This window comes from Pelophylax lessonae (genome assembly GCF_965119305.1).
Source record: "Pelophylax lessonae genome assembly, chromosome: 3".
Lineage (NCBI taxonomy): Eukaryota > Metazoa > Chordata > Amphibia > Anura > Ranidae > Pelophylax > Pelophylax lessonae.
This window is the reverse complement of record NC_138770.1, coordinates 406954686-407098864: the sequence shown is the minus strand read 5'-3', so window position 1 is coordinate 407098864 and position 144179 is coordinate 406954686. Positions and strand designations below refer to the sequence as shown.

General features: G+C 42.7%; 3 protein-coding genes across 3 annotated transcripts; 1 reads left to right on the top strand and 2 right to left on the bottom strand.

Annotated features, from left to right (window-relative positions):
• Window positions 1-15388: 15388 nt before the first annotated feature.
• On the bottom strand, window positions 15389-57710 carry FAM162B (family with sequence similarity 162 member B). Its single transcript, XM_082252520.1, has 4 exons — window positions 57616-57710; window positions 50369-50474; window positions 25325-25433; window positions 15389-15573 (listed from the first exon to the last, which is right to left on the bottom strand). Exons 1-4 carry the CDS (start codon window positions 57701-57703, stop codon window positions 15490-15492), a joined length of 387 nt encoding a protein of 128 aa, XP_082108646.1. The 5' UTR covers window positions 57704-57710; the 3' UTR covers window positions 15389-15489.
• Window positions 57711-74978: 17268 nt separating this feature from the next.
• LOC309551504 (active regulator of SIRT1-like) lies at window positions 74979-75474 on the top strand. The gene has a single exon (XM_082252114.1). The coding sequence runs from the start codon at window positions 75006-75008 to the stop codon at window positions 75456-75458; it is 453 nt and encodes a 150-aa protein (XP_082108240.1). The 5' UTR covers window positions 74979-75005; the 3' UTR covers window positions 75459-75474.
• Window positions 75475-95559: 20085 nt separating this feature from the next.
• On the bottom strand, window positions 95560-140886 carry GPRC6A (G protein-coupled receptor class C group 6 member A). Its single transcript, XM_082251406.1, has 6 exons — window positions 140602-140886; window positions 136682-136985; window positions 125224-126051; window positions 118163-118378; window positions 112736-112859; window positions 95560-96707 (listed from the first exon to the last, which is right to left on the bottom strand). The coding sequence occupies exons 1-6, from the start codon at window positions 140793-140795 to the stop codon at window positions 95596-95598; spliced, it is 2778 nt and encodes a 925-aa protein (XP_082107532.1). The 5' UTR covers window positions 140796-140886; the 3' UTR covers window positions 95560-95595.
• Window positions 140887-144179: the final 3293 nt, after the last annotated feature.

Below are 144179 nucleotides of genomic sequence, written 5' to 3'. Positions count from 1 at the left end.
TCCTCGGCTGCTCTTGGCTGGCTATTGAACATTATGTGGTATTCACAATAGTTTTTTTTACCACTACTTCTTTATATTAGTTGTTCAAAAATGTCAAGTGTAATGATCTAGAGGTGGGATGAAAGATTTTAGTGTAGAATAACTTTTTGGAGTTAAATGGTACTTTTTTTTATAAAGGTCAATACATCAGACCAAAAAATGGAAAAAGGGATAGAAGGATTTGGTTCCATAAGAAGGACATTCCCTCCCAGGGCTTTTTTTTCTCTGAGAATAGGTGCGGGTACTCTCTCCGCCCCTGACCTACCTCTGAGCACTGTCCATTGTTTCCGTCCCCTATCCACCTACTAGTACCGTTCCTTTTAGGGAATACAGTAGCAAGTATCGTTTTGCGGTGTTAAGTTATTTGTATGGAATTGGTTAATGATAATAGACCCTGCTGGTAACAATTGATCCCCTAGCAGCCAACATCAATAGACCCCCCCCCCCTCAACAGTGGATCCCTTCCAACAACATCCCCCCAAAGTAACAAAATACCCCCACCAGCAACATAAGATCCTTCCAGCAATAGTAGATCCTTCCAGCAACAATAGACCCCCTCAGCAGCACTACACCCCCAGCTACAATAGATCCCCAGGAGTTAGCATCAATAGACTCTCCAGCACACCCCAGCCCCCTTTTCCAGTACATACAGTCTGTGCTGGAGGTGCCGGACTGCGCTTCCCCACGTTCCCACTGAAATAAAGCCCTGTTTGCTTCAAATGAGGGACAGTTGTGAGGTATGCAAGCACTGCACTTAGACAATTTTCCTTTCTCTTCATAGCAAAATTCTATTGAAATGCAATATGGCCCAAAAAAAGAAGCCAGAAACTGTATTTCCATTGAAGGTACATTCTTCAAAAGATAAACATTTAAACATTGATATGCATTGGGTAGCATAGCCTACGTCCTGAGTAGTTTATTACTGGGTATTGCTGCCTTGCCCATTCTGTTTTCTCTCTTATCTGCTGTTCCGGGAACCCATCAGGTGGTGATGCTAGAACACTGTCATTGGTGCATCACACAAACTGAAAGTTGATTGGTTTCTGTGCAGAGCTGCACCAAATTTTGGTCTCTTCAATTTTAGTAATTCAACCCCATGAGGTCAACCTGTTGGTGCAACCGCCATTCAGAGAATGCTTTGTATTTTCCTAATGAATGTAAAGCATTCTCTGATTGGACGAGGTGGAGCATCAGGGCAGTGATGTCACATGCTCCACCTCATCCAATCACAGAATAATTTGTATTCATTGAGAAAAAGCAAAACATTCTCTGAATGGCACCCACGCTGAGCAGCTGACCAGCATGGCACAGGAGCTAGAAGCTAGTGGAGATCACTGAAGTATGGGTGCCTACTACTGTGATTTCCAGATCCTAGAGGGATCCCACAGGTATGATATATGCAGAGTTACATAGTTAGGTCCAAGCTGGATGAAATGAAACTATGTTTAAAATCTGGAATTCCCTTTTAACAAAAAATTAAAAACAAAAACAAACTGCTTACTGGTGTAAAATGTCTGAATGCTGGACCATTCTGATTGTGCAAACTTTTAGAACTATTTGAAAGTGATTGAACTTTCATGTCTGCTCTCCACACATCACAGGAGGCTGTACATGTTTACCAGTAGGTTAATGTTTGATAGCCATTAATGGAGCTGGATCTCCACCACCAGCACAGTGCTTGCTTATGTTGACCTTGGAACTCAATATAAAAGCTGTTCCTGTAAAAAATGTCACTGTGGTTACTGATTTAAATATGATGGGACCCTTTGAGCTCATTTATCTTTGAATAGGTGGTCTTACGGTACAAATACTTTTAGCAATCTGAATCTGACTGAATCTGTTACTTAAAAGCTATGTTACTGGCTGGTGCTAAATAATAAATGGGTTTGACCATCCACAGTTGGGTTTTCCAATACTGTACTTGAATTATTCTGCATTTGCCCATTCATTCTCTGAGCAGAATGAAAATAGTTTGTATGTTTATAGTGAAAATGACCCATAAATTGACAAAATATGTTCAAAATGACCCTGTCTGCCTGATACCATTAATGGGCATCTTTAGACTGCGTATACATTGTAAACTATAATATTTATTTGTTTTATACAGAGACCTGTGAAAGGTGGCAATCTACTGAAATATATGAAGTAGCGTTCAATATTTAAAGTGTATAACATTTTATATTCACTTTGACCACTTGACTACCGGGCACTTTAGCCCCCTTTCGGCCCAGGCCAATTTTTTAGCTTTCAGCGCTGTCACACTTTGAAAGACAATTGCACAGTCATACAACGCTGTACCCAAATTAATTTGTTATCATTTTTTTTCACACAAATAGAGTTTTCATTTGGTGCTATTTAATTACCACTGGGTTTTTTATTTTTTGCTAAAAAAAAAAAAAAAACGAAAAATAGAAAGAACATTTAAAAAAAAAAAAAGTTTTTCTTAATTTCTGTCAGAAAATGTTGTAAATAAGTAATAATTTCTCCTTCACTGATGTGTGCTGATGAGGCTGCACTAATGCGCACTAATAGGCTGCACTGATGAGGCAGCACTGATGGGCACTGATAGGTGGCACTTATAGGCAGCACCGATGGACACTGATGGATGACACTGATGGGTGGCACTAATGGACACTGATAGGCAGCACTGATGGGCAGCACTGATGAGCAGGCACTGATGGGCACTGAAAGGCAGCACTGACTTGCATCACTGATGGGCACAGAATTGCCTCACTGATGGGAAAAAATTGGCATCACTGATAGGCACAGATTGGTGTCACTGATGGGCACAGATTGGTGTCCCTGATGGGCCCAGACTGGAATACCTGCTGGGCACTGTTGGGGCTGACCTGATAATCAGTGCCCTGTTTATCTGTACAGGTCTCCCCTGTGAGGAGATGCCGCTGATCGGCTCTACTCTCCTCACGCTCTGTCAATGTGAGGTGAAGAGAACTGCCACTTCCGTGTTTACATGTGATCGGCGTGTCATCAACTCTTTTCTGGGATTGGGTCGCACTGTGTCCCAGGGACACAGCGCGCCTGCAATCATGGTGCTGTACGCCCCCAGAACGAGGAAGGATCCTGCCCGCAGTCATTTGTCTATATGGTGGGTGGGAGGCGGTTAAGCACAATGTAAAGGTGAACCTGTAAGTGGCTTGTTATCTTGCCGACTGCCCTTATAGCTAATTTACTGGTACAGGGCGGTGGTGCTGCACAGGATAACATTTACAGTATATGCGTGATCCTGCACTTCTGGGTATCAGGCACGGGTGCGTGTTGCCAGTGGCTCGTTCCCACTGTGATTTTACATAGTGGGAGCTGATGAGCAGATCCCACGGACCCAATGTCCGCCGGCACCAGCTGATCATTTACTATACTGACAGAATGGCAGTCTGCCTATGTAAACAAGGCAGATTGCTGTTCTATCAGTACAGAAGGCATGGATCCTGTGTTTCTGTAAAGTAGAAACGTTGATCCATGTCTTCCACTAGTAAAAGCACCTCCTCCACTACACTGAAATATTAGCTAGGCATGTAGTTAACCCTTGATTGCCCCTGATGTTAACCCCTTCCCTGTCAGTGTCATTAGTACAGTGAATACAGTGCATATTTTTAGCTCTGATCACTATAATAGTGTCAAAAGTGTCAGTTAGGTGTTCAATTTGTCTGCTGCAAAATCGCAGTCCCACTATAGGTCATTGATCGCTGCCATTAAAGCGGAGTTCCACCCGAAATTTATACTTACCTCCATCTTCTCGCTCCGGGTCACCTGAAAAACAAATGGATAATCGCAATTTTTTATTTTTTTTTACTTACCTTTTAGAGAAAATATACTCACCTTACTTCCTTCTTCCTCCCCTCGGCGGCCACGGCGATTCATCACTTCCTGGCTTTTGCAATGATTCCTGGGAGCTGAACGTCATCGCTCCCAGGAATCATTGCGCCTGCACCGGCCCCGACGTCAGTTCCGGGGCGCGCGCGTCATTCCCTTCTAAACAGCTTCTGGGCATGCCCAGAAGCTGTGGAGGGATGACGCGCGCGACCCGGAAGTGACGTCGGGGCCGGTGCAGTGCATCGTGGGACCGAAGAAGAAGGAAGAGGACCGAAGAGGACACGGAAGAGGATCGCGCTGGCTTCAAGCTGCCCACACCTGAGATGGCAGCGCTGGACAAGACATTTTCAAGGTAAGTTCTCCTGAAAGGTAAGTGCAACCCGGGACAGATCAGAGGCTAGCCATTGTGGAATGTGCTAGCCCTGACTGTCCCGGGGGTATTTTTATAAAAAAAATGTATAACCAGGGTAGAACTCCGCTTTAACTAGGAAAATAGGGGAAAAAAGTGTCGGTCATTCTTTGTTTTTAGTGCAAAAAATATAAAACGCAGAGGCGATCAAATACCACCAAAAGAAAGCTCTATTTGTAGGGAAAAAAAGGACATCAATTTTATTTGGGTACGCGCATATGTCAGTTAAAATAACGCAGTGGCGTATTGCAAAAAATGGCCTGGTCAGGAAGGGGGGTAAACCTTTAGGAGGTGAAATGGTTGAAACACAGTATTAATGTATCAGTTCAAGGAATGTAGCATATAAGCTTCTTTCTCTAGTTATCCTTGATAAAAACAGTTTCCCAGGCTCCTCTTCTGTTTGGAAATTTCTTATGTAGCTATGTTTCAATGCTGGTATGTTGCACAGCCATAAGTGTGAGGAGGCTGCTCCTTGCCGCTGAGACCTTGTGTCTGCCTGTGTGTGCCGACTCGTCTCTCCCACTCACCCCTCCTTGATCTATAAAGGAGCGGGCCCTGTATAATTCCTCACTCATTTCTCTGCTCTCCCCCCCTTCCTTCCAATCCAAATCAGCAGCAGGGAGAGGATGTCACAAAGGACACTAGGATAAAGTGACCAGATTTTTATAATGAAATCCAGGGACATATTTTTTTTTTTACTGGTAATGGCGGCAATCAGTGACTTATAGCAGGACTGCGATATTGCGGCAGACAAATCGAACACTAAGTGACACTTTTGACACTTTTTGGGAACCAGTGACACTAATACAGTGATCAGTGCTACAAATATGCACTGTCACTGTACTAATGACACTGGCTGGGAAGGGGGGTTAACATCTAGAGTGATCAAAGGGTTTAATGTGTGCATAGCCAGTGTTTTCTCACTGTGCAGGAGGTGCTTTGCAGGAACACAGGATCAATACCTTCCCTACTGACAGAACGGCGATCTGCCTTGTTTACATAGTGCCTGTTTACAGAATGATCGGCGGGTACCGGCAGACATAGAGTCCGCTGGCTCCGATACCCAGAAATGCAGGATCATGTATATATACATGATCCTGCACAGCGCAACCGCCCTGTAGCAGTAAATCTGCTATGGGGCGGTCGGCAACTGGTTAAGATCATCAGCATTATGATAACTCGCAGGCAACAAACACTCTATCATGGCTTTGGCTGGCTCTGTCACAGTGTGTGTTACGTAACTTGGCTGCTGATTTTGTTAGCTTATGACCAATGAGCAGCCATGTTAGTGACACACTGTGACAGTGCACTGCCAGCCAGAGCCATGATAGAGTGCCTGCTGCCTGTGAGTTATAATACCATCTATTATGCCAGAGAGAAAAACACAGTGCAATGTAGTCCATTCACAGACAACCCTAAAGCACACCTGTGTTGAAGCCTTGAAGGCACTGGTAGCCCCACAATCTGATCCATTTCTCCTCTGTTCCTGCTGCTGGACACTGTAAGCTGAGCTCAACTGCCTCTCTCTGCCTGTCGCCGCCGCCGCCCACCTTACAGCCTCTCAAGTCCCAATCTCCGGACCCCCGGCTACTACTGGGTGGGGAGCGGAGCTTAGCGGAGGAAGATCACTCTAGGGAAGGCAAGGAGATAAGCAGGCAGGCTGCTGGCCGGGACTTGAGCCAAGGCAGAACGAGCGAGCAGGAGCGGAATGAGCATGCGCCTGAAACTGAAGAAATAGTCCCTCCGCTCCAAACAGCACATGATCATCAGAAAGGGGCACTGAAAATGGAAAAAATACACTCCCCTAAGCTAGTAGGAGCAGCGGAGTGGAATTCAGATTTTTTTTTTAATTCTGCACTGAGTGTCTTTGAAATTGCCCCTGTTCAAATCCAATCCAGGGACAAAACTGGGGACAGACTTGGCCCGGGGACTTCGTTTGGGGACTGTCCCCAAAAACTGGGGACGTCTGGTCACCCTACACTAGGACTTGTAATTTCTTGGAGTACTGAGCTCAATACTAGTGACTGAGGAACAGATAGACTCTAAACTACAAGAGCCAGAATTGCTGTACACAGAGGAGGAGAGAGAGGGGCTGAATTTCCTGGGTAAAAGAGAGATATTAAAATTATTTTGCAGAGGTAAGCCATGCAGAGAGGACTTAGAGAAGTGCCTCAGTGTACCAGGGAATACGAGTCACACAAAGGGGACTTGCTACCTGATCCTGTCTGCATACTTCAGAGGGAGGCCAGACCTACTGCTGAGGCTGCCAGCACTTGCCAGATACCGAGTCCAGTGTGTGAGCCAGAGCTGAAAGACACTGAGCCTCCAGGACCTGATGGCTGAAACTGCTAACCACCAAGCGCGTGAAGTCGGACCTGTCATCTGCCGGGAGTGCTGGGAGGAGATACAACTCTTAACCCCTTACTGCACCCAGTTTACATAGACTGCTCAGTACTCTGCAGCCCTGTAACTATTCTCCACAAACTCTTTTAAGAGACAGATTTGTGCGCACCATCAACAGAAGGGCCCCACTGCAAGCTGTCCAACACTAACATTAAGGTGCCAGGTACTTTATATACAGTGCCTTGAGAAAGAATTCGGCCCCCTTGAACTTTGCGACCTTTTGCCACATTTCAGGCTTCAAACATAAAGATATAAAACTGGAATTTTTTGTGAAGAATCAAACAACAAGTGGGACACAATCATGAAGTGGAACGAAATTTATTGGATATTTCAAACTTAACAAATAAAGTTAAGTTAACAAATAAAAAACTGAAAAATTGGGCGTGCAAAATTATTCAGCCCCTTTACTTTCAGTGCAGCAAACTCTCTCCAGAAGTTCAGTGAGGATCTCTGAATGATCCAATGTTGACCTAAATGCCTAATGATGATAAATAGAATCCACCTGTGTGTAATCAAGTCTCCGTATAAATGCACCTGCACTGTGATAGTCTCAGAGGTCTGTTTAAAGTGCAGAGAGCATCATGAAGAACAAGGAACACACTAGGCAGGTTCGAGATACTGTTGTGGAGAAGTTTAAAGCCGGATTTGGATACAAAAAGATTTCCCAAGCTTTAAACATCCCAAGGAGCACTGTGCAAGCGATAATATTGAAATGGAAGGAGTATCAGACCACTGCAAATCTACGAAGACCTGGCTGTCCCTCTAAACTTTCAACTCATACAATGAGAAGACTGATCAGAGATGCAGCCAAGAGAACCATGTTCACTCTGGATGAACTGCAGAGATCTACAGCTGAGGCCATTTCTTAAAGATATCCATAAAAAGTGTTGTTTAAAGTTTGCCACAAGCCACCTGGGAGACACACCAAACATGTGGAAGAAGGTGCTCTGGTCAGATGAAACCAAAATCAAACTTTTTGGCAACAATGCAAAACTTTATGTTTGGCATAAAAGCAACACAGCTCATCACCCTGAACACACCATCCCCACTGTCAAACATGGTGGTGGCAGCATCCTGGTTTTGGCCTGCTTTTCTTCAGCAGGGACAGGGAAGATGGTTAAAATTGATGGGAAGATGGATGGAGCCAAATACAGGACCATTCTGGAACAAAACCTGATGGAGTCTGCAAAAGACCTGAGACTGGGATGGAGATTTGTCTTTCAACAAGACAATGATCCAAAACATAAAGCAAAATCTACAATGGAATGGTTCACAAACAAACATATCCAGGTGTTAGAATGGCCAAGTCAAAGTCCAGACCTGAATCCAATCGAGAATCTGTGGAAAGAACTGAAAACTGCTTTTCACAAACGCTCTCCATCCAACCTCACTGAGCTCGAGCTGTTTTGCAAGGAGGAATGGGCAAAAATTTCAGTCTCTCGATGTGCAAAACTGATAGAGACATACCCCAAGCGACTTACAGCTGTAATCGCAGCAAAAGGTGGCGCTACAAAGTATTAACTTAAAGGGACTGAATAATTTTGCACGCCCAATTTTTCAGTTTTTTATTTGTTAAAAAAGTTTGAAATATCCAATAAATTCCGTTCCACTTCAAGATTGTGTCCCACTTGTTGTTTAATTCTTCACAAAAAATTCCAGTTTTATATCTTTATGTTTGAAGCCTGAAATGTGGCAAAAGGTCGCAAAGTTCAAGGGGGCCGAATACTTTCGCAAGGCACTGTACATCTTCTAGAGATACTCGGCTCAGGAACTTTTATGGATACCCATATCTGAGGTATCATTATACCGTGCACTCAAGAACATTATCATTGAGTTAATTGGGTCTGACTCAGCTCATTAAGACTTTGACTAACAATGTGGCAGTTTAGTTATTTCCTACTGTTATAGGCCAGAGTTCACTGCAGAGTGCATAATTCTGCAGCTTTAAGGTTTTCTGTTTGTTTGATGCTAAGTCTGGTACTGTTTACCTGCCTTGACATACATTTATTTACCCTGTGCATTAATATATCGTAGTGACTTACTAACTCTTAAGCTATACAGGTGTGAGTGGACCTCTACCTTTAACTGAGTGTGTCAGTAGAGACCAAGTGGGTTTAGGAGTCATGGCAGAACAAAGGACCCATCATAAACAGTGGCTCCTGTGGGCATAAGCGCTACATCTACTCCGATTTTCCTGAGCACTGTGTGTGTTTCACACTGTACATTAGAAGCTGCAGCAAGCCAGGTAGAGTCCTCCTCATTTCGTGGCTGGAAGACATCCAGCATCATCTAGCGCTTTACATTCCTTGCATTGTGGTTCCTGGCCTGCCACTTTCTCTCATGGGATTTAAGTTCTTTCAGTCATGGAGTGTCAGCATCTCAGCTGAGTGTTACCTGTTGCACTCTGGATGCAAATAGAGCCTGCCTAGAAATGCCCACTCTTTCAGACTGAAAATCAACCATCAAGACATTTTAGCAATTGCATATCTGCTTTCACGAGCTAGCCTACTGCTTGCATCGGGGACGAGGGCTCTTGAGCAGAGTACTGAGACAGGGCGCTGTGATGCAGTCAACCCACTTTACTGTGCCCAAATTTAGGTATGTAATGGAAACAGTAGGGTTTTAAAAAAAAATGTATTAGCATATTGATCAGGGGAGGAATAAGGAACCTGGATAGGCAAAAAATAAGCAGATTAAACTTCTACTTTAAAATGTGGTTAACTTATCTGTGGTTTCTCCATCCATGGTTCCATCCATGCCTTTATTGCCTTTAGTGTACCACGCATACATTTACTCACTTCTCTGTCCATTTATGCTGTCAATTTTTTTGATGTTCCCATTTTGTAATACTGCATGATGTTTTATATCTATCATATCTGCTTTCAGGGAGAAAGCCCAGCTGTCAAAACTCAGCGGTGATGTCGGGATCGAACAGCAGTCAAACACCAGCCAATGATTGGGCTGCTTAAGAAAGGGGCGGAGCCACATAAACGAAGCGGCCACCCAGACCCCATCCCATTGTCTGGTGTTTGATAGCTGTTCTGTCCCGCCCACCCCCGACATCACCCCTGAGTTTTGACAGCTGGTCTTTCCCCCTGCAAGCATTAACATTACCTGACAGTGTCACACACACTGAGCGGCTCTGGCAAGCCTCACTGTCTGCTGGAGCCAACAGCACAGCTGCCTCTCCACCAAGTATTTCACTACCCTCAGTGCCAAAGATGGAGATCTCGGGAGACAGCTACACTAACAGACACAGGGTGATTAGGGTGTGCCCAGGCACACCCGGCACACCCCATGCGCACGCCTATGCATATCATGGTTACCATGTTTATATAAGAAAACGAAGAAAATGTATATAAATACAATTTATCACTGAAATTAAAGAAACTTTAGACTCGGTTCACACGACGGCAACCTGTGAAGTTGCGTGCACCGCGACTTCGGCGTGACTTGCACGGACTTCATAAAATGAATGTCTATGCAAGTCGCTCCAGGTAGCCCCGAAGTAGTACAGGACCCTTTTTCTAAGTCGGAGCGAGTTGTGTCGCTCCTATTAGAACCGTTCCTGTACTACTCAATGGACCGCGACGGTGCGTGACTTGTCAGGCTGACCAAGTCGCCTGACAAGTCGTACCAGTTTGAGTGGAGACTATGATTCAGGCAAAGCAGCAATATACATTTACATGGCCATACTGTAACTATGTGCAGATACAGAAGTTGTTTTTGCAATTTCTGAGATCTAAGTCTTAAAAACACAATCCCCCTCAGTGAACCCAACAACCACACAAATTCATGGTCAGTATATGAGTCATGGATTCTCTCCAAGAAGAAACCAAAGTGAGAGGGAAGACAGTGCACAAGCATAACAACCAGGCAACCAACGTTTTCACATAAAGAAATTAATACTGGCAGCGTCCATTTTTTTTTTTTTTTTTGTGTGATTTAGCACACCAGCATCTCTAGGGTGTTTTTTTTTTTTTTTTTTTTTTTTTCATTGGTGCTGTTTCCTTTAGGAAAACATGAAAGTAAATTTTTTTGCACAACTCATAAAAAAAATATTTTAACATTTGCGAATACCAATATCATGGACCCCAAACAAATATATAAAATGCAAATAAATAAATACAAATATTGCCAATTTATTAAGTGTAATAAAACCCCCAGGTGTATATCATCCCTTCAAAAAACATAATTAAATCCAATACACCCAGAAAAGTTCATAAAAAAGTTTGAAGGATTAGGAAGTTAAAATATCAGTCTTCATTCAAGTAAACTGTACAGATTCAATAGGCGTTTTCTTTCAACAGTAGTACTCAGTTCCACCACCAGAGGTCATCCCAATATAAACAGACTTACTACTGTATATGACGTTGACCAAATTATCTGAATAAGCTCGTCTAAAAAAAGTGCTTATGAAAAAAAGCCAACACTTGTCTCCCGTTCCACAGGCTTTGAGCTGCATATATCCCAATAAAAAATCTGGCAAAAGGAGAGCAGATAAAAGTATAAGACCCTTTATTAAAAACGGTTAAAAACAAATTAAAGCACTTCACACAACTACCAGGTGCTGCTAAATGTGTGCGTCTATATGTATTAGGATATTGCTGTGCGTTGACTCCCACACATTTCATCACAGTACGACTTCATCAGGGGTGCTTTTTGATGGATTGATTTAAACCTGGGGATTTTATTATGCCTAATATATTATTGATGTATGTATCTATTTATTTGCACTATTCGTATTTTAATTTTTTTTAGAGGGGGGGAAACAATGTTTGCACAAATTATATATATATATATATATATATATATATATATATATATATATATATATATATATGTATATATATATATATATATATATATATATATATATATATATATGTAGCACCCTACAGGTAGGTGCTAGGTAAATGTATAGTGGGCCTTGTCTGCCTAACAGCGGGGCTGTGATTTATTTAGTTAGGGTGTCAGGGCTTCCAGATGTGCCTGCTGAGGGGAGAAGTATCCCCACTGGCTCCTGTGAGAGGCTTCTCATAGGGCAGTGTGGGAAACCCAATCAGGGGACACATCCAAGCTTGTAACTACCCCAGGAGGCAGATTATGCTGCAAAGGATTCTGGGAGTGGGTATACGTTTTGGGGAAGTGCGTGACAGGGTGTCTTTGGCGGGAGCAGAGTCCCAGGGTGGAGAGTGCGGCTGTCTCTCCTCCTGTCTGAGGAAGTGGTTGTTTCGAGGTGTCACCTGAGAATCCAGAGAGTGTTGAGCTGAGCTGAGGGGATCTGGTGTGCCGAGAGCCTGCGGAGCGTGAGAGGGGTTCAGTCCCAGGAAAGCCTATACAGGTCGTGAGTACTGCGGATTGCCCCTGGGGGTCTGCCAGAGTCAGAGGGGACCACTCCGGAAGAGGTTCTGGGATCCAGTGCCAGCTAGCTGAAAGGGGGTACCTAGGTTGAGGACTCTGAAGTTACAGAGGGGGTACATAGTCAGTGAACCCCGAAGAGTTCAAGGTTAAAGGGGGCATCTGCATATGAGCCCTGAATTGGACAGAGTGTGACAGTTGAGAGTTGCAGCTTTACAGAAATCTATAGTGTACTACCTCAAGCCAGTGCAAGGCGGGAGGGGAGTATTCAGTGACTTTGTAGTACAGCAGTGTCAATAATTCTACAATTCACAGTCTTGGATCTTCTGGGCTTATTGTCGAGGATCCAGCACTTCTATCAAGCTACAGTGTGTTCTCAGTGTTGGTGAGCGTTGACTGGCGTCGGCTAGCGTCAAGAAAGCGCCAACGGGCATTTTTCTAGGATTAAGTCCCAAGTGTAATTAGTTAAGCCTAAAGGAGTATCCCGCTCATTCCCTTCTCCCATCCCCTGTTCTACAATAAAAAAACCACAAAACCAAGATGCCGGAGTCGTCCATGTCTCAGTTATTACACCCAGGGTCGCAACTCACATGGGCTGGAGAGGTAACCAGTAAACATGGCAGACCCACATCAGGCCGCAGGCCTGGAAAAACCTGCTACCTACCTGCCACCCCCTTATCTTGATCCAGCACTGTACCCAAAGCCAGCAGCTCTCATATATATATATATATATATATATATATATATATAGACATTAACAATATATCCACTATTTTTGGATGTGTATAGTTACACATAGCTTCATGGGACTTTTGGACTGTTTAGTAATTATTTTTATTGCTATGCTGCACTGATTTATTTTGTAATTTGCCATAAAGTGCAGTGTCTGTAGAAAGAGCTTTTCGTGTCTTACTCTTTAGCTAATGTCATTAATTTCTCCCTAAGGGCTTGTTCACATCATAGGTTGGGGTCGGTAAAATCCCACGATTGAGCCGCTCTTTTATAATCCCCAACTGCTATGCTACCCCGATTAGCTGCAAAGGTAATGGCCGCCGGCCGGGGGTGTACACATGTCGCATCTTTGATGCTTTGCAGTCGTGGCAGAAATGTATTCCCCCTTTTGCCATTTCAAGTGAATACAGTCGCTCTGCACATGGTTGCATTGCACTAGTTTGGGGATCAAAGGGTTAAAGCAGTCGGTGGAGAAGTGATACCACGCTTCCTTGCAGTTTGTCAAATGTGATTGTAAAGTCTCGATTTTTTTTAGTTAAAAATATTTAACTTTGTTATACTTACCTGCTCTGTGAAGTGGATTTGCACAGAGCAGTCTGGATCCTCCTCTTTTCAGGTCCCTCTTCAGCGCTTCTAGCCCCTTCCTCCTGTTGAGTGCCCCCCCCCCCCAGCAAGCAGCTTGCTATGGGGGCACCCGACCCGAGCCACAGCTCCCTGTGTCAAATCAGTCCGGCCCCAACACTTTCTTTCCTCATTGGCTGACTGACTTTAATTGACAGCAATGGAAGGCAATGGCGCCGCGCTGCTGTCGCAGCCAATGAGGAGGGGAGTCCTGGGCAGCCGAGACAACATCGCCGATCGAGATGGGGCTCAGGTAAATATTAGGGGGGCTACACACAGAAGGCTTTATATCTTAATGCTTCTCACTTTACAACCACTTTAGGAGCGACCTGAAAGTGGATTGCTCTTCAGAGACCATCACTTATGTATATGATGTATAAATTATGTAGCGCCATTTGGCGCTACATAATTTATATATATTTTTGGATCATTTCTAGGGTTAGGTGAATGCACTTTTATGTTGGCAGCCATTGGTTCCCTTATCTGGCTATTTAGCTATTAATTGGGGTACTCGTTTTTTTTTTTCCGTTGGTTAGCGCTGATTAATCACTTTTTATCAAAACTCATGTAAATGAGCCCTCAGTTCTCCTATAGAGGTAGAAACCAAATGCTTTAGGCTCCTTTCACACATGTGGACCGTTTATCAGTTTTTCATCTATCCATTGAGGGATGAAAAACGGATATCAATGGATCTCTATAGAAAAAAGGATGTAAATGGATGATCATCCATTAACATCTGTTTACATTCGCTTCCGTTAACATCAATTTTTTGGAATGGCTAAAAGCCCTATTTTTCCTCTGTTGAAAAACCCGGATTGGACAAAAAACGAATGCATACAGATAAACGATTTGTTTTTCCATGAAAAAATGGCTCCGGAACTCAAGTGGTTAAGGACTCTAGCTGGTGGATGTAATAAACAGATGTAAAAACAGATGTAAAACTGATGTAAACTTCATCCCTTTTTCCTTTAAAACAAAAGTGAATGAACTGATGAAACAAATGGTCTGCATGTATGAAAGGGGCCTTAGGCCTTGATTCCACTTGCTCAGCAGGGCAATGCTCTGTTGATTCCTGCTAAGCAGGCGGATAAAAGGTCCTATCTGCTCCTCTATGCAGAGTGGACACGGACACAGTCCCGCTCTTCTCTATGGGGAAATCGGATGGAAACGGACAGCCTGTCCATTTTATTCCATTACTATCGAATCCACCAGACTGATGGAACATAGGACCACCATCAGTGTGGATTTTGCAGGCAGGATCAGATCAGATAGCAGGGGATGTCCGCTGACATCAGCCGCTCCATATGGGAGACTGCAAGGTCCAATCAGGTCCGCCTGAAAAACTGACAGGTGGACCTGATGGGACAGCCCGTGTAGCGATAGTCAAAAATTGAGGACATGCTACAAGTGAGAATGGAGACGCGTTACATGACACCATTAGATATCATTGCTAATACAGCCATCAATGCTCTCACTACAGGCTGCTAGGGTTCTCAGGCCCCAAATTCGGCACCAGGGGAATACACAAAGAATTGACTGCCTGTCACTCAAACAATGTTTTAAAAGAACACTTCATGGTTCTTATAGTGACCAGTAAGTTGTTACGATTACTTCTTCCTTCAAACTGTTTTGATTCTGAAACCCTAAATCATCCTTTCTCAACCTTTTCAATACAGAGGAACCCTTGAAATAAATTTCAGCTCTCAGGGAACTCCTGCTAAAAATTACTATATCTACAACTCATGATACGTTAGTGTGATGGTCAGTGGGAAGAATGCTCCTTACACTTGTGGGCATTGGAAAGAATTCCCCCTTAGAAATAGCTTAAAAGATCAACGGTGTCAGTGGGAACTTATTAGAAGGGCAGAAATTGCTCATTGCTCAAGGAACCCCTAGCAACCTCTGGAGGAACCCTAAGGTTCCATGGAACCCTGGTTGAGACTCCATGCCCTAAATGCTTAACTGAAAAAAGACCACAGGTAGTGGAAACAATGAAAGTGGGAAAACTATTGCTGTGTGGAAACAAACAAGCTTATGGTGAAAGTAGAATTGTCCATGTAATATATCTATTTATTTGAATGTGCTGAATGGGTTCATTGCTTCTTTTCTGCTTCTCTGCGCCACATTTCTTTCTTTGCTAAGTTCAGACTTGTTAGTGATTCGTGGCGTGCGGCAGCCTGCAAAACATATAACACACATAAATCATAATTGCATATTTTAGAATTAGGAAATGACATGTCTCAGCATTTTTTGATTTGCCCATTTGCCAATTTGTTCCTGGTTAATGACGTAAAAAGTAGACAAGCCAGGAGGTCAGCATAATTGTCAGTCGACTAGAAGGTATACTTTAACCACTTCAGGACCAAGCCTATTTCTGGCACGTTGTTTACAAGTTAAAATCAGTATTTTTTGCTAGAAAATTACTTAGAACCCCCAAATATTATATATATATATATATATATATATATATTTTTATCAAAAACTCTGGAGAATAAAATGCCGGTCATTGCAATATTTTTTGTCACGTGGTATTTGCGCAGCAATCTTTTAAACGCAATTTTTTGGGAAAAGAATACATTTCACTGCATTTAAAAAAAAAAAAAAAAAAGTTAGGCCAATTTTTTTGTATATTGTGAAAGATGATGTCATGCTGAGTAAATAGATACCTAACATGTTACAGTTTAGAATTGCGCACACTCGTGGAACGGCGTCAAACTACGGTACTTAAAAATCTCCATAGGCGACACTTTAAAAAATGTTAACGGTTACCTGTTTAGAGTTACAGAGGAGGTCTTTTTCTAAAATTATTGCTCTCACTCTGGTGATCGCGGTGATACCTCACAAGTGTGGTTAGAACACCGTTTTCATTTTCGGGAGCAACATACGTATGCATGCTCACGGCTACGGGGGGGGGGGGGGGGGGCTTTATTTTTAGCACTGTTTTAAAAAAAAAAATAAAAATCTGATCACTTTTATTGCTGTCACTTTCATTGTCCAGACCCCTCCACTGCACTTCAAAGTATTCAAAATGCCGAAATTAGCATTTTTGAATACTGTTACTTTTTTTAAAATCGGCGCCGTTAGCAGCAGAGTAAACCGAAAGTGACATTGTGACTCCAACCAGCCGGCAGACGTGCTGGCTGGTTGCTCGGTGGGGTGGGAGACCCGGGCAGAGCCGCAGAAGGCAGCGGGAGGGGGGCGTCACCTCCTGCTCGCGGCGATAACGGCTGAGTGGCTGCTGAGCCGCATCGGCTGTTATCACCTGAAAGCCAACCGCCAGCTCTAAAAAACGGTGCTGGGTTGATGCCTGCAGCCATACAAGCACTTCTGCAAGCCGACGTACAGGTACGTCAGTTTGCGGGAAGTGGTTAACTGGGTGTTTAAAATAGAAACTTTATCCATGTTCTTTAGCAAGAAACATATATTCCACGATAATAATTATGCTACCAAAATTAGTGTGTGCTTTAACCAGTTCAAGAAGAAGGATTTGCCCCTTTAACGATCAGGCCATTTTTTTAGATTTGGCATTGCGTTACTTTAACGGAAAATTGGGCGGTCGTGCGACACTGTACCGAAATAAAATTGATGTCCTTTTTTTTCCACAAATAGAGTTTTCTTTTAGTGATAGTTGATCACCTGTGCAATTTTTATTTTTTGCGCTATAAACAAAATAAGGGCAACAGTTCAGCGGGGAGCGATCGCCGGTGTTCAGCGGCAATCGTGGCCACTGGTCTGTGCATCGGCATCCCCGCTGCCTAGTGAGGGTGGGAGCGCGCTGGCAGCACGTGCTCGCCCCCCCAGCACTACTTCCTTGAAGTACCCTGAGCCAGCCTGCTGCAGTAAATCTGTGTTTGGCAAGTGGTTAAATTGCCTCCGCCATAGCTCCCATTTCTTCTTGCTGGAGGCTGCCATTTTGTTAAAGCCCAAAACAGTCACTTTTTTACAAAAAATTCTCCCCCCACCCTTCTTAGTTTCAAAATTGAATGTCACTTACTGCATTTAAAGAGGAGTTCCAGTCACCTGTGGTAAAAATAAAAGTCAGCAGCTACAAAAAGTGTAAAAGACTCACCTGTCCCAGGATCCAGCGGTGAGGTAACCCCACCCACTGTCTTGGGTTCCCAGTGCCCTCATCTTCACTATGGGCATGTAGCAGAATACATTTTGGCCTAAATTTATGAAGAAATTTGATTTTTTGGATATGTTTTATAACAAAAAGTCCAAATTTATTTTCAAAATTTTGGTATGTTTTCATTTATATAATAATAAAAAAAAAAACCCAGTGGTGATCAAATACCACCAAAAGAGAGCTTATAAATTAATTTTTGAACACTGTATCATGAACAGTGTTGCATGACTGAACAATTGCCAGTTAAAGTAGCGCAGTGCTGAATAGCAAAAAAATGCCCTGGTCATGAAGGGGGAAAACCCTTCCGGAGGTCAAGTGGATAATGTACCTCTGTCGCAAAAAAGAAAAAGCTTTCTCTATATTCTTTGGCAGGCAGGCATTACCTCAGCCTGTGGTGTCTCCTATAGTCGTCCTATAGAAAATTCCTTCATTACTTCCTGTTATCTGACCCATAGGACATGAAACGTGGCTTTAGAAAGAAGTTGTTCAGCAGCTGACCTCATTAGGCCTACGGTCACAATGGTACAATTTAAAGTGGTGCAATTTAAAGCCCAAATTCAACCATGATACTACTTCAGCACTACTTCTGTGAGATTTGTAATGATTTGATGTGACTTCAGTGCTACTTCAGTGAGAGGGACTGTCCATTAGAGATGTATAGAACTGTTCGCCGGCGAACAGTTCCCGGCGAACTTAGCATGTTCGCGTTCGCCGCTGCCGGCGAACATATGCGATGTTCGGTCCGCCCCCCATAAGACATCATTGAGGCAAACTTTGACCCTGAACTTTACAGTCAGCAGACACATTTCCAGCCAATCAGCATACCTCCCTCCCACACCCTCCCACCTCCTATAAATAAGCAAGGGCAGCATCCATCTTAGATCATTCTGAAGCAGTGTGTGTAGTGAGAGTAGGGAGAGCTGCTGCTGCTGCTGCTGCTGTTAAGCTAGGGACAGTTAGTCAGTGTTCCTGGTCTTGCAGTGTTCTTGGTCCACTACTGCTGTAATATCAGCACCCCAAAAAGCCCTTCTAAGGGCTGGTATTTGTGGTTTTTTTTTTTTTTTTTATATATATATATATATATATACCTAGCGTCCCCAAAAGCCCTTTTAAGGGCTGGTAATTGAGTTGTTTCTTCATATATATATATATATATATCTATATCTATCTAGTGTCCCCAAAAGCCCTTTTAAGGGCTGGTAATTGAGGATTTTTTTATTTATATATATACATATATATATATATATATATAGTGTCCCCAAAAGCCCTTTTAAGGGCTGGTAAGGTAATAGATTTTTTTCTTTATATATATATATATATATATATATATATCTATTGTACACTGCAGTTGCCTGCCCGCTGTGTGTGAGAGGCCACAGACCTACCACAGACTGTACTGTGTGCACACGACACTCATTTCGGGTGGCACAGGCACAGTACCTGGCATTTTAAAAAATATTTTTTTTTCCTCTGTCATAATTGCAGTGAGTGCTGTGTCAGGTCCACAGAGTGCACTGTACCCACTGCAGTGCACTGCCCACCACTGATATATATACGTTGGCACAGCATCTTGTTGCAATAAATTGAAAAAAAAAATATTTTTTATTATTGCAGTTGCCTGGGCTGCCAGTGACTGTCAGGTCCACAGAGTGTACTGTGCCCACTGCAGTGCCACTGTGTGCCCACCCACCACTGATATATAAGGTGGCACAGCAGCTTGCAAAGTAAAAAAAATATATATATTTTTTTAAATTGCAGTTGCCTGGGTGCCAGTGACTGCTGTCAGGTCCACAGAGAGTGTACTGTGCCACTGCCCACCCACCACTGATATATAAGGTGGCACAGCAGCTTGCAAAGTAAAAAAAAAAATATATATTTTTTAAATTGCAGTTGCCTGGGTGCCAGTGACTGCTGTCAGGTCCACAGAGAGTGTACTGTGCCACTGCCCACCCACCACTGATATATAAGGTGGCACAGCAGCTTGCAAAGTAAAAAAAATATATATTTTTTTAAATTGCAGTTGCCTGGGTGCCAGTGACTGCTGTCAGGTCCACAGAGAGTGTACTGTGCCACTGCCCACCCACCACTGATATATAAGGTGGCACAGCAGCTTGCAAAGTAAAATAAAATATATTTTTTTAAAATTGCAGTTGCCTGGGTGCCAGTGACTGCTGTCAGGTCCACAGAGAGTGTACTGTGCCACTGCCCACCCACCACTGATATATAAGGTGGCACAGCAGCTTGCAAAGTAAAAAAAAATATATATTTTTTTTAAATTGCAGTTGCCTGGGTGCCAGTGACTGCTGTCAGGTCCACAGAGAGTGTACTGTGCCACTGCCCACCCACCACTGATATATAAAGTGGCACAGCAGCTTGCAAAGTAAAAAAAATATATATATATTTTTTAAATTGCAGTTGCCTGGGTGCCAGTGACTGCTGCCAGGTCCACAGAGAGTGTACTGTGCCACTGCCCACCCACCACTGATATATATGCCTGCAAGAGAAAAAGCCAGCCGCAGAGAAGCCGTATTCCTGAAAATATAAGAAAAATGCTTTTTTTTAGGGGTTCTGGACATGCTACAGAGCTGAAACTTGACAGGTACACTTTTTAGACCCCCCAGACACTAAATACAAAAAATGACATGCCTGCCTAAAAAAATGCCCGATAAATGCCTGCAAGAGAAAAAGACAGCCGCAGAGAAGCCGTATTCCTGAAAATATAAGAAAAATGCTGTTTTTTAGGGGTTCTGGACATGCTACAGAGCTGAAACTTGACAGGTACACTTTTTAGACCCCCCAGACACTAAATACAAAAAATGACATGCCTGCCTAAAAAAATGCCCGATAAATGCCTGCAAGAGAAAAAGACAGCCGCAGAGAAGCCGTATTCCTGAAAATATAAGAAAAATGCTGTTTTTTAGGGGTTCTGGACATGCTACAGAGCTGAAACTTGACAGGTACACTTTTTAGACCCCCCAGACACTAAATACAAAAAATGACATGCCTGCCTAAAAAAATGCCCGATAAATGCCTGCAAGAGAAAAAGACAGCCGCAGAGAAGCCGTATTCCTGAAAATATAAGAAAAATGCTGTTTTTTAGGGGTTCTGGACATGCTACAGAGCTGAAACTTGACAGGTACACTTTTTAGACCCCCCAGACACTAAATACAAAAAATGACATGCCTGCCTAAAAAAATGCCCGATAAATGCCTGCAAGAGAAAAAGACAGCCGCAGAGAAGCCGTATTCCTGAAAATATAAGAAAAATGCTGTTTTTTAGGGGTTCTGGACATGCTACAGAGCTGAAACTTGACAGGTACACTTTTTAGACCCCCCAGACACTAAATACAAAAAATGACATGCCTGCCTAAAAAAATGCCCGCTAAATGCCTGCAAGAGAAAAAGCCAGCCGCAGAGAAGCCATATTCCTGAAAATATAAGAAAAATGCTGTTTTTTAGGGGTTCTGGACATGCTACAGAGCTGAAAATTGACAGGTACACTTTTGTGACCCCCCAGACACTAAATACAAAAAATGACATGCCTGCCTAAAAAAATGCCCGCTAAATGCCTGCAAGAGAAAAAGCCAGCCGCAGAGAAGCCATATTCCTGAAAATATAAGAAAAATGCTGTTTTTTAGGGGTTCTGGACATGCTACAGAGCTGAAAATTGACAGGTACACTTTTTAGACCCCCCAGACACTAAATACAAAAAATGACATGCCTGCCTAAAAAAATGCCCGCTAAATGCCTGCAAGAGTAAAAGCCAGCCGCAGAGAAGCCATATTCCTGAAAATATAAGAAAAATGCTGTTTTTTAGGGGTTCTGGACATGCTACAGAGCTGAAACTTCACAGGTACACTTTTTAGACCCCCCAGATGCTAAATCCAAAGAAATTTTTTATTTTTATTTTTTTTTAATTTTTCCAATAATTGGCTCTCTATCAAAAAATTATAATTTTTAAGAACTTTTTTTTGCGTGATCCCTCTCCGGCATGCCACAGTCCAGGTGTTAGTCCCCTTGAAACAACTTTTCCATCACTATTGTGGCCAGAAAGAGTCCCTGTGTGTTTTAAAATTCGCCTGCCTATTGAAGTCTATGGCGGTTCGCCCGGTTCGCCGGTTCGCGAACATTTGCCGATGTTCGCGTTCGCCGTTCGCGAACCGCGAATTTTAGGTTCGCGACATCACTACTGTCCATGTCACTGGGAGGAACAGTGATGTTATGAACAAAAGTTTAACTAGCAAAGGGTTAAAATTGAACTTCTTTCAGGGCTGATATAGACACAGGTACAATTTGCAGCACAATTCACATTATAGTCTATGGCAGTGAAATCGTGCTGAAGTCCTGAAAAAGTAACACATGCACTACTTGAAATTTTACCTATTGAAACACTGCCATAAAAACACATTAGATGCTACTTCATGTACAAAGGGGGGTAAAACACACCCTGCACCTGCCCCCCCTGCAGGAGATTGCTCCTGTTCACCTCTGCAGTTTCATGTTTTTCCAATGCAGGCAATGTCAGTGAGCATTGTTCTCCCTCTATACGTAGCCAGGCTTTTGATCATTTTGTATGCTACCTTCATCTTGCATAGATCGTTCATTTGGCAGAGTGTGCAGGAGCTGAGTGAGCACATAACAGCCTATGTGGAACAGAGCTGTAATGTTAAAAACAGGACAAGTGTGTCCCTGGAGGTCTGTAAAGCTGACCATACACTGTACAATATGATTGTACCACCTCCTTTAGATCTACTATCAATTATGTAGTGTAAGGGCCTGCCTGACTGGATACAGAGTGATTGGATAGATAGATGTGTCCTCCTATTATATAATGTAGTTTAGGTAAATCTAAAGGAGATTGTGCCGAAATTGTACAATCAGATTGTATGGTGTTTGGCCACCTTTATACATCTAAAATGAACTAGTTACGCTTTTGGTGTCATTAATTGTTAATGGCAACCCAAAAGCAGAAGCAAACACACATATTGCCACATGAAAAAATGCGCAACAAATGCAGCAACATGTACAGTAAAATATGTACAAACAGAAACCTGCCAAAATGTCCCATGAGCTACTTTCCTGCATTTGCTGTGTGTAGGGCAATGGGCTACCCTATGCATGACGTTGGAAAAACGTGCCAAAAAAGTATGCTTCCACTGTGCCAGATGTGACCCACCTGAACAATCTATTCAATTTGTATCAAATCATGCAGGCCTTTGCACTATATAGTTGATGGTAGATTTAAAGGAGTTGGACAATCAGATTGTGCAGTGTATGGCCACCTTAACCATTTGCCCTCTGGAAGATTTACCCCCCTTTATGACCAGGCCATTTTTTGTGATACAGCACTGCAATACTTTAATTGACATTTGCACGGTTGTGCGACGCTGTATCCAAACAAGAGTTATGTCCTTTTTTCCCACAAATAGAGCTTCCTTTTGGTGGTATTTGATCATATCTGCAGTTTATATTTTTTGCGCTATAAACAAAAAAAAAATATTTTTTACTTTCTGCTATAAAACATATCCAATTAAAAAAAAAAAAAAAAATCTAATTTCTTCATCAATTTAGGTCAATATGTATTCTGCCACATATTTTTGGTAAACAAATCCCAATAAGCATATATATTTTATATATATATATATATATATATATATATATATATATATATATATAAAATATATATATATCGATTGGTTTGCGCAAAAGTTATAGCATCTACGAACTAGGGGATAGATTTATGTTTTTTTTATTCATTTCTTTTTTTTTACTAGTAATATCGGCAATCAGCAACTTATAGCAGGACTGAAAAATTGGGACGGACAGTTGGGGCACTAACTGACACTTTTGACACTTTTTGGGGGCCAGTGACACAAATACAGTGATTAGTGTAAAAAAAATGCACTGTCACTGTACTAATGACACTGGATGGGAAAAGGTTAAACATCGGACGATCAAAGGGTTAACTGTGTACCTAGCCAGTGTTTGTGCACTGTGTGGGAGGTGCTTTCACTAGAGGAAGCCATTGGCCCAAGTTCCTGCTTCGCCATTGTAAACAAGGCGATCTGCCTTGTTTTCATAGGCAGATCGCCGTTCTGGCTCTCTGCCTAATGAATGATCGGGGGGTGCCGGCGGACATCAGGTCCATGTTCCCTGCAGATTAGCTCCCGCTGTGTCTAATCACGCTAGGAGTAGGTCGCCGGTGGCACGCATGTGCACCCTAGACCTGGAAGTGTCGGATCATGTACTAGGTACGTGATCCAGCGCAGAGCGTCTGCTCTGCTGCAGTATATGTACGGTGGGCGATCCGCAAGTAGTTTAAGGAAGAAGTAGGAAAATGGGTGGAATAAAAAAGTGGAATAGTGATGAGGGAGGTGTGGTCCAGAGTGGTAAACACGCCCTTTTCTGTGATGCAGTAAAGCAGTGCATGATGGTATATGACGTTTCCTGCATTATCACATGATACTACAGGAACTGATGGGCTCAGAATGAATTTTTTTTTTTTTTAACCGCAGATTCAAAGCCGCCATGGACTAGGTGGGAGATAAGCACATTGGGATGGCTTGTGCAAAAAATACATTAGATAAGGCTTCTATTTATTATGAAAAGTAAAATTTTGCCTGAAAAGGTGAACTTAGCCTTGACGATAAGGCTACGTTTCCACTAGTGCGACGCCAACGTTGTACGCTTTAGGCCCCATTCACACTAGTGCGACTTGTCCCGCGATTTTGGACCGCAAAATCGCATGACAAGTCGTTTTCCATTATTTTCAATGAGCCCCATTCATATCAGTGCGTTTTGAAGTCGCACCGACTTCAAAGTAGTTCCTGCACTACTTTGCCACGATTTTAATGCATTTTGAGGCATATAGCCTTGCCCATGCTTTCAAAATCGCGGCAAAAATCGCGCCGCGAAATCGCGGCAAAATTGCGTTGCAATAGTGTGAAAGGGGCCTAAGAGTGAGACTTTGCAGTGTGACTCTAATGCAACTTTGAGTGCAATTTTGATCTGACTTTACACTCTCTGACACAAAGTCGCATCAAAAGTCACATCAAAGCAGTGCAGGTACCTTTTCAAAGTCGCTGCAACTTTAAGTCGCATAGATTGGAACAGATGCCATTGAAATCAACGGGCTGTGACTTGTCATGCGACTTTATGTGTCCAAAGTCGCATGACAAGTCACACTAGTAGTGGAAACGGAGCTTTAGCCTCATAAACAAAGGCCTAAGCTCAGTTTGGTGGCTGGGAATATGTACACATTAAAAGTTAATATGTACTATTTAATAGTGACTTGACCCCCCAAATTAAAAGCAGTGTTTGAAATAGTAGTTTGTAGTCCTAAACGTAAAAATAATACATACAAAATCACTATGCATTTTCTTTATAAACAAATATACTATGGTATATTAGCAAACTAGAGCATATAAAAATTGTAACAGTGAATAAACTATAAAACATAGGTGTCACAATGCAAATTATAATTTTTTTCTTTTTTTTCTTTTACATTTTTGATTATTCTCTGTTGTTTCAGAGTGAAATGCTGATATGCAGAAGAAATCAAGATGCTTCTGTTGTATTTCCTTACTTGAGTGATTGTACAATCTTGTTTGACATCTGTAAAGTTTACACAGCGGACAACCTAGACAGAGCAGTTGTTACGTAGCCTAATGGTGTTTAGTGATTTTTAAATCCTATAATGTATATTTGTTTGCTGGAGGATTTTGTGATGTTTAAAAATAGTGAGGTAGAGCGGCTAATATAGGTGTTATCTAGGGAAAATTATTGGGTTTTAAGCTTTCTTACCTTTTTGCCGGATACAATCACCGCAAAGCAAGCTATGATAGTGATTGCAATCATAATGTAACAAGCTTTAATGCGTGCTTTGTTCCGAGCTCTAACCAGCATTTCCAGCCTAAACAAAAGAAAAACAGTATTTTAGAGGCAAAATGTTCTTTTTCATTTCATTTATATGATCATTGTTTATTATCACTAAAATATTAAGATCTAGTCACACTTTTGCATCTAACAATGCATCCATTTTTACATGTTTTGCTCTACTTCAATACTCACCCTATCTCTGGCACTGTCTTCTACTGGCTTACCACTGTAGCACTGCCCCCTAGAGGACTGCTGAGAATTACACTTTCTGGATTCCCCTGGGTTTCCCTTAGCAACTGGAGCAGATAAACAGCAATGAAAGTTCTTGGTTGAGTCCATAATCAATCCAGGGGATGTTGGTTTTGTGGTTTTATTGAGAACTTGGATAGGAGAAGGGATGAGTGGGATACTCCAACTGACAACTATTCACAATCATGAGGAACACTGACTTTAGAATGCGGCAAGGCCGCTGCTTCACCCTGCCACTGAAGTGAAGTTAGAGGATATGAGGATGTGACACAGATGATTTTAATACATCACCTGTTACCCAACGGTATATGACCTGTGAGTCAAGCAACTGGGACAAAGATTAGGTAAAAAGAAAAAAGAAGAAGTTGCAAATATGGCTCAAACAAGGGTGTAGTGTGTGTAAAATTCTGTACTTTATTGAGGCAAAAAAAATTTTTTTGAACATCAGAAAACCATCAAACATCAAAAGAACATGATAAGTGGTGTGCTTATTGACATAAAGGTAAAATCATGTAAAAGGGGTCCTGTCTCATAAAAAACACTGCATTCGCCAAACTAAGGCTCCACCCACCACCCCATCAACACACTGTAAGGTAGATGAATGAAAATCTGCCACTAGGGATGCGGAGAGACCAGATGGGGTGTAGACTCCAGAGGGCTCCCAGTATGTGATGAATTCCCAGCAGTGGGTGAGGTGGTGGGGACACACCGGCCCACCTCCCCCCTCAGGAAGCTGCTCTTGGCACCACGGCAGGACTAACGTCTGATGGTCCCTGATTGCCCGGACTACCGGTGTATGGAACACAAACCTACGAGCATGTTACGGTCAGTAGCCAGCTTTTCAGCCTGAAAAAACGTATGTCTGCTACCACATTATTTGCTATACTGCTTCCAGCCACTCGCTACATCCATCTCAAGTCCAAACACCTATACACTGAGCAAACCTTTGATTAAAGATCACTCACTTTGGACTGTTATATCCATTGTCAGAGGTGATGTTTTGCTCCTTGGTGCACAGACCGGATAGGGACCTGGACTTGGAGAAGCAAAACCTTTGCTAGCTTATCTGCATTTACGCTGCTGCCTTCTACTTTATGCTTTTTTGCTTTGCTGAACGTCTGCTGCTGCTGTGCTTTTGCCGTGTTCTTGCCATTATTGCCTTCACAGGACTATACTTCAGTGGTGGAGCCATAAATGGAACTTTATGTCCATATGCCAGAGCTACTAGTGGTCGAGCTATAATCTGCATCATATGTCTACCGTGGAAGTGAATACAGCTCACAGAGCATCTACATGTGTGGGCTCCCTATGCCCAAAAGCCTGCTAAACTTCAAATTCATTCTTGCCCCTAGATCCACCTCACCCACTGCTGGGAATTCATCACATACTGGGAGCCCTCTGGAGTCTACACCCCATCTGGTCTCTCCGCATCCCTAGTGGCAGATTTCCATTCATCTACCTTACAGTGTGTTGATGGGGTGGTGGGTGGAGCCTTAGTTTGGCGAATGCAGTGTTTTTTATGAGACAGGACCCCTTTTACATGATTTTACCTTTATGTCAATAAGCACACCACTTATCATGTTCTTTTGATGTTTGATGGTTTTCTGATGTTCAAAAAACATTTTTTTGCCTCAATAAATTACAGAATTTTACACACACTACACCCTTGTTTGAGCCATATTTGCAACTTCTTCTTTTTTCTTTTTACCTAATCTTTGTCCCAGTTGCTTGACTCACAGGTCATATACCGTTGGGTAATAGGTGTTGTATTAAAATCATCTGTGTCACATCCTCATACCCCGACACTAGGGGTTTTGAGTTGATCTCCTGGTGTTCCCATTTTTTATTATTTTTTCCCCCCTTTCCCTTGGTAATGCTTTCCTGCTTGAATTACTCTTCAGGGTTCTAACTTGGCACCCCCTTTCTCACTTGCTGTGCGTGCTGACACCCCCTTCCTGGGCAGACCCCCGGCAAGCTTCCCGGTACTCTCGGACACTGTTTTTCCCAAGGTTGCTCCACCAGTCAGCTTTCATGGACCTCCTGGCTCTGCTCCACACTCCTGGCTCACAAGGCCGACCACCTGTGACCACCATCCACAGCAGCAGAAGGAGAGACTAATGTCACCCTCCTTCTTGGACCTGGCTTCCCGCTCAAAGACACCCTGCCACATGTGGCCTTGGCTTTTATAGCCTATCCCAGGATGAACCATTCGTCTGTGCCAACCCAGTGAGATAGCTACAAAAGCCTGTGTGTCACTGGCTGGGTTTCCTCCACTGTCCGACAAGCCTCCCCATTGGACACAGCAGGGACACTCCCTCAGCCCAGATGAATCACACATGGACACATGCAACATGCCTAACGAATGATCAGGCTCCCCTGATAAGCAGAAGGAGATACTAGGCTTACCTACCTAGCACCTACCTAGGAGGGTGCTACACCACTGTGCGACCAAGTGTCAATCCTCTTTGGGACTGAATGATGCCCAGTGATACTGAACTCACTTCCTGTGAGCCCAGAGCATTATCTGGCCACCCTGGACTCATGGGTGAGGGAGTGAGCTAGAATTGGCTTTTAAAGCTGAAGTTTAGCTAAAAAAAAACCCTGACAGCTTTTATCACATAACTTACCTGTAATTAATTATGTCCCACATTGTGCAGACAGCTGGATCCTGGGGAAATCTTTATGGCAGGGATTCCTGTCCTCTTTTTGTCTCTTTGGGAATGAATGTTGCCCAGGCCTTTGGATTGAATGACACCCAGTGCTATTCAACCCACTTTATGTGAGCCCAGGGCATCATCCAGGTATCCTGGACTCACAGGAAGTTGTCATTAGGCAGCATTGCTGTCTGCAGCATTCAGGACCTATTCACTGCTGGAGGAAGAGGAGGATCTGGAACACCATGTGACTAGACTGCAGTGCAGCGAATCAGTGAAGAAGCAAGTTGGAGTTGAACTTTTAAAGCTTCTGCTTGAAGACCCAAAGCTATCAACCCATAAAGTGTCAGAAGTTCAGAGACAGGAAAAGGACAGGCATCCCAGAAATGAAGATTTCTCCAGGATTCAGCTGTCTGAAGAATATTGGGTATACTTGTGTGGGAAGTGTGGGATTTAAAAAAAACACACGTACTCACCTCCTTGCAATGTGATGCTGCAGCTGTCCCATGTTGGCTCTAACACCATCTAATATTGTCGGGATCCTTCCCAATCCTGGAGCAGCTGTGCTACAGCAGCTGATAGATGGCAATAGCCCACTATTAGCTGACTCTGGGTCACAGGAGAGCTAAAGCAAGTGCACTCCTGTGACTTACAAAAGAAGATTAGCCAAAATTCTCTTTTAATGCTTATGGGTGGTGCCAACTCACCCCGTGCACATGGGGCCTTTACTCTTTCTTTTCTTCCGATGTACGAGTTCACCAATGCCCAGGACCTGGCGGGGCCGAGTTCATGTAAAATTCAACATTAAGGTGGCACCCTGACTTAGAAGTGAGTCATACTCACTTCTAATACTTAGATTCTCATACTTAGAGAAAGTCCAGAGAAGGGCAACAAAAATAATTAGGGGAATGGAGGACATCAGCTATGAGGAAAGACTACAAGCACTGAACTTATTCTCTCTGCAGAAGAGACAATTGAGGGGGGATATGATATCAATGTACAAATATTGTACTGGAAACCCTAGCATATGGAATAACCTATTCAGAGAAAGGTAATACAATAAGACACGTGGCCACTCACTAAAACTAGAGGAAAGGCGGTTTAACCTTAAAATACGCAGGGGGTTCTTCACTGTAAGAGCAGTAAGGATGTGGAATTCTCTTCTGCAAACAGTTGTATCAGCAGGGAGCATTGATAGTTTCAAAAAACTATTAGATGGGCATCTTAAAGACCACAACATACAGGGGTATACAATGTGTGGTTAACAGTAGACACACGCACACATCATAGGTTGAACTGGATGGACTGATGTCTTTTTTCAACCTCACTAACTATGTAACTATACACCTGTTGCATCTGTATCATACCCTAAGTCTTTGCTGCACACGCCACACTGTCCTATGATACATACACTAATGCTTGGAATGGGACATTTTGAAGGGCCGCTGAGCTTGTATTCTGTCACACCAGTCCAGCTTTCCTATCACTTCACTCCTGTGATAGAATACAGGTTCCTCCATGACACCGTGCGAACCTCCTACATGAGCAACTTAACTTGCTTAACTCCTTCCGTACCTGCAGCTAGGTCCCTTAGGTCTCCGCCATGCGGATGAAGCCCTGGGACACCGACTACTCGGGAGGGGAACAGCAAACCACTCCCCTCGCTATGCAGAGAACCCATCACCCCCGTCAATGCCATACTCCCACTGTCTAGCTGCCATATCATTCCCTTGTGTTTGTTACTCTTAGCAACGACATGTCCTCCTCTTCACCCCGTGTGTGTGTGTGAAAAAGCTGGGTTTACACTATCGTCCGGTTTCCCTTGATGTTTTACAGCAAGCCGAAACGAAGGATGGTACTAATTGTATGAAAATTCTTGTACGACAAAGGCTTTTTTTTTGTTGTTTAATGTTTCTGATCATGTGCAGTCTTTCATATACATTTTTTCTTGTACAAAACCTGTACGAAAACAGTACACTTGAAATGAAAATTGTTAGTTCTGTTCACATACTAGAAATATTTTGGCGTTTGTCCCTTTGGAAATTTTCGTATGGAAAGTCTGAATCGGATATCGAAAGTTGTGTACACACTACATGAAAATCGAACAACCATTCCTCGTAGGGAATTTTTCTTCCAATTTTCTTATAGTGTGTACCCAGCTTAGTCACCGGAAGGTTTACCTCCTTAATGACCAGTCCATTTTTTGCGAAATGGCACTGCATTACTTTAACAGACAATTGCGGGGTAGTGGGCCGCTGTACCCAAATAAAATCTATGTACTTTTTTCCCCACAAATAGAGCTTTCTTTTGGTGGTATTTGATCACCTGTGCGATTTTTATTTTTTGCTTTTTAAAAGAAAAAAGTGACAATTCTAAAAAAAAAAACATACTTTTTCAATACGGCATTGTGTTACTTTAACAACATTTGCTCAGTTATGCAACGCTGTACCCAAATAAAATGTCTGCAATTTTTCCCACAAATAGAGCTTTCTATTTGTTCACCACTGCATTTTTTATTATTTTTTTTTTTGCGCTATAAATAAAAAAAGACTGCCAATTTTGAGAGAAAAAAAATAATATATATATATATATATATATATATATATATATATATATATTTTACATTTGCTATAAAACAATCCCGATAAAAAAAATGTAAAAATCAAATTTTTTCATAATTTTTTGCCAATATGAATTCCGCTACATATGTTTGGTAAAAAAAATCCCAATAAGTGTATATTGATTGGTTTGCGCAAAAGTTATCGCATCTACAAACTAGGGGAAAGATTTATGTCATTTTTATTATTTTTTTTTTTTAATGGTAGCGATTAGGGATTTTTTAGCAGGACTGTGACATTGTGGCAGACAGATTGGACACCTTACTGACATTTTTGACACTTTTGGGGGAACAGTGATATCACTACAGTATTCGGTGCTAAAAATATGCACTGTTACTGTACAAATGACACTGGCAGGAAAGGGGTTAACACCAGGGGCGATCAAAGGGTTAAATGTGTCCCTAGGGGGTGCTTTCTAACTGTGTGGGGGGTGGACTTGCTGGATGAACACAGAGACTTGTGTTCCTAAATAAGAGGAACACAGGATCCCTGTGTTCATTGCTGACAGAACAGCGGTCTGCCGTCTTTGCATCGGCAGGCCGCCGTTCTGTCTCCACAGGGAACAATCACGATTGCCCGGAGGACATTAGGGCCGCTGGACCTACTGATTGGCTCCCCCTGTGGCCAATCGGCGTGTGCCTCCAGTGGTGCGCGCATGCCCCCACTAGCTGTCTTACGAAGCAACGTACAGGTACATCATTTTGCTGGACAGAGCCGACCTGCCGCTGTGTAAGTACGGTGGCTGGTCGGCAAGTGGTTAAGGATGTTTGCGCAATGTATTCAGTTGATAAACAACACAAGATAAAATAATCATATCTATTGATGTCATTTTTTTTAATAAAACAGAAAACGCTAATTAAAAACTGTTTCAGTACCGTGAAAATGGCTGGACTTGAACACCAGAACATCTTAAATTATTTAATGAGTGGAAATGATAACTATAATTGATTTTGAAATAAGAACAGAAAGAACACATAAATGGATGGCAGAGGAAGGACAGCAGAAGCTTTCATCTTCAGATAAGAGTCAGTTTTTGGCAGGACCTGTGCTGTAACTGTCACGTATACAGTAGCCTTGTCGCACAGGCAAATATCACGCTCTAAGTATTAAAGAAAATTAGGTCTACACAGCTTGTTCTTATACAGATTCCATGTACCTCTGCAGGAAGGAGATGGGGTGTTGTTCGGTTTCTTTTTGAGGATTGTTACTTGAAAATTCTACATTCAATCTCTCTAATTATGTTTATTTTGCAGCAAAATGTAAACTTTTGTCTTTTCTTTTAAATCAAAGCTCTGCTGAAAACAATTGTATTAAAATCATGAAAAATATTAATGTGCTTTTTGTGCTACAATATTTTTCCAGGGGCCCGAAGACACATTGGGCTTAATTTACTAAAAGGAGCCTGTTTACTTTGGAAAGTGAATGTTCATAAAGCTTTGTAAATGAGGGTAAGCTGTGTTTATGTCAGTCATCCATTCAAGGGTTTTCAAACCGAACACAGCTTTACCGTATTTACTAAGCTAATGAAAAGATACTTTGCAAAGTGACAACTCTTTAATAGTGAACAGCCTCTACACGTTTAGTAATTTATTCTTATTCCATTGCACCTCAAAGGAGTGAACTATCTTCATTGTGTTCAGTTAGTTTTATCAGTGGTGGGGGTATGCGTTAAAGTTTAGAAAAATCCAGTTTAAGGGCTTATTCACACTTGTGCCCTTTATGAAGTCTAACTCTTTTACTGCTACAGGGCGGCAGCTGTGCCCCGGATCACCAATAATATTCACATCAGAAGCCAATTTGCAGTTGCTGGGCACTTGATGTCTGTCGGCACCCACCAGTCCTTGGGTAGAGACTCAGAACGGAGCTCTGCCTATGTAAACAAGGCAGATTTCCATTGTGACAGGGGGGCAGGGGTGGATTTTGTGTCCGTGCAAATCTATCTCTTCCCCTAGTAAAAGCAACACACATAGAAAACACAAACACTGGCTAGGCACACGGTAAACCCTTTAATCTGCCTAGATGTTTAACCTCTTCCCAGCCAGTGTCATTATTACCGTGACAAGGCATATTTTTAGCACTGATCACTGTATTAGTGTCACTGGTTCCCATAAAGTGTCAAAAGTGTCAGTTAGTGCCCGATTTGTCCGCTGCAATATCGCAGTCCCGCTATAAGTCACTGATCGCCGCCATTACTAGTTTAAAAAAATAAATAAAAATTTCAGTATATATCCCATAGTTTGTAGATGCTATAACGTTTGCGTAAACCAATCAATATAGGCTTATTGTGATTTTTTTTTTTTACCAAAAACATGTAGCAGAATAGATATTGGCCTAAATGTATGAAGAAATTTGATATTTTCAATTTTTTATTGGATATGTTTTATAGCAGAAAGTAATATAAATATATATATATATATATATATATATATATACATGCAGTGCTGTATTCTGGCCTAGGCCAACAAGGCCCAGGCCTAGGGCAGCATTTTGCAGGGGGGCAGCAAAAAAAAGCTGCTCCCCGCAAAAAAAAAAAACAGCCTCCTCCTGGCTCCCGCACAAAAAGGGTCCCTGCCGGCTTGTGCTACACTTTTATTATAGTGCCAGTTTTATGGGGTGAATTGGTCCGGAGGGCAGGGTCCAGGAGGCAAATCAGTCTGGCACCCCCATAAAGCGGTCACACTGCTACCTGCCAGTATGAAAATACCAGTGGGTGAGGACATGTGGACAGACCGCAGGCCACCAACCACACCTAATACAACTGGCCCAACGACCGCCAATGCTAATAAGCGTGGCACTGCAGCCTAATGCTCTGCCTACCCTCCTCCGCCCCCAGGTATGGCAGGCATCATGTCAATAATATAATTTCATTTCTTTAAACATCCTTGTCCTTGAGCAAGCATATTGAATTGCATCATATACAATTAAGACTTTTAATTGTATATGATGGCAATAATATTTTGGACCTGCTCACCTCATACGTGCTATCGCAATATGTCACTGGATTAGTAAGATTACTCCTTTCTTTTAAGATATTTGGACTGTTTGCTGCCACTGATTATTTTATTATTTGTATAATGACTATGGACTTCCTATTTATTATACAAATAAGTGAAATAATCCTATAATTACAATCAGTGGCAGCAAACACAAGTCCAAATATCTTAAAAGAGTAATCTTACTAATCCCGTGACATGGCTGTACTAATGGGCACTGATAAGGCTGCACTAGCGGCCACTGATGAGGCCCCTGATGGGCAGTAAAGAGGCGGCACTAATAAGGCTACACTGATGAGGCTGAACTTATGGTAACTGATGAAGCTATGCTGATGGGAACTGATAGACTGTAGGTATGGTCTGTGGTTTACAGATGACAGGGTGGGTCATAAACAGGAAGGGGTGTGGCCTTTACAGAAAGGGGTGGGTCATATTTAAATTAAGGGGTGCACAAGTTTAGTCAGGCCTGGGGCAGCACAAAACCTAAATACACCACTGTATACAGTGGGGATCGAAAGTTTGGGCACCCCAGGTAAAAATTTGTATTAATGTGCATAAAGAAGCCAAGGAAAGATGGAAAAATCTCCAAAAGGCATCAAATTACAGATTAAACATTCTTATAATATGTTAACAAAAGTTAGATTTTATTTCCATCATTTACACTTTCAAAATAACAGAAAACAAAAAAATGGCGTCTGCAAAAGTTTGGGCACCCTGCAGAGTTAATATCTTGTACTGCCCCTTTGGCAAGTATAACAGCTTGTAAATGCTTTTCGTAGCCAGCCAAGAGTCTTTCAATTCTTGTTTGAGGTATCTTTGCCCATTCTTCCTTACAAAAGTCTTCCAGTTCTTTGAGATTTCTGGGCTGTCTGTCACGCACTGCTCTTTTAAAGTCTATCCAAAGATTTTCAATTATGTTGAGGTCAGGAGATTGTGAAGGCCATGGCAAAACCTTCAGTTTACGCCTCTTGATGTAATCCCCGTGGATTTCGAGGTGTGTTTAGGATCATTATCCATTTGTAGAAGCCATCCTCTCTTTAACTTCAGCTTTTTCACAGATGGCATCAAGTTACCATCCAAAATTTGCAGAATTTTTATTGAACCCCAAAGCATGATTGATCCACCCCCATGCTTAACAGTTGAACAGAGGTTCTTTTCATTAAATTCTGTGCCCCTTCTTCTCCAAATGTACCTTTGCTCATTCCGGCCAAAAAGTTCAATTTTAACCTCATCGGTCCACAGAACTTGTTTGCAAAATGCATCAGGCTTGTCTATATGTTAATTTGCAAAGTTAAAACGCTGATTTTTGCGGTGAGGACGTAGAAGAGGTTTTCTTCTGATGACTCTTCCATGAAGACCATATTTGTACAAGTATCTCTTTATAGTGGAACTAGACATTAAGCCCGATAAATTAACGGGCGCTAGAACATATGTGGTCAAACATTTGTAAAAACAGACTTGTTCCAGTTAAGCGAGAGCCTCTGTCAGCTCTGCGTCCCTGTTGCCCTAGCAACGTCGGGGACATGCGCAGAGCTGACTGAGCAGCTCTCGCTTACCTCGTTCTTTTTTTCTAACGCGAGAGCCGCATGACGTAGCCAGCTCTGTGCATAGCGTCCCTGTTGCCCTAGCAACATCGGGGACACGTGCAGAGCTGACCAAGCGGCTCTCGCGTGACATCGCTCGCCCGCCGCCAATTGTAACGGCCGCTGCCGCTTAGCAGTAAGTCCACGTGAGCGCGCACCTGCCGCGTGCCCGCGCACACCCGCCGCTTCATCAGTTTCGCCCGGTGTCATGTCGGATAATGCCTCCCGTCGAAGAATGCATCTGACGGACTAACGTCACTCCAGCTGACTGCTCCGATCAGCTGTGCTGGCGGTGATGACACTGACATGCGCAGTTTGTCGGATGCACTATCCGACGGTAGATAGAGAGCGGAGGGGAGAGAATCTATTGTCAGATTCTGCCTCGCTCTCTGTTCTATCTATGGGGACGGATTGGATTACAGAGTATTCATTCTTATATGAGAAATGGTGGAATATTGTCTGATTAGAGAACACAAACACAGCTCTTATCAGGGCACATTAAAGGGGAGGTAGAGGTAGGTGGCAGAGGTAGGTGATGGTAGAGGTAGGTGGCAGAGGGAGGTAGGTGATGGTAGAGGTAGGTGGTAGAGGTAGGAGATGGTAGAGGTAGGTGGCAGAGAGAGGTAGGTGATGGTAGAGGTAGGTGGCCGAGGGAGGTAGGTTATGGTAGAGGTAGGTGGCAGAGGGAGGTAGGTGATGGTAGAGGTAGGTGGCCGAGGTAGGTGATGGTAGAGGTAGGTGATGGTAGAGGCAGGTAGGTGTCAGTGGGGTACAGTGTCCTGAGTAATGATCGCTATGCCGGTGTCCTGTCGGATAATGCCTCCCCGCCTCTTCTCAGTCAGCTGTTATTCCCGCCGAAAAATGCATCTGACGGACTGCACACGCGCAATAATGACGTCAACCCCAGCTGAGCGGAGCAGTCAGCTGGAGGTACGTTATTTACCGTGCATGCACAGTCCGTCAGATGCATTTTTCCACGGGAGGGATTATCCCACAGGCCTCTTCTTTCTATATCGGAGCCGCGCTCTTCTCCGCCACCGAGGTGGAGTACTTCTCCTTCCCCAACTGGATGATGGAGTAGGCGTCAGCCAATCCTGAGGAGGATGCTGAAAGGTGGGTGGGGATCCGCTCCTGTACACGCCTACCCAGCGCCTGCCGGCCGGCCGCCCGAAGTCTCTGCATCCCAACGGCTGTCCGTGGGGCACATGCGCAGTAGCGCAATCCCATGGACACAGGGACTGGAGTGGACGCAGAGACACTTGCATTTTATTTATATAGATTCAGATTGTTCTATGTGTTTGAGCCTCCCATGCAGCTTTCCATACACATATGCTTAGGCTGGTTTCACACTGCTAGGAGTAGAGGGGATGGGGATGACATCAGAGGAGGTGGGGGATAGGGATGACATCAGTGGAGGTGGGGGGGATAGTGAGGACATCAATGGAGGTGGTGATGGAGGGATAGGGATTACATCAGTGGCAGTAGTGAGGGAGGGATAGGAATGACATCAGTGGCAGTGGTGATGGAGGGATAGGGATGACATCAGAGGAGGTGGGGGGGGGATAGGGATGACATCAGTGGAGGTGGGGGGCATAGTGAGGACATCAATGGAGGTAGTGATTCAGGGATAGGAATGACATCAGTGGCAGTAGTGATGGAGGGATAGGAATGACATCAGTGGCAGTGGTGATGGAGGGATAGGGATGACATCAGTGGCAGTGGTGATGGAGGGATAGGGATGACATCAGTGGCAGTGGTGATGGAGGGATAGGGATGACATCAGTGGCAGTGGTGATGGAGGGATAGGGATTACATCAGTGGCAGTAGTGATGGAGGAATAGGAATGGCATCAGTGGCAGCGGTGATGGAGGGATAGGGATGACATCAGAGGAGGTGGGGGGATAGGGATGACATCAGTGGAGGTGGGGGGATAGTGAGGATATCAATGGAGGTAGTGATGGAGGGATAGGAATGACATCAGTGGCAGTAGTGATGGAGGGATAGGAATGACATCGGTGGCAGTGGTGATGGAGGGATAGGGATGACATCAGTGGCAGTGGTGATGGAGGGATAGGGATGACATCAGTGGCAGTGGTGATGAAGGGATAGGGATGACATCAGTGGCAGTGGTGATGAAGGGATAGGGATGACATCAGTGGCAGTGGTGATGAAGGGATAGGGATGACATCAGTGGCAGTGGTGATGAAGGGATAGGGATGGCATGAGTGGCAGTGGTGATAGTGGGATAGCGATGACATGAGTGGCAGTGGTGATAGTGGGATAGCGATGACATCAGTGGCAGTGGTGATGGTGGCATAGGGATGACATCAGTGGCAGTGGTGATGGAGGGATAGGGATGACATCAGTGGCAGTGGTGATGAAGGCATAGGGATGACATCAGTGGCAGTGGTGATGGTGGGATAGGGATGACATGAGTGGCAGTGGTGATGGAGGGATAGGGATGACATCAGTGGCAGTGGTGATGAAGGGATAGGGATGACATGAGTGGCAGTGGTGATGGAGGGATAGGGATGACATGAGTGGCAGTGGTGATGAAGGGATAGGGATGACCTAAGTGGCAGTGGTGATGGTGGCATAGGGATGACATCAGTGGCAGTGGTGATGGAGGGATAGGGATGACATCAGTGGCAGTGGTGATGAAGGGATAGGGATGACATGAGTGGCAGTGGTGATGGTGGGATAGCGATGACATCAGTGGCAGTGGTGATGGAGGGATAGGGATGACATGAGTGGCAGTGGTGATGGTGGCATAGGGATGACATCAGTGGCAGTGGTGATGAAGGGATAGGGATGACATGAGTGGCAGTGGTGATGGTGGGATAGCGATGACATCAGTGGCAGTGGTGATGGTGGCATAGGAATGACATCAGTGGCAGTGGTGATGAAGGGATAGGGATGACATCAGTGGCAGTGGTGATGGAGGGATAGGGATGACATCAGTGGCAGTGGTGATGAAGGGATAGGGATGACATCAGTGGCAGTGGTGATGAAGGGATAGGGATTACATGAGTGGCAGTGGTGATGGTGGGATAGCGATGACATCAGTGGCAGTGGTGATGGTGGCATAGGAATGACATCAGTGGCAGTGGTGATGGTGGCATATAGGAATGACATCAGTGGCAGTGGTGATGAAGGGATAGGAATGACATCAGTGGCAGTGGCGATGAAGGGATAGGAATGACATCAGTGGCAGTGGCGATGAAGGGATAGGGATGACATCAGTGGCAGTGGTGATGAAGGGATAGGAATGACATCAGTGACAGTGGTGATGAAGGGATAGGAATGACATCAGTCCACTGCCACTAATGTAATCCCTATCCCTCCACCACCACCACTGATGGCATCCCTATCCCCACCACTACTGCCTGATGGGGGGGGGGGATCAGTCAGAGGCAGTTGTGGTTGGGGGGGGGGGATGAGATCAGTGACATAGGAATGGTGGTGGGATTAGTGAAAGAGGGATAGTGGTGGGGGGGGGGTGGGATCAGTGACATAGGGATGATTTTTATGTGCAATTTAGGAGACTCTGGGGAAATATCGGGGGTCACTTTAGATGACAGGGAGTTGCCAGTCTCCCTCTCTTCTGCAGAGTGGCTATGTACTGAACACAGGTATGCTCTCTACACATAGCATTATGTCCATTTCAGGAACAGACACAGGAAACAGGTTACTATGCCCTTTACCATGTCTCCTCTTCTGAAATAACACAGTGGCATGTGTGAAGTCTATAGCTGTGTTCGTGCAGGGATAGCTGGACTGGACATGAGAAGTTTTCACTACACTCTTCCCTCCTCTCTATCCTGTCAACCAGTTCACTCCCTGTAGTGTATTAACACAGACCAGGCTGTACAGGTTGCTTCTTTATTCACTGCACATCAGCATGCAACTAAACTTCAGCCACACCCAGCTCCCAGACATATACATAATTGTAACATTTTGCAGACAGCAACTTAACCCGTTGATTACCATACTACATTCCCTCCTCTCTTTGAATAAAACATAACATGCACAACGTATTAATAAGATTAACAAAATGCATGGATGAACAACTAACAATTTAACCTATAAACTCCTGACTATACACATAGTCCTTAAGGTAGGCCGGTGGATTTGTTGCTCGTTTTTCTCTTGGCCATTCCGATGTGGATGGTTGTGGATTGAAGTCTGGATCACTGGCAGTATCATCACTACTCTTTGCCTGTTCGCCATCTTCTGATACTTGACCTTCTGACTCAATAAATTTCTTCACAAATGAGGAATTACGCACTTTTGTGTGTCCATCTAAATCCTCTAAAACCACTTGAGTACCTCTTTTCTCCTTTACAACATAAGGCTCAGGTTCAAAGGACGGAGCCAGTTTGTTAAACCGATCACTTTGAAGCAACACCTTATCACCCTGTTGAAGGCCACTAGGTTGACAATGGCGGCGGTGGTTTGCATACTGTTCAGCCCGGATCTTCCTTTCCTCATCAATATGCCGAAAAGGTTTCTGACTTGTAGGAGGACCCCCAATGTCTGGCAATTTTGTCCTGAATTTGCGACCACAAAGAAGTTCCGCAGGACTAACGCCAGTGACAGTATGCGGAGTTGTGCGATAAGCCAAAAGAAAACGCCACAGTTCCTTTTCCAGTCTCTTCTCTCTAAATGAGCAATCCGCAAAGCTTTCAGCAAGGTTCGATTCTGGCGTTCCACTTCCCCGTTAGCCTGTGGCCAGTATGGAGTTGTACAATGATGTTCAATAGCATTTGATTTCAGATAATCCTGAAATTCCTGAGAAGTAAATTGGGCACCATTATCACTCTTGCGCTGCCTACATCACGGCCAATCTGTAACACCCCTAGTGCCATTGCGGTTTGACGACCAAGCAGAGATGACCCTGTGCCATCTACAACATAGAATTCGGTCTGCAATGGAGGACCAGTCTCATGTGTTTGAACAGAGGTATAAAATTTGCCTTTAAGTTGCAGTGGTGTACTGGAGCCATAAGTATAAATCTGTTTAGTGGTGTTACACAATTTAAGGTGATTTTCTCTGCCATTAAGACTGTGCCAAGAAGCCAAGTCCATAACATTGCATGTAGCTCCAGAGTCAATCAACACTGACACATCTGTATTTCCAATCTTAATGGTTAATGTTCCAGCTTGCAGAGAACACAGGGAGAATATAAATTCACAGTCAGGAGCACTCTCTTTATCCTCAGCTATAACATTTACTTGTGCAGATTGTCCTTTGGTTTTGTTATCTCTGGTTGTACTTCTACACACAGCTGCAAAATGACCTGTCTTTCCACAAGCATAGCACATTTTATTCTGTACCACAGTGCAGTCCTGACTTGTGTGTCCCGCCCTGCCACATTTATTGCAGGTGATATGTAAAGTCCTCTTTGGAAAACTCTCTTTCCTACTCCAGATATTCCTATTATTATTATAGGTAGGTTTGGAGACTGTATTGACAGATGCAGTGTTCTTGGTTTCAATATGCAGAGCCTGGAGCTCAGACAGTTCAATGGCTCTTGCAATCTCCTGCAGACTAGTAAGTGTGAGACTAGGTTCTCTTAATAATCTCCTCCTGAGGTGCACAGATGTGCATTTCTCTATGACCTGATCTCTGATTATCTCCTCAGTTACAGTCCCAAAATCACAAGACTTTGCCAGATATTTCAGCCTAGTCACATAACTGTCTGTGGTTTCTCCCAGTTCTTGCACAGCCTGTCTAAACTTATATCTTTTATAGGAAATATTTTTCTTTGGCTCAAAGTACTCACTCAGTCTATTCATGGCTGTCTCATAGTCTAAATCTTCCCCTGTTGCTCCCAGGGTTTCAAAAATGTCCTGAACTTGAGGTCCAGCTAGATGCCGCAGCATGGCTCTCTTCTGAGCAGGTGCAGTCACTCCTGTGGCTATAACATAGAGCTGAAATCCCTTCTTCCACTTGTCCCAGCGCTGTGAGAGACTAGTGTGGTCTCCAGACACATCAAACGGTCCAATAGCCGGTAAATCCAGAAAGCTAGCCATCCTCGTCGCCAAAATGTAGTGTATTAACACAGACCAGGCTGTACAGGTTGCTTCTTTATTCACTGCACATCAGCATGCAACTAAACTTCAGCCACACCCAGCTCCCAGACATATACATAATTGTAACATTTTGCAGACAGCAACTTAACACGTTGCTTACCATACTACACTCCCCACTCCTCGCATCAGCTGGAGGAGAAGCCGACAGCCCCCGAGTGAGGAGAAGGGGGGGGGGGTATTTGGAGGACACAGGAACATCATACCCGCTGGAGGAGGTGTTAGAATCTTGCACATAACAGCCAGGGAAACATCGTCCAGCTGCTGGGAGGTGAGGACACTTCACTGCTTGTGTCATGCGGTCTCTGCTTCCGGTGTTCCGTGAAAAAACCATACCCGTGAGAAAACCATACCCTCGTCACTTCCTATGGATTTAACTTGCGGCGGTTACATTATAACAGCTCCTCTGCATCATGCCTCATGTCCGCTCCTTCCCCTGTCACTTCCCTGATCTCGGTTAATAAATATAAAAGCGGATCACGAAGCACAGATCGCCGTCACTTACATTTCATACACCCGCTGCCGCTTTTATATTTATTAGGGGAGATCAGGGAAGTGACAGGGAGAGGAGAGGAGATGATTGATGTTGCAGCAGAACTGTTTTAATTTTACCGCCGCAAGTATTAGTGCCGTTAACATATCATACCCTCCGAGCATGCGCACTTGTTAACTTCTTTCTTCTTCAATTACGTCTCCGGGGCTCTGAGCATGCGCTCTGCTGCGCTGCTCTGCTGTTTCAGACCGGAAGTGACGAGGGGTATGGTTTCTTCACGGGGTATGGTTTTTTAACGTTACACCGGATTTTAGCTGGGGAGTGGGGACATGTTGCCATGGAAAAAGAAGCACGTGAAGAGCGGCTCGCTCTATAGCAGCTTGGGTGCGCCCCTCTTCACTAAGCAGGGTCACATGTCCAAGAGAGGGAGGGACAGAAAGAGGGGCTGGATTGTGGAGCCGAATCCACCCCTGTAAACTAAACCGAGAGAGAACCGTTAGAAGCTGTTTGACTGTCCAAAGAGCTGCACGATTAATGTAACGGCTGTCTGTGGCGCACATGCGCAGTAGCGCAGTTTCACGGACACAGGGAATGGACGCAGGGACACTGGGGTTTTATTAATATAGATAGTGTACCACAACTCCAGTGTCTGCCAGATCTTTCTGGAGGGATCGTGCAGTCAAACGTGGGTTTTGAATTGTTTTTCTCACAATCCTGCAAGCTGTTCTGTCTGATATTTTTCCTGGTCTTCCAGATCTTGCTTTAACTTCCACTGTTCCTGATGACTGCCATTTCTTAATTACATTCCGAACAGAGGATATTGACATCTGAAAATGCTTTGCTATCTTCTTATAGCCTTCTCCAGCTTTGTGAACGTCAACTATTTTCAGTTTCAGTTTTCTAGACAACTGCATAGGAGATCCCATGGTGCTGATTGTTAAAGGCAAGGTCAGATGAGTCTGGGCATTTAAAACCTTTGAGATTGACATCACCTGGTCTTCCCAGACGATGATTGAGAACAATCCATGACACTGGCAGGTCTCAGCCTTGCAAAGGGGGCAGTGCATGCTATAAATTCATCAGGGTGCCCAAACCTTTGCAGACGCCATTTTTTTGTTTTCTGTAATTTTGAAAGTGTCAATGATGGAAATAAAATCTAACTTTTGTTGACATATTATAAGAATGTCTAATGTGTAATTTGATGCCTTTTGGAGATTTTTCTATCTTTCCTTGGCTTCTTTATGCACTTTAATACAAATTTTTACCTGGGGTGCCCAAACTTTCTATCCCCACTGTATGTATATATATATATATATATATATATATATACAGATAACGTCATCTGGTGGCCCCACCCCTTAGATATTTAAGGGGTGGGGGACAGCGGAGCTGTCAGATGGGTGAGCCTTTGTCGGGCGCAGAGCTCTTTTTTTCCCTGGGTCAGCGGTGGGGGCGGGCATCGTGATTAAGAATGGATCTACAAATGATGACTTTTTTTTGTTAAATTAGTAGAGGTACCATGTACCCCATACTCGTTCACATGGTGGAGATCTGCGGGCCTCCTTGTAAAAAGGGGATTCCAGATTCTGATAAGTCCCTCCCTGCACCCCCACAACCACTGGGCTAGAGTTGTGATTAAGAGGTCCTTATCAACATAGGGACAAGGTGCTTTAGGCTAGGGTGGGATCATGTTGAGGGCATGTGGCCTTGTATGGTTCATGGGGGGGCGCTTACTTGTCCCACCCATCTTTCCTTGCCTGCTGGGCTGCATGGTCGGATAAGGGTCTGGTATGGATTATTGGGGGGGGGACCCCACGCCATTTTAAAAAAAAATATTTTGGCCTAGGCTTCCCTTTAAAATCCATACCAGACCCAAAGGGCCTAGTATGGATAGGGGGGACCCCCACACTGTTTTTTTTTTTTTTTTTTCAAGTAATTGCCAACAATTCTTTAGGAAACATAGAAACATAGAAACATAGAATGTGTCGGCAGATAAGAACCATTTGGCCCATCTAGTCTGCCCAATATATCTGAATCCTATGAATAGTCCCTGGCCCTATCTTATATGAAGGATAGCCTTATGCCTATCCCATGCATGCTTAAACTCCTTCACTGTATTTGCAGCTACCACTTCTGCAGGAAGGTTATTCCATGCATCCACTGCTCTCTCAGTAAAGTAATACTTCCTCATATTACTTTTAAACCTTTGCCCCTCTAATTTAAAACTGTGTCCTCTTGTGGTAGTTTTTCTTCTTTTAAATATGCTCTCCTCCTTTACCGAGTTGATTCCCTTTATGTATTTAAAAGTTTCTATCATATCCCCTCTGTCTCTTCTTTCTTCCAAGCTATACATGTTAAGGTCCTTTAACCTTTCCTGGTAAGTTTTTTCCTGCAATCCATGTACTAGTTTAGTAGCTCTTCTCTGAACTCTCTCTAGAGTATCTATAGCCTTCTGGAGATATGGCCTCCAGTAATGCGCACAATACTCCAAGTGAGGTCTCACCAGTGTTCTGTACAGTGGCATAAGCACTTCTCTCTTTCTACTGCTTATACCTCTCCCTATACATCCAAGCATTCTGCTGGCATTTCGTGCTGCTCTATTACATTGTCTTCCCACCTTTAAGTCTTCTGAAATAATTACTCCTAAATCCCTTTCCTCAGATACTGAGGTCAGGACTGTGTCAAATATTCTATATTCTGCCCTTGGGTTTTTACGTCCCAGGTGCATTATCTTGCACTTATCCACATTAAATTTCAGTTGCCAGAGTTCTGACCATTCTTCTAGTTTTCCTAAATCCTTTTCCATTTGGCGTATCCCTCCAGGAACATCAACCCTGTTACATATCTTTGTGTCATCAGCAAAAAGACAAACCTTACCATCGAGGCCTTTTGCAATATCACTTATGAAGATATTAAACAAAATTGGTCCCAGTACAGATCCCTGAGGTACCCCACTGGTAACATGACCTTGTTCTGAATGTTCTCCATTGACTACAACCCTCTGTTGTCTGTCACTCAGCCACTGCCTAATCCACTCAACAATATGGGAGTCCATGCTCAACTTGTATTAGGTTATATTTAATTCTATCTTTCACATACAGGGCCACTCCTCCTCCTTTCTTGCCTTCTCTGTCTCTTCTGTATAAAGAGTACCCTGGTATGGTTATGTCCCAGTCATTTCTTTCATTAAACCATGTCTCCGTAACAGCCACTAAATCTACATTCTCAGATGCCATTATTGACCCAAGTTCATTGATTTTTTTACCTAAACTGCGAGCATTTGTAGACAGGACTCTGAGCTTATCATTTCTTAACCTCTGTGCTTCTGACCTGTTCTGGCATTGTTTCGGGGGGCAATTGGACTCTTGTAATTCCACTCTTTTGCCCCCCCTTCCTAGTTTAAATACTCTTTCGCAAATTCTTGGAGTTGTTCACTAAGTACATTTGTTCCTTTGAGAGAAAGATGCAAACCATCTTTTTTGTACAGTTCCTTTCTATTCCAAGTAGAGCTATCATGAGAAACAAAGCCAAATCCTTGCTCTTGACACCATTTACTAAGCCATATGTTGAACTCCTTTATGCGCCTCTGCCTATCATTCTGAACATTATGCACAGGCAGAACTTCAGAAAATGAAATGGTGGATGCAAAATCCTGTACGTCATTTCCAAGTGTGATAAAAGATTTTTTCACCTCTGACACTTCATTGCAAGCCAGGTCATTTGTCCCTAGATGGACAAGAACATCCACGTCCCCTTCCTGCTTTGCTTGCTTAACAATATTAATAATACGTCTTCTATCTCGTCTAGCAGTAGCACCAGGGAGACATCTCACAAAACCATTTTCTTTAAGCTCCACACTTCTTATGATTGAATCACCCAGCAACAGCTGCTTCCTTTGAGACTTCACTTTATCTTTTTTGTCCTTGGCTGCAGTCTTGCATAAATACACTATGATACCAAAAGAATTTATAGGAAAGGTTTATAATGAAAAATGTCTCAAATAATGCTGATATGGACACAGTTCATGTGGGCGTAGAGGCAGGCGTCCCAATACTTTTGGTATCATAGTGTATTTATAATATTCATGCAACTTCATTTTAATGTGCTTTATGATACGATTTATATGTGGTCAGTAAGTAGCATTATAACTGAATATTGATAAAATGGATGATGGAGTAAAATAGGACTGATCCTACAGGCATGTTTTCTAGCTGACCTGCAGCACTGTACAAGTAGATATATGTCCTTTTCAACTAAGTTGTTCCAAGCAAGAAGTTAGTGGGCATAATTGTAATTGGCTTTACAGAAATCTGGCCATACAAATATTACTGGTATCCTTGATTATGCTGAATGAAATTTAAAAGTACACTCCAATCAAAAGGTAAAAGTCTTGAAATAAGAGTAGAAGCATTTACCGTGTTTCTGTTGTTATGCAGGCATAGTGTTTGGGACACCCTACTTTTTTCTATCTTTTAATTGCATCTTAAATGTAATCTGATTTTCTTCTTGAACACAGTTATTAAAGTTGGCCAAACACTGGTAGATTTTTTTAATGGATGTTTGAATTAAAATTTGTATGAAAATTCTCAGTGACCAAATTTCTTCAAAATGTTGCTTGCTTTTAACCAGTTCGGCTCCAGATCAATGTTTTTTTATTTGTCGCATACATGTAAAAAACTTAATTGTTTGCAATAAAATTACTTAAACTCCCATAACCTTATATATTTTCTGAAAGCAGAGGCCCAGTAGAATAAAAAAAGTGATAGTTGCAATTTTTTGTTTCACATGATATTTGCGCAACTGTTTATTAAATGAAAAATTTCCAGAAACAAAATATAATGAAATGGATTTTAGTGCAAAATCACACTATATAATACCCATTTTTGGTTAAAATATGAAAGATAAGGTTGCATCGAGTAGAAAGATACCAAACATTTCATGTCTTAAAATTGTGTGTGCGCCTGCGATATCCCCAAAAATTATGGTGCCCAAAAATCACCATAGGTCACGCTTTAAAAACCTTTACGGCTCATCAATTTAGAGTTAACAAGGAGATCTTGTGCTAGAATTATTGTTCTCACTCTGACGTTTGCGGCGATATGTCACTCGTGTGGTACAACCATGGTTTACACACGCATCCTGGGCTTGCGTTTGCGTGTGTGCAGGTGTGCGGGGCAACAGCGTTTTTTGCAATTATTTTATTTTTCATTTTAATATATTTTATTATTACATTTTTTTTATTTAAATTGTTTTTTTTATTTTTTTTTATTTTTTTTTTACTTGATTGCTATCACAAGGAGTTGTTCAAGGCCTATGTAAAAGCATTGGGCAGGTGACAAGTATTCTTTATGGAGACATTAGTGGTCTAATAGACCCCAATGTCTCCCCTGCCCTTAACACCATCTAACTAAGCACAGATCCGCTTGGTTAAAAGTGTCCCCTGGCTGTACTGGCCAGGAAAGGGTGCGTCTGAAACCGGAAGTGACATCACTTCCGGTTTTAATTGTTTGCATGTGAGATCAAGGCATGGATTTGCCTTGTTCTCACTGTAATCTCTCCCCCCCACCAGTGTCTGTGATCCCGGGCACCAGTAATAGCGGGAGAGCCTGGATTCACTGGAGGAGGTGGGCTTATTTCCCCATAAGAAATAATAGAAACTCAGATGATTCATTCCACAACCCTTTATTCATAAGTCCTTCAGTTTATAGTCTATATAAAAAGATTATAGCAATGTGTAGGTTGTGTAACCATAAAATCAACAAATGGCGCCTCCACAAGGGGATTAGAAGCAAAATCTATGAGGAGCTACAGAGTATAAAAGAGAAGAGAGGCACAATATGGTTACATTTAATGAAGGTTTAACATAATAGCAACTCACATGGTTGATAATAAAAAGAGGCACATCTAAAAATGCAGGCTGTCCCCATAGACCATTCTTCTCACTGCTGGCTCTCACCATCGTCAGTGTGCAGTCGTGACCGGGAAGACTACCCTGCAGTAGAGCGATCTGAAAGCGAGGCTTGAAGCACTCGTGGAGTGCAGTGTTGAAGGGATGATGTTGATGGCGGTGCAGAGGACGGTCTCATTTATACTCAGTTGTGATGTGACGCTACTTGTATATCAAGACATTGCTTGTTTATCAAGTCAACATTTATTAAAAAAATGTTGCTTGTCTTGCAAAACACTCTCAAACCAAGTTACTCCCAATCCAAGGTTTTACTGTATACTGTTTTAAATGTGTACGATAGGGCTGCTGAATATAATCGCCGAATCGATGCATCGCGATGCGACCCTTCGCGATTCTGCATCGATTCGGGGTGGTTGAATAATCGAAAACCTAATGACGTCACTTCCGGGGGCGGGGACAGAAGTGACATGGCGGCGCTGGCCGGGCTTGTGGGATACGGAGCTCCTCCTCGCAGCGCGGGAGAGGAGAGGAGGAGAGCGAAGCTATCAGTGCTCTCTCTGGCCCCGGGATACACACGGCATGCCCACTTAGCACGCTGCTGCCCGACCGCCCGCTCTGACAGCCCGGCCGCCCGAAGTCGCGGCCTTCCCAGCTCGGTACACTTCTGGTAGCGGTGCGGTTCTCGGCAGACAGCCTGAGTTGACCGCAGGGGAGCGAGGAGGCCCTGCTTTCCGCCTGTACCGTGCACTGCACTAGTCCGAGCTCCAAATTCCCAACATGAGGCTCATCACCCAGGACCTGTCTGAGCCCTACTCCATACACCTATCGCTACTTCATCCACAACTGGCTGCAGCTCTGCTTCCTGGTAAGTCGGGGCACTACAGAGCCCAGCATCCCTCCTTACCAGGGCCTGCTATAATACAACTAGGGGCACTACAGAGCCCAGCATTCCTCCTTACCAGGGCCTGTTATACTACAACTAGGGGGACTACTACAGACTCTGTAGTCTCCCTAGTTGTTGTATAACAGGCCCTGGTAAGGAGGAATGCTGGGCTCTGTAGTGCCCCTAGTTGTAGTACAGTAGGCCCTGGTAAGGAGGAATGCTGGGCTCTGTAGTCCCCCTAGTTGTAGTATAACAGGCCCTGGTAAGGAGGAATGCTGGGCTATGTACAGAGCCCAGCATTCCTCCTTACCAGAGCCTGCTATACTACAACTAGGGGGACTACAGAGCCCAGCATTCCTCCTTACCAGGGCCTACGGTACTACAACTAGCATCAGGTAACTCTTCTAACCTGATGTGGCCTGCTCTAAAGGGGGATCTATGAGGGGACCTGCTCTACTAAAGGGGGATCTATGGGGGGACCTGCTCTACTAAAGGGGGATCTCTGGGGATGCTGGCATGCTCTAAAGGGGGATCTATGGCGACCCTGCACTAAAGGGGATCTATTCCATAGATCCCCCTTTAGAGCAGGGTCCCCATGGATCCCCCTTTAAAGCTCAGTTCCCCTGGATCCCCTTTAGGACAGGCCCAGGCTCCCTATAGATCTCCTTTAGAGCAGGGTCCCCATAGATCCCCCTTTAGAGAAGGGTCCCCATAGATCCGCCTTTAGAGCAGGGTCACCATAGATCCCCCTTTAGAAAAGGGTCCCCATAGTAATCGTGATGCATCGTGATGCATCGCGGAATCGAATCGTATCGAATCGCGACCCTAATAATCGTAATCGCATCGAATTGTGAGGTAAGTGAAGATGCGCAGCCCTAGTGTACGATTTACAAAATGTTTCATCCTGCTCTTGAATGTTCTTATCATTGCGATCAAAAGCAAACATTGATTTCAAAATCAAACAAATGTTTGGAAAATTACATTTCTGAATTTTTCGTCTATCTGTGAGTCAACTGGGGAGATGTTTCCTAATTTCCTGTCTCTATGAAGTCTGTACAGAAAATGGGGATCAGGTAGACACCAGGACAGGGCACAGACAGAAACAAAATATTGCTAGAAGCGCTAACCCTACAAATATTGGGTTTTGTCTGTGTCCCTGTTAGAGAGATTTCCCTCTTCTTCCTGACCTGAGAGAAATTGTTTAGAAATCTCACCAATGGAGACACAAACACCTATACACAGACGGTACCCCTTTACTTTAAAATTCTTAGCCTGCTTACTACTAGTTTCTTATCCACGCAACACAAACATAAACCTCTAGTCTTGTACTGTGCAAAAAAAAGTCTTGTACTGTAGCAGTGTTGGTCCTTTATTTTCATTTAGAGGCGCACAGTGTATCATCTTTTCACATTTTATTTTACAAGCTTAGTTATAAAAAAGCACTGCTTGTCCACTACTGTAATTTACCCGGTAAAGTAAATTAAATGAAACCTTACGGAATGGTTGGTGGAATATCCGCTTCTGATTTGAAACGTCCTGTCCATTTTAGTATTTTTTTATCAAACTGATTTGGCTTGCAGCGATAAATGTTTTTGGCATCACCTAGGACCATGAACACAAAAAGAAAAAGTAAAATAATGATACAAATACATAATATATGATTTTTGTACAGTATGGATAATGTCTTTTGGATTTTACTTTGAAGAACATTGAGAAGATTGCTTTTTTATATATATTTGCTTATAATGTGGCTATTTAGGTGAAGTGGAAGACCATGTCTGATTAATGTGTAATCTCCATCGAGAGCACATGTGACAGGGTGACAACAGAGGAGTATAATTGGATGCCAGATAACCCATAACAGGAAGTTCTGGAACAAGGACCGTAGAGCCTCTTTATCTTAAAGCCTACATTTTTTTAAATCAGTACAAGGCACAGTACTTACATCGAATGAAAAGTCTCCCTTGTGCTGGCGCTGCTGTCTTAGTTCAAATCTTCAAACCACTGAACCTGCTATAAACATTTGTCAAGAGTGTTGACTGCATTAACTGCCCTTTCTGCCTCCCTTCTTCCATTCATAGAAGTCGTGCTATGGCTTCCATCAATGAAAAGTGATCCATAATGGAGGAGGCACTTCTCATCTAATATTATGAATTGTCCCTTGTGTTGGTTTTTACTGCTGTCCGAGCTCCATTAAAAAGATTTTGCCTCACTTCCTTTCCTGCTGACAACGTTTTAACAGATAGGATATGATGGGAATTCTCCAACAGCAAAAGAGAGAGAAATAACACCTTTTATTACAGTAGTGGAAGGCTAAAACCACTGATACATTTTTATTTCTGCCTCTGTCCCAGTGCAGATTTACCTGTCTGGTAAAACTGTTGTCACCAGGTCAAGTGAATGTAAATCTCTCTAATGGAGCCCAAGATAGTGGTAAAATATCAGCAGGGGTTCTAATCCCTTCTCTTGGCTTTAACACACATTTTCAAGTAGAAAACCAGGACATGCCTAACTGATCCTAAATTATTTCCTACCCCTCCTAACACATATTCTTACTAACCTGCCAGAGGCAGGGCACAGGAGACAGAAGAGAGCACTCAGCTAATGCCTGAGGAGTGATGTCACCCATTGGCTTACTATGGCTCACCTGTTGTTTACGCTCCCTCCTCTCCCCTGTAGCAGCACTGGCTGACACAGGGAAACTGGATCACATGACCGAACTGGAGTGGCATGAAAATAGGTAAGCATAGGCAGGTTTACACAGGTTTGTAAGCATAGGTGTTATGAGGGGGGAAGGGAGTATATTTAACTAGTTGCCAACCACCCGCCACAGTTTTACTGCGGCAAGTTGGCTCAGCTGCGAGAACCGACGTAACTGTACTTTGGTCACGTGCGGGGCTAGGGAGCTGTGTTGAGAACCGATCAGTAATCTAATCCTGGCCAATGATTTTTGGCCTGGACCTGGTGATTGGTTCTGACCAATTGCAGAATGTCCTGTGCCTGTGTAATGTAAACACAGGCACAGGAAATGATGCAATCTTCTCTCCTGGAGCTCTTTTCGGTTTCAGCGTGAGAGAAGAGAGGATCCACTGTGAGTACACAAGCACTACACTGATACCAGTACACATAAGCACATATTTAACCCCTTGATCACCCCCAGTTAACCCTTTCACTCCCTGTCACAGTGTCACTATATACAGTATACAGCTAATTTGCTGATCACTGTATTAGTGTCACTTGTGACTTCAGTTAGTGCGAGAGATAGTGGTAGATAGAGGCAGTCCCAAATAGGTTTAGGGTACCCGCCATACAACCACCAATAAAGATTCAAACCCCCGAAACCACCCCCAGTTAACCCCTTCATTGCCCTGTCACAATGTCACTATTATAGAGTACAGATCTTTTTTCTGATCACTGTACGTATTAGTGTCACAGGTGACATCAGTTAGCGTTAACATTAGTTATCATCAATCCAGGACAGCGTCAGATTGCCCGCCGTACATTTAGTAATACATTTTAACCCTTTGATTGCCAATGACACACACACACGCACACACACAAACACTAAACACCTCCATTGCTAGTATAGTGTCTGAACAGATCAATATCTTTGATCAGATCAGAACTATACTAGCGTCGCCAAAATTTTAGTATAATGTTCCAAAAATGCAGAGCTAGCAGGATCAGCTCCGACACCTGCTAGCACCTGCGTTAAGCCCCTCCACCCATCCCCCAAGAAGTGCAGTATCAGCAGATTACTGTCACTTCTGATACACAGCATACTAAACCGCAGCGTTAGCAGAGTCAGGCCTGATCTCTGCTAGCACTTGCAGTTAAATTTTTTGATAGCGGTTCAAACAGTCCTTGACAACCAGGTGCTTTTTTACCTGTGAGTCACACTAGGTGCAGTACCTGTAAATTTATTGGCCAAAACGTCCAAACAATGGTACACTAGTGAAGAAGCCTACACAATGCTGAGCATGACAGATAAGAGCGATGGGGAAGCCTCACTGTTAGAATCAGGCTCAGTATACAAACTTGTATAGAGCAGCAGCACCCTAAAAGATAGCTCTGATGATGGAGTAGTGGTCCCTGCTAAGGTCAGGTATTCCCGACGCCATTCTTCTGCTGCTGAGGTGCAACAATCGCAGGGTTCTTGTATGCAGCAGAGTGTCAATACTAGTGCTGCTCAACCTTCTGGTGAACTGGCAAGCACCAGTGGCCTAGTACATCCTGGTCGTAGTCAAACCAGCACTGTAACACTTGGTGACGTGGCGAGTCCCATAAGTGCAGTATAAGCTGGTGCAGGGGCCAGGACAAGTAGTGTCCTGCAGCCACCAATAATTCGAAGACAGGCCTGTAGAGCCCATAGTGTCCTTCCTGATGCGCTTGCAAATCGTGATTGGGAGCCCACCACTTCTGCAGCGCCTGTACTTCCCTCATTCACTGGCCAACCCGGAATTCAGGTGGAAACAGCCGATTTTATTCCCCTTGGTTTTTATGAGCTGTTTTTCATGGAAGATCTGTACATATCTATTGTGGACCAAAGCAATTTATATGCTGATCAATTCATCACTGCAAATAAAAATTTGAACCTTGCGAGGGAATTTGCATGGAAACGTATTACTGTTTCTGAATTGAAAACCTTTGTGGGCCTATACCTCTTCATGGGCATTACTAAAAAGAGTGAGTTGCTGTCATATTGGTCCACTGACCCAATTCATCATACAGTATTCCCATGTTCTCTGCTGCCATGGCCAGAACTAGATATGAGCAAATCTTGCGGTTCATGCACTTCAGCGCATGAACCCTGTTGTCCTTGGGGTGACCCTAGATACGACCAGCTCCACAAAATTTGGCCCCTCGTAAATCACTTCAACCAAAAGTTTGCAGCCCTGTATACGCCCCAACAATCTGTCTGCGTTTATGAGTCCCTGATTAAATTTTCTGGCCACCTTGCTTTCAAACAGTTTCTCCCCAGCAAGTGTGCCAGAACATGTCACGTTTGGTATCTATGTGCTTGGCATAAGATCATCTTTTATACTTTACCAAACAATTGGGCAATATATGGTGTATTTGTGCATTAAATTAAAAAAAAAAAATTTTTTCTTTCAAAAATTTGCGTTTGGAAAATCTCTGCACAAATACCCACCATTTTGTTCTGTAGGGCCTCTGCTTTAAAAAATATATATATAATGTTTGGGGGGTTAAAATTAATTTTCCAGTAAAAAAAAATTTTTTTTTCATGTAAACAAAAAGTTTCAAAAAAGGCTTGGTCTTCATTGCTGGGGTTTCTGGTCCTCAGGACATGGGAATGCTAAATCTACATCTCCCTGCACTGTTCCTAACCCTACTAAAGCCCTGCTACAACCAACCTCCTTACAGGCCTGTTAATCCACCTATGTATCTGTGTACATGCCCTTGAAGTCATGGCTCTTTGGTACAAGCTGTTATTTGTTATTTGTTATTGGTACTTTGACATTGATATGGTTCTTGATCTTGGTTGACGGATCTCCCCCCCCCCCCTCTATTTTCGGTGTATGTTGTTACTACATGACAATGTTTAACGTACTGTACAACTTAACTCACGGCTACCCCGTTGTTTGTTTTATTTGAAAAACCCAATAAAAATGATTTAAAAAAAAAAAAGGCTTGGTCTTCAAGTGGTTAGAAGAGTAGATGATATGTGGCATAAGCTTCTAATATTGGGACAGGACAGTTCAAACAATCCCAAATGACCCCTTTTTGGAAAGAAGACACCCCAAGCCATTTTGCTGAGAGGCATGTTGAGTTCATAGAATATTTTATATTTTGCCACAAGTTTTTAATTATTTTCTTTTTTTTTTATACACAAAGTTGTCACTAAATTATATATTGCTCACACATGCCATGGGTATATGTGGAATGACACCCCAAATTATATTTTGCTGCTTCTCCTAAGTACACGGATACCACATGTGTGAGACTTTTTGGCAGCCTAGCTGTGTACTGGACCCGGAAACCAATCACTGCCTTCAGGTTTTCTAAGGGCATAAATTGCTCATTTTACTTTCTGACTACCTATCACAGTTTCAGAGGCCCTGAAATGTCATGCCATTTTGGAAAGTAGACACTCCAAGCTATTTGCTGAGAGGCATATTGAGTTCATGGAATGTTTTTTATTTTGCCACAAGTTTTGGGAAAATTAGAAAAATTATTATTTTTTTTTTACACAAAGATGTCATTGAAATGATATATTGCTCACACATGCCATGGGTATATGTGAAATGACACTTCAAAATACATTCTGTTGCTTCTCCTGAGTATGAAGATACCACATGTGTGAGACTTTTTGGCAGTCTAGCCGCATACAGGACCCCAAAAACCAATCACCCGTAAAGTGATGAGAGGCATGTTGAGTATTTTGCAGATCTCGCTTTTTGTCACAAAGTTTTGAAAATTGAAAAACTAAAAAAAAAATACCTTTTTCTTTCCTTTCTTTATTTTCCAAAACAAATGAGAGCTGCAAAATACTCACCATGCCTCTTAGCAAACACCTTGGGGTGTCTATTTTCCGAAAAAGAAATTTGGAAGGTGGGGGATTTGTGCTATCTTGGCATTTCATGGCCTTCGAAACTATGATAGGTTGTGAGGAGTGAAATCAACAATTTAAGCCCTTAGAAGGCCTGAAGGCGGTGATTGGTTTTCAGGGTCCAGTACGTAGCTGGACTGCCAAAAAGTCTCACACATGGGGTATCATTGACAATGACAACTGTGTATATAAAAAAAAAAAAAAAAATGTTTTTTTTTTTCATTTTTCAAACATTTCAAAAAATTAAATATTCAATGGGTTCAACACGCCTCTCATGAAAATCCTTGAGGTGACTACTTTTCAAAAAGGAGTAATTTGGGGGGGGGGGGGGGGGGTTGTACTGCCCTGCTATTTTAGCACTTCAAGAAATGAGATAGGCAGTCAGAAAGTAAAAGCTGCGTAAATTCTAGTATATACACCATAGTTTGCAGGCGCTATAACTTTTGCGCAAACCAATAAATATACGCATATTGGGAATTTTTTTTTATCAAAAACATGTAGCTAAATACATTTTGGCCTAAATATATGACAAAAATTTAGTTTATTGGATAATTTTTATAAGAAAAAGTAGAAAATGTAACTTTTTCAGGAAATGTTTTCGTTTATATCGCAAAAAATAAAAACCTGCAGAGGTGATCAATTACCACTAAAAGAAAGCTCTATTTGTGGGAAAAAAAGGACATAAATTTCCTTTGGGAACAGCATTGCATGACTGCACAATTACCAGTTAAATTCACACAGTGCCAAATTGCAAAAAATGGCCAGGTCATTAAAGGCTCATACACACTTGACGAAAATCGGACGAAATATCCTCCGAATTTTACCTCTCATGCTCAGTGGTCAAAACCATTTTTAGATGACAGTGCATAATGTTCACGAAATTTCTCGTCCGATTTTTTTTTTTTTTTTTGGGACATTTGTTCCTAGACTTCCGGGTCGTCAGCAACTTCAGATCATGCGCGGTCTTTAGTATCCGATTTTCCGCGGACGTACTGCATACACATAAACGAAAATTGGTCGTCTGGGGACGGACGATAAAAATTTTGGTGTTTGTCCTTTCGTTTTTTTTCATTGAAAATGTGGGCATCGGCTGCTGAAAGTTGTGTACACACTAGCCGAAAATCGTACGATTTTACCTCGGATGGGAATTTTCGGCAGATTTTCTACTAGTGTGTAAGGGAGTAAAACCTTCTGGTCCAGAAGTGGTTAAAATGACTTAGTCATATCTTACAGATTGTAAAAGATCTAAAAGAACTTTTGGAATTAAATTACCATGTTAAATCAATTATTATATTATTATTAGCTTTAAGTAAATTAATGCACTTCTTCAGAAAAACAAACCCAACATTTACTGAACTTATTTATATAGTTTTTTCTTTTTTTTTCAATAATGTCTATCTTTATGATGCAAACTTTTGCACCAATTTTGATACCCCAATCTAGAATATTGTTTGTAAATACAGTGGTACAGAGATATAGAATAGGAATTGCAGTTTGATTTAAATAAAAAAGTGCTACACCATTTACACATTAAATTATTCAGAATTTTTGGGGTCTGAATAAACTTTTAAAGCAGCATAAAATGGCTGCTAAACAGCAAATAAGTTGCACTCTATAGGCTTGTTTTTCTTTTTTTTTTTTATTAAAGGAATATAGACTGTTCATTCAGGAAAGTAGATGTTTGCTCAGTTTAGTGGATAAAGTAAAGCTACTGTATGTTTACTTTCAATATCCAATCATTTGTGAGAGAGAGAAATTAAAAATCAGGATTTTGATTGCTCATTATTGGATAATTAAACTGAAAACTAAGCTATATGAACATACACTTTTAAAACAAATCAGTCTCTATTACTTTAGTAAACCAACACAAATGGAACAATAAATAGATACATTTTTTTGTAGACATGATGCCACTGATGAATTAGGTATTTGAAGCTTTCACAGTTTTTATACCGGTATATCATTTTGCTGTGTTACATGTTATAGCACCAACAATGAGTTCAAATAAATACAAAATACAGACATATATAAAATCCCAAGCACAGCTCCATGTGTGTTATATATATATGATACAAGTAATAGTATTTTTGCAATCATGTATATTTCCATATAATGCATCATCTGTTCTTGTATACATGTCTAAGGATGTAGCCATTATATAAAAAAACTTACCTCCAGTGTGGCATTCTCTAGAGTAATATGCATAAACAAACTGTCCTAATCTCATGCATCTTCTTGCCAATCCGACAGCAGTCATCATTTCCCAAATTCTGTTTGGTGTATTGTTTAAATTGCTTTAATACTCCCAGCTCTGAGTTAAATTGCATCATGGAAAAGTATCAGGTTTTTTTTTTTTTTAAGTTTAACAACGTCACCACTGCTTAGACCACCCTCTGCTCCCAAGACTTTGTGATTTCAAGCCCTGAGAACAGATATCCAAGAGTTCACACAGTCCTGGCACTGTGACAAAATCTACCTTTAATTGGTAAAGATGGACTTCACCAAATGGAAAAGAAGAGTATTGTTTTGAAATAAGTAATGAAGTCATTTAATATAACCAATAATTTATTTCTTATGAACACTAGTATCTGATACTGTTAAAAAAAAGTCATGGCTGTGTACTTAACTACTTGTGACAATTGAAATGTAGCCTACTCAGAGTATTCTTTTTGCATCAGGGTTTATTTTCCTGTTCGGACTTGCTCAGTTGAGGAAGAGTAGCAGCTATACTTAGGTATTCATTTCAATTTTAAATTGAGAGGGGAAAATGCTGTTGAAGTTCTATTGTTGTCTGAAGCCTTATGCCCCGTACACACGTGCAGATTATCTGCAGACTTACCTTTTCTATGTAGTGCAAGGGCCTGCCGGATTGCATACAAATTGAAAGTGTTTAGGTTTGACCTCATATTATATGGTTTTGGTAAGTCTGCAGACAAAAGTCTGCAGATAATCTGCACGTGTGTATGGGGCATTACTGGGGATATTTCCCCTTGCTTCCTGTCACAGGGACAACTTTGTAGGAAGTAAGGAAAAAATAAAAGTAAGATATTAAAAAAGTGAATGGGGGTTCTAGTTTTTGCCTACTTTGATAAAAAAAAAAAAAAGTTTATTTTTGATTGCAGCTTTGAGAATGTACTCAATTCCTGTCCCGGTGTCATTGTTGTCACATAAAGTGAGAGGAATTTCCCCAAGAGAGCCCTAGACAGTAGAAGAAATCTAGCACAAGATAAAAACCTTTCCAACTTTATTTAAAACCGAAACATAAAAATGTGTTTTGTTTGAAAAGACTCCTTAACCCCTTTCCATCCTCTGAACTCATATATGTGGCAACATGGGGTTGGGTCCTATTCCTTGCCTTCACATATGTGCAAATCCTGTTTTGTGTCTGTAGCAGGCTCAAACTAGAACCCCCAGCACTGTTGGTGCTGTGGTCAGATTCTTCACCTCCCTCGTGAGGCTTCCACCTCGAAGGATTCGCTTCCACCAATCCCTTAACGCCTGGCCTGGTAAGGGATCTATGATTATCTCTCTGGCTACCTGCTTTACTTGGAATACCTTTTGAGAGAAGAGACTTGTACACAGTATTCTGACGTTACTGAATGGCCCCCCTTGCACCGGCTATGCCTATTTCTTTATCTGGCTGTAACCAAGCATTGTGCCCCTGGCTAGTCCAGGTGAATCTTACTACTATGGGATCCATGGGTCTTGAGCAGACTCCTTTGGCCTTTACAGGGCCCCTGCATTACCCAATTGGTCGCCACAGTAGCTCATAGCTCTGTTGATCATTGGTCTGTATGCTTTCAGTATTACCTACCTCAGGCTATTGTTGCCTGGGCTCTTTCTGCTGTGGTGAAGGGGGAGGAGAGAGACCTGGGGCTGTTAATAGATGTTTCCCTGCACTTCTATGCCTATAGAAAAGGAAAACTGCATCAATATATTTCAATTACCTTAATGTTCAACAGGAGAATTACTCTATTATGTGACTTTTACATGCTGTAGTTCCAGCATCTAGGATTTTCATAGTACATATACAACTCAGGAGATAACCCTTCTGGTTTATGCCCCTCCCTTGGTTGTGTTCTTGTTCAACAGTTTGGAGACTTAAGCATTCCAATGTTGGGGTGGGTAATGAGGGGTGGGGTATTTTGCTAGTGTCTCTGTTGTGGGGGGGGGGGGGGGTGGGTTTGTTTTTTCTGTTTGTAGGATGTTCTTTGTTTAGCTTGCTAAATTGGGACATTTGAGATGTGTGTTACCACTGTCTGATGTTTAATTGTTCACGATACATGACTTGGGTGCTGAGTCTGCCACTTGGGTCTGCTCTCTCTTGGGGACGGCTGTCCCAGCGAGCATATCCCTGTATATGTTACTGATTTCCTATGTCTCAACTAAAGGTAATTTCCTGGAACGTCCGGGGGGGGCTGAATGCCGCTGCCAAACCTTCAATGGTGTTTCGGTTCCTGCAGAGGCATAACTCACGTGTTTGTATTCTGCAGGAAACACACCTTCAGGGATCGCGGATTAATATTCTTAAAAAACCATGGGTGGGTGTACACTATCATGCCACCTACTCCACTTATTCCCGTGGGGTTAGTATACTGGTCCGGAAGTCTCTTCCGTTCCAGGCCCTGCACTTCTATGCCTATAGAAAAGGAAATGTCCCTTTCCCCAAGCTGGAAGAGTCAGTTAAAGAATGGCTAGAACCCAATATCGCTTTGGAGGAGATTCAGGAGGCACTTGGGTGTATGCAGAGTGGGAAAACACTAGGGGCAGATGGTCTTCCTTCTGAATTTTATTCTACCTTTATTGAGCTGTTGGCTCCCAACCTTATGTCCGTGCTCTCTGATTTTTCTTCTCTAGAGTCGCTCCCTGAATCCATGGAGGAGGCCATTATTGTGTTGGTTCTTAAACCTGCCAAGGATCCTCAAGAATGTGCATCCTTTAGGCCCATATCCTTATTGAATGTTGACGCAAACATTTTTGCTAAGGTACTGGCTGGCCGGCTTTCTAAAGTGATCGAAGATCTGATAGACATAGACCAGACAGGATATATGCCGAGCAAGGGAACCAATATCAATATAAGATGCCTTTTTTCTGAACCTCTCCATCCCCCATGATAATTCTGGTACCAGGGTCATCGCCTCTCTTGACGTCCAAGAGTCGTTTGATTCAGTAGAGTGGATGTATCTTTGGGAGGTCCTCTGCCATTTTGGCTTTGGCCTGATGTTCATCCAAGGGCTTTGATTGCTGTACAAGGCTCCAAGGGCTTGGGTCTACACTAATAACTGACTTTCTGATGCTTTCCTACTTAATAGTGGCACACGTCAGAGCTGCCCCTATCCCCCAGTCTGTTTGGTCTGGCTCTGGAACCTCTAGCTTTTATGATTCAGAGATCATCAGAGGTTAGGGTCCTGTGAGTGGGGGATCTGAAGGGGAAATTGTCCCTATGCGCAGACGATGCCCTGTTATACCTAAATTATGCAGGCCCGTCACTCCTGGCTGCCCTGTGGGTTTTTGACGTCTTTAGAACCTTCTCTGGTATCAGAATTAATTGGTCCAAGTCAGTTCTCTTCCCCCTTGGTAAGGAATCAGTAAGGATGGCATGTCTCTCCCCTCGCTGCGTGGAGGAGTTCAGGTACCTGGGGGGTTCAAGTGACTAGATTGTTACCCAATTATTTTGATAGAAATCTTCTTCCCCTATTCTCAGCACTGAAGGTGCAATGCTCCTCCTGAGACGGTCTCCCACTGAACCTTTTGGGGAGAATATATCTCATCAAAATGATGATGCTACCTAAATGTAACTATATTTTCCTAAATTGGATCCCAAATTTGTTTTTACGGGACAACGATAAATGTGTGGGTTCCTTCATCTAGGATTGGTGCAACTCCCCAACTGGCAAAAACCACGCTCTGGCTCCCTACTAATCTGGGAAGATTAGCCCTTCCTAACTTCCAGATATATTTCTGGGCGGCGGTTTTAGTATCAGTCCATTGGTGGTTTGAAGGTTCTAAATTTATTGCAGCGACATGCCTAGAGGCGGCCTTCCTGGGACCCTTATCTGACTTACAAAACCTGGTATATAGAGAGCCGTCGGCCTATGAGGTTGTTACCGGGTCCAACTCATGCTACATAGCGAGTTTAGACAGCTGCTCGACGTCGTTTTCTACGCCTGAACTAAAGATTACCAGCCCAACCACTATGAGGTAATATGTTTCTTTCAAATTTCCACACTTTTCCAGATTCTCAGGTATGGAATCAAGACCCTTAAAGACATTATGTCCCCAGACTAATTTATGTGATTCTCCCAGCTCTCTAGTAAGTTTCACCTGCCTGGATGCAGTTTCGCTATTTCCAACTACAACATGCTGCCAGGGCCCAGTTTCCCCAGTTGCCTCTTCAATGGGCTGATCCTATAGAGGAGCTCCTGGCCCTGGGTGACCTTGAAAGCCCCTATCATCCTTACATGGAGCCCTCTTGGGAGTTGACTCCTCTAAGTTGACCATCTATGGGATTTATGAAAAATTAATCTCCCATCCCTAGATAGGGAAGATTGGGAGGACTGTCTGAAGCAAGGCCCCAGGCTTGTTATCTTTTCTAGGGAAAAACGAATTCTGGTGAAATTATTGCATAGGATTTATTATACCCCTATGAGACTGCCCAGATCGTTATCCCACCTGCCCCCAATGTCAAACATTCCCGGGTTAATATTGTCATCTGGAATCGTCCAATATTTGCGACCAATTGGTCTAGTGTTTTTGCGGAGGTGATTGCATGCCTGCAGCTTTCCCTTCCTTTCTGCCTCCCCAGAACTGGCATTATCAGGTATTCACGATGATAGCCAAGGTTCTCACCACTCTAAGTTACTAATTTCCTATCTATTGTACTACGCTAAAAAAGAAATCCTATTGAAGTGGTCTTCACCATATGCTCGGGTCTGTCCTCCTGGGAAAATATGGTGGACGCGGCTTTGCCCATGTACAAAATCACTTATATAAATAGGGGTTGCCCCTGGAAATATGATAAGGTTTGGTCTCCATGGACCTCTGTTTGAAAAAGCTGTTGATATATCTGTGGATTTGTGGGCTGAGGTGCTTTGGACAGATGGAAGGACTGGGCAATCTCATTTCTGCTCTCCGGTCAACCCCCCCCCCCCATGCTTCCCCTTGTTTACCCCTTCCCCCTCTCCCCCTCCTTCCTTCCGTCTTTGGTACAACTTAGCCTTGTTCTCGTATAGGAGTGGGGGGGGGGGGGGGGTTTACTTGAGTTTTTTTGTATTATCTATACTGTTTACACCCTTGGTGGTGTACTTGTGTTCTCACTTTAGATGTACTCTTTTTCCATGTGTTTCATGTGTTCGATATGTCAGGCATTGTAACACCTCACTGTGTATAATTGCATACAATTTTTCCATTGTCTCAAATAAAGCACTCTTTTTTGTTAAAAACAAAGAAAAAGAAAAAAAATTTAACCAATGGAAAAGGTCTAAAATGTGCAATGTACCAAGCATGGGGACTGATCATTCAGCTTCATCAAAGCCTGATATTTCATCTTCACCTGAGCTATTCACCTTCATCATAGGAGTGTAGGAATTAGACTAGTAAACAAGACAGAACAGACTTATTACAGTGCTCCACTATCTTCTCTGCACAGTGGAAAATACCAACTAACTGTCATATTGTCACAGGTCAAAGTATTTGTTATAAAAATGTATTCAGTGTTGGACATTGGCACCAGGTAAGGAGAAAAGTTCAAATTTTCCCACAATTTTAGTTCACATGATATTACATCTCTAAGCCCTTTAAAGAGGAGCTTCATTCAGGTTTAAAAAAAATTGCTTTAATAAAAAGACACTTACCAGCCCAGGGATCGATTGCTGTCTTCACCCAAGCCAGTTCTCCACCAGTCTTTGGGTCCCCTGCACCCCCATGTTGACTGTGGGAAACCGGCTGTGACTTCTGGCGGCTTTACAGCTGACTCCCCACTGCACATGCACGAGCCATGCTGCACTATCTGAAATGGTCCTGCAGCCTCCTGGGACCTGTGATGTGTTCCAAGAGGTTGCAGGCAGGGAAGAGGAGGGCAGAACTTCTGCTCCAATCACTTAGCTGATCCAAGCAGAAGTGGGAGTGGGTACCTGTCAAAAATAGGATTAGTATAGGTGTAGCACTACTGGATCTAAATAATGGGGTATTCCTTTAGTAAGGCCATAGACCTTAATGAGGACTACAATGCATCTCCTCCTTCCTAATAAACAACTCAATATGTGATTTCTCTATGCTGTATGTGAAAAAGAAGTGACTGAAAAAATATGTGCAAAAAAAAATAGTAAAAGCTGTGTTCGAACTAGCGATAGACCAATATGTTTTCAAGCCAGATACCAATTTTTTGTTCATAACTTATCGGTATCCGCCGATATGGGCCGATATTTTGTACATTTAAAGTTTTAAAAAATAAAGACAGTTTTTGAAACAAATCTGGTACTGAACATGTTAATTTTTGTTTAATGCTTAATGGCTGGCTTGCTGGCACCCTGTGGTGGGTGGCTAGCTGGCTGGCACCCTGTGGTGGGTGGATGGCTGTCTGGCACCCTCTGGTGGGTTGCTGGCTTGCTGGCTTGCTGGCCGACACCCTGGGGTGGGTGGCTGGCTGGCACCCTGTGGTGGATGGCTGGCTGGCACCCTGTGGTGGGTGGCTGGATGGCTGGCACCCTGTGGTAGGTGGGTGGCTGGCACAGGGGGTGTGGGTGGCTGGCTGGTACAGGGCCTGTGGGTGGCTGGCTGGTACAGAGCCTGTAGGCAGCTGGCTGGTACAGTGCCTGTGGCTGGCTGGTACAGGGCCTGTGGGTGGCTGGCTGTCTGGCACCCTGTCTGTGGGTGTCTCTCTGTCTGGCACCCTGTGGTGGGTGGCTGGCTGTCTGGCACCCTGTGGTGGGTGGCTGGCTGGCACCCTGTGGTGGGTGGTGGGTGGCTGATACCCTGTGATGGGTGGGTGGCTGGCACAGGGGCTCTGGGTGGCTGGCTGGCTGGTACAGTGCCTGTGGCTGGCAGGTACAGGGCCTGTGGGTGGCTGGCTAGTACAGGGTCTGTGGGTGGCTGGCTGGTACAGCGCCTGTGGCTGGCTGGTAGAGGGCCTGTGGATGGCTGGCTGTCTGGCACCCTGTCTGTGGGTGGCTGTCTGTCTGGCACCCTGTGGTGGCTGGCTGGCTGTCTGGCACCCTGTGGTGGGTGGGTGGCTGGCTGACACCCTGTGGTGAGTGAGTGGCTGGCACAGGGCCTGTGGGTGGCTGGCTGGTACAGTGCCTGTGGCTGGCAGGTACAAGGCCTGTGGGTGGCTGGCTGGTACAGGGCCTGTGGGTGGCTGGCTGGCTGGCTCGCTGGTACAGTGCCTGTGGCTGGCTGGCTGGTACAGGGTCTGTGGATATGGGTGGCTGCTGTGGGTCTCTGTATGGCTGTGATACACTCCCGAGAGACTAGCCCCGACTCCAGACGCAACGTCCACACGCCCCCTCTCTGAGCCGGCTATCGTTGTTATGCTGACTGGATACATGCGGGACACCGCAATTGGATCCCCAGCCACCATTTTCTATGTGCTTGCCTGTACTACACCATTGTGAGTAGTTTTTTAAATAAACTTCATTTATGTTATTTATGGGATTACACTATGGTCTTCTGTACATTCTTTTTTATACATCAATCTGACCATCACGGAGCTACCCTGAGGAATTAACCATTCCACGCTACCCATGGTTTCTTGGAGTTCCTGAGATCTATGTGATATTTACTTGGCGAGGCTTTCTCATTTATTTGAGTAGCCACGGCGCTTTGGTAAGCTGCTTCCTACACTAGTGCACTGTGGTGTCCCCACTCTACACATTCCCTGGGTGTCACAGGATGTAAGGATTAATATCACAACCATTCCCTTGGATTTAGCCTTTTTTGGACTTTTACTATTCTTTGGGACTCTAGTCACTTTTTACACATTTAGCTTTTATGTTTTTTTTTCCTTCTGTTGAATGGAATTTTTTTGTCATTGCACCTATTATCATTCTTACATTTAGCGCTGCATTTTTTTAGTATTATTGTACCTTTGATCACTGTCTGTGGATCTTGTGCTAGCTGCTTTTTATTTATTTTCACTCATTTTCTTCACGTTTGTTATCAATTTTTAGCGCAGAAATACCCCACTTTTTTTTCTAACTTATTAGTGTTACAAGGTCTCAAGTGTGAATGGGGAGCAGGTGTGTTACATTTGGTGTTATCACTCTCACTCTCTCTTACTGCTCACTCGAAGTTCAACATGGCACCTCATGGCAAAGAACTCTCTGAGGATCTGGAAAAAAGAATTGTTGCTCTACTTAAAGATGGCCTAGGCTATAAAAAGATTGCCAAGACCCTGAAACTGAGCTGCAGCACGGTGGCCAAGAACATACACCGGTTTAACAGGACAGGTTACACTCCTCGCGATGGTCGACCAAAGAAGTTTAGTTCACGTGATCAGCATCATATCCAGAGGTTGTCTTTGGGAAATGGATGTATGAGTGCTGTCAGCATTGCTGCGGAGGTTGAAGTGGTGGGGGGGCAGCCTGTCAGTGCTCAGACCATACGCCAAACACTGCATCAAATTGGTCTACATGGCTGTCGTCCCAGATGGAAGCCTCTTCTAAAGATGATGAACAAGAAAGCCTGCAAAAAGTTTGCTGAAGACAAACAGACTAAGGACATGGATTACTGGAACCCTGTCCTAAACTTATTTGATTCAGGTGGTGTCAAGCGTGTGTGACGACGACCAGGTGAGGAGTACAAGACCAGTTTGTCGTGCCTACAGTCAAGTATGGTGGTGGGAGTGTCATGGTCTGGGGCTGCATGAGTGCTGCCGGCCCTGGGGAGCTACAGTTCATTGAGGGAACAATGAATGCCAACATGTACTGTGACATACTAAGGCACAGCATGATCCCCTGTCTTCCGAGACTGGGCCGCAGGGCAGTATTCCAACATGATAACGACCCTAAACACACCTCCAAGATGTCTACTGCCTTGCTAAAGAAGCTGAGGGTAAAGGTGATGGACTGGTCAAGCATGTCTCCAGACCTAAACCCTATTGAGCATCTGTGGGGCACCCTCAAATGGAAGGTGGAGGAGCAAAACATCCACCAGCTCAGTGATGTCGTCATGGAGGAGTGGAAGAGGACTCCAGTGGCAACCTGTGAAGCTCTGGTGAACTCTATGCCCAAAAGGGTTAAGGCAGTGCTGGAAAATAATTGGTGGCCACACAAAATATTGACACTTTGGGACCAATTTGGACATTTCCACTTAGGGGTGTACTCACTTTTGTTGCTGGCAGTTTAGACATTAATGGTTGTGTGTTGAGTTATTTTGAGGGGACAGCAAATTTACACTGTTATACAAGCTGTACACTCACTACTTTACATTGTAGCAAAGTGTCATTTCTTCAGTGTTGTCACATGAAAAGATATAATAAAATATTTACAAAAATGTGAGGGGTGTATTCACTTTTGTGAGATACTGTAAGTACTGGTAAGCTGCAGTATATACAATTTGTGTTCTTGGTCTTAGTTATCTATTACTTGGAATGCTGCATTACACGCAATAGGTTTGATTTGTTAAAGGAATAAAGAATACACACTCTGCAAAGTAAATGTTCACTTAACTCAGTAAACATGCAGTACAATTTACTTTGAATACCCAATCATGTGCAACGGAAATGAAAGAAAAAGGATTCTGTCCAGTACATGATTGATTGATTGAAGTAAACACTGCTTCACATGCAGCATACTTTACATGTAATAGTAAACCCTAGGGTAACACTGGCATCTCTTGCACTTAATAACATCTGTGTTCATGAGTTTACCATAATATAGATATATGAATGTTGCTTAGAGGAAATAAAACCAGAAAAAATCCTACAGAAAAGTGTTGGAGTATGTGAGATCTAAAACACAAAACAAGATAAGTCATGCAACATGACAATGATTCAGAATATGGAAATCAATCAACAATTATTAGAAATTCCATAGTTTGGTTTTGTCAAGTCTGATCTGAATCTTGCTGAAGTTCTGTGGCAAGGTTTAAAACATTAAACAGGAACTGAAAAAGCTGTATACAGGAAAGGACAAAAGTCTTGTGCAACCATTAAAGGTTTTTGGACAGACATGTTCCTACTGTGATATAATTTTTTGGCTGCTCCATTATGTTACAACTACTCTGTTGTGTTAATGCCCTACCCTGGGCATTTTTTAAACAGTAGATAGCGGGGGGAGAGGGGGAGGGGTTGGAAGAATAAAATCTCGGAGATGATTTTATTGCTGCCTGTCTCTTAACCGCTTGCCGACTGCGCACAGTATATTTACTGCGGCAGTCAGCCCCGGCCAGGCAGAGTGACGTAGATCTACGTCGCTAGCCTGTGACCGGCTTTTGAGCCAATATCGGGCTGAGGCGCGCGCCCGCCCCGGCTCATTCACAGAGGAGTCTGCGCGTGTGACCGGCGGACCCGATGTCCGCCGGTCACACTACGATCGTCGGTAGAGCGGGAGAAAGGCGGGCGGCTTATGTAAACAAGCCGCCTGTCATTCTCCCCTGTGTAAAAATGGAGATCAGACGGTTCTACTATGTAGAACCGTTGATCTCTGCTTTTACAATAGGAGACATGTCCCATCACAGTTAGAAACACGCCCCTAGGACACACTTAACCCCTCCTTCTCCAATACAGTTAACCCCTTCCCTGCCAGTGTCATTTTTACAGTAACAGTGCATATGTATAGCACTGATTACTGCAGTAATGTCACTGGTACCCCCAAAAGTGTCAAAAATGTCAGTCAAGGGTGTGATCTGTCTGCCGCAATGTCGCAGTCCCGCAAAAAAAATCGCAGATCGCCGCCATTACTCGTTAAAAAAAAAAAAAACACCAAAAATGACAAAAATCTTTCCCTTTGTTAGTAAACGCGTTAACTTTTGCGCAAACCAATCAAAATACGCTTTTTGCGATTTTTTTTACCAAACGTATGTAGCATAAAACAAATTGGCCGAAAATGTTAAAAAATTTTGATTTTTAAATTTTTTGGGGGGAATTTCATATAAAAAAAAAGTGAAAAGTATTGTTATTTTTGCAAAATTTCCGCTCTTTTTTTGTTTATAGCGCATGATCAAAAAATCGCACAGGTGATCAAATACCACCAAAAGAAAGCTCTGTTTGTGGGAAAAAAAAGGACGTGAAATTCGTTTAGGTACAGCGTCGCACGACCGCGCAATTGTCCGTTAAAGTCACGCAGTAAAAAATCCTGGTCAGGAAGGGGGTAAAATCTTCCGGGGCTTAAGTGGTTAAAGTGTTACTAAACAGTAAAATCAGTCTGTATATGCACTAAAGCCTGCTTGTTATACTCACTGCAGAACCTAAGGGGTTAATCCACTGCATTGTGTATGAAGGCTGTGTGATCCTGTCTCTCTGATCCTCCTCTTCTTCCACTGTCCCCTAATTATTTCCTGATAATACAGAGCTCGGGGACAAGCTGCACATGTTCAGTTTGGTGTGTATTGCTAGAGATTTTTTTATTTTTTTCTTGGGAGAGTGCATGTGATCAGCACAGGGCCAATCAGCACTGTCCATAAAGAGAGTCAGAGGAGAATGAAAACTCCTCCTACAAGCTTTATTCAGACACTGATAGAAGTCACAAGACTGCTATATACTGCTGATGAGAAAAGGTATTTATCAGTTTATATTTACTAAAATAATTGCATTTCCATGTTCTGTGTACTGTGGGAGACCAGATATAGTGAATGCAGGGTCCTGGGTTTAGTAACGGTTAAAGGGTGTCACAGCGTCAGATGTTTTCTTTTTAGTGTGAACAGAGAAAGAAATACAAATATTTTGGACAAAGTAAAGAATGTTCAGAACTTTAGTCAGATTTTTATTGCTGTGTTTTGTCCCAGTTACAACAATTACCCTACTTTCTTTTCTAGTGTCACAGTAAGAGGAAGTAAAGAAAATATCTCTAACCGGGTCACTGAGAGTCCTTAATAGGACTCTCAATCCTTCAGTACAAGCTACAGGACTTTTATGGTACTAAATCATCCATTACTATATTTAAAAATCACAGTTTTTATTTTTCTATTTAAAATTTCAAGATAAGATACTCTATGTTGTTCTTTATAGAAACACATTAGAAATACATCATTTTTACAACCCGGATATCCCAATACGTTGTTTTACATATATTTAATAGTACATGTTTCCATAGTAGATGTGTATTGGAATATCAAACCTCAACTTATTTTTTTGGTCAGTGCCTGCTTCTTTAGGAAAAGTGGGGAGTGAGGTGATTTACCAAAACCTACCACCATAACAGCAATCAAATAATCAATACAAAGTACAATATGCATTCCCAGCAATAGCCACATCCAGCTCTCCAGTATATTGACCACGAAGGAGGGGCTCCATATGCCAGCCGATCAAGGGGTGAGGTCAATCAAGTCAACCACTAAAGTTAAATTAAAGATTATAGAAGAGCTGGAAGAATACACACTCAGCTAATACAAGATGTCTACAAAATGTATGAAAAAAGCAGCATTTTGTAATTACAAACATTTTGAAATTCCAGAATGATGTCAGCAGTTAGTAAATTATAATTAACCAATCAATCATAACTTCAACTGGTAGCCCCATTATATAATGCATATTTCTAAAAATTATTATAGTTAATGGGCTCCTTTCAATGCATTCTTATATACGGTTTCATCTTAATAAAATATATGACCTTAACCACTTTACTACCAGTCACGTAACCTCTACGTCATCAGACTTTGCGGGGTTATACCGGGATGATGCCTCTAGCTAGAGGCATCATCCCGGTACCGTTGTTTGAAGCCGACGGTCGGCTTTCCGTCGGTAACGATCGATGCGGCTCGGGAGCCGCTCGATCGTTACCCGGGGGGGCGGGAGGGGACGTCCCCCCCCTCCCGCCGCCTTCCGCGGCTTTGCTCGGGGCTACCGTCCCACCGGGAGCCCCGAGCACCCAGCCGGCACGTCCGCCGGCTGGATGGAGTCCCGATGAATGCCGGAAACGGCATCGATCGGGTCTCCGATGACGTAACCCGGAGGCGGCGTCCATGACGTCACGTCCGGGTTACTGTGCTGCAAAAGGCGGCAGATTTGAAAAACGGCTGTATGCAAAAATGCCGTTTTCGGCGTTTTGCATACAGGGAAGTGTAGTGGAGGGGTCTAGGGTCTTTTAGACCCTCGATCCCTCCATAAAGAGTACCTGTCACGACATATTGCTGTCACCAGGGATGTTTACATTGCTTGTGACAGCAATAAAAGTGATCAGATTTTTTTTTTTTTTAAAAACCTGTAATAAAGTTTAAAAAAAAAGAAAAAATAAATAGGAAAAAAAAAAAAAAAAATGTAGCCGTCCCCGTCACCGTTAGCTCGCGCACAAAAAAAAACGTATACGCAAGTCGAGCCGCAAATGAAATCGCTGTTCAAACCACACATGTGAGGTATCGCCGCGATCGCCAGAGCGTGGGCAATAATTAAAAAAAAAGAGCTACACTCTAACTCTAAACTGGTAACCGTTAAATAAATTTAAAGCGTCGCAGATTGAGATCTCTATTGACCGTAGTTTGTCGCCATCCCACGGGGGGGCGCAATTTTAAACCGTAACATGTTTGGTATCTATTTACTCGGCGTGACATCATCTTTCACAATATACAAAAAAAATGGGCTAACTTTACTGTTTAGTATTTTTTAAATGCAGTGAAATGTGATTTTTCAAATTTTTTCCAAAAAAATGGCGTTTTAAAGACCGCTGCGCAAATACCGCGTGACAAAAAATTTTGCAATGACCGACATTTTATTCTCCAGAGTCTTTGCTAAAAAAATATATATAATGTTTGGGGGTTCTAAGTAGTTTTCTAGGAAAAAATACTGGTTTTAACTTGTGAACAAAAAGTGTCCGAAATAGGGCTGGGGCTAAAGTGGTTAATAAGTGGTCTACCATACATCCTACTTCTGGAGTCTCTCCCATCAAACATATTAGGAGGGATGACTGTCAGGAACCTTGAATCAGACTGAGACAGAAATTGTAGTAAAAATCACACCTTTATTGTAATGGTCAAAATGGTACAGAACATAGTCAAAACAGCCAAAACAGGAAGTCAGACAAGCCAGTGATCAGGAAACCAGCATGGTCGGAGGCAGAGAAACAGGATCGGGAACCAGAAGGGACATCACCTGGGCAAAGTCTTTCACAGGAACACAGCAGAGAACTCCAGATATGTTGATCAAGCAAAGGCAGGAAAGGAATTAACCAGGCAGCTTAAATAGCCAGAAGGGGCTGGCTGTAGGTGGGACTGATGAGCAGATAATGATAACCAGGTAAGTCACTGAGGAAACAATGAGTGCTGACAATTACCTGACAGCTGAGCACCCTGACACAGAAAAGAGAGCTGCTGCAAGCCCAGCCCTGGCAGTACCCCTTCCTCAACAACCCCTCCCCCTCCTGCTCGGAGGGGCACCAGATTTGAGGGGAAAACATCTATGGAAAGCACAGAGGAGGACAGGAGCATGTATGTCCGAGAATGAGACCCAAGAGAATTCCTCTGGACCATAACCTCTCCAATGAACAAGGTACTGTATGCGCCCACAGAACCTACGGGACTCAATGATTGATTTTATCTCATACTCCTCACGGTTCTCAATCTGGACCCGGGGAGGACGTGGTACCGAGGTGTTGAAGCAGTTGCACACCAAAGGTTCTAATAAGGAAACATGAAATACATACGAAATATGAATGTTAGAAGGAAGTTCTAATGCGTAAGCCACTGGGTTGACCCTACGGAGAATATAGAAAGGCTAAATATACTGCGGTGCCAGTTTCAGTGAGAAAACACAGAGTCAGAGTTTGTGAGCCAGACCCTCTCCCCAACCTGGGAGGAAGGCGCAGGTAGGTGTCGATGGTCAGCATAGAGTCTGTACCTATCACGTCCACATAACAAGGACTCTTGGACCTGCACCCAAGTGAAACGGTGATCACGGAGATGCTCCTCTAATGCAGGAATTCTTTGAGGAACAAATGTGTCAGGCAACATATATGGCTGCAAACCATAATTCGCCAGAAAAATGGAAACAATCCAGAAGCGACATTGAGGACACTATTGTGGGCAAACTCCGCCCAAGGTAAGAGGTCTGACCAGTTGTTATGGTGATCGGAATTTTTAACAACGTCGGGACTGCTCCAAGGCTTTGTTGGCTTGTTCTGCGGCCCCTGTCACGTACCTGAAAGGAGACTGAATTGACGAGGTCGGCCTCTCTTAAATCTCCCGCCCACACCCCACTGATGATGAGACAGAGGGTGCCGAGGGACAGGAGGGACACGAGTGCCTGTGGGTGTTGATTGCAGAACAGCAGGGAAGGCGACTCTGAGGAGGCTGTGGAACCAGAAAAGCAGGAACAGCAGTTATGTTCGGAGGATAGGTCCAGACTAAAGGGACACTCCACTTATGCTGATGGTTCTGGATAGGCAGCTTGTCAGGATTCCAGAAGCTAGAACATATAGCAGTGTATGGGTCAGATGCAGCAGACACCCGGGCAAGCACTCGAGTAGCACCGAGAGCCAGGATCAGAGGCAGGAACAGAGTCTCAGGAATAGCCAGGGTCATCAACAGGCGGGCAGCAAGGTACCAAGTCATGAGCAGAGCCAAAGTCAGGGACAGAGCTTGGTCAAAGGTAAACAGAAAGGCAGAAGCAGAATCCAAGGTCAGGTCAAGAACACGCAAGGTGAGCAATGGGGAAAGCATGCAGGAACAATCAGGACACAGGGCACAGCTGAAGATCAGTCAGCAAAGGAAATGGGAATGAGCTCCCTTTAAATAGCCCGTCTGGCGCCAAAAGTAATTGTGCTTGTGCGGGTGCACATTCACGAATTCTCGCGCGAATGCGTGCGCCTGTTAGCCATTCTTCTGGAAATACCCTGCGCTTGCGCATATCTATGCACCAGACTTCTCACAGGGATTCCCTGACAGCCCCATTGGACTGTGGGTGATACACTGAGGAGAAGGAAAGCTAAATTCCCAATTGTGCACAAAAGGCTCGGCAAGGCCTGTCCACAAAATGGCTACCCCTGTCCAAGATGATAACCTTGGGTAGCCCATGTAACTGGAAAATCTCCCAAGCGAAAATGGATGTCAGTTCTTTGGATGTAGGCAACTTCTTAAGTGGAATATAAAAAGACATCTTCGAGAACCAGTCAACCACCATAAGAACAACTGTGTCGCCCTGGGAGTTAGATAACTCTACAATAAAATCCACAGACAAGTGGGTCCAAGGCCTCTCTCCATTGGATATGGGTTGTAGGAGACTCACTGGAAGGTGTCGCGGTGTCCTACTCTGAGCACACACGGAACAAGAGGCTACGAAGGTGGTGACATCAGCACGGAGACTAGGCCATCAGAATTGTTGAGAAATAGACCAGATGAGCTGATTTCTCCCAGGGGGACCTTGGGAGAATAGTATGCCTGGAGCAAAGCAATGCAGAGATTCTCAGGGACAAAGCAGTGGTCACAAGTTTTTTCAGGAGAAGAATGGATCTGAGCAGCAAGAATACGGTCACCCAAAGGTGAAGTGAGACTAGTGCAACAAATAGAATGCGATCTGGAGGTATCACAGCAGTAGGAAATGACTCCATCTTGGAGGAGGAGAAAAACTGCCAGGGCAATGCATCAGCCCTTACATAGTCCTGGGTAAGAATGAGACTATGTAATTGAAGCTTGACAGAAAAAGAGCCCATCGTGCCCTTCTGGGAGATAAGCACTTCGCCTCGGACAATAATATTAGATTCTCCGGCACAGTGGTATCCTCGAGGAGATGCCTCCATTATTTAAGAGCTAAAATGATAGCTAGCCATTCTCTGTCCCCAATCTCATAATTGCATTCTGCATTTCTTAAAAAAGTAGCCACAAGGATGCATAGCACTCTTAGAGGTAGGACGTTGAGACAGAAGGGCGCCTACTCCAGTCTTAGATGCATCAACCTCAAGAATGAAGGGTAATGTAAGATCAGGATGTGTCAGCACAGGAGCTGAAATGAAGGCAGCCTTGAAAGACTCAAAGGCTTTAATGGAATCCAGGGACCAATTCTGTGTGTTGCTGTCCTTCCTGGTCATATAAGTCAGCGGTTTGACCAGAGTAGAGAAGTTACGAAAATACATTTCTGATAATAATTGGCAAAGCCAAGAAAACGCTGTAGCGGACGTGGACCTATGGGTCGAGGCCACTGTAGACCGGCAGATAGTTTCTCTGGGTCCATTAAAAAACTGGCATTAGGAAATTACATAACCCAGAAGTTTAACCTGTAAACAGTAGTCAGTGTTTTCTTTAGCTAGAGTTTTATTCAGGGCAGTGATAGAGAAATATTCTTTGGCCTGCTGAATCAGCCAAAATTTGGGCCATAGGTGGCCCTGTTGGCATCAGCTAATCAAAAGTGATTAGTTGGCTTCAACGTCACTTCCGCTCTGAACACCCATGTGTGATATGTGGAGATCTGGCAGAGTGCGGAGATGTCTCGGTCACTGCTGAAGAAAGAACTGGCACTGGTGTGTTCGGATTCCATTGGTTTCAAAAAGCAACCAGAAAAGCACAAGAAGAATGAAGCCTTAAGCAGCAACAAAATGGGAATGAAGAAACGGCTCCGAAAACTGAAACATCAGGGACAGCCACAAAATCAGAGAGCGGCGGCCAAAGGCAGAGTTATTAAATCAGCAATAGAGGAGTATAAAAAACATGCATCACAAGACTATCTTGCAAAAAACCTCAAATATATGCTTGGATCCCACACTGCTGCAAACAAAAAAGTTGTCAAAGAGATTGTGAATCAGCACTGCGGACGGAAAGCAAGAGACCAGAAAGTAAAGAAGAAAAAGAGAGTGCAACAGAAATCTGTGTTCTCAGATTCAGACTTCAAACGTTTTGAAAAGGAATACTTTGGAAGCAGACAGATTTTGTCCAAGTAGAAGAGACTAGATTGACTGACTGTTTTCGATGCTTCTATTCCATAACTAAATTTTTGTTTTCAATCAAAAAAGCTAAAAATGTCAGTGATGGAAATTCTGGATCGGAGACAGCTACATTTAAAGAACAGTATACACAAAAAAAAAAAAAAGTGATTAGTTGATTTTAAAATCATATGAGCCTGGTGGATAATCAGCTGTCTGTGTTAGATAGCCAGTGCTCTTTTATAATTCCAAAAATGAAAAATGCAATGCTTAGCACCTGGCTCCTGCGCTCAGAATCTGATTCTCAGACTGCATCTTTCCTGGGACTCTCACTTGGCATCCACAATGGCTAAACCTTGCTGCCCTCTACGACCGGGGTGGTCGACAAAACACTGTAGGCATAAACACAAAAAAAGGGTGCACCAGCCTAGCGCATTATCCTCAGTAGGCTTTTATTAATAAATTATTAAAATGTCTACAAAAAGAGCCTCTGAGGAAGAGTTATCGCCTCAAAACGCGTCAGCCGTTCACCTTGATAGGATATTGGACTCCTATATTATGGACATTGTTAGTCGGAGTTGTCATGCTGGTTTACATCGCTTGTTTGTAAGTAGACATTTTAATAATTTATTAATAAAAGCCTACTGAGGATAATGCGCTAGGCTGGTGCGCCCGCTGTTTGAAAAATCTCAAATGTGGTACTGGTAATTTTTAAAGAGGCTGTAAGGAGCACAAATGTGGAAACATTGATTTGTAAAGGAGTTTTGCTATTTGTAATAGCAGTGATCTCTAGCAGTTTCATGTGATGTGCCCATGACTCTCTGTTGAAGCATGTGTCCACTCTTCAACAACTACAGGACATCTGCAGTTTTTAATAGCTTCCTGTTGCTTTATTTTCACTAAATATAACATTTCGCCCTTCTGTGATGGCAGGGTCCACACCTGTGTCCCTCTCAATAAAGTTGACCACCACTGGTTTAGGATGTTGTACCAGAATTAGAACTATAGTTTAATTAGGGCCCCTTTTCCCTTTTCTGTTGTATTCTGATTATGAAAGTCTTTGCTTTTCTACAGTCTAGAAAAACAAATTGGAAAATGTGGCCCAAATTGGGCTTTACACAATCATCTTTTAGGCCCATGCAGAGATGTGTCTTTTTCTTGAGACTTTTTCTGGTCAAGTAACCTGTTTGCTCATCGTGACTTGTTTTTTTCATAAACATGAGAGAACAGAACAATCTGAGCTGTGTGTGTGATTGATGCTCATTATACTTATACAGATAAGTCCTTTGAATTCCATTGCTTAAGTTTTCAGAAAACCCCAGATGTCTGGCTCATTCTGGCTTGAGTACTTAATCACTGACCCTTAACAAGCATCCAGCCACTAAAGTCAGAGTGAAGTAAAAACCCATGACCTTATTTTTACAGGTGCCTGGCTCAAAATATATCAAGCAAGAATGACAGCCAGACAGCAAGCATTTTCATCAGGAAAGCATAGAAATTGCAACAGCTACATCTCTAATGCCCTGCTGAATTTCAAAATAGACAGTGTCACTTTGCCAATGAAGGGCACCAATAACTTACCTTACCAGTGATTCCTCACCACTCATTCCTCTTCTGAAGCCAGCACTGAAATGATTGGTGTTAGTGATCTGGAGGAGCGATGATGTCACTCCCCAAGTTATGTGACAGTGCTTAGGCCTAATGATCATCTGCCCCTCCATACCTGGCGGTGCTGGGCATTGTGGACAGCTGCAGAGAATGGAAAGAATAGCTTTCAAGAGATTGTTGGTATGGTTGGGATAATAGGATCCAAGGGTGGGGGCCAGGCAGAAACACTCTATTTTTGCGCTGTTTGTGTAAGGTCTCTTTAACCTTCACCCATTTAGGATGCAAGAATGTTTAAAAAGGTATATCTCCCTACTCTCCCTACTGTGTTTTGAGAAGAGGGCATGAGTTTTTAATGTCTGCTGTCTGACCCATCCACAATTACTATATATACCGTATATATACTTTTGTATTGTTATCTGACACCATTCATTAGTTACTGAGAGAAAATACACGAAATTTAAAATGATGTGCCAAAAATAGGCACTATAAATTATAATTATATTTCAGCAGCAGCTCTTTTATTTATAAACACATAGAATGGTGAAATATAGAAGGGCCCCTTTCTGACTAGAGGACCAATGGAGTCTACCTGTCAGTTTTTAAGGTGGACCCAATTGAACCCTCTAGTCATCTCTATGGAACGGCAGGTGTCAACATGTCCGTTTACAACTACTGACATCTGATTCAATCCTATCCACTAAAGATAGACGGATGGGGATCTGTCCGTTTACATCCGACTGCCCATGGAGGAGAGTGGGCTGTGTCTGTGTCTGCTCTGCATAAGTGGAGCAGACATTGACCAGTCATCTGCCTGTTTAGCGGAGATCAGCAGACAGCTTCCCTGCTGAGCAGCAGACTTCAACGAAGTCTGTCCCATGTGGAAGGGGCCTAATATCTTATCTTTAAAAAGGTAGGTTATAGTTTGGAATTAATTTCTTCAAAAGATCAAATAATTTTTCCCCCATTTTTTTTTATATAGATTTGTTTGAGTAATTACAGTGTCATTAAACCAACATCATTAACAATTCTCCTTATGTAGCACTGTCCCCGTAGGGCTTGCTGTATGATGAGTTGTTGGGGCTCCTCTGTTTACCAGCAAACAGTCACTTAGGGTACAGTTCACATGTTCATCCTTACTCCCAATGGCTCATTGCTCAATAAACAGTCCAGGGGTGTTGGTTTTTTTGTATTTATTGAGAAACTTGGATGGGATAAGGGAATAGTGGAAAACTCTAACTGGAACTATGTACATTGGAAAAGGACAACTCTCACTTGGCCTCACCAGGTTGCTTGTGGAAGCAGTCACACTGCTCAAATCATACTGCCACATGTATGGACTTGGTAATCTACTGTCAAGGCCTTACCTTGCCCTCCTGTTGGAAGCCATCTTGGACATGTGCAGACTGCTGCCTCTTATAAACTCTGATTGCATCATCACTTGCCTGCTGCTTGGGTGTCGCTTAGTGATGATGCTGCATACCTGACTATTTCAATCACCTGATGGGTTGTGGCTCTTGCCCTTATATTTGCACTCCAAGGTGCATCACTGCTAGCAGCCTTCTGTTTTCAGTGTTCCACCATGTATGACCAGGCTTGGCTGACTACTCTCCTGGCTCTCGACCCCGCATCAGCAGATGGCGCTGCATCGGCAGACTACCCGCCTCTGGACTCGATCTCGGCTTGGATGACTACCAGCTTCTGGACTCATCCCCGGCTTGGATGACTACCCACTCCTGGACTTACCCCGGCTTGTTCCTGATCTTTCTCCTCACTCTTGCTGTATTTATTGTTGTTTGCTCCAATAAACTGCTTTATTTTACCTGCAGCACTGTGTGGTCTGGTTTCCTAGCACCCTGACATCTACATTTTCTTCAGGATACTCACTGGCACCCCCTTTACTGACACTCATTCACTGACTCTTCTAGCTGCAGGGGTGGACCCCTTCAGGTCAGGCCCTTGACACAGATCTGTACTCACTGTATTGCAGAATCAGATCCTCCAGTGTCTCCCCTTCCAGTGAGATTTACAGGACCTCTGGGTTCAGTTCCTCTCTAACTCTTTAGGCCCTCAGGTTGACCACCTGAGGCAGCATGGCACATCTACAGAGGATGAGACAGCCACCTCCCTCCGGGACTCCGCTCTCCAGCTGAAAGACCCCGAGCACATGTGCTCCTGTCATTTATACATTATCCCAGCGTACACCAAGGCATTCTCCTCTGCCAAATCACCAGGGCCATACCAAATGCCTGTGCAATAATTTGCCAGGTTTACTCCCACTGTCCAATATGCCTCCTTATTGGACCAGTGTGAAACATTCTTCAGACAGACTGAGTTGCACCTAAGCACATTGAGCAGACCTCGCAAGCCAGGGGCAGACTGGCAACTTTCGGCCCAGGGGGCAAGTACAAACCAGAGGCCCATGATGCACCCTCCCACTTTCCCTCACTCCCCCTCCCACTCTCCCAATCCTCCTCCTGACCCCTATTCCAAGCTGAAGCCCTGCTTCAGATACTCTCTACTTACCGGCTGAATCTGGGTACCCAACCTGGCCAACCTGGGGAGGTTGGGGGGATCTGGGACAGCTTAGTTGGGGCTGGCCGGGGCAGAGGAGTCTCCAGTGGGGCATGGAACCGGCTCCTGCTCAGACACAGTTTACATCATCCATGCGGGGGGGCCTGCGTTTTGTCCTTGTCTTCAACCCACACTCAGTAGGTCAGCAGCAGGGACTTTTTACTTCTCTTCACCAAGAATCCTTTAGGCATGTCTGTGGCAGAAGGGGTGCAGCCTTTTTACGGGGCATCAGAGCGGCCCAGGGGGCATTTGACCGCCTGCCCCCTGGCCCAATCCTCCCCTGTTGTGAGCAGATCCTGCTCTCTGGTAGGCAAAGAACAATATAGATTTATCTGAAATTCCCTCTGGTAAGCATAAAGGATTCAAAACTACAGTAAAACCTTGGTTTGAGAGTAACTTGGTTTAAGAGCGCTTTGCAAGACAAGCAAAATTTTCAAATAAATTTTGACTTGATATACAAGCGATGTCTTGATATACAAGTAGCCTTAAGTCACAGCTAAGTATAAAAGAGAAGAGAGGCGCCTCTAAGTGTAGCAATATGGTTAAATTTAATGAAGGTACAACATTTAGCAACTCACATGGATGATGATTGGAACAGGCACATCTAAGGATGCAGGCACCCGGGGTAAAGCTGTCCACATAGACCATCCTCCTCACCACCATCCTCACCACCATCCTCACCACCATCTATCACCATCTATTACCATCCCTTCCATGCTGCCCCTCGCTTTCAGATCGCTTTACTGCAGGGTGGTTTTCCCGGACAGGATTACAGACTGGCAGCTGGTGGTGCAGAAGATAGTCTATGTGGACAGCTTTACCCCGGATGCCTGCATACTTAGATGTGCCTGTTTTATTCATCAACCATGTGAGTTGCTAAATGTTGTACCTTCATTAAATGTAACTACACTTAGTTATTACTTAGATATTGCTACACTTAGAGGCGCCTCTCTTCTCTTTTGTACTCTGTAGCGCCTGCTGGATTTTGCTTCTAATCCCCTTATGGAAGTGGCTATTTGTGGATGGACATTGTATGCAACCTATCGCAATGCTATAATCTTTTTATATGGGCTATAAACTGAAGGACTTATGAATAAATGGTTGTGGAACAAATCATCTGAGTTTCCATTATTTCTTATGGGGAAATTCGCTTTGATATAAGAGTGCTTTGGATTACAAGCATGGTTCCGGAACGAATTATGCTCGCAATCCAAGGTTTTACTGTATACTCTTTCTCTAACACCTACCTAGGAGGGTGCTATATCCACCTAGGTAGGTGTATACAAAAACACCTATACAAAAATGTACATGGAGTATCCCACAAACTTGGAAAGGGGGAAAAGGGAAATAACATATGTACAGGGCCATGGGACATACCCCATATGTGGCCAGTGAATACAATAAATTAACTGAAAAAATATATATATATCTGCTGTACAATATTTACACATAGAAAGGTACCAGGTGCATTTAAACCAATGCAGCCCCCGCCAAACAAAAATCTGTCAGACAGGTGAAGGTTAGACATTCAATCTAAGGCTCCATGTACACGGGACGTTGTTAAAAGTCCCTTTGAATGCTGGAATTTTTAGGACGTTTGAAACGTCCGTTCGGTCGCGTTTGTACCCGCGTTTAGCGGGCGTTTAGCGGGCGTTTGCATTTAGAACCGTTCCTAGAGGTAAAAAAATGATTCCCCTTTAAAATGGAAAAATGCGAACGCTAAACACGGGTCATTGCGTTCGGTCGCGTTCGGACGCGTTCGGTCGCGTTTTTGCGTTTGAAACGCCGGGAAACACACGTTCGAACGCAAATAATTGCGTTATAAAAAACATCCCTGAACGCAACTGCCTGCAAATGACTGTAAACGACCATGTGTACATGGACAGATAAGATAACATGGAGCTGCGTTCAGGGGCTTCTGAAAAAAAACGCCAAACTGCTCCTAAACGGCCATTTCCAGCGTCCCGTGTACATGGAGCCTAACTAGACTACAAAAGAAATTTGTACATATATACAATGATGGACAGTGGATAGCCTCTACAATGCCGAAGGTCCTCTGCAAGCCTGTAGAGGAAAAGGGTAAGTACATAGTAACTTGAGCATTCTACATATTTAAAGTGAGACTGCCCTCTCCTTAGAGGCAACCTTCTCACCTGCAGAATCTCTGACTATAACATTCCCATAGAGATCTTTAATACTGCCGCCGCCCTAAGGACTCATCGCTCTGTTGTGTACCTGTGATAGACAAAACAGAACAACTCCTGCAAATCTGACTAACTAACACATTAGCATTAGTTCCATCTGGGAACCGTTTGACTAGCAATAGGCACAGTCCCTCTCAGGTACCAGGGCACTGACTCCTTCCTATCCTAGTTAGACCCCCCAGGTTAAAATCAATGAATAGTAGATGGCGCATGGGTGGATGAGACACAGGATCCAAAGCGACAGCCTAGGCGATAAAAGTGTAGCATGGACAGCAGGCTGACTGCAGAAGATGTAAACACAGATAGAAGTCAGCTTACAGCAGGAGAAGAAGGAAACTCTAGGCAGCATGAGAGACAAAATACAAAGGACCACTCTAAGTTCAATATGTTTAAAAGTTGTTGAATTTATTAAGACAATTGGTAACTTACAAGAATTAAAAAAATAGAGCGCATGTCAGACCTTTCCAGGGGTCAGTACGGCTGTGTGACCCGGAGGGCGCATAAAGCCAGATGTAGCCGAGCAGGTACAAGATGAAGCAGGGTGCTTTCAGCCCGAAACGCCACAGAACAAAAAACACAAGCCGCCGAGTTCCTAGTCGAACGTGACGTCAGCACTGGGGGAGGTTTAATCATGGCTAACGCATTTCAGAGCCGCCCACGGCTCCTTTCTCAAAGCTCTTTGGCTGGTATTAATTATGTATTTTCTGTGTTTTCCTCTGTATTCAGAAGACTGTATCTGGCAGCAGAGGACTAGAAGCTCTCCCTAATGTTTGCCTGCAGACAGATCAGGAATGCTCCTGATGATGCGAGTGGCATGAAACGGCCATTGAGCTTGATTATATGCCTGAGGTTCCGCCGCCATTCTGAGTCCAGTGTGGCGGCACCTTATGCAAGTGTTATCTGCCCTATGTTTATCATGCACCTTATGGACTATTTGCTTCAATTGCACCTTATCTAAGGTCCAGCCACCATCCGGAGTTTGGCGGTATATTGATGTGAGTCACTGTTACCTATTTTAACTTTGGATTTGTTCTGCGGATTATAGTTGTATATATATATATATATATATATATATATATATATATATATATATATACCGTATACTGTATATATAAAGCCTGGTACACACTATTGCTTTTTTTTCTATTCAACCCAGCGGATTGAACAAAAATAAAAACTGTCAGCTCCGGGGTCCGAGCTGCTATACTAACTATGCAAAGTTAGTATAGCGATCTCCCCAGTTGAGCTATTGTGTTCTGACAGGGGGACAGCCCTCCCACCAGAACACTCTAATCAGCGCTCTCTGCCATTGGCTGAGAGCGCTGATCAGGAGTCGATCGGCTGTTGTTTTTCCAGCAAGCACTTCTGACAGAAGCTGGCCAAATGGCGGGCTTCTGCAGGGCAGACTGACATACACACAGGCCTAATGTCAGAATTTTCTTACAAAAATAGTAACTAAGAATTTTCATTCGAATTTCGCACCATCAGTGGGCTGCAGTGATGGCCCATTTTCATGCAGCCATCGAATTTGAGTGATCGGGCATGTTGGAATTTAAAACAAATATATTTCTAATCAATGGGAGAATTGTTTGAGAAATATAATCAAAAAACAAATGAGCATGAGTGCAAGAAAATAAAATTCCCAGAAAGAAAAGATTCCTGACTATGAAAATTATTTTCTATAGCAACATGAGGTGACATTGAAAGCTTGGTTGTTCAAATTTCAAAATCAATGGTGGCACCATCTGATCAGAAAACGCACAAAATTTCAGATTTGTGAAAGAAAATTTGTTTGGAATTTAACCCATGTATGGCCTGGCCTGCATTACCATATGGGCAAACAAGGGCAACCCTCCAAATATTGAGTTCAGGTGTTGACTGCACAGAGCCTTGTTGATAACATTTTGGATGTTTTGGAATGCAACTTGGTGTGCACTAGGAATTTTTTTTAATAAAAAAAAAAAAATAGGTGGGATACAGAATGGTCACATGCACAGGTAACAATACAATAAATACTTAAAACAATGTTTACATTTTGGTCCCAGCAAGTTTAAAACAAGTCAATGTTGTGAAATATCTGTGGGTTGTATATGATGCAAGGTGGTCAAAAAGATTGAGCTTAGCCACAAGACAAAATACCTAGTGATATTACCTAAGTTTTTTTTTTTTTATCTTAATGCATTCTATGCAATAGGATTAAATGCCTTCTGTGTGCAGCAGCCCCCCTAATACTTACCTGAGCCCCTCTCAATCAAGCAATGCCCACGAATGTCTCGGCCGTCTGGGACTCTCCCTCCTGATTGGCTGAAACACAGCAGCGGCGCCATTGGCTCCTGCTGCTGTCAATCAAACTCAGTTAGCCAATGAGGAGAAAGAGGGGCAGGGCCAAACCACGGCTTTGTGTCTGAATGGATACACAGAGCTGTGCCTCGGCTCGGGTGCCCCCATAGCAAGCTGCTTGCTCGGGACTCAGCAGGAGGAAGGGGCCAGGGGCTCCAGCCAAGGACCCGAGAAGAGGAGGATTCGGGCTGCTCTGTGCAAAACCAACTGCACAGAGGAGGTAAGTACGACATGTTTGTTATTTTAATAGAAAAAAAAAAAAAAACAAGACTTTACAATTGCTTTAAGTTGGCATGTTTTGCAGTGTTAGAGTTAGATTTGTAGTTATAAGGGTATGCTAGATAGAGCAGGTAAATAGAAAATAAATAAAAGGAATGAAAAGGTTAGTTATGGGAGATGGGGTGGGGAGAGAGGGGAAAACAGGTCTACAGTAAAAGTAGATTTTACAAGTAAACTTATATCGGATCAAAAAAACCTATTGTTTGTGATGCTATTACAATGAGGATGTTGTAAAATTAAATTGGACGTTGTCACCATATCTCTCTTTTACCTTTATAAAAGCTCAGAGTAGGGGTTAGCCACAATCCCACTATGGTTTGTTAGATAGCTGTAAAGATATTTGTGATCCCAGGATTTTTGACTTACATCTGGTATATAAACATGTGTAATAATCCCATAGGCTTATTACCCTACCAGCTTACGGGGGTCTTTTTATCCAACATTTGTACCTGAAATCACAAATGCCCTTTTGGCTAAATATGCACAGATTCCCTCAGACAGACTCCAAAATCTTGTAGAAAGCCTTCCCAGAAGAGTGGAATTTTTTAACTGCATAAGAAGGGGGGGGGGGGGGACTCCATATTAATGCCCATGGTTTTGGAATGTGTCCACGAATGTAAGTAATGATCGCTTGGAAATGTTATCACATATTGCATTTAAACAGTGAAGAAAAGATATATAATAAATGTAATTATTTTCCATTATATTTTTATTATATAGTCATACATAGTTAACCACTTGCCGACCGCCGCAAGTAGATTCACTGCGGCGGTCAGCCCGTCACAGGCAAAGTGATGTAAATAAACGTCACTAGCCTGTGAGGCTCTGGGGAGCGAGCGCGCGCCGCCGGCAGCGCGCTCCCGCGCGGCCACGGACCACCCCGCGCGTGTGACCGGCGGACCCGATGTCCGCCGCTCACTCTGCGATCGGCGGGGGAGAGGGAGAAAGTTAGGCAGCTTGTGTAAACAAGCTGCCTGTCATTCTCCCCTGTGTAGAGACACCGATTATACGGTTCTACTATGTAGGACCATTGATCAGTGTAACTACAGCTCAACAGACAGCCAATCACAGTTAGAATCACGCCCAGGAGGTACCAGAGAGGTCTGCCAAGATGAGTGATCCAGCTCTTGCCTCTAATAACCCTGACCCAATTCCATGACTCAGGTTATTCCTGGCCAGCAATATGTTACATAGTTACATAGTACTGGAGGTTGAAAAAAGACAATAGTCCATCCAGTTCAACCTGTTTAGGTGTGTGTGGTCGTAATCATCTCTCATACCCCTTAATGTTCTGATCCTTGAGATATACATCCAAGAGTCTTTTGAAAGTAGCCATACTTCCCACAGTAACTACCTTTTGTGGTAGAGAATTCCACAATCTTGTAGCCCTAACAGTAAAGAACCCCCTGCGTAGCCTGAGGTCAAAACGCTTCCCCTCTAATCGCATTGTATGACCTTGTGTCCTCATGCAATCCTTGAAACTGAATAGCTTTTTTTCTATGCTGAGATCACCATTTAGGTATTTGTAAATTGCTATCATGTCCCCTCTCAGGCGTCTCTTCTCCAGGGAGAATAAATCAAGCGCTTGTAAACGCTCTTCATAATTAAGGTCCTCCAATCCCTTAATTACTTTAGTTGCCCTTCTCTGGACTCTCTCCAGCTCCAACACATCCCTTCTGAGGACTGGCGACCAGAACTGGACAGAATAGTCCAGATGTGGTCAGACCAGAATTTTATAAAGTGGTAGGATTATAGTTTTATCTCCAGAATACATCCCCTTCCTTATGCATGCCAATATCCTGCCTGCCTTGGAAGCTGCAGCTTGACATTGCATACTTTTGCCAAGTCTATCCTCTACCAAGACTCCCAGGTTTTTCTCCATTTTTGATTCCCCCAAAGGTTCCCCCCCCTAAAGCGTATTGTGTTTTTTTCCCAATTCTATTTCTAGCACACACTAGAGGGTGCTACATTGTTTTGAATGCATCAACCAAAAGGCCCAAACTATCGCATCTCATCATCTGAATGAAATTAATGAATATGAATAAATTTGTTGTTTTCGTTATAACTTATTTTCGATTTGTTGAAATCTGTTCCTATTGGAAATGGGGTGTATCCGAATCTCTGAATCATGCAAATTTAGTCTGAATTTCGATTCATAGTGAAATGAATAGTACATGTCTAATAATGAATAATTATTTATTTGCTCTTTATACACTGCTTTTCTGATCACATTCATCATTGACATTATTCTTCATTCCACTTCTCATAAATTTTTAAAGAGCTGAGAAAATTGCTGACAATTCAAATAAAATCTGCCTTCTGTTTTTACATTTGCCCCTAAGTACGTAAGTCTCCGTTCTGTCCAACTTAGAACTGTTTATAATAATACATTCAAACAATAGGTCTGGCAAATATTTAATCCTTTCCTTTTACTGTAAAACATTTGATGGAGACAATGTAATTGCTCTGTTTTAAAGTACTTCAGATTTAACTTGTTGGCATAACAAAACACTGTTTAATATAATGATATTGAGGTTTGTGAAATTGTGAATGCTTTAGTTTGCATACAGTTCATATCAACAGAGTAAGATGTTTCCATAACAGTCACACTCATTTCAAACCCAGTATTGCTCCATATGCTTCCCTTGCTGCAAGGTTGAAAGCTCCTATAAAACAAATGTGATTCAGCTCTGTTCACATCGGCATGGTTTGACATGTAATTTTACAGGTCAAATCGCAGGACAGATCGCAGCCGGCAATTGTACCGTCCGAATCGGTGCGACGCTGACTTTGTGGAGCACCAATTTGCATATATAAACGAGAAAAAAGATACAAATTAATACAGTTCTGCATTTATTTATACAGTCTTTAATGTTTTTTTAAATGCAAATAGTGTAAGTAACTGAATTCGACCTGGTAGCAGCCTCCTGCAATCCATTATACAGTAGAGCTCAGACTGGGGTAGTGAAAAGCAGCACAGGGAGCCAATAAAATAGATGACTTCATCACTCTATCCTTTCACTGGCCAGTCACAGGGTATGGGGTGCAGAGAAAAATTTTAAGTAGTACTGAACTGCAGTAGAGAAAAATCAAATCTCCTTTCCTGCCAAACAGGCCTGTGCTGTGTGGAAAAGTTGTGGAAATCTCAGAACTGTATAGAAAGAAATAAAAAAGTAATTTGGCAGATAAAACAGGTCCCTTATATGTATTTTTTGTGTATTTATTTATTTGCCTGGAGTACAGCTTTAAAGCAAATCTATCATTAACCACTTGCCAACCGCCGCATGACTATTTACGGCGGCGGTCAGCCCCTCACAGGCAAAGTGACATATTACTACGTCGCTCGCCTGTGAGCCTCTAGGGGGCAAACGCGCCGCCGGGGGCACGCTCCCGCCCCCGCTCGCTCCCTAACATCTCTGCGCGTGTGACCGGCGGACCCGATGCAATTTTTTTTAACAAAACATATGTAGCAGAAAACAAATTGGCCTAAAATGTTAAAAAATGTTGATTTTTACATTTTTTTGGGGGGGGTTTCATATAAACAAAATGTGAAAAATATTGTTATTTTTTCAAAATTTATGCTCTTTTTTTGTTTATAGCGCAAAAAGTAAAAATCGCACAGGTGATCAAATACCACCAAAAGAAAGCTCTGTTTGTGGGAAAAAAGGACGTCAGTTTTGTTTAAGTACAGCATCGCACGACCGCGCAATTGTCCGTTAAAGTCACGCAGTGCCGAATAGCAAAATAGGGGCTGGTCAGGAAGGGGGTAAAATCTTCCGGGGCTTAAGTGGTTAAAGAAACACATTGATGACCTTCTTGAGAGAATGGCAGTGGCCTAGTTTCAACCACTGACCCAGAACAAGTATCAGAACAGGAACATCAAACATTTTTCAAAAGTATTAATTCTTGTTGCAGGTTAGTGACTTAACATATATAATCCAGAAAGTTGGAACTACAGCCAGGCAACTAGCATTTTCAGAAGAGGAAAGTAATGTCAGCCTCCATGTGTTTTCATGGGTTTCCTTTAACAGCTTTTGTACCTAAACTCAGATTTATTTGTGTTAGTTGAAGCAAAGGAATGACTAAGATCCCTCCATTATTTTCCTGCTGTCTGTAAATCCAGCAAGACCAATTCTCCTAAACCAATCAGTTATAGCAATGAGCAGCTTGGCCAACTTTGCATTCTGTCATAGCCATCCCTTGACTTGGAGGTATAGCTCACAGACAGCAGGGAAGACCCAGGTACTGGTCATACACACGGGAAATTTTCTAGAACTTTCAACCACTTTTAACAAGTTTTAGATGATGGTCTATCTAGAAGGATCCAGAAGTGCTACCAATGTAACCAGTTAGTTACAAATGTACACATGGTTGCTGGTGAAATGCCTTCACCCATTTAATCAATATTTTGGTGATCACTTTTTATGAGCCGTTTGAAAATGGTTGAAATTGTTGGAAAATTGTTCTGTGCATGGCCATCCTGTGCCCTACCCACCCCACCAATGTAGAAATCTGTTCTGAGTGTTTTGATTTTTCACAAATTGAAATACTAAAAACATGATTTTGTTCAGCTATGTAGGCTTCTGGGAATGTGTGATAATTTCCCTCTTTGTCAGGGTCTGCATCCCCTCTAGACAGGATTTCAAGTTGGGAGTATCTCACCAAAAATGACATTTTTTTGTTGCAGGGGATACCAAAAACCTGATTTGTACCTTGGTTCAGACTTCTGGGAAAATCAGTAAGTCAATCACACAAGAAGGAAGCTACATATCTGGGTGGTGTTCTGTAGACCATCTGTGAACAGAATGCCTCCAGGTGCCATTATGCCATACTGCATTGCATTTTTCAGAAAATTACAGCCTCGCAGACAGAAAATGAAATGTAGTTTTTGATAACATTCAATTGCACTATGACTTGTGTAGCAACTGTATATGCTATTATTAATTTTTTTTTTTTTTTCTATGGTTTTCCCCACAAAAGTGGAGTAACCCTTTAAATATACCCCTAGGTCAGTACAAATAATAGTTTTATTGTTTTTTCTGCAGCAATATGTGGATACATTTTATGTACACCCATTTTAAAATAAGAATAAACATTCTTACAGCTGAGTCTTCACATGTTCACATAATTCCAGATGTTAAGAAATCTTTACACTTGTCTTATCTGCTGATTTGTTTTTAAAACACTTCAAAGTTAAGGAAATTACAATAAATAAACAACTGAAACTACTGCATATATATACAAACTGTTATCCATGGTATTTTCTCATCTTCTTCAACAAGACAGGAAGTTTTTATTTCCCATGTTATGTGATACCTGCAGCAGTTCTCCAATTTGAAATGCACTGTATATTATAATATCAGTGTCTCATAGTTTTATATACTGTATTGTGATAATGTAAAACATTTCTTCCTACACTAAACAGCTAAAATACACTATATTACCCAAAGTATTGGAGGGTCTGCCTTTACACACACATGAACTTTAATGGCATCCCAGTCTTAGTCCGTAGGGTTCAATATTGAGTTGGCCCAACCTTTGCAGCTATAATAGCTTCTACTCTTCTGGGAAGGCTGTCCACAAGGTTTAGGAGAGTGTCTATAGGAATGTTTGACCATTCTTCAAGAAATGCATTTGTGAGGTCAGACGCTGATGTTGGTGAGAAGGCCTGGCTTGCAGTCTCCCCTCTAATTCATCCCAAAGGTGTTCTATTGAGTCAGGACTCTGTGCAGGCCAGTCAAGTTCCTCCACTCCAAGCTCACTCATCCATGTCTTTATGGACCTTGCTTTGTGCACTGGCATGCAGTCATGTTGGAACAGAAAGGGGCAATCTCCAAACTGTTCCCACAAAGTTGGGAGCATGAATTTGTCCAAAATGTCTTGGTATGCTGACGCTTTAAGAGTTCCCTTCACTAGAGCTAAGGGGCCAAGCCCAACCCCTGAAAAATAACCCCACACCATAACCCCCCCTCCATCAAATGATTTAGACCAGTACACAAAGCAAGGTTCATAAAGACATGGATGAGTGAGTTTGGGGTGGAGGAACTTGACTGGCCTGCACACAGTCCTGACCTTAACCTGATAGAGCACCTTTGGGATGAATTAGAGCCGAATCTGCGAGCCAGGCCTTCTCTCCAACATCAGTGCCTGACCTCATAAATGTGTTTTTGGAAGAATGGTTAAACGTTCTCATAGACAGCCTTCCCAGAAGAGTTGAAGCTGTTATAGCTGCAAAGGGTCGGCCAACTCAATAATGAACCCTAGGGACTAAGACTGGGATACCATTAAAGTTCAGGTGTGCGTAAAGGCAGGCGTTCTAATACTTTTGGCAATAAAGTGTATATGAATTCAAAAGTGTGAGCTGTACCAGCACTTTGTGTGCAATTCTAACACAAATAAATAAACCAAACAAAGAAAAACAAAGTACAGTGCTCACTAGAGTTGAAAACGTAATATATACTCAGTAAACCAATGAACAAATAATCCCCTTTCAGGAACCATACCAGGCAGAGACACAAAAGGCAGTTAAAATCACACCTTTAAAGTAATAGCAAAAAATAACAAAAGTTCAGGACTGTAGTCAAAAACAGAAGCCAGGGTTTGGAAGCAAGAGTGGGTAATCAGACAAGCCAGGATCAGGGAAACAGAAGTCAGCATTGTCAGAAGCCAAAAATCAGGAGCAGGAATCAGAAGAGAAGTCAGCCTGGCAAAGTCATACAAGGGAACACACTGGAGATGTTGATCATGCGAGGGCACAGGAGGAATGAGTACAGCTGTTTAAATAGCCAAAAGGGGCTGGCTGTAGGCTGGACTAAAAAGGCAGGTAATGGTAACCAGGTGAATTTTTCACTTTGATTGTTTCGTTTCTTTAGTAGCACTGCACATTGATTTTAACCATTTATTGAAATCTGTTATCAACAAATTGTGTTGGTAACTTTATTTGTTAATTGTTTTATAGCCTGAGCACAGGGGATATTAGTTTCCATATACTGTATATATGTTGTTGTATATGTATACATATGTATACTTTATATGTAACATGTGGAAAGTATTCCCAAGTATTTTTACTCATACTTGCATCTGGGAAGTTCCAGCGAACAGGCTTCTCTTAGTGCCTCTTTCCCTTTGGCGCGATATACAAGGTCTTTAACTTTTCGATGAAGGCTCCAGGCTAAGTTTCCTTCACAGCTAAGTCATCGTTTTCCATGCTCCAGATACACTTTCTCATGGGGAGAATACATTTCTTTTTTCTGGAGGCAGTTCTTACTGATTAGCTAGTTCTTTATGTTTGATAGTTAGCTGAATCCTTACCCCATATCAACTTAAGGATCCCTCTGATCTTCCCTCTGTGTACTTTTACAGGCTGATTCATGTACATAGAAATCATACTCAATCACATCCCCTTCTACTCAGATACATGTACTTTATTATGGCACTGCTGAGATAGGAATCATAATATAAACTAATAAAAGGACTGAACTTTACTTGGAGATTATTTATTATGTAGATAAACACCTCTTCATAAGCAATTGGTTCTTGGGCTGACTCAAAATTGACTTTTCCCCATAACAGAACCTTTGACATGTTACGCTTTTTAAGCTTGCTCATATTTTTTCCAGTTGCTATAAATTGGCCAACATTTGAGTCACGGGTGGCCCTCAACAAACTTTGATTGGCAAGTCAAAGGAGTCGGGTGGAAAAAAGTCAGCCGAAAATTGACTGCATCCAATAAGCTGCAGACATTGATTGGGTATTCTGAAAACTGTGGGTGCCAGCTGTCAGAATACAATAGCCAGCAGGGTTTTTTTTATTTTTTTTGCTATTTAGCATAGATGGGGGAATCTACGTAAATCTCTCATGCAGTTCACTGGGCTAAACAAGGGAAATCTTTTTGTGTATGGACAGCTTTAGCAGTATATTTCCAAGAGTGTCAATTTGCCTGGGGGTACATTGATAGATCCCAAACATGCCCCCCCCCCCCAGTGCACAACTCTTAACCAACTTCCCAGCTGACTGAATAGAGTCCTATCACCTTAGCTTTAAACGTGATGATTGACTCTGATTCTTGTCCAATCAGCACTCTGTAACAGGGCTACACAGAACAGTTTAAAATGTGCCATCTTCTGATTAATGGAGCATAGTAATCCCTGTAAAGGGGCATTTAAGGTATTAGATATTGGACCTGTCCTGAAGTATATGTCCAAGCGCTGGCCATGGATTTCTTTGGCTGATAAAAAAAAAAAAATAAATAAATAAATAAAATAAATAATAAATAAAAAGAATGGATTCCTGGACCATCCACACATGTGAGGTTGATGGAGGCATCCTCCCTGTTATGTCAAAGTATTCTGATAGCAGGACTCTTCCTCTGTCAAAATACACTGATCAGCAAGCTGATTGACAAACGTTTTCCACCAGCCAAGTTTGACAGAAGTTGATCATTACATCAACTTCTGTCAAATGGGAAAGGCCATAGCTGGATCAAAATGTGTCCATTCCCTGCTGATCTGGCTGAATTTTACCCCTCTAGTGCCAACTTTAAGTCAAAAGTTTGTTTTTTTGTTTTAGATAAAATAGAGAAGGGTTGAAACCCTTGTTAGTTTTTTTGCCACCTGTGTCCCATTGGTGAGAACTACTTTCACTTCCTGCCCCTTAGACTCAACAGGAAGTAATAGAAGATATCTTCAAAATCATGGAAATTTACTGTTATTGTGGCCATACTCATAACAATCTGAACAATTCTTCACAGAATCGTTACTGAAAAAAACGCTTACTGTGTCCTCAATCAATTTCAAGCAAAACTGAATGATTTCATCAGGTGTGGGCAGCTGAAGCCGGCGCGATCCTCTTCTGTGTCCTCTTCGGTCCCACGATGCACTGCACTGGCCCCACCGTCACTTCCGGGGCTGCAGCGTCTTCCCTGCACAGCTTCTGGGCATGCCCAGAAGCTGTTTAGCAAGGTATGACGCGCCTGCACCGGAACTGACGTTGGGGCCGGTGCAGGCGCATTGATTCCTGGGAGCGATGACGTTCAGCTCCCAGGAATCATTGCAAGCCAGGAAGTGACGGCGGGCCGTGGGCGCAGAGGAAGGAAGAGGGAGGAAGAGGAAGTAAGGTAAGTATATTTTCTTCTAAAACAAGGTAAGTAAAAAAAAAAAAAAATGCGATTATCCATTTGTTTTTCAGGTGACCCGGAGCAAGAAGATGGACCGAAGTTCAATTTTAGGGTAGAACTCCACTTTAAGTGTATGGTGCATTGAACAAGCTTTTCATGCACTTCTGGTTATTTAGACAATTGTTTGAATATCTAGATTTGAACAATTACACAACATACATTTTGGAAGTGTGATTTATGTTTTTTTATTTTATAAAGACAAATTTGAAAGGGAAGTTTAGTAAACACAAACAGCATTTAACACATTTTAGCAACTTTTTTCCTAATTGTACATAACACATTAGCTGGATCAGCTCTCTGTATGCACATAGTACTTAAAGCCACTCAATGACTTTTGTGGTACTTGTGGTGTGACCCTCCCCACTGGAGCCCTGAGCCACAACAAATGTCATCAGGATGGCGAGTGGGAGGAATTCCTCATTCATCCATTCTCCACTGCTTCAGAGCTGCCATTCTCTGGTTGCTGTGGCAGGTGAAGCAGCTAACCACGTACAACCTGTGCTTGATTAGCTGCAGTGGAGGGCAAGGGAGACATTTGGAGGTGAACTTACTCCTGATGTCTTCATAAAAAGTTCCTGTCACCTGTGCTATCATATAGAAGGATTGTTAGCATACTTTTAGCAATAAAGTTAAGTGTTAAAAAATAAAAAAGCTTAAAAAATTGTAATTATAATAATATTTAAAGAAATAAAAGCAACCCAATTGCCCTGTGCACATCCACAATTGCAAACTTGTTCATAGGGCTTGCCTGTGTATGTAAACAGGGTTTTCTGTTACATGTTGTATATCCACCATTTATGGTTTACTTTAAACTGATGAGCAGTAAAGGCATTTAAAGCGCCACCTATTGATAATTTGGGGTGCTGTATTTTTTTGCTATTTTGTGGGCACATGTAGTTTTGAGGCTTGACTTATTTGATATCTATCTACTTAACACTACCTCACCTTTTATTTTATTTTAAAAAATGGGATTACATTTTGTTTTTGTGCAATAAAATGAATTACAATTCCAGCAACAGCCTTTTTATTCTACCGGGTCTCTGTACCATTTATCATGTGTGCGAAAAATGAAAAAAAATTGCCCCAGGGGGAACTGGTTAACGTTGCGAATGCAATAAAATACGTATGTATAAATAGAGGTATCTTTTGTAAAAAAAAAAAAAAAAAAGTTTAAAAACGTTATGCTTAATTTGTACCAATAATAAAATACTAGTGAACTATTGAATGTCTGAGAAAAGAGCCTGCTCCTGTACTTCCAATCTTAGCTTCTGTCTGACATATATAGTTATACTTTTCATTGTTTGTAAGCAGAAACGTTTTATTTCTTATGACCAACTTAGAAGCAAAGAAAGAGAAAGCACTAGATAAAGACCTAGAATGCTTCTTTAGGCAGTCCATTTTTTACAGTTGACAAATTCTGTTCTGTTCTAATAATAATTCCAGGTTCTGTTACATATACTGTGTTTACTTTGTAAGACAGATGTCCAATATTACATGATAGAACTCATTTTATCAAAAGCATAAATATAACTTTAGGATAGTATTTACATTAACATTACCCCTAACACATATTTACTCAAGTAATCTTAAAATGTTTGACATCAAGCTAAGTAAATGATGTTGATTCACCACATGTAACTCTATACAGGCAAATATAGATTTAGGTGATTTTTCCAGCTTGGAAGGGATCCACTTTATGTTGTAACATGGTGCAGCCCCCACTCAAACTAGGTTCCTATTTTTCCAAGATATAAGTCTGCCATTAAAATATAGGTCCAACCAATGGTGAAATCTGGCATTACTTTAACAGCCAATTTATTAACTTTAGAAACAATTGTATTTTAATACATAGTTTTTAGTCCACTGTTCTGTCCATTGGAATCTTCTTACACAAGTAATTGCTTAGTCCATTGGAGAATAGTGGGTCGGCTGCATGTTTTTTAGTCCATACAATCACACATTTTGGACAATGCCATCATCAAATGCTTGATAGTCTTTTCCTTTGGAGGCACCTGGCCTTTGTTGAAGCTATATCTGCAGCTACAAGTCTCTCGTGGAATGAAAAACTATTACTTACAGAACTTACAGAAGGTCTACTTGACACACTGGGCACAGTGATATTGCTCTCAGGTAAGGGCAAGGAACTGGAGGATGCATGACCAATAGTTAAGCTGCTGGCACTTTTGGATGAATATTTATAGATCATTTTAAGGAAAGCAGATTTGGTATTTGTGTCTTGTTTATACAAGATAATGTAGCATTTGGGAAGAAATGTACAAGACAGAATGCCATAGTTTGATATCAATATAACTATCATTTCAACAGCTGGTAAATATATACCAAATGTTGTAGCATATATTGGAATAAAGGTGATCCAAGCTATAAAGTAAATTAACATGCCAAATGTGATAAACTTGGCTTCATTATAATTTTCTGGTAATTTCCTACCCCGAAATGCAAAAATAAAACAAATGAATGCCTGGAGAGCAATATATCCTAACATGATACCAAATGCCACCGTAGAGCCTTCATCACACTCCAGTATGATGGTCTTTGGAAGCGAGAAATTCTCCCTGGTATATGGAGACCAGAATACCAGCCAAGTAGTACAAATGATAACCTGAATCCCGGTGCACACAATAATTAGCGTAAATGGCTTATAAAGGCGCTTTAGAATGCTTTGCAGTTTGGGTTCAAAGGTGAACGCAAGCAATATTTTGATTGACTTTAACAAAATGCACGCCACTGCCACTGTGAAGCTAATGCCAAACATAGTCTGCCTCATTTTGCACTTGATGTCTTCTGGTTTCCCAATGAAGAAGACTGCACTGACAAAACTGAAAAGAATAGAGAGGAGGATGATATAGCAAAGAAAGCCTCCAGATGCCTTGACAACAGGTGTATCAAAATTCTTTGTGAACAGCAGCGCTATAGCAACAATAATAAAAATACCAATAAAAGAAATGACGAGGAGAACAATTGAAAAGCCATCATTCCAGCGCAGAAATGCAATATTTTTCATGTAGCAGACAGAGCTATTCACTGGAGACCAGTGAGTCTTATTGTTGCATTTAGGACAATAAACCATATCTGAAAAAGCAAATAAACATAAGTGAAAATTAAACAGACAGCATAAAAGCTTATGCATAAAAATGTCAATTAGCATTTTGTAATTACCCTCAGTAATTTAAACTAAACTTGAGAAAATGAATCACACAGTACTCAGTTCCTCAATACATTTCCTTAAATGTTTTTTTCAAGCCCATAGACACCATCTTAATACTGGGTTAGGCTACCTTCACACAGGTGCATAGGGGCGGCCGGGGGCTGCTGCCAGCAAAAATTTGTTGATTCTTGCCAATGATGTTAAATACTGCCTGCCCACACTGGGGGAGAGTGCAAAATCTAGTTCAGCTGTGCATAGAAACCAATCGGCTTCCAGGTTTTTTATTGTCAAAGCCTTATTGAACAAGCTGAGGTTAGAAGCTGATTGGCTACCATGAACAGCTGCAGCAGATTTTGCACTCTCTAGTTTTTCTAAATCAACCCCAGCATATGCGAATAAGATAAGCTGTCAGCGGTGGCTGTCAGATTGCACTCTGCACAATCAATGGCCAGCACCACTGCTGTTTGCATGTAATCTCTCATCTGAGCAGTTACTTGCGAATAGAGCCTCTGATTGAACCTGGATTTAGGGTCCAAAGTATTGGTATGCGAAAAAATGGCTGAGAAAATTAGCCAGTATATATGCAGCCATAGCACAAAGTTTTGCAGCATCCAAAGGCACCTCTGAAAGCAGCAAACTATCGGAGCCCATGCAGCCATGTGAATGTAGTCTTACTTTAATGTTCAACCTAGCATTCTTGTTCTATACCTGACTTTCATGCTAATCAAATGCCTGGGCCTCTAACAGTGCAGGCTAAATGTATAGGTGGAATTATCCGCGCTATGGAGAAAACAGTGGAACGGCTGCTGCCTACCTCAAAAATATAGACCGTGAGGTCGATATTCTAATATATGAAGGATAGTGAGGTAACTGGCGCTGCCTATGGGTATGTGTAACGTGTAAAGTGTAAATTTCACAATCAATTGCAGTGAATTATATGCAGAAATTAAGGCTGCTATGAAAAAAACCTCATAGATAATATAAATAATATAAATATAAAGTGCACCATCAATCACAATAATTCATATATAAAAGTAAAACCATATACGGTTAATAAAGATAAAAACTAGACAGCAATATAAATATAAAGTGCAACAGTGTAATTAGGTGAATTAAAATATGATCAAAGAATTACATCAAAGAAATGTGTATATAAAGTGCTCAGTGTTGAAGATGACCAGATAAGAAAAAGATGCTGGTCTATGGGCTATGATTGGTTCACCAAGAAGGAGTGAAGTTGCAACAAAACTACGTGTGTCAGCCAAGGATGAAAGAAATCTTGAGAGTGTAAGTGATTCCAATATGAATAAAATATGGAATATAAAGAATAAAGATAAAAGTGATTCCAGTGACAAGAATGGAATAAATGGCCTTAAGAAATGTGATAAAGTGCAAAGAGGTCCTGTATAGGACCAGTGAAATATATGCTGGACACAGTATTAATGGTAATGGTGAAGTATTAGCAGCAAAAAGTGGTAAAGTGCAGTAGGTGCTAATTAGCAATGCTCAATCATCAGGACCCGTGAGCCGTATTAATACCAAAAATCAAGCCAAAAAAATATATTTTATCTGCATCCAAGCACTACAAAAATAAGGTGAAAAAGTCCAGAAAGTTCATGAGAATTGGAAGTGCAAAATTCGGTGGGTAATTCTTGCGGTGATCCAGGTATCCCGGTGACAGGTGAGGAAAAAACAGTGCTCCCCCTTTCCTATCTATCCCGCACTCACCGGAAGTCAGCACCCCTACAGGGGTAACCAGCGTGTAGGTAGTAGGGTATATCCCCAAAAAGGAAATGCTCCTATATGCCAATCTCTCCAGTACCAGATCCTGGATCCTCTTATCCCATATGCATAATTTGTAAAGCAAGCTCAAATGCAATGCATGTCCAACAGTGATGTATCCGGGGTCATATTAGGAGAAAAGAGCCTCATATAGTGACATACTGTTAACAATCTTTCCTTTATTAAATCAAATAGGCATATTACTCACATTTAGTATCGGTAAACAAACGACAGAGTGTAGGGACCGCAAGACCCTCTCTCGCGGTGACTTCCTGGGCGCTGTTCTAGCCAACCACCGGATCTGCGTTCCAGTAATGCGGAAATGACATGGTTACGCTTGACGCGTTGCGTCATCAATGACGTCTTCAGAAGCGCAGTCCGGGGTCTCTGGACCTCCAGGATGTGGCTAATCAGAAGCGCTTCTGAAGATGTCATTGATGACAGCCCATAGACCAGCATCTTTTCCTTATCTGGTCATCTTACACATTTCTTTGATGCAATTCTTTGATCATTTTTTCATTCACCTAATTACACTGTTGCACTTTATATTTATATTGCTGTCTAGTTTTTATCTTTATTAACTTGGTTTTACTTTTATATATGAATTATTGTGATTGATGGTGCACTTTATATTTACATTATTTATATTATCTATGAGGTTTTTTTCATAGCAGCCTTAATTTCTGCATATAATTCACTGCAATTGATTGTGAAATTTACACTTTACACGTTACACATACCCATAGGCAGCGCCAGTTACCTCACTATCCTTCAGTGCAGGCTAAATGTTATATGTTTGCAAGCACTGTTACTTTGCATCCATGCCAACTCTCACAAGACCATAAAAGGTAAGTTGCACATTACAGGATCGTAGAACAAGAGGCTGCAGGCCTACTTAAAAATAAGATGCATTTAGGTAAAAGAAGTTATGTGGAACATAATGTAGATTACAGGTAATCTGATGAAGTGTTCTGATTTTAGTACTCCTACCTACCTACCTACCTTCCTACCTTGAACTGCAATATTTAAATGCTTGTTTTGTCTTGAGGTATAAGAAAAGGGAGCTAGACTAAACGTATTCCTCAATCCTCTTGCAGTCCGGGGTCTCTGGACCTCCAGGATGTGGCTAATCCCTTGGCATCCTCAAATATAATTGAACTGCTGGTCCTGTTTTGCAAAAAAATCAAACATGTAAGGCGCTGGACTGCGACATCACCATCTCGATAGATGACCACAGCCAGAGTGAGATGCAAGTGGTAGAAAGGGCCGCCTCAAAGTGACCACTGGGATTGTGGCAAGGAGACATAAATACAGTACATGACACTAACAAGACCCTCCTAGGATAACATAAAGATGCCGTCTGTGAAGTGTAAATTATGCACAGGGCTAAATACCAGATGGATCCAAGAGCTCAAGTACACAAATGACAAAATGTCGAATAAAACAGTCATAATGTTTTCCAAAAAAGCTTTGGCCTAACATTTACCCATGTCAAAGATCCAACAACCCTTATACTTTTGGATCTAGAGTTGACACATGAGGGAGGTGCCATTATCACAAAGCAATTTGTAAATTTTTGTAATTTAGTTGGGGACAACTCTTACTTACATTATATGAGTCCCCACCACCCCACCTGGAAGGACAATATCTCCTCTGGCCAGTTCCTAAGCTAAGAAGGAATTGTACAAAGATGGAGATCTATATAGAGCAAAGCTGTCTTTTGAAACAAAAGTAGATAAGGGCTATCCCAAGAAGTTAATATCAGAGGCATATTCCAAATTTCTGAATAGCTCCCCAAAAAACAATTTATAAAAACCAAATACCCTGAGTTTAACATCACGTGGTTCTTTACAACATTTAGTGGAGATTATTGTGGCATTAAGAAGGTGTTTGGAGAAACATAGGCATATTCTAAAGATGGATCAGCCGTCTCTGACACACCTCGCATTACTTTTAGGAGAAACATAAAGAACATAATTGCGCACAGTAACTTGAGGGTAGAGAGCAAGGCCAAATAGGAGGATATAAGGTTCTTTCTTGACAATAGAACTGGCATTTTCAGGTGTGGCACCACGAGGATGCCTCACATGCCAGTTTATTGTGTTGGGACAACATTTCAGGATAGGGCTGGCACCACTTACAACATTAAACAGTTCATCACTTGTTCAATGGATCATGTGATCTATGTACTACAGTGCGCGTACAATCTCTTTTATGTGGGATGCACCATACGCCCACTACAAAAGAGAATCGGTGAACACCATAGATTCATCGAGGAACGGTTGGACAAGCACAGTGTCCCACTCCATTTCACGTTGTGTCGTGATGGGGAAGACGGGGGGCTCTGATGGTCTTCGCCATTGAATGTATATCTGATAGGTCCCTTAATGCTTATTAAACATTTTAGGCATTATACAAACATGAAACCTTTTGGATCAATGTATTAAATACCTTAACTCCAAATGGCCTCAACGAAGACCCAGGAATTCAGAGTATAATATAGCAGTGGTTATACTTAATTCTGCATGTACTATACAGGATTGTGGGGGTATAAAACCTTTGACATGGTCTCCTTTACATTCTTCCATTTGGTCTCCTTTACATTCTTCCATTTATTCTTTCTTCTCCTCCTTTTCTTCCTTTTTTTACCATTGTGTGATGTTTTTTATTTTTTTATTTTATTCTTAAACATCCCTATTACAAATGTCATTATTATGGTTTTATGTTTAATTTATATCCACATTTAAAGCGTAACTCCACTTTTGTTAAGAAAAAAAACATTCCCCTCTGGGTGATCCATGTACATTACAATAATTTTAACAAACTTTGTTTCAGATTCATACATTTTGTTATTCTGAAGAAATCATTGTTTCTTTCTCTTTGCTTCTGTGCTGAGTGAGTCTAATAGGAGTGGTTTCATAATTATCTATCTGCTGTGGCAGCTGCAGGGCTCAAATGAGGAAATCTGCTGGGTCTGCATCCCTTTAGACATGCTCCTATTGGTGGTAACCCACCAAAAATGACTTTTTTATTGCAGGGGATGCTAGAAATCTGACTTGTATCTTAAGTAGGGTTGAGCGGACACCTAGATGTCCGTGTTCGACGGGTTCGGCCGAACTTTAAAAAAAAGTCCGGGTCCGTGTCCCGGACTTTTACCGAACTTATCCCGGACACCGAACCCCATTGAAGTCAATGGGGACCCGAACTTTAAGGCACTAAAATGGCTCTAAAACACCAATGGAAAGGGCTAGAGTGCTGCAAATGGCAGCAAAACGTAGTTAAGAGCATGGCAAGTGCTCTGCAAACAAATGTGGATAGGGAAATAACTTAAAACAACAAAAAAAAACAGAAAAATAAAACAATGTTCTTCATCTCTGAAGGACGAGGCCCATATGGAGTAGGAGGGAGGTTGAGGTGGTGGTGGATGTGGCGGTGTCATAGGTGTGCGCACAGGGTGTGCCTGGTGTACCTGGGCACACCCTAATCACCTAGGGCACATAGCATTATCGCTCTGTTTGCCAGTGAGGAGATGGGAAAGATCTCCCTCGCACCTGCTCTGCTCTATTTCTCTTTGCCAGCAGGGAGAGTAATGTATCGGGGCCATGTACATGTAGGCAAACACATGCATGTGTATTTCAACTTTGGGGCGCACACCCTAATGCAATAGGCTGCGCACACCTATGGGCGGTGTAGGTGGAAGCGGCGGTGGAGGAGGACCAGGGCCGGATTAAGAGCATCATGGTCTTGGTGCTGAGGATTTTGAAGGGCCTTAAGGGCCGTGCCTTGGCATGCACCCAGAGGAGGAAGGGTGCAGCCATGCATGCCTAATTCAACATGGGATGCTGTCTCTGAAGCCCATAAACACATCCATGCATCGGCAACTGTCCCTCCTTGTCCGGCCTTCGCGCTGTGTGGGGAGGTTCTGAAGGTGCTGCCTGGGGAAGCGAGCATAGAAGCCAGACTTCTGTGTTTACAAGTGACAGAAGAGCGGTCACAGTGAATATGGCCAACCCGGGGCCTATATAAAAGGTAGGGGCCTGCATGGAGCTGCAGCTCCAATAGCCCCTACGTTAATCTGGCCCTGAGGAGGAGGACGAGGTAGCCAACACTGCTTCTTTTCACAAATTTTAAATGAGGGTACACCCCAAAAGAGTGAGAAAGAGCAAAAATGGAACAATGGCTCGGTAAGGTCGGTATCCATTGCTATTCTGCACAAGGTACAGAAAAGTCCCGTGGGATCCATGCCTGGTTCATTTTAATGAACGTGAGCTTGTCCACATTGTCTCTGGACAGGCGGCTGCGCTTGTCTGTTATAACACCCCCAGCCGTGCTAAATACCCGTTCAGATAATACACTGGCTGCAGGGCACGCCAGCACCTCCAAGGCGTAAAGAGCAAGCTCAGGCCATGTGCCCAATTTGGAGACCCAGAAGTTGAAGGGGGCAGACCCGTCATTCACTACATGTAGGCGTGTGCACACATACTGCTCCACCATGTTGGTAAAATGCTGCCTCCTGCTAAGACGTTCCATCTGAGCTGCTGGTGCTGCTGTTTGTTGTGGCGTGCTGACAAAGCTTTTCCACATTTCGGCCATGCTAACCCTGCCTTCTGAGGTGCTGGCGGTGCCCTGGTTGAGTTGGCGACCACCTCCTCCTCCTCCTCTGCCTTGTGCTTCCACTGTGGCCCCGCTGTCAGATGGGAATGCCAGCAGCATCGCGTCTACCAGCGTGCGCTTGTACTCGCGCATCTTGCGATCGCGCTCCAGTGAGTGAATTAAGGACGGTACGTTGTCCTTGTAACGGGGATCCAGCAGCGTGGCCACCCAGTAATCAGCACAAGTTAGAATGTGGGCAACTCGGCGGTCGTTGTGGAGACACTGCAGCATGTAATCGCTCATGTGTGCCAGGCTGCCCAGAGGCGACGAAAGGCTGTCCTCTGTGGGAGGTGTATCGTCCGTGTCCTCTGTATCCCCCCAGCCACGCACCAGTGATGGCCATGAGCTGGCCTGGGTGCCACCCTGCTGTGAACATGGTTCCATCTCCTCCTCCAGCTCCTCCTCCTCCTCATCCTCCTCATCCTCCAGAACTGTGCCCCTGCTGGACAATTGTGTCCCTGGCGTTTGTGTGTGCAGGAACCCACCCTCGGAGCCCCTTGCGAATGACTGCCCTGAAAGCCTTTGAAATGTTACCTCTTCATCCTCCTCCTCCTCCTCCTCCTCATCCTGTGCCACATCCTCTTCCATCATCGCCCGAATTGTTTTTTCAAGGAGGCATAGAAGTGGGATAGTTAAGCTGAGAACGGCGTCATTGCCACTGGCCATGTTGATGGAGTACTCAAAACAGCGCAACAAGGCACACAGGTCTCGCATGGAGGCCCAGTTATTGGTGGTGAAGTGGTGCTGTTCCGCAGAGCGACTCACGCGTGCGTGCTGCAGCTGAAACTCCACTATGGCCTGCTGCTGCTCGCACAGTCTTTGCAGCATGTGCAAGGTGGAGTTCCACCTTGTGGGCACGTCACATATGAGGCGGTGAGCGGGAAGGCCGAAGTTACGCTGCAGCCCTGCCAGGCGAGCAGCAGCAGGGTGAGAACGCCGAAAGTGCGCACAGACGGCCCGCACTTTCTGCAGCAGCTCTGACATATCGGGGTAGTTTTTAAGGAACCTCTGCACCACCAAATTCAGCACATGCGCCAGGCAAGGGATGTGCGTCAAACCGGCTAGGCCCAGAGCTGCTATGAGATTTCGCCCGTTATCGCACACCACCAGGCCGGGCTTGAGGCTCGCTGGCAGCAACCACTCATTTGTCTGCTGTTCCATGCTCCTCCACAACTCCTGCGCGGTGTGTGGTTTGTCCCCCAAACAGGCAAGTTGTAAAACTGCCTGCTGTCGTTTAGCCCTGGCCGTGCTGAAGTTGGTGGTGAAGGTATTACGCTGTCCGGATGAGGAGGCGGTAGAGGATGAGGTAGCGGAGTAGGATGAGTTAGGAACAGGAGGCAAACTGAAGCGCCCTGCAATCCTCGGTGGTGGAAGGACATGTGCCAAATTGCTATCCGCCTCAGGCCCATCCGCCACTGCATTTACCCAGTGTGCCGTTAGGGAGATATAACGCCCCTGACCGTGCTTACTGGTCCACGTATCGGTAGTTAGGTGGACCTTGGCACAGATGGCGTTGCGCAGTGCACACCTGATTTTTTCCCCCACTTGGTTGTGCAGGGAAGGGATGGCTTGCCTGGAAAAGTAGTGGCGGCTGGGCACGACGTACTGTGGGACAGCCACCGACATAAGCTTTTTAAAACTGGGCGTCTCCACCAGACGGAATGACAGCATTTCAAAGGCCAATAATTGTGAAATGCTGGCATTCAGGGCCAGGGATCGCGGGTGGGTAGGGGGGTACTTCCTCTTCCTCTCAAGTGTTTGGGAGATGGAAAGCTGAACGCTTCCACGGGACATTGTGGAGATGGTTGTTGGTGACCCAGGTGGTGGTGTTGCTGACAGATCGTCTGTTTGCGGGGTGGCAGGTGCCGGTATGACTACAGAGGTGGCTGGAGCGGCCGAGACTGCAGCAGAAGAGGAAGCAGGATGAGCCAGAGACGTTTCTTGGTTTTGAAGGTGTGTACTCCACTGCAGCTCGTGCTTTGCACTTAGATGCCTGATCATGCAGGTTGTGCTCAGGTTGAGAAGGTTTATGCCTCGCTTCAGGCTCTGATTGCACAGGGTGCAAACCACTCGTGTCCTGTCATCAGCACATTTTCTAAAGAACTTCCACGCTAGAGAACTCTTTTGAGCTGACTTTGGAGTATAGAACAGGAAGCACCCTCAAAGCTTCAGAAGTATGAGATGAACCCCAAAAACTTGGAAAGGTGGATCTCACACGTACCGACACAGACTATTCCGCAATTTAATTGAGCCCCAAAGGTTTTTATTGAATAGCGGAATAGGAAATATGATCGAAAAAAAGTGTATGTTTTTCACACGTACAGAAGCACACTAGGCCCCAATTACTATTGTTTGTACACCTAAAAGGATGGATGAGGAGGAGGAGGAGGAGGAGTATAGAACAGGCAGCACCCTCAAAGCTTCAGAAGTATGAGATGAACCCCAAAAACTTGGAAAGGTGGATCTCACACATACCGACACAGACTATTCCGCAATTTAATTGAGCCCCAAAGGTTTTTATTGAATAGCGGAATAGGAAATATGATAAAAAAAAAGTGTATGTTTTTCACACGTACAGAAGCACACTAGGCCCCAATTACTATTGTTTGTACACCTAAAAGGATGGATGAGGAAGAGGAGGAGGAGGAGTATAGAACAGGCAGCACCCTCAAAGCTTCAGAAGTATGAGATGAACCCCAAAAACTTGGAAAGGTGGATCTCACACGTACCGACACAGACTATTCCGCAATTTAATTGAGCCCCAAAGGTTTTTATTGAATAACGGAATAGGAAATATGATCAAAAAAAGTGTATGTTTTTCACACGTACAGAAGCACACTAGGCCCCAATTACTATTGTTTGTACACCTAAAAGGATGGATGAGGAGGAGGAGGAGGAGGAGGAGGAGGAGTATAGAACAGGCAGCACCCTCAAAGCTTCAGAAGTATGAGATGAACCCCAAAAACTTGGAAAGGTGGATCTCACACGTACCGACACAGACTATTCCGCAATTTAATTGAGCCCCAAAGGTTTTTATTGAATAGCGGAATAGGAAATATGATCAAAAAAAAGTGTATGTTTTTCACACGTACAGAAGCACACTAGGCCCCAATTACTATTGTTTGTACACCTAAAAGGATGGATGAGGAAGAGGAGGAGGAGGAGTATAGAACAGGCAGCACCCTCAAAGCTTCAGAAGTATGAAATGAACCCCAAAAACTTGGAAAGGTGGATCTCACACGTACCGACACAGACTATTCCGCAATTTAATTGAGCCCCAAAGGTTTTTATTGAATAGCGGAATAGGAAATATGATCAAAAAAAAGTGTATGTTTTTCACACGTACAGAAGCACACTAGGCCCCAATTACTATTGTTTGTACACCTAAAAGGATGGATGAGGAGGAGGAGGAGGAGGAGTATAGAACAGGCAGCACCCTCAAAGCTTCAGAAGTATGAGATGAACCCCAAAAACTTGGAAAGGTGGATCTCACACGTACCGACACAGACTATTCCGCAATTTAATTGAGCCCCAAAGGTTTTTATTGAATAGCGGAATAGGAAATATGATAAAAAAAAAGTGTATGTTTTTCACACGTACAGAAGCACACTAGGCCCCAATTACTATTGTTTGTACACCTAAAAGGATGGATGAGGAAGAGGAGGAGGAGGAGTATAGAACAGGCAGCACCCTCAAAGCTTCAGAAGTATGAGATGAACCCCAAAAACTTGGAAAGGTGGATCTCACACGTACCGACACAGACTATTCCGCAATTTAATTGAGCCCCAAAGGTTTTTATTGAATAACGGAATAGGAAATATGATCAAAAAAAAGTGTATGTTTTTCACACGTACAGAAGCACACTAGGCCCCAATTACTATTGTTTGTACACCTAAAAGGATGGATGAGGAGGAGGAGGAGGAGTATAGAACAGGCAGCACCCTCAAAGCTTCAGAAGTATGAGATTGTGTTCACTGTACCCCACAAAGATTGTGTTCACTGTACCCCACAAAGATTGTGTTCACTGTACCCCACAAAGGTTTTGTTCACTGCACCCCACAAAGATTGTGTTCACTGTACCCCACAAAGGTTTTGTTCACTGCACCCCACAAAGATTGTGTTCACTGTACCCCACAAAGATTGTGTTCACTGCACCCCAAAAGGATTGTCTTCTCTGCACCCCACAAAGATTGTGTTCACTGTACCCCACAAAGGTTTTGTTCACTGTACCCCACAAAGATTGTGTTCACTGCACTCCAAAAGGATTGTCTTCACTGCACCCCACAAAGATTGTGTTCATTGTACCCCACAAAGGTTTTGTTCACTGCACCCCACAAAGATTGTGTTCACTGTACCCCACAAAGGTTTTGTTCACTGCACCCCACAAAGATTGTGTTCACTGTACCCCCCAAAGATTTTGTTCACTGCACCCCACAAGGATTGTTTGTCTTCACTGCACCCCACAAGGATTGTCTTCACTGCACCCCACAAGGATTGTCTTCACTGCACCCCACAAAGATTGTGTTCACTGCACCCCACAAAGGTTTTGTTCACTGCACCCCACAAAGATTGTGTTCACTGCACCCCACAAAGATTGTGTTCACTGCACCCCAAAAGGATTGTCTTCTCTGCACCCCACAAAGATTGTGTTCACTGTACCCCACAAAGGTTTTGTTCACTGTACCCCACAAAGATTGTGTTCACTGCACTCCAAAAGGATTGTCTTCACTGCACCCCACAAAGATTGTGTTCACTGTACCCCACAAAGGTTTTGTTCACTGCACCCCACAAAGATTGTGTTCACTGTACCCCACAAAGGTTTTGTTCACTGCACCCCACAAAGATTGTGTTCACTGTACCCCCCAAAGATTTTGTTCACTGCACCCCACAAGGATTGTTTGTCTTCACTGCACCCCACAAGGATTGTCTTCACTGCACCCCACAAGGATTGTCTTCACTGCACCCCACAAAGATTGTGTTCACTGCACCCCACAAAGGTTTTGTTCACTGCACCCCACAAAGATTGTGTTCACTGCACCCCACAAAGATTGTGTTCACTGTACCCCACAAAGATTGTGTTCACTGCACCCCAAAAGGATTGTCTTCTCTGCACCCCACAAAGATTGTGTTCACTGTACCCCACAAAGGTTTTGTACACTGCACCCCACAAAGATTGTGTTCACTGTACCCCACAAAGGTTTTGTTCACTGCACCCCACAAAGATTGTGTTCACTGTACCCCACAAAGATTGTGTTCACTGTACCCCACAAAGGTTTTGTTCACTGCACCCCACAAAGATTGTGTTCACTGTACCCCACAAAGGTTGTGTTCACTGCACCCCACAAAGATTGTGTTCACTGTACCCCACAAAGGTTTTGTTCACTGCACCCCACAAAGGTTTTGTTCACTGCACCCCACAAAGATTGTGTTCACTGTACCCCACAAAGATTGTGTTCACTGCACTCCAAAAGGATTGTCTTCACTGCACCCCACAAAGATTGTGTTCACTGTACCCCACAAAGGTTTTGTTCACTGCACCCAACAAAGATTGTGTTCACTGTACCCCCCAAAGATTTTGTTCACTGCACCCCACAAGGATTGTCTTCACTGCACCCCACAAGGATTGTCTTCACTGCACCCCACAAAGATTGTGTTCACTGTACCCCACAAAGATTGTGTTCACTGCACTCCAAAAGGATTGTCTTCACTGCACCCCACAAAGATTGTGTTCACTGCACCCCACAAAGATTGTGTTCACTGTACCCCCCAAAGATTTTGTTCACTGCACCCCACAAGGATTGTCTTCACTGCACCCCACAAAGATTGTGTTCACTGTACCCCACAAAGATTTTGTTCACTGCACCCCACAAAGATTGTGTTCACTGTACCCCACAAAGATTTTGTTCACTGCACTCCAAAAGGATTGTCTTCACTGCACCCCACAAAGATTGTGTTCACTGTACCCCACAAAGGTTTTGTTCACTGCACCCCACAAAGATTGTGTTCACTGTACCCCACAAAGGTTTTGTTCACTGCACCCCACAAAGATTGTGTTCACTGTACCCCACAAAGATTGTGTTCACTGTACCCCACAAAGGTTTTGTTCACTGCACCCCACAAAGATTGTGTTCACTGTACCCCACAAAGGTTGTGTTCACTGCACCCCACAAAGGTTTTGTTCACTGCACCCCACAAAGATTGTGTTCACTGTACCCCACAAAGGTTTTGTTCACTGCACCCCACAAAGATTGTGTTCACTGTACCCCACAAAGATTGTGTTCACTGCACTCCAAAAGGATTGTCTTCACTGCACCCCACAAAGATTGTGTTCACTGTACCCCACAAAGGTTTTGTTCACTGCACCCCACAAAGATTGTGTTCACTGTACCCCACAAAGGTTTTGTTCACTGCACCCCACAAAGATTGTGTTCACTGCTGTACCCCCCAAAGATTTTGTTCACTGCACCCCACAAGGATTGTCTTCACTGCACCCCACAAGGATTGTCTTCACTGCACCCCACAAGGATTGTCTTCACTGCACCCCACAAAGATTGTGTTCACTGCACCCCACAAAGGTTTTGTTCACTGCACCCCACAAAGATTGTGTTCACTATACCCCCCCAAAGATTTTGTTCACTGCACCCCACAAGGATTGTCTTCTCTGCACCCCACAAAGATTGTGTTCACTGTACCCCCCAAAGGTTTTGTTCACTGCACCCCACAAGGATTGTCTTCACTGCACCCCACAAGGATTGTCTTCACTGCACCCCACAAAGATTGTGTTCACTGTACCCCCACAAAGGTTTTGTTCACTGCACCCCACAAAGATTTTGTTCACTGCACTCCAAAAGGATTGTGTTCACTGCACCCCAAAAAGATTGTGTTCACTGCAGCCCACACACAGAAAAATGGATGTGGATCACTGACACCTGCCTATCTCCTATCCCACACCACACAGCAATATCGATTGTAGTTTGTAGAACACACTTTCCCTAAAATTCAGCAGACTCTGTCCCTAACAGGATTGAGAAGAGATCGTAGATCAGGAGAACTAAGTGCAGACCCCACCCCACACAGCAATATCGATTGTAGTTGTAGAACACACTGACCCTATAATTCAGCAGACTCTATCCCTAAAATGCCTACAACTCGCCCTGCCTAAACACTCCGACCTGTCCCTCAATTCTATCCGGACACAAATGGTTTTTTCCTGCCTATCTTTCCTTAATCAGCAGCCAGCACGTTGATGTGTGCTCTGTCCCTGATCTAAGCAGCATAATGACGCCGCTGCGGCTGCCTCGAACTTATAAAGACTTGGTCACATGCTTCAGACGGCCAATCACAGCTACTGAGACATTTGCAGGCATGGCTGGGATTGCTTAAGGCACACCAGTTAAATGATTGTTGATTGGCTGTTGAAAGCCCGCCATGAAAAGAGCGCCAAAGCATGCAAAACCCGGAAATAAAACGACGGATTTTTACCCGAATATACAGTAAAGTGTCCGTGTTCGTGTTCGGGTAACAAAAATCCAATTATTCGGTACGAACACGAATAATACAGTCTGTGTTCGCTCAACACTAATCTTAAGCAGACTTCTGGGAAAATTGGTGAGCCAATCACATAAGCAGGAAATTATGATTCTGGAGTGTGTTCGGTATACATTCTGTGTACAGAACAGCTCCATATTGCATTGCAATTTCAGAAAATTACAACAGCTGCAGATTGAAAAGGAAAGGTCATTTTTAATAACATTCAATTACAATATGATTTGTGACGCATTTGTATACGCTATATTGTTTTTTCTTTATTTGCTATTTTTTTCCCCCACGAAAGTGGAGGTACAGCTGTAAGGTCATTGTGGTGAATATGGCTTTTTTTGCTCATGTTATTACTTTTTATCACTCATATTACCTGTGTATTAATTTCTTAATTGTGTTCTCCACCAGCAGTTGATAAGCCTATCTTTGGGCTGGGGGATATACCGGGTTAATTGTTGTGAGTCCGGTGGCCTGTAACGGTGGCCTGGCAGGATTTGATAAAGAGGAGTGCCCTGAATCATGTTGTCCTGGTAACCGGTGTAATCTTCTGGTGCATTCCAGTCTTCCTAGATTGCCACTACAGACTTCGGGGTTCCAGTGACGTAATTTCCTGTGATGTGAGTTCCTCTGCTTCCTTGCTGAGGCTGGTCATTTTTTCCATCACGGACCTTACTGACACCTTGATCCCTCGGTACATTCCATATGCCCGAAGCATGTGACCGGTCAACTACTGGTAACCACTGTAAAGCACCATGCCTAGCTTTTATCAATTTTTGGAACAAACTATGACTATTGTATTGTAAATTTTGTCCTTTGAGTACTTGGGCTCTTGGATCCATCTGGTTTTTAGCCCTGTAAATATTTTAAACTTCACAGACGATATCTATATGCTATCCTAGGAACACCTTGTTAGGCCTCATGCACACTGGACTTCATAAAAATGCCAGTAGCATTAACTGTAGAAAGCTGTAGCTATACAATGAGTTTTTCAGCATTTTTGCAGTAGTAGTAGTTTTTTCAGCTTTTTTAAACAAAACTATACTCGTACAAAAGCTTATGGCTCAAAAACACACCAAATAGCTGTGTTTTTTTGTTGTTTTAGAACATTTTTACAGCTAAAAAAACTCCTCTTCAAACCCACTGGTTCTTGTTTTTTTTTCCCAGCCAGAAAACGATCCTGCCAAAAAACGCTGGTAAAAGGCTATGTGTGCATGGAAACATAGGATTACATGCTGGGGAGTTTACTGGCTGCAGAAAAAAAAACACATGAAGCCAAAAACAGCAGCTGTAAAAACATACAGTGTGCATGAGGCCTTAGTGTCATGTATTTATGGCCCTGCTTTGTACAAGATGACAACAGAATGTTTGCAACCATAGGTTTGGTGAAGAGAAGCTACTTCAGGGGACTCAGGGGAGGAAGTGAGAAATAAGGTAAGTATATCTACTTATTCCTATAACCCCTTGACCAAATTAGCATTGAACCTTTGCAATGTGGAAGGCAGCTGCAAGAGTAATTTATTTCACTAAACTTACAGTTCTGGTTTAACCCTTTTGCTGTATTAAAAGGAAATACATTCCGTTTTGCTAATCTTTCTTCATGGCTATGCTTTTTTTATGGCTCTTGTCAGTTTAGTTGTCCTTCTCTGAGCTCTATCTATTTCCTTAATGTTATTTCTGTGAACTGATACCTAAGACTGAATTGCATATTACAGATGAGGAATATGCATATTGCACAGGGACAAAAGTATATTTGTACAGGCACACAAGTATATCTCTCATTGGAGTCTATACCTCTTTTAATACAAGGAAGTATTTTGCTAGCTTTAAAGACTGCAGGTTGGCATTGCATCCTATTACTAAGTCTATGATCTAACAAAACATCCAGATATTTCTATAGACTCCCTGGTTGTACTCCTACTAGAATGTATGATGTCCTTGATGCCAGTGAAAAATTAACTGTCATTTTCTCTCCCCGTACCTGTAGTATCGGTGTAGTGGTTTTCAGGACAGGCAACACATTCATAACAACAAGTGTGTTGACTTGCTGATGTTTTTTTCATTTGTCCTGGTTTACATTCATCTGAGCATCGGGAACGGATTTTCTGAAATGCCAAAGAATATTTTACAAAGAAGCATTTAGTCAAGGTCAGATAATAATATAGCATGAATATTTTATTTTACCAGACCCAAGAAGAGTGGGTAGTTATGTGTGCTTGATCACATGCCCTTTCTCTGTGCTAAATATCTTTTTAATAGTCAGAGCTGTGTGATGGGGATCAGGGATATTGGACAACTGCCTCACTCCCTACCTCTGTGGCTTTAATGCATGTTGGAAAGGGTGGCTCCTTTTGCTTTATAACTCTGTAGAGTGACAATGGGTCCCAGAGCTGAATAGCACTGACTTCCGCTACCTGTTAAAGCAGACAATTCAAGTGATGTGGGGAGGGAAGTCATGTGAAGGATGCAAGCAGATTGTTGGTGTGGGGGCACACTGGATACCTTTGCTGTCGTTGTGCTATTGCTGGGTGTCCAGTGCATCCCTGTACCTTCAAGCAGGGGCGTAACTACAGGGGTAGCAATTGCAACCGGGCTCCATGCTCCAGGGGGCCTGTGCAGCTCCCCTGTACACCTGGATAGGAGGGGCGGCATGTAGAGAAATCACTGTCCTCCTTTGGTTCCTCTGTATGCTGCCCCCGCCACTCCTCCTATTTAGTTCACTTGTGTTCTGCTGTTTCTGGGCCCTGTGTGCTCCCCTGTCCCCCCCCCCCACTGTGCTCCCTTCCTTCTCCTGCCAGCTGCTGCAGGGGTGTGTCACAATAGAGAACCAGGAAGGGGTCGGTAAATATGTAATTTACCAGCTCCTTCCTTTTCTGAATGGACAGAGTCTTAGTCAGTGATATTGTAAAAAAAATAAAATAAAATTTGAAAAAATAATACAATTAAAGTACCAAAAAATAAAAACTACTGACACCAGTGGGTGAACTTCCAGGATTGCAAAGGTCACATTTGCGACCGGGCCCTGGCATTCCACCACCGTGGGGAGGCCCCAAGATGGCAGGTAGGGGGCCCACTGCAGAACTTGTGAAAGGGTCCCATTGAGAACCGTAATAAGGGGCCCCACAACAAGTGTAAAGGGCCCCAGGATAAGTGGGAAGAGCCCCAGGCTTGAAGGTAAGGGCCCTTCATGGTTTCTTGCACCAGGGCCCTGAAGGTCCTAGGTACGCCTCTGCCTTTAAGGAGGGGCAGGCTCCCTCCAGGCATACCTGCCCTATATATGTCCATTATTATTTATGTGCTCCAACTCAGGATACTCTCAAAATTAGTTAGGACTACAGTACACTGAGGTTCTATGACATGGCCACTGCAGCTTATGCATGTATTTTCAAATGTGTGCAAACTAAACCCTTTGGTTTTAACGTGAACTGTTAGACAAGGTCATTTCAGTTTGTAGCAGGCTGGCTGGTAAGTGAGCTAGGAATTTTTGTTTGCTGTTTTTTTTATGTAAGCAGATTCTGTCTGTTGAGGTTTCTCATGCTGCTAGCATTAGGCTATATGGAGAAGTGCATATTGGGGTGCATAAGGGATATTTGGGGTACATGGTACAGTGTGTTGAGTTGTATGGTTTGGAGTGTATTGGATGGCATGATGTGGTATGCATTGAGTTGTGTAGTGTGAAGTGTGTTGGGGTGCATAGTGCGGTGGGGGCTGTATGTAGTGGAGTGCATTGGGTTGCATTGTGCAGTGTGCATTCAATTGAGTAATGTTGAGTGTATCGTGGTGCCTCCTGCAGGGTGTGTTGGGCCACATGGTGCAGTTTGTAATGGGAGGCATGTTACAGTGTGTATCAAGTTGCAGTGTGTAGCCCATGCCACAGTGTAGTATTTACAATGTATCCATGAGATCAAAAAAGGAAAACTTTATTTACAGATTAGAACATAATATTGACAAAGCGCTCCTGAAATGACATGTGGGTGTCATATATGCATAATATAATAAGTCCTCAAAGGGCTGACTATCAGTGATATCAAAAGCCCAGAAACACAGAGGACAGTGTATCCATTGAAACAGTCTAGGTTTATTCCACACAAAGTTAAAAACAAATAAGGCTCTGTTCACATGTAGGCGTTTTGGGGGCGTTTTTCTGCTCTAGGATCAGCTCTCAAAACGCCCAACAAGACAAATCCTATTCATTTCAATGGCCCCTGTTCACATCTGAGCGTTTTGACGCCGTGAGCAAAACGCCCAACGCTCAAAAAAGTACATGAGCTTCTTTTTGGGCAGATTACAGGCGTTTTCCATTGACCTCTAGTCAATCTAAAAATGCCTGCACAAAAAACGCCTGTAAAAACGCCTGTAAAACGCCTGCAAAAACGCCCATAAAAATGCCTGAAAAAACGCCCATAAAAACGCCTGTAATAGCAATGCCAAGATGTGAACGTAGCCTTAGATGAACAGTGGTTACCAGTTGATGACCAACCCCATACCACAGTCATGTTGGAACATTCTCGCAGGCCACAGCAAGAAGGCGGGTGGATCCACATCACTGGAAGTAGCCAAAACCAGGAAATCTGGTGGTTGTGGACGCTCAGACTGGGACACACCAGAGAATTACAACAGTTTTTTTATGCCAGTTTTAATCTATATATTTTATAAAGGTCTAATAAGTGTTAATGTTGCATTCCTCATCAGTAGTTGCACAGACCATCCTTGGGCTGAGGGATATGCTGGGTTAACTGTTATTTGATGGATGTCGGTGCACAGATATATACATTGGTTTGCTGGTTGCCTGTCAGGATTTGACAAAGGGGCGTACCCCAAAACATGTCATCCTCACAACCAGCATGATTCTCTGGTGTGTCCCAGTCTGAGTGTCCATCACCACAGTCTTCCTGGTTCTGACTATTTTTGGTGAGGTGGATCCACCAGCCTCTTTGCCGCATCTGGCGAGAATGATCCACCATTGATTCCACAGTCCTCATCATTAACCCAGTTACCCAGCATATCCTGCAAGCCTGTGGTATGGGGTTGGTCATCAACTGGTGACCACCAATCAATTCATTTGTTTTTAACCATGTGTGGAATAAACCTAGACTGTTTTAATGCATACACTGTCCTCTGTGTTTCTAGTCTTTTGATATCACTGCTAGTCAGCCCTTTGAGGTCTTATCATATCGTGCATATATGACACCCACATGTCATTTCAGGAGCGCCTTGTCAGTGTTATGTTCTCATGTGTTTCTTGCCACTATCCTCATGGTCACTCTGAGGCAGCCCTTCTAAATGACTATTGATATCTGGATCACTCATGGCGGCAGACTTTTCATCAAGGTGCAGTCAGTCTAGCCTTACAACGATGTTGTTTGGTTTATTATCTACAGATTGCCTGTTTGTGTCAGCCAGCACCAAATCAAGGATCTGAAATGATCAGCATCTGGGCTTCGATGCTTCTATAAAGTACCCCAAAGGAGTGAGCTGTAGGAGCAATTATAAATACACTAAAGTTCATTTTACTGTACACAAACACAATAAAATGTTACTGAATTTTGTACGTTGGTCCAATATAAAATATGAGGTTAGTTGAGTAATTAGATTCCAAACATGTCAAACCTAAAATTGCATGTGCCCTTGAATGGGTGTCATTTTTAGTACATAATATTATCCATAAGCGACCCTTTAAAAGTGTTTTACAGCTCATTGCTTAGAGTTAATCGTGGATGATGACACTAGAATTATTGTTATCACTCTGGTCTGCGTTGCCTTATACAATGAGGTTGATTTACTAAAAATGGAGAGTGCAAAATCTGGTGCAGCTCTACATAGAAACCAATCACCGTCCAGGTTTTTTTGGTCAAAGCTTAAATGAACAAGTTGAAGTTAGCAGCTTACTGGCCATCATGCAGAGCTGCACCAGATTCTGCCTTCTCCAGTTTTAGTACATCAGCCCCAATGTGTGTAGCATTTTGGTAGGTAGCTAGAACTGTTTGAAAGCTCCTGCTGCCGCATGGATTTGGAGTTAAAGGCAAAAGATGGACACTTCAAATATTGATTCAATTTAGAGTTTTCTCTGTTTATGCGCTTTGTAGATTATTCATTGAGAAAAATACTATTCGTTTCATTATTATTTTTTTTTTAAAGCATCCTCAATTTACAGCCTTTTTTTTACAAGTGCCCAAAACTTTTCACAGTAATGTAGGTTAGTAAACAGAACTGAAAACTAAGCTTTAATTATTTAATTCTTATGTATATCTACCTACCACACTTAGAGGGGCTCTGCCATGTAAGAATCATGGAGGTTGCCATTGTTGAACTCTCCTTTAGATAATGCTAGATTCCTGGCTGTCATGCTGAAGCTTTGACTTCAATGCTTTCTTAATCTTTGACCCTGGACAAATATACAGATAAGGAATTATGAAACTTTTCTGACACTCATTTCCAGCATACAGTACATGTTCATGCTTTATGACTCAAAAGCATTTATAGCAGACACAGCCAGGCAACTAGCATTTTCTTCTGTAGGGCAGCAATGCTAGTCCCTGTACTTATTAAGCTGTAATATTACCAGTACCTCGGATCAGTGCTTGATGAAACCCCAGCAGCTGCTCTAAATGTGCAAGCATAGTCCAATTCCACATGTCCTGATCCCATGTGCTCACCTAGTGTTTTTGACCCTTAGTGAATATATACACTACACTACATGGAACAGCAGTGGTCAGAGTATTTGCAGATTCTTACTGGAAACACTGAGTGCCCATAGGTACTGCACCATGTGAGTGTATTTTATTTCAGTTTTTGACCCTAATTCATTTTAATAAACGTGTTGCGCATTGATATTTATTTGTTCGCCTTTTCTATCCCCTGGTTGAGTCTTATTGAAAGTAAACACCTGATTGCTGGGGCCTTGACAGTCTTGTGGGGGAGTGGTGGAATCCCATACCAGATAGAGTGCATTTTGACCCATATATTCACTAAGGGTAAAAAAAATGCTGGTGAGTGCATACCAAAATAGGGCACCTGGGACTGATTGCTGATGTGGAAGTGAAGGGGCACTATTGTTTGGCACTGGAGCACAGTTTTGACCTGTAGTAGATCACAGTATCTGTGGAGTTGGAGCACTTGCATTATCTCCATGGACATGTGGAACTGGACTATGCTCTCTCTGTCCTGAGTATTGAGAACACCAATACCTTTGTTTCTAAGTTTCTTTCGTTGTGATCAGCGTTAAATTACTGACAGTTCACTACTCACTATCATTTGTTTATATTTTATCAAGTGTATGTATGTTATGTGTCACAATTTATTTTGGTTATATTTTTAGCGCTGCTCATATTAAGTTTTAGTCCCTGTTCTTTCCTTGTAAACGGCCATTTGAAATCTGTAAATGTAAAGCTTGCTCTTGTTTTCTTACCTTCAAAAGTTTAAATTCATTTTCTTTATCCTTGGTGCTGAATATAAACATGTCTTTCTGTGCGTCATACTCTGCAAATGGGGTGATATTTATCTTTCCATCAGGGCCCATTTTCCAGATCACAACATCATATCCTGTACTGGCATCACCTTTGGAATCAAAGTAGAGAGTCCTACCATTGTAAGTGAAATTTACAGTCTTCAGGGATTGTAGAAGCTGTAACAAACATAGAAGGCGTTATTAATATACAAAAAAAGAATCATAATATTGTAAACATTCATAAGCATCAATATTATCAAGCTAAATAGCTTTACTCTAATATTATATAGAGGAAAATAATAATTAAAATAGATAAATGTAATCAAAGTTAAAGTTTATTGAAAAGGTCTGCACTCACGCTAAAAACTTGTTGCAGGACTATAGCACCTTAAAATCTCCACACATACAGTATATGTGCACTATCTCAAGTAATGGGGAGCCCTATGTTTCCCCAGGCATGCTCTGTTCACAATTTCTCATGCGGACCCAGGACAACATGTCACTGTTCATGATTGCTTTCGATAATGAACAACTGAAGACCCCCTCTGCGCTAACTTTGAGTCTTCTGCCTCGGTGGTGGCAGTACATCCAACCTTGCGGGTTCCTCAACTCACTAGCCAGAAAAGCTTCCCTTCACCAGGATCTGACCCCATTTAAAACTCTGTCTCCAGAAAGAGAAAACTACCCACCATATCGTGCAGATTTATGGCAAACTACTTGCTCATGTCCACCTCGACATCCTTTACTTTGTTACCGCATAGTAAAGGAACCTGGGCACACAACTTTTGGCGGATAAAATGCAAACAGCATTCATATTGACACATAAGACCAGATCTGTGCTTTGGACCCACTCAGATTTGCATTCCAGGATGCGCTGGAGTGTCATGCATGTCTGTGCAGACACCTGCTTGTCATTGATTTGAACGGGCCATCTGCATGAGGCTGCATGCAACACCTGCACATCCCACGCGGGTGAAGATGGGCCTTCACTTGCACATGGATGTACAGATTGGTATGCCCATGAGAACTGGGCATGGCCATCGAGGCCGAAGGTGGACGTGCTCTGAACCCGCTCCACCAGGCCACCTTGGACACATCGCTACTATAGGGCTCCGGCGACCTGCACAGACCCCCACATCCCATCCCAACGACCCGCTCACCGCGGCTGACATGACGCGCTGCAAGAAGGGAACCGAGCAGCTCAATAAACTGTCTGGTTTCCTTATCTCACAGAGCTCTGGTCTCCAACAAAATGGCAGCGGCCCGGGAACCCAGCAGCGGGACAAGCAGGGAGCCGCTCTGCTCCACAAACTTCATCCATTGCCATCGGTCCCTCCAGTACATAGAATTGGGGCTAATCCTGATAGTGGACAGTCCTCTGGCTCTCCCTCACCACCATCTCCTTCCTCCAGGAGCCCGGCAAAAAATAAGCAGAGAAAGGAATCGCCGCAGCGTCCTCCTCTGGGCACACAAGCAGACAGCTTTTCATCCACACATAGTGCAGACCCCTTTGCCTCGTTCCCCTCCGGGAGTAACCCTATCTCTGAGGGGGTTATGAAGGACATGTTGTATACTCTGCGCACAACCATGCAGGCGGACATGCTAGCATGTATGCACCAGATCAGAACTGACATGGGATCACTGGGCTCTCGGGTTGACACTATGGAGCAAACTGTGGGGATGCACGCTTCCTCAATCAACTCTATAATAGATTGGTATGCCCATGTGAATGAGGCTAAAAAGTATTCAAAAAATAATGTTTTATTAGAAAATGTAAACATAGAGGATCACATCAAAGGGGGAGCTTAATTTATAAAGTGGTTTACTTGGTAGCTCAACTTCAACTTTAGGTTTAAGGTGATCAAAGAACATCATTAACTTGTTGCTGACCATCTGTTTTAACTGCCTTTATATTGGCTGGGAAGGTGGGATACCTTTATATTGCAACATGCCACTGCATTGTATGAAAATATAAAAAACATTAAGTGCAAGAGCATGTAGCACTTGAAGCACCCCACATTGCATAGTTACATAGTTAAGGAGGTTGAAAAAAGACACCAGTCCATCCAGTTCAACCTATGATGTAGGTGTGTGTTTGCTGTCAATAGTACATTGTATACCCCTTTATGTTGTGATCATTGAGGTGCCCATCTAATAGTTTTTTGAAACTATCAATGCTCTCTTCTGATACCACTGCTTGTGGAAGAGAATTCCACATCCTTACCGCTCTGATGATAAGGAACCCTTTATGCAGTTTAAGGTTAAACTGCTTTTCTTCTAATTTTAGTGAATAACTGCGTGTCTTTTTGAATTCCCTTTCCCTGAAAAGTCTGTTCCCTATGCTAGGGTCACCAGTATGGTATTTGTACAATATTATCATATCCCCTCTCAAGCATATCCTCTCCAGAGAGAATAAGTTCAATGTTTGTAGCCTTTCCTCATAGCTGAAGTCCTCCATTCCCTTCATTAGCTTTGTTGCTCTTCCCTGAACTCTCTCCAGTTCCAGCACATCCTTCCTGAGTACCGGTGCCCAGAACTGGATGGCATACTCAAGATGTAGCCAGACCAGAGTTTTGCAGAGTGGGAGAATTATCATTTTATCTCTGGAGTGAATCCCATTTTTCCACATGCCAGTATTCTGTTGGCTTTGCTTGCAGCAGCTTGGCATTGCATGCCATTGCTGACCTTGTCATCTTCTAGGACCCCCGGGTCCTTTTTCTATCTTAGATTCCCCCAAAGGTTCTCCCTCTAGTGAGTATCCTGCGTTCATTACTCAGTTGACAAGGTCAGCAATGGCATGCAATGCCAAGCTGCTGCAAGTAAAGCTCAAAAATATTAAAGGAACACTTTTTAATCAGAGTATAGCATCAAGTCAGTTAAACTCCTGGGATATTGATCTGGTCAGTTAAGTAGCAGAGGTGGTTGTTAATCTTTTTTAGCTGCTTTGGTGTTAATGAAATTCACAACAGGGGCACTAGATGGGCAACAATGAGATAACCTCCAAAACAGAATGGTTTTACATGTGAAGGCAACTAAAATTTTTGTTCCCTGCTCATCTTTTCTGTTTTTCACTAAGTTTGCATTTGGCTTGGGTTAGTGTCACTACTGGTAGCATGAGGCGATACCTGGGCCCTATAGAGGTTGCACAGGCATTCCAGCTCCTCCAGGATGTCACATCAGTATGTGCCATTGCCAGAAGGTTTGCTGTGTCTCCCACCACAGTCTCAAGAGCATGGAGGAAATTACAAGAGACAGGCAGTCACTCTAGGAGAGCTGGATAGGGCCAAAGAAGGTCCTTAGCCCACCAGCAGGACCTGTATCTGCTCCTTTGTGCAAGGAGAAACAGGATGAGCAATGCCAGGGCCCTACAAAATGACCTCCTGCAGGCCACTGGTGTGAATGTCTCTGACCAAAAATCAGAAACAGACTTCATGAGGGTGGACTGAGGGCCCAACGTCCTCTAGTGGGCTCTGTGCTCAATGCCTGACACCGTGGAGCTCAATTGCCATTTGCCATTGAACACCAGAATTGGCAGGTCCGCCACTGGTGCCCTGTGTTTTTCACTGATGAGCGCAGGTTCACCCTGAGCACATGTGACAGACTTTAAAGGGTCTGGAGAAGCCGTGTAGAATTTTATTCTGCCTGTAACGTTGTTCACCATGACTGGTTTTGTGGTGGGTTAGGGATGGTCTGGGGAGGCATATCCATGGAGGGACGCACAGCCCTCTACAGGCTAGACAATGGCGCCCTGACTGCTATTAGGTATTGGGATTTAATCTTTGGACCCATTGTCAGACCCTACCCTGGTGCAGTGGGTCCTGGGTTCCTCCTGGTTTAAGACAATGCCTGGCCTCATGTGGTGAGAGTATGCAGCCAGTTCCCGGAGGATGAAGGAATTGATACCATTGAATGGCCCTTATGCTCGCCTGACCGAAATCTAATAGAACACCTCTGGGACATTATGTTTTTGTCCATCTGATGCTACCAGGTTGCACCTCAGGCTGTTCAGGAGCTCAGAGATGCCCTTGTCCAGATCAGGGAGAAAATACCCCAGGAAACCATCAGTCCTCTCAAAAGGATCATGCCCTGGCATTGTCAGGCATGCATACAAGCACGTGGGGGGCCATACAAACTACTGAGTACAATTTTGAGTTGCTGCAATAAAATTTCAGCAAAATGTAGCCTGCTGCATAATTTTTTCACTTTGATTTTCGGGGTGTCAATGAATTCAGTCCTCTGATAGTTGATAGTTTTCATTTCCTTTAAACAACGTGGCATCCTTTCATTCCTAACCCATTACCTAGTCCATATCAGTGTAGATATCCCAGCATGATATTTTTCCCCATTGAGATCTGATGTGTTTTCAAAGTGTAGCAGGTTTTCCAGGCATTGGGCCTGATGTGGGTCTGCCATTGTTACCGGTGACACCTTCAGCCCATTTAAGCTGAATACCCAAGTGTGAGATTGGACACAATGACCATTCTGGCATCTTTGGTTTGTTTTGTTTATTTGATAATGGGGATGGGAGAATGGAATGAGTGGGATACTCCTCTGGCTCAACTAGGTACAACTGGAACACTTTAAAGAAAAATGCCTGTTAGCGATGTCTTAACGCCAGCTGAATGCCGACCAACGCTTGCTGGCACTTAAAAAATACTGACTTGCTGAACTTGTGTTTGAACTTGACTTTTAACACTCTGGTTAGCTCAAAAGTCCTGAATTAGACTAAGACTTGACTCTTGACACTCTGGTTAGCTCAAAAGTCCTGTAAACAGCTCCCTCCAGCCCTTCACTGACTGAGGTAGCTCTTTGTAACTGCTTGTGCTGCTGCAACTCTCAACATTGTACACTGCACACTGCACGCTGTACACTTTAACTCTTCAGAGCCCAACTGCTGGCGCCCCCTTTACACTTCAGGGTCCTCTCACTAGGCCCCCCCTCTACACTTCAGGGTTCTCTCACTAGGCACCCCCTAGGAACTTCAGGGTCCTCTCACTAGGCACTGACTCTACACTTCAGGGTCAACACTGGAACCCCCTTTACAGCTAGCTGGCTCCTGGATCCCTTGGACCTTCACAAGAGTGGTCCCCTCTGCTAGGCAGACCCCCAGGGGCAGTTTGCAGTACTCACAAACTGGGAATGCTTTCCTGAACCTGGACCCCCTCTGCTCCTCTGGTCCTCAGCACAACGTATCCTCTCTGCAGCTCAGCTCACTCTGTCCCCCTCAGGCAAGCGGCCCGGGACACCCCATCCTGCTGACAGGAGGAGACACAGCCGTACTCTCCCTCCTGGGACTCTGCTTCCTGCCAAAGACACTGCGTCATGCGCTCCCCTCAAACTTATACCCACTCCCAGAATCCTGTGTGGCAGAACCTACCTTTCTGGGGTAGATACAGGCCTGAATGTGCCACTGATTGGGTTTCCTCCACTGCCCAATGAGAACCCTTCTCATGGAGCCAGTGGGGAGACTCCCCAGTCTCAATAGCAACACCTGGGAGACATGACAGCCCAGCTGAAAATCATGGCTCTGCTGTTAGGCAGCCAAGGCCCACTATACTTTGCCTAGCACCTACCTTGTAGGGTGCTACAAAAGTGTTCCTTTAACTTTTTTGAGACGTGTATAATTCACATTTACCACACCCCATAATAAAAAAAAAATTAGGCAAAGGATGATTAGAACTTTTTCCCATGGTTAAAACTGTCCTGGCACTGGTCAGTTTTACATTGTTGTATCCTCTATCGTCTCTTAATGAATTTGAATTTGGCAGTAAGAAAAGGGTCAGCCTCAGCAAACCCCTGGTCAATTTCCATCCATAGCTTGCACGTTCTACTGTTAAAAGTACCTGAAATAAGGCTTTTAATTAAACATACTGAGATGAATCAGATTGGGGTACTGCTACAGTTTATAAGCAGAGGCAATTATAAAGCAACAAATGAAATCCACAGCCAAATAAGTGCTAAAAGAGTACACTGTTGCTGAGGCTGCTTCATTACCAAACCTACAGTTTTATAGCATCCCCCAATCCTACAATTTAAAACATTTGTGTTTTATTTATGTTGCCATTGAAGCTTCATGAAAAGGGCCCTCTGACTGTTGTACAGTATTTTTTTAAATTTTGTTTTTTGTGTATGTCTCCATGGAAATTCCACCTTCCTAAGCCTTTTAGGCTTGCCTATTAACTCAAAAAAGGGCCAGAATTATTTACTAACAAGACATGTCCCTATAGACTTCAGGGGAATTGGCTCATAGGGTTTGCCAAATTGTAAACCAGGATCACTGAGCTCTTGACAAAATGAACCCAGACAGAAACGCTCACCCCTACTTTGAATGCTATAAGGCTAGTAAGCAATTTACTATAGAAAGGCTCCACTGTATTTATATACATGTATAAAGCTAAATCCCAGACTAAATAAATATTATTTCAATGCAAGCCTCATGTGTATTCTTAGTTGAATCTTGCCTCCGTTGTGTGTATCCTCCAGATCTGTGTGGTAATCAAACATTGCCAAACCTGCCAATACATTTCCCCTAACTTTTTATGGGCAAGGTATGTAAAACAGGCAGAATGAGCTTGGTACTGTAGCTCCTCAAATTCAGTCTTTCAGATAGTCTAATAGGTGAAGGTAAAATCAAGGCATACTTTCACGAGGACCCAACGAAAAAAAGCCAATCAAATCTTCTTACCTAAGGGATGCAGTGGTGTTGGCACAGGGAATATAGTTTTTTAAAGACAAACACACATCACTAGGAGCATAGATAACATTTCAGGAGGAACCCACCCACAGCACTGCTATTTTTATAAGCAATGTCTAGCCCAGTGATTATGCCACCACTTTATTTACAAGTAATATCGGAGTTTGCAAAGGCATTTGGTGCACAGTGAACTAATATCTTGGTCAACTTTTGAGAAATATACTTAAAAAAATATAATTGTGCTTGGAAATCAGCTCTATGTGTATCTGTAACTAATCATTTGAAAACTATTTATAGTAAATATGAATTACATGATAAATAATTCTACCTCCCACGGTGCGAAGGCATTAGGATTTTTGCAGTTTCTATCCAAACACAGTTTTTGAATAGCATATGCTATAGCAGTCACTGCCAGCTGAGTGCTAAAGATAAATCCTGGTTGTACTGTGGCTGAAAGAAAGTCCTGTCTCAGAGCTTTGTTTTTTAGCCTGGTGGAGGTGACCACAGCTTCTTTGGAATAATTATTAACACAACTGTACATATCACTGTATATCCCCTTCGAACATCCAGACACAAGCACTGCGTATTGGTCTAGGAAACGATTCATCTCAAAGTCCTTTTGGTTTAGATCTTTTAAATACTCCTGAAACGATGTAGTATCACCACTCTTAAACATAAATCCAATCACTTGGCCGATCTCTTGAATATTGGGTATGCTACTTATTCCTGTAGATACAGCCCAGCTATCACTTGCAATCCATGTCTTCTTTATTTTCTTCTCCATAACTTTTAAGAAAAGCTTTACGATAAGTGAAGGTTTTAGAAAAGCTACAATGACATTGACTCTGGTTTCCTTTAGTATAGTTTGAATTGTCCTATCTATCCGAGAATCTACAGTGCTGTCAGCTAAATGAGCAGGTATGACTTCTTTAAAGGCAATACATACATTGATATAGCCAGCCTGAGCTCCAAAACTCTCCAGAGCTGATCGCCCATAGTCATCATCCATGGTTATAAGTCCAATCCAATTCCATCCAGAGTAATGAATAAGTTTTGCCATTGCCCTAGTTTGGTAAGAGTCATTTGGAATTGTTCGTAAGAAAGCAGGAAATCTAAATTTGTCACTTAATATTTGAGCAGATGATGCATGACTGACCTGTCAAAAAAAAAAAAAGGTTTTCATATAACTACTTATTTTATCGCAATACAATTTAAAGAATTTTGTCATGTGTTTTCAAATCCTACACATCAGCTACCAACAGTCTCTATACTAATGTGGGTAAGCATGCCAATAAAAAATTAGCCTGGTCTCTGTAAACTGCTGGAGACTGATTTCTACTTATTTACAATGGTTATTACATATCACCCTTCATAATATTTTAGTTTAAATAAGACCATTTATGTATGGTACATCTTACCTTTGGGATAAGTACTGTATTACTCATAAATCATCAATTATGAAAGAGGAGGAAACTACAAAAGAATTCAGGCTAATGATTAAAACAGTAGTGCAACCATTAACCCCTTCATGTCTATGTAAGCCTTTTTCTGACATTTATTGCTTACAAGTTAAAATCAGTACTTTTTGCTAGAAAATTACTTAGAACCCCAAACACTATATATATATATATATATATATATATATATATATATATATATATATATATATATTTAGCACAGACCCTAGAGAATAAAATCATTGCAATATTTATGGACAACAGGATATTTGTGTAGCAGTCTTTAAAATGCAATTTTCTTTGAAAGAAATACACTTTATAAATAAAAAAAAAAAAACGGTAAAGTTAGCCCAATTTTTTGTATAATGTGAAAGAAGATGTTACGCCGAGTAAATAGATACCTAGCATGTCATTTTTTTAAAATTGTGCACACTCGTGGAATGGTGACAAACTATGGTACTTAAAAATCTCCATAGGTGATGCTTTAAAAAATGTAACGATTACCTGTTAAGAGTTACAGAGGAGGTCTTGTGCCAGAATTATTGCTCTCGCTCTAACTATCGTGGTGATACCTCACATGTGTGGTTTTTAATACCGTTTACATATGTGGGTGCAACTTACGTGTGTGTTCGCTTCTGCACGCGAGCACGGAGGCACAAGGGGTTTACATTTTTTTTTAAATCTTTAAGGCTCCAGTACGTGGAAGTGATGTCATGACATCACTTCCGGGTTTCTATATCGGAGACCCCATTAAAGCCGAATCCGGCTTTGTTCGGGTCTTCGGGCAGCCGGCGGACGTTCTGGCTGGTCGCTCGGGTCTCCCCGTGGGACAGAAGATCCGGGCAAGCCGCTGAAGGTGGTGGGAGGGTAGGACATCTCTTCCCGCTGCTTGTAATAACAGCCAAGAGGCTTATTAGCTGCATCGGTTGTTGTTACAATATGGCTGACCAACGGCTTTTAAAACAAAACGGTACCGGGTAATGCCTGTCCCTTGAAGCCGAGGCATATTTGCATTACGTCGGCGGTAAGGGGTTAAGAATGGATAAACAAATATTGTATAACACACATGAATTGTGTATATTTTTACTTAAATCTTGGTGTGCTTTGCATATTTTTTCCAGATCTGTGCAGTATTCCAGTATGAAATATTTTCTCTGGGCAGGAGCTCCCTGTAATAAAGACCAGTCACTGCTGTTCTCTCTCCCTTAGCAGGGTATAGTTTTCTGAGCAGGGTATAGTTTTCTGTAGGCAGCCTGTAGTGGATGGAGCCTGCTGGGCTCTCCCAAACCTTTGTTCTCTTCACCAGCTATGCACAGCACAGTAATGATGTCACTGCTAACTTTACAAGCTAAAGTCTGAGTTTGTAAAGGCATCTGGTGCTCAGAAAGTAATTGATATCCTTTGTGGCTATTGGGGAATATATTTAAATAAAAAAAAATTAAAAATTGCCTTAAATTCAGATTTTGAACACATTTTGCTAACAGACATTTCTACTGCTGGAAACAAAGTGTGACATTGATTTGTCCCCAAACTTAGTCTGACTTATAAAATGTGATTCTTGGAAATTATCATTATGTAACTTATTTCTACAATGTTGATATGATAGCACATAAATCACACACTTTAATTTAGGAAACATTGTTGCTTGTTTGGCTTAGTCATTCAGTGCCGGTTCACATTTGTGCGATGCGGGAACGCTGTGAATATGCAGCGTGTTCCCGCATTGCATTCACACATCTGGCAGTTCACACTGCCATATGCGATACGCAGGGGGTATCAATTAAAAATTAACGACACCCCCAGTTGCGATCGCATATCGCAGTGCGATCAGCAAGTTCGCACAGAATCGGATCGCACAAGTGTGAACCACTGTGCGATCCGATTCTGATGCGGCTCAAAAAAAGCCTCATGTGCGAGTTTGCTGCGGATGCGCTGCAAATTCAGCCATACAAAGTGTATGGCTGAACTCGCATCCGCACATGAGATCGCATGTAATTTAGGAGCAGTGCGCTCCGAATTACATGCGATCTCCGCAAACCGCACAAGTGTGAACCGACACTCAAGGTCTTACGTCTGTGTGCAGCGGTGCATGATACCAGACACTTCTGTTGACAGATCTTAGGGAATAAAAGCAATTGATCATCTTGACGCTATTGATTCCTGCTTGATCAACCATTGGTGGAGGTGTCTGGCATGGACTCCCCATCCTGCCTTCATATTACAGCCATGGCTGCACATCTGCCTACCCTCTAATGTCTATGATTGACCTTAGCATTACCCTGCAGTAATAGCATCTATAATGGTACCATTTCAGAATGTTGAACATTATTTATGTAAATTAAACCTTTGCCTATACCAATCTATTTAGACAAGTCAAAAAATCTGGCATTGCTGCTCTCCTTCTAAAAGTACTATTTGCCCGGCTGTTAACCTAAGCAGTTCATGTTTTCCAGCTCTCCCTATGGAATTACAGGTTTTATTATTCATGGTTCTTTATTAAAAAAAATGGCATGCTAGTGAAGTCAAAAGTTGTTATTCACAGTAGATGTCAAATTATTATGCAGTTCTGTTGGCATGCTGTTTATACAGACATAGTTGCAACAACCATTCTCATATATTATACTTTGGTATTTTAGTTCTGCCTCTAGGTGGTAGTGTAGTTTAATGCATAAACAGTACAATGAAATGTTCTTTCTTGTATAGCATCATAGTTATATTAAGAGTCAAAAAGAAGAAAAGCGCTCGGCCACCCTCGTATAATATTGTTTTATTGTAGATGCAGCACCCTACAAGGTAGGTGCTAGGTAAATTATAGTGGGCCTTGTCTGCTTATCAGTAAGGATGATCGAACTTTTGAAAAGTTGGGTTCGACCAGAACATCCGAATTTTCCAAAAGTTCGGTTCGGATTTCAGAACCCCATTGAAATCAATGGGACCCGAACTTCGGTAATCAAAAAACACAATTTTGAATCCCTAAAACCCAATAAATGCCCCTAAAAAGTGCCTAGGGTTCTGGGTCATGCCCCATTAACTATTAATCACACAAAAAAAAGTTCTTAAAAATTGTCATTTTTGATAAAAAAAAGCCAATTATTGAAAAAATTAAAAAATAAAAGAGATTTTTTGATTTTTACTTTGGATTTTGTATCTGGGGGGTCTAAAAGGTGTGCATGTGAAGTTTCAGCTCTGTAGCATGTCCAGAACCATGAAAAAAGAAAAGATACAGTATTTATCGGCATATAACACGCACCGGCGTATAACACGCACCCCAATATTTGGAGAGAAATTTCAGGAAAAAAGCTTAAATTTAACATAAACAGCTTTGAACATTTTTTTTTTTTTAAATCAAATGATATCTCACCAGTGCACATGAATGCATCCTCATCAGCAGTGTCCATAAATGCAGATCATCAGCAGTGTCCATATATCCAGCCTCAATATATGCAGCCCACCAAATGTCCATACATGCAAAGCCCACCAAATGTCCATACATGCAAAGCCCACCAAGTGTCCATACATGCAAAGCCCACCAAGTGTCCATACATGCAAAGCCCACCAAGTGTCCATACATGCAAAGCCCACCAAGTGTCCATACATGAAGCCCACCAAGTGTCCATACATGCAAAGCCCACCAAGTGTCCATACATGAAGCCCACCAACTGTCCATACATGCAAAGCCCACCAAGTGTCCATACATGCAAAGCCCACCAAGTGTCCATACATGCAAAGCCCACCAAGTGTCCATACATGCAAAGCCCACCAAGTGTCCATACATGCAAAGCCCACCAAGTGTCCATACATGAAGCCCACCAAGTGTCCATACATGCAAAGCCCACCAAGTGTCCATACATGAAGCCCACCAAGTGTCCATACATGCAAAGCCCACCAAGTGTCCATACATGAAGCCCACCAAGTGTCCATACATGCAAAGCCCACCAAGTGTCCATACATGCAAAGCCCACCAAGTGTCCATACATGCAGCCCACCAAGTGTCCATACATGCAGCCCACCAAGTGTCCATATAAGCAGCCTCGCAAGCGCAATGTCCAAATATGCAGCATCGCAAGCGCCATTGGAACTGACCTCATTTGTTTTCAAAAAGACCGGGAAGCAGCGACGAGAGCAGAAGGGGGCGGGTCGGGCCGAGAAGGAAGGACGAGCCGAGGAGAAGGGAGAACGAGCGAGCGCAGTCATCGGAAGTCCCGCCTCCTCTGCCGAGACGTTTGACGTCTGTCATAGGAGGGACTTCCGATGACTGCGCTCGCTCGTTCTCTCTTCTCCTCGGCTCGGCCCGCCCCCTTCTGCTCTTATGACAGCTCATCCTTCCGTCTCCTCGGCCCGGCCCGACCCTTCTGCTCTCGGCGATGTTTCCTGGCCGGTTTTTTTTCTAATATCGGCGTATAATGCGCACTGCTGCTTTTTCCTCCATTTTTAGGAGGAAAAAGTGCGTGTTATACGCCGATAAATACGGTAATTTTTCAGTAGAACAGGGATGTGGGTCGGGACCCTCCTTTAACTTTAACACCTATATGATCTTTTTTTCTGGTTCTGGACATGCTACAGAGCTGAAACTTCACAGGTACACCTTTTAGACCCCCCAGACACAAAATCACACAAAAAAAGTTCTTAAAAATTGTCATTTTTGATAAAAAAGCCAATTATTGAAAAAATTAAAAAAAAAAAAAAGAGAAAATAGAAATATATGCTTGCGCTAATGAAATCATTTACAGTAATATATTTCTGCTACTATCACACCTATATATGTCTAGGTGTGTATATAAATATATGTATGTGTGTATATATACCACTATACACAAGTTCAGATGTTTTGCCTGCCTCAAAAGAACCCCAAAAAATGCCAAAAAAACCGCTAGCGTCAAAAAAAAAAATGCCCAGGTGTGTTTTTGCTGGCATTTTTTGGGGGTTATATTACTGTAAATGATTTCATTAGCGCAAGCATATATTTCTGCTACTATCACACCTATATATGTCTAGGTGTGTATATAAATATATGGATGTGTGTATATACACCACTATACACAAGTTCAGATGTTTTGCCTGCCTTCAAAACCCCCCAAAAAATGCCAGCAAAAACACACCTGGGCATTTTTTTTTGACGCTAGCGTTTTTTTGGCATTTTTTTGGGTTCTTTTGAGGCAGGCAAAACATCTGAACATGTGTATAGGGGGTATATATACACATATATGTCTGAATATATACCCCTAGACATATATAGGTGTGATAGTAGCAGAAATATATTACTGTAAATGATTTCATTAGCGCAAGCATTTATTTCTGCTACTATCACACCTATATATGTCTAGGGGTATATATTCAGACATATATGTCTATATATACCCCCTACACACATGTTCAGATGTTTTGCCTGCCTCCAAAACCCCCCAAAAAATGCCAGCAAAAACACACCTGGGCATTTTTTCTTTGACGCTAGCGTTTTTTTTACATTTTTTGGGGTTCTTTTGAGGCAGGCAAAACATCTGAACATGTGTATAGGGGGTATATATACACATATATGTCTGAATATATACCCCTAGACATATATAGGTGTGATAGTAGCAGAAATATATTACTGTAAATGATTTCATTAGCGCATTTATTTCTGCTACTATCACACCTATATATGTCTAGGGGTATATATTCAGACATATATGTCTATATATACCCCCTATACACATGTTCAGATGTTTTGCCTGCCTCCAAAACCCCCCACAAAATGCCAGCAAAAACACACCTGGGCATTTTTTTTTGACGCTAGCGTTTTTTTGGCATTTTTTTTGGGTTCTTTTGAGGCAGGCAAAACATCTGAACATGTGTATAGGGGGTATATATACACATATATGTCTGAATATATACCCCTAGACACATATAGGTGTGATAGTAGCAGAAATATATTACTGTAAATGATTTCATTAGCGCAAGCATTTATTTCTGCTACTATCACACTATCACACCTATATATGTCTAGGGGTATACAGTGGGTACGGAAAGTATTCAGACCCCCTTAAATTTTTCACTCTTTGTTATATTGCAGCCATTTGCTAAAATCATTTAAGTTCATTCTTCTTCCTCATGAATGTACACATAGCACCCCATACTGACAGAAAAACACAGAATTGTTGACATTGTTGCAGATTTATTAAAAAAGAAAAACTGAAATATCACATGGTCCTAAGTATTCAGACCCTTTGCTCAGTATTTAGTAGAAGCCCCCTTTTGATCTAATACAGCCAGGAGTCTTTTTGGGAAAGATGCAACAAGTCTTTCACACCTGGATTTGGGGATCCTCTGCCATTCCTCCTTGCAGATCCTCTCCAGTTCTGTCAGGTTGGATGGTGAACGTTGGTGGACAGCCATTTTTAGGTCTCTCCAGAGATGCTCAATTGGGTTTAAGTCAGGGCTCTGGCTGGGCCATTCAAGAACAGTCACGGAGTTGTTGTGAAGCCACTCCTTCGTTATTTTAGCTGTGTGCTTAGGGTCATTGTCTTGTTGGAAGGTAAACCTTCGGCCCAGTCTGAGGTCCAGAGCACTCTGGAGAAGGTTTTTGTCCAGGATATCCCTGTACTTGGCCGCATTCATCTTTCCCTCGATTGCAACCAGTCGTCCTGTCCCTGCAGCTGAAAAACACCCCCACAGCATGATGCTGCCACCACCATGCTTCACTGTTGGGACTGTATTGGACAGGTGATGAGCAGTGCCTGGTTTTCTCCACACATACCGCTTAGAATTAAGGCCAAAAAGTTCTATTTTGGTCTCATCAGACCAGAGAATCTTATTTCTCACCATCTTGGAGTCCTTCAGGTGTTTTTTAGCCTACTCCATGCGGGCTTTCATGTGTCTTACACTGAGGAGAGGCTTCCGTCGGGCCACTCTGCCATAAAGCCCCGACTGGTGGAGGGCTGCAGTGATGGTTGACTTTCTACAACTTTCTCCCATCTCCTGACTGCATCTCTGGAGCTCAGCCACAGTGATCTTTGGGTTCTTCTTTACCTCTCTCACCAAGGCTCTTCTCCCCCGATAGCTCAGTTTGGCCGGACGGCCAGCTCTAGTAAGGGTTCTGGTCGTCCCAAACGTCTTCCATTTGAGGATTATGGAGGCCACTGTGCTCTTAGGAACCTTAAGTGCAGCATAAATCTTTTTGTAACCTTGGCCAGATATGTGCCTTGGCACAATTCTGTCTCTGGGCTCTTCAGGCAGTTCCTTTGACCTCATGATTCTCATTTGCTCTGACATGCATTGTGATCTGGAAGGTCTTATATAGACAGGTGTGTGGCTTTCCTAATCAAGTCCAATCAGTATAATCAAACACAGCTGGACTCAAATGAAGGTGTAGAACCATCTCAAGGATGATCAGAAGAAATGGAAAGCACCTGAGTTAAATATATGAGTGTCACAGCAAAGGGTCTGAATACTTTGGACCATGTGATATTTCAGTTTTTCTTTTTTAATAAATCTGCAACAATGTCAACAATTCTGTGTTTTTCTGTCAGTATGGGGTGCTATGTGTACATTCATGAGGAATAAGAATGAACTTAAATGATTTTAGCAAATGGCTGCAATATAACAAAGAGTGAAAAATTTAAGGGGGTCTGAATACTTTCCGTACCCACTGTATATTCAGACATATATGTCTATATATACCCCCTATACACATGTTCAGATGTCATGTCTGACATCAAACATGTCCTCAAAAAAGCACTGGCAGTGGCAGCCCCTGCAGCATAAAAAATGCTTGGCTGGTGAGAAGCCATATGGGTGTGCCGAAGCTATTCAGAAAAATGATCTTTTCTCTATAGCGGTCACCCTGCTAGGGAAGGGTTTTGTCACCCTGCCATAGCAGTCACTGCCAGTTAACCCTACACTACACTACGGTCCCCTTACACTTAACACTTTCCCTACAGAAACTAAATTTTTGAAGCTAACTTAAGTGTAAAGGAGCACTCTAACTACACTAGATATCCCTTTCCTCACACTAAAAATAGCTAAATGACACTTTTAAAGTAAATTTAACACTAAGTAAAGAAGAAGAGTAAGGTAACTGCTTCCACTCTCTTCCATGTCCAGTATAACAATGCTAGGAATATGGCGGGGGCGATCTTATATACTGGGGGGCGTATTCACTAATGATTGGTCTAGGGACCCCCTAGTCACTTCAATCACATTCCTAGCATTCTCCTGCCCCCTCAATTGGCTTTTGCTAATGGTTCTGGTCCAATCACGGGCTTTTAAAGCCCATTTCCTGAAGCATTGCATTTTGGGCGGTTCTGGTTGCCGAATTCCGAACTTTTTGGGCAAAAAGTTCTAAATTCGGCCGAACCTCGAACACCCAATGTTCGGGCCGAACCGATGGTCGACCCGAACCATTCGATCATCCCTACTTATCAGCAGGGCCATGATTTTCAGCTGGGCTGTCATGTCTCCTAGGTGTGGCTGTTGAGACTGGGGAGTCTCCCCACTGTGCTCCATGAGAGGGTTCTCATTGGGCAGTGGAGGAAACCCAGCCAATGGCACACTCAGGCCTGTATCTATCCCAGAAAGGCAGATTCTGCCGCACAGCATTCTGGGAGTGGGTATAAGTTTGAGGGGAGCACATGACACAGCGTCTTTGGTGGGAAGCAGAGTCCCAGGAAGGAGAGTACGGCTGTCTCTCCTCCTGTCAGAGAAATCGGGTGTCCCAGGAGGTTTGCCTAGTGAGAAGAGACAGAAGGCTGAGCTGAGCTGCAGAAAGGATCCGGTGCAGAGGGCCTGCAGAGCTGAGAGGGGTCCAGTTTCAGGAAAGCATTCCCAGTTCATGAGTACTGCAAACTGCCCCTGGGGGTCTGCCTAGTGAAAGGGGACCACTCCGGAGAAGATCAGAGGGATCCGGGAGCTAGCTAGCTGGTGCAGGAGCCAAGTAAAGGGGGTGCCAGTGTGTGGACCCTGAAGCATAGAGGGGGTGCCTAGTGAAAGGACCCTGAAGTATAGAGTGGGTGCCAGTGTGTGGGCCCTGAAGTGTTCAAGTGTACAGCGTGCAGTGTGCAGTGTACAGCGTTGAGAATTGCAGAAGCAGTTACAGAAGCTACCTCAGTCAGGAAGGACTGGAGGGAGCAGTGTTCAGGACTTTTGAGCTAACCAGAGTGTCAGAAGTCAAGTTTCAAGTACAGTACAACAAGTCAGTGTTTTTCAAGTGCCAGCAAGTGTTGATCGGCATCCAGCCGGCGTCAAGACATCGCTGAAAGGCATTTTTCTTCAAAGTGTCCCGTTGGTACCTAGTTGAGCCAGAGGAGTATCCCACTCATTCCCTTCTCCCATCCCCAATATAAAATAAACAAAACAAACCAAAGATGCCGCACTGGCCCTTGACTCAAATCTCACACTTGGGTATTCAGCTTAAATGGGCTGAAGGTGTTACCGGTGACCATGGCAGACCCACATCAGGCCCAATGCCTGGAAAACCTGCTACATCTACAAAAAATAAGCTTTATAATTACTGCACTCACATGATCCTGAACGATTTTGGGTGTGTACAATCTGTTGTTCCCTTCTCCTCTCCTGCATTGCCCCTTCAAGATGTATGGAGCTTGGTTGCTACCCCTTACAAACACGATGGCAGGATCCGGGTCCTCCTGGATAGGGCTCTGGCGTGCTCACCCAAATGCACTTGCGCCCGGACCAGCCAGCACAATCGACACTGCGCATGGATGTCAGGGACTTCCCGGAAGACAATAGGTGGTGGGGAGGGAGAGACAGAATGACCGGTATGCACCCACGTAAGTTGCTATGATGATGCATTTCGGAGGCGTGGCCTCCTTCCTCAGGTCCTTGTCTTCTGACGTCCATGCACTGTGCCGGGCCGGCTGGTCCGGGTGAAGTATCGTTCAGGATCATGTGAGTGCAGTAATTATAAAGTTTCTTTTATGTCTACAATAAAACAATATTAGGCAAGGGCGGCCGTGCGCTTTTCTTCTTTTTGACTCTTTGTACCAAAACCTTGTCCTCCACCCAGTGGAATCAAGGAGAACTGCAAAAACCTGGCATTTGGAAGTTTTTTCTTTTTCCATAAGGACAACCTACCAGGCAGCCTTGATGTGTTTATCTGGTCAGCGCATGAACTGGTGAATTTAGATTTCATAGTTATATTATCATTTCCTGTTTAATGGTTTCTGTTGCTTTCGACCAAAGCAAAAGGACCATGTGTCCAGCAACATTTTGTAAGTGGTAAGAGTCTTATCTGCAGCAGCTTTCCAACAAATTCAACAATGGAAATATGTTCTACAGAAAAATAATTACAGTTACATGCCTGGACAGAATACATTTCGACTGAGCCCTTACCTGTGGTATAAGCTGGGTGTTCAGTAACTTTGCAACAGCAATGGACACTTCTGAATAACTGTCTCCAATTACAGCTTTTACTTTGGGTATATAGTCCGAATAGTTGCATTTAAATAGAACAGCGTCTCCTGAAGTATTGTATGTAGACAGAAATCGTAATGTAGCTGATATTGCTAGAGTGGACTCTGAACAGGTATCATAGATTTCATATCCCAGTTTAACTCCAGATAAAAGCGAAGAATTGTTTATTGACTCTATCGTATGAACCATGGCTAGTATCTGTAAGAATCCCTGCAACTCAAACCTGCAATGTAACCAATAATAATGTTCAGTTTTACCAAGTTAGGTAATTAAATGCACTATTACATGTAAGAAAACCAAAAACACATTAGATGCTTGTCATTCAGAGCTAATCACATAGACATTAGATCCAGGGCAGTACATTTCAGAAGATAAATAGACAAAGTTTACCAAATTTTGCCCTCAGGCCTGGTATCCTTCATACCTACTTTATGATGGTTGTCTTTCCAGAGATTTAAATTCCTTGGGGTCAGGAAAGGCTTGCCCATAGTATGGATTGAGTTTCCAGGCGCATACGTGTGCACATGCGCAGGCCGAGAACTGGCTGCGCAGATTTGCACAGACATGCATAGATGCGCGCACCTGTCACCAATACTGGCGCCAAACAGGTTATTTTAACCACTTCAGCCCCAGAAGGTTTTACCCCCTTCATGACCAGGCAATTTTTTGCAAGGCGGCAATGCATTATTTTAACTGATAATTGCGCGATCATTAAATAATATAAAATTGATGTTCTTTTTATCCCACAAATAGAGCTTTCTTTTGGTGGCATTTGATCACCTCTGCAGTTTTTATTTTTTTGTGCTATGAACAAAAAAAGACTGACGATTTTGAAAAAAAAAAAACAATATTTTTTACCTTCTGCTATAAAACATATCCAAAAAAAAAATAAAATTTCTTCATAAATACATGCCAATATGTATTGTGCTACATATTTTTGGCGAAAAATTCCCAATAAGCGTAGATTGATTGGTTTGCAATAAAAAGTTATAGTGTCTACAAATTATGGGAAAGATTTAGGGACTTTTTATTTTTTTAGTATTTTTTACTAGTAATGGCGGTGATCAGCGATTTTTAGCGGGACTGCGACATTGCAACATACAAATTTAACACTAAGTAAAGAATGAGAGTAAGGTAATGAGAAGTTTATCTTACTAGCAAGAAACATAGGAGGAAGATTTACTAAAACTGGTGCACACAGTATCTGGTGCATCTGTGAATAGTAACCAATCAGCTTCTAGCTTCAGCTTGCTTAATTAATCTTTGACAATAAAACCTAGAAACTGATTAGATTAGCTGACCAGATTCTATGTGCATCAGTTTTGGTAAATCTCCCCCATAGTAAATTTGACGTTGTATGTGTATGGTTTTATAGATTATAAGTCCCCCACCTGAACCCAGACGTACATTTTTGTATGTATTGGTATTCTTAAAGCCTATAGACCCTTAGCTCAGAAACTTATTATAATTGGAATTAAATCAGTCTTTTTCTTTTGTTAGGTTTAAAACCATTCATCCATTCTTGAATGCTAGCTGGGTTTATATTGAATGATAAGCTTAATGGCTGTTAAATGGTCAGATGATCATCTTTTCGATTTCTGTTTTTGAATCTATGTTACTGGTCTCCAAACTGCAGCCCGCAAGCCAAATGTGACCCTTTGTTTGCCTTTTGAGTACTATTCCTACCTCTAACATCGCTGATCTGGCACTATTTCTTTCACTGACACCAACAACAGGGTACTATTCCTTCCAATGACACCAACAAAGAGACATTATTCCTTTTTCCACTACCACAAATTTGTGGCTATTTGTGACCTAAAAAAAAGGGGCTCCCCAGATACTGCCTCTCATGAGATTGAGTAAGAGGTACATAGTCCTTTTAAAAAAAAAAAAAAAAACAATCCTAGAATGCAAATCCATCATCAATTATGTCATACAGCAATGAAGATCCATGGCAATCACAATGAACGGAACCCATTGCACCCAAAAAACCTCACTACCTCATTGGGTAGTAATGTCATGCTAACCCCGCCCTTTTGTTTATATGGCTGGATAAATGGGGCTGGATGACATCACTGGTTGCTAAGGACGTAGCAGGTGTCAAGACCTGCCACTTCCTTAGCAACCTTTGACAGCAAAGAAGCTATCGTGTATAGTAGTGGTATTTCTACTGCTACTATACTGTACATGATGTTTCTTCTACCAATGAATGAGTAAAAAGTCCATTATTCAGGCAAATGCCCCAAAAGCCAAAGTAGTGAACTTGCTTGTGTACTTGTGTTCGAACTGAACTTTGAGCTCACCCCTACTATACTGCAAGTCTAACTGTTCTGGATAAAGTAAAACTAAAGGCAAAGCTTTTTTTTTTTTCATTTTTGCTAAAGTAAAGGAGGGCTTTAACCCTCCCAAAACAGGAAGTGAGAGGAAATCACTGCCAAATGGGAGAAGTCCCTGTTTGTCACAGGGGTCATGGGAACTAGTGTCCCCATTGGAAGATTTCTCCTCTATTCCTGTTCTGGGGACAACCAGAAATTTGGGGTTTTCTTTTACTTTCACTTTCTGTGATAAATAAAGGGAACAAATTTCAAAAATAGGGGAAAAAACAGCAAAAAAAAAATTGACGGGGATTCTAATTCCTCTCCAGGGGTTAAAAAAAAAAAACTATTTTGTCTTTAGTTATACACATTGAACTTTAAATTATTCTGGTCATATTTTTCACAATTTAAAATCCCAAACCTGAAATATCAGTTCTGGATGGACTTTTCATTTGAGGAGATGCATATCCTTATTCAGTTAAGAGTGCTAATTCTTAAATGCAATCAATGAGAATTTACTTTGCTAAAAGCAGAGCAGTATATGATGGATTCTGATTGGTTGCTGTTGCTTACAGCACTTACGTATATGGCTATTAATTTGTACTAAAGAGTAGTGTGTTCTGTGTTTCTAAACTGCCACAAATTGAATTTAGGATACATCACATAATTGTCCCAACACATCAATGATGGTATTACATAAACTTCCAAAGCAGTATGTATTTTATTGAAAAAACATGAACCTTTGTTTCTTTTTTTGTGTCTGTAAACTAAGCAAAATATAAAGCATTTCCCAAAAATAAATATAAAGCATTTCCCAAAAATATTATACATTGCAGCTTTCAAATCCTTAGATGTGGTGGCTCCGTTGGGTTTTTGGGTGTTTACACTCACTCCTCTACTTTATGCATGGAAGAGCAACATAGCCACTCTTGGACAGCAGCACTGTCTACCATGTTAGCTAGGCTAAAAAGTCTAAAATAGTCTAAAATAGGAAAATGAATGCAGTCACCACATCTAGGGATTGGTGAACCAAATGTTTTTGTTTTTTTTTCCACAAAAAGTTTTTATTGAGATAAAACCCAATGTTTTGTTTTAGGCTTTAGCTATACTTTTTGACAGTTGCATACCTGTTTTTTTTTTTTTTTTTTTTTTTTGCATATCCTACTTTATTTGTGTATAGTTAGCCTTTAAAAGGGAAAGAATATTGCATGTTTTTCCCTCCTATTAACATTTAACAACCATCATATTTTCAGTATTATATAGATGGAAAATTCATTTTGATGGTTAATTAATTAAATATTAAATTACTTTTTTTTTGCTAAATTGCCAAGTAAAAATGTTTAGTTGATATCTTATTCTCAGTAGATAAAAATTATACCATCTTAACCCCTATTTTTTTATTTTGTTAAATATATATTAGATTTCTTTTAGCCTAAGAGAGATAACAGGTAATAATAAAGAACCTTGACCATTTTTAAAAACTCCAAAAACAGTACTTGTATATTCTGAAAAAATATTACTCACCCAGCACAATTCTGGATAGCTGGTTTATGTGGATATCCCCGAAATGAGTTCATCATTTTGCCATGTACTGAAAACAAGCCCCCAATAATAATGTCTCCATGTGCTCTTGCTCCCACAAAATCATCAGGAATCACACAGCAGTATATTCCATTGATCAGTATCCCAGTGATGACAGACATTCCATACAGTGCCATGTCTCTAGATCATATTCCTGCTGCTGAGGTCAGACCACTAATTCATCAACTTCAGTACAGTTACTATGTAAGCAGCTAATAAGCAGCATGAGCCGGATGCACCTTGCCTAGGCTAATTCTCTTTGTTATGGGTACAGCTGCTTCCTTTTCTGTATGACAGCTACAAGTTCAGATATCAATTCTAGATGAACACACACATACAGTACATGGACACATTCACAACTGACAGTAATACAAAGACATCATAATGCTTATTGAACATTAACGCATCTGTTCTGTTACTTCCCTTCTGTGTTACAGAGTCTATGAAACATTCATTTGTCTTGTTATATCTTACATATTGATTATTTGGGGGATTTTGGCGTGTGTCATAAATTTAAGTATGACTTAAATCTAGAGCAATAAATCTTTATCTGTATAAATCCCATGAAGGTGGCACCACATCAATAGGTTCCCATCAAGATATCGGAGACAAAACAGACGTTGATATATATTTGCTATCTGCCTCTTTATGAGGTGTATTGTGTTCCAAACAGTACCTGTCACTGAAAGTGGATTTTATGCACTTGTCAATGTCATGATTACTATACATCTGTGTTTATTCCAAAGCAGGATATTACTCCTCCCCTTTGTCATAGAAGCAGAGAAGAGACACGGCAGAAAAAGACCAAGTGGTCCATTGTGTCTGTATTTTTCTTTCTTTCGTTCTTTCTTTCTTTATTTCTTTCTTTTCCTTTCCTTATTTTTTCTTTCCTCTCTTCCTTTCCTTTCCTTCTTTTTTTTCTTTTTTTTTTTTCACAATAAAATGCTTTATTGAAAGAATAAAATTTAAAATTACACATATAAACAAAATGGCAATCGGTAGGAACAATCCGAAAACTTGTGTAACATAAAATAAACATTAAAGCCTCGTACACACGCACCGATTGTTGGCCGACCGATCGGCCGTCTTTTGTCCAGTGTTGTTGTGTTGGTTGAAATGTGCTCTAGACTGCACACAAATTTTGTCGGCCAACAATAACCAACTGCAGAAGTGATGTCATGTTCTGGTATACTTTCCGTGTGTTTTTTCTTCTCTGAGCATGCCCAGTCTTGCTTATCTGACTTTTGTCGGCCGAAATCTGTACTGACTGACGAACAATCGGTCGTTCTGGTGACGGCCAACAAAAATTTTATAGCATGCACACCAGATTTTGTTCGGCCGAAAAGTCGCAGTCGGTTTTCCGAAGCATCATACTAACAAGCCGAAAATCGGCCGATCGGACGTTGGCCGAAAATTTACGCCCAACAATCGGTGCGTGTGTACGAGGCTTAAGTTAACAACATGACTAACGCAAAATGAATATTGGTAAATCCACAATACATGTTATCTGTCACAGATAGATGAATAGAAAACAGTTTGTCTGGACTCGGTGATAGGACATACAGCATAAGTGCTGCTCAAAAGGCTTGTGGATCTATCCCTGAGATAAAAAAAAAAAAAAAATTTCTTTCCTCTCTTCCTTTCCTTATTTTTTTCTTTCCTCTCTTCCTTTCCTTTTTTTCTTTCTTTCTTTTTTTTTCTTTCTTTCTTTGTTTCTTTCTTTCTCTTTTCTCTCTTCCTTTCCTTTACTTCTTTTTTTCTTTCCTCTCTTCCTTTCCCTTTCTTTCTTTCTTTCTTTCTTTCTTTCTTTCTTTTTTTCTTTCCTCTCTTCCTTTCCCTTTCTTTCTTTCTTTCTTTCTTTCTTTCTTTCTTTTTTTCTTTCCTCTCTTCCTTTCCCTTTCTTTCTTTCTTTCTTTCTTTCTTTTTTTCTTTCCTCTCTTCCTTTCCCTTTCTTTCTTTCTTTCTTTCTTTCTTTCTTTCTTTCTTTCTTTCTTTCTTTCTTTCTTTCTTTCTTTCTTTCTTTCTTTCTTTCTTTCTTTCTTTCTCTTTCCTCTCTTCCTTTCCTTTACTTCTTTTTTTCTTTCCTCTCTTTCTTTTGTAATAGTAGTTTGAGAATTCCAGGTAATGTCAGGCATGTTGAAGTCACCCATAATCAAAACCTCCCCCCTTCATTGCCTTTTTGGTTATCTAGTCAATCAACAAGTTATCATAATCTTCAGTCTGTCCTGGGGGTCTGTATACTACACCAATTCTAAGGGAAGATCCTTCTCTGGTTGGAAGGCAGACCCAGAGGGATTTGAGTATTTAATTTGTTTTTTGAATTAATGTTAGTGATGCTTTTTTTGACATGTATGGAAACCCCATCTCCCCTCTTCCCTATTCTGTCACTCCTGTATAGTGTGTACCCTGGTATTGTTATTTACCAGTCATCTGAATCCTTGAACCACGTCTCTGTATTTGCAACAAGGTCCAAGTTGTCTTTAGACATAAGAGCTGTAAGCTCACAAAGCTTGTTGTCTAAACTACGAGCATTACTGCACATGACATGAAAAACACTGCTATCTACTGCATTATTTTTACCACCAGAAACTTCAACTGAAGTGACCACCCCATCAGCCCAGATCTTGGCAACACAAACCCTCACATTCGTTTCACCCTGCTGGGGGCAGAAACAATATATACATATATATATATATATATATAGCAACTACTACAGTGATCTGCAGCTGACACAGGGATCATTAAAGTGGTTGAAAACCCTTATATATACCCAGTGTATTGCCTGTTTATCTGCAGCCATCTCTATTCTGCAGCCATTCAAATACCAGGATTTATAAAGCTTGTCTGAGCTGTCAAAAAAGAGGACAGAGAGCTGAAGTTACACTTTGCAGAGTGCAGAGAGGGGAGCTCTGACAGCTGATTGGAGGGTAGGGACACACCCCCCTTAACAAAGCACACAGGAAAAGAGCCGAGGCTGTAAATTAGCAGGATATTTCTCCCCTGTCACCATTTTTCTCTTGGCGTCAGGAAAAATTGTCAAATGTGACTCATGTTGATAGCAGAAGAATGAAGCAGCGGACAGATATTACACTTAGTGCTCTTATTTGAGACAAGTACAGACTATAGAAGGATATGCTTTGTTGATATTTCACATCTGAGGTTTACAACCACGTTAAGGAACAACATTTGCATACTCTCAATGGTCCAAACTGGATATTATTGTCCTGTTCCTCTCAGCAGACACATGATTAAACTCGCAGATCTCAACCGGCTGAAGCTAGTATCAGAGGCGTAATGACCCTTGGGGTAATTTTTGTGAACTATTACATTGATTTGATCATAACAGCTATTACAATAATGCTGACAGATTTATAATAGGTAGGAACAAAGAACACTATACTCAGAACAGGCTAAATAAAGACACTAATTGGGGGGGGGGGCGAATACATGGGAGATGAAGATAACTATGTATTTATCCATTCTTTCACTTCATTTCACATAATTTCAAATATTTTGTTTTT

Bases quoted from the DNA above. Each gene is read 5' to 3' on its own strand.
- GPRC6A (XM_082251406.1), bottom strand. From the start codon at position 140,795: ATGGCACTGTATGGAATGTCTGTCATCACTGGGATACTGATCAATGGA. The intron at 112,860-118,162 runs GTAAGAAAACAA...TTGGCATTTCAG, and splicing joins ATGAATTTAAACTTTTGAAG to AAAATCCGTTCCCGATGCTC. The intron at 96,708-112,735 runs GTACGGGGAGAG...TTGCTTTTTCAG, and splicing joins CCACTACACCGATACTACAG to ATATGGTTTATTGTCCTAAA.
- LOC309551504 (XM_082252114.1), top strand. From the start codon at position 75,006: ATGTCTCGGTCACTGCTGAAGAAAGAACTGGCACTGGTGTGTTCGGAT.
- FAM162B (XM_082252520.1), bottom strand. From the start codon at position 57,703: ATGATGACTGCTGTCGGATTGGCAAGAAGATGCATGAGATTAGGACAG. The intron at 50,475-57,615 runs GTAAGTTTTTTT...TCATGGTCCTAG, and splicing joins TAGAGAATGCCACACTGGAG to GTGATGCCAAAAACATTTAT. The intron at 25,434-50,368 runs GTAAGGTTTCAT...TCTTTTGTTTAG, and splicing joins GATATTCCACCAACCATTCC to GCTGGAAATGCTGGTTAGAG.